At 44.5% G+C, this 144,179-nt stretch overlaps 1 protein-coding gene across 1 annotated transcript; it reads left to right on the forward strand.

Annotated features, from left to right (window-relative positions):
- Positions 1-16,328: 16,328 nt before the first annotated feature.
- On the forward strand, positions 16,329-86,976 carry LOC147684527 (extracellular calcium-sensing receptor-like). Its single transcript, XM_086939688.1, has 6 exons — positions 16,329-16,555; positions 33,577-33,868; positions 67,723-68,556; positions 68,827-69,054; positions 82,511-82,634; positions 85,800-86,976. The coding sequence occupies exons 1-6, from the start codon at positions 16,329-16,331 to the stop codon at positions 86,717-86,719; spliced, it is 2,625 nt and encodes an 874-aa protein (XP_086795814.1). The 3' UTR covers positions 86,720-86,976.
- The last annotated feature ends 57,203 nt before the right edge of the window (positions 86,977-144,179 follow it).

A 144,179-nucleotide genomic window follows, 5' to 3' on the forward strand; every position in this document is an offset into this window, starting at 1 on the left:
AAAGTGTTGATGACTCTTCTGAGGATGTATTTAAACAAGTATGCCTATGTTTATTGTCAAAGGAAAATAAATATGAAAATAATAATTTGTTTTAAAAAAAAGGAATATATTTAAAACTAGCATATGTTGATATACTAGTGGTGCCCCAGAGAGTTCCATTTGCTTTAGATAGTGGAGCAACATGTAACATCATGTGCATGACTGAATATGATAACATGCTGGAGAAACCACCCCTTGTTTTGTCAACTGTTAATGTTTTTCAGTGGGAGCAAAACGTCCTGTAACTTGTTCGGGGAAGTTTGAAGAAAATGTAACATATGAGAAAGTATCTCTCAAAGAAGAAGTACATTTGTTAAAAGGGGTAAACTTCTGGACCTTGCTTACTAAGCAACATTACATTTTAATTGATGGGTCTATTGGCTATGACGTTTCACGTAACAGTGTAACACCTCATATTAAAAGAGTTTCCTAGTTTGACTGAGGGACTAGAAAAACTAAAGGAAGGAACTATTATTCTACACATAAATGACACAGAGAAACCTGTAGTACAGATGCAAAGGAGAATCCCAATTCACAAATGCAAAGTAGAAGAAGAAATCAATTTGCTACTTAAGCAAGATATTATTGAGCCGGCAACTGGTCCAACACCTTGGGTGTCTCCAATATTAGTGGGGCCTAAGAAGAACACAAGTCAGATTCAAATTTGTGTTGACATGAGAGTACCTGTTTTTGGAAAAATGGAAAGTGAACATAACCAAGCATTGAGAGCAGTATGTCAAGAACTTCCGAAAGCTGGATTAACATTAAACCCAGATAAGTGTGAAATTGCTAAACCGTATTAAACATTTTATGGTCATATTTTTTCAATCAAAGGGAAGAGACGAAATCCAAAAAGGCGACCACCCTTATAGCAATGTCTAATTCAAAAGATATGGGAGCACACTTGCGATTATTTATGCTGATTGGTTGTCAAGGAAACCTGAAACACTACATGAGGAAGGGTGGTAAGAAATATTTATAGCAGAAATGATACGAGTCGGATTGGTGAGGAAACCTTGTTAATTTGGAGCGCGAACGGGTTATCTGAATTCGCTATGGGAGCACACTTACGATTCTTTATGCTGATTGTTTTTTGAGGAAACCAGAAACACTATATGAGGAAGGGCGGTAAGAAATAGTTATAGCGGAAATGATACGAGTCGGACCGGTTAGGAAACCTCGTTAAATTTCTAGCGCGAACGACTAAGGATGGTGATTGGTTGAGAAATGGTTTAAATAATGGCAGTTCGAGATTGGCAATTGCATGTAGGCCTGACGAGATGCCCGTTGCCGCCGACTAAGACTTCCCGCCATTGAAACTTAAAGACTTGGAATCAGGTAAGAGGTAGTGGAGGAGGAGAACGCAGCTTACTGGTTGTTTGGATAGTTTTTCATTGAATTGGTAGTGACAAGGGTATATTTTTTATTTTTGTTTTTGACAGAACAGTATTGGATGCGCTGAATTTGTTGGAATCAGGTGAGGTTAGCATGTCAAAGTTGGTAAGAATATGTTGGAAACTGTGGAATCACGAGCACATCTTTTGGACTTATAATATCAAGAAATTTTTGTATGTATGCTCTTTTACAGATACGTTAGAGCGAAATTCTCGAATTACCTATAGTGACGTTAATCCTTGTTTGGAATTACGGATAGTAGAGTGGTAAGCAGCTCGATATGGTTGTTACGCGCTTGGATATATATAATGTGTTAGAACGCTGAGTATCGAATATTTGCTGATGCTTGGACCTTTTCCTATATTTTTCTAGAGAATATAACAGAGGCCACTGAATGTGGGAAGGGAAGTTGAGGTCTAACCACTGATTGAATTATACATATAGGTGAGATCGTCTTGATTAACTTTAAAATTGTTGGGTACTTACATTTCCATTTGATTGAGCTGAAGGAATAGAAATGTGTTTATAACAGCAACTATACTGAAATGTGCATATTAGGGGTGAACATTTCGTCACAAAATCAACGGTCTTTGGTACATTGATTTTCATTTGACAGTTTTTGAAGTCTTTTACAAAATGTTTTGGGTTAGAGGAAGTTTGAATCTTACCACTTTACGAATGGAGGTATTTGAAGATTCAATCTAATTAAAATATTTGTATGTATCATGCATATTAATGTGACGTTTTCATTACAGATTGTCAAGTGCTGTCACAAATTTGTTTGATTCATACTGTGAAGGAGAAAAATTGTTTCTGTGAATAGTTTTTCCTGAGAGGTAGGCGTGTTACTTTTGCAATATTTTGTGAGTTCTGTAATTGTAAATGCATTATCTTGCTCATTTAACTGCAGATTGTTTAAAATTAGATTGTGAATTAGGCAGGTGTAATTGAATAATCATTTAATTTATTAGGTTATCAGTTTCATAGGAGTATTGTAAATAATGTAAATACAGAGCATGTGAATATAGTGATGTATCTTTCTTTTTTGATTTATTTTCAACAGCCCTGATGATGTCCGCCACCGGACGAAACGCGTCGGCTGTTTAATGTTTTGATTAACGGATGCTTTTTTGACTTACTAAAACATTGGAATTAAATTAAGAAGCTGTCGTCATTTTGTGTCTGATATCTGAATAAAGCAAAACTTTGGGAATCAACAACTTTGACCCTGTGATACTTATACAAAGTGGAAGTCGCTCCCTCAAGTCATTGGAGGTCTAATTCAAAAGATATAATAGAGTTAAGCTCTTTTCTGGGAATGGCTAGTTACTGGTGTCATTATGTCAAAAATCATGCCACTCTTAGAGAGCTAACAAAGAAAGCAAAGACATTCATCTGGAATACAAAATGTGAAAATGTTTTAAAAAGAATCAGGGATGATATACCATCAGCTGCAAGTTTGAAGTATTTTGATACAAATGTATGCACTGAATTAGTGATATATTCAAGTCCAGTGGGAATAGGTGCCATTTTATTGTAGCATAAGTTTGGCAAAGATAGCCCATTTGTAATGTTGCATGCCAGCAACATTTTACAGATGTTGAAAAGAAGTACTTACAACCAGAAAAGGAAATCTTGACAATGATCTGGGCATGTGAACATTATCATGACTTCTTATTTGGAAAACAATTTCTGATAATCACAGACCACTTAGCAATTGCAACCATTTTTGGAAATCCAAAATCAAAAAGACCTCTTCAGATTAAAAAATGGGGTATAAGACTAATGGCCTACAATTTCAAAATTATTCACAAGCCTGGAAAAGAGTATAGTCCAGCAGAATATTTGTCACAACACCCTGTTGATGTAGATAAGAAGCAAACGGATGAAACAGAGGAATATATACATTTTATAATTAAAACAATTTCAGAACAAGAATTAATTCATGAATCTAATAAGCATAACACTCTGGCAGAGGTAATATTAATAATCCAATTAAACAAGTTGAAACATGTCAATGCCACAACAAAATTTCACCCTGGAGTATGTAAAGAGATATGCTTGTGTTAAAAAAACTGTACAAACAGAGCTGACGAGAACATTTTCTTGCATTCTTATTAGAGGGTACAGAATAGTTACTTTACAAAGACATGTCATTAATCTTGCTCATGAAAGTGACAGAGGGATATCAGCAACAAAAATGTTGAAAGAGAAAATTTATGGTTTCCAAGACTTGACAGGCAAGTAGAAGAAATTGTACAGTCTTGTCACTGCTGCCTGTGTACAACAGGAGTAAAAACTGTTGAGTTACACATGTCTAAGCTATCACATACATTATAGTTAGAGTTAGCATGTGATTTTTATTTGCCGTTGGACACTGGAAAGTTGAGCCCATTTGTTTTGAGAAGTGAATGCCAGTCAATGTCCACGATTTCCAGAATATGTTTTATCCTTGGATTTTTATCTTTGCGTTATTCCATAACAACATAATTTTCGAATGGGTGAGAGGGGTCTCTAGGAGTTTATCAATTTTGTCAGGGCTCTTTTTGTACTAGAAAAGATGGTACAGAGTAATGTATTACTAGATAAAAGAGCGAAAGGCTGAAGGACACCAAGTAATTCTTTTTTAACTAATAGCCAGGTGGGAGTATACTCAGGGGTGGGGCGAGCCAGAGATAGCCTTGTCTGGCTAGGAAGGCCGTTTGGTATTTTTTCAAATCAACCAAGTTAACACCACCTAGGTGGACTGGTAAGCGTAGTTTCTTAAGAGATATTCTGGTACTTTTGTTTTGCCATATGAATTTTGTCAAGGTAATTGACCATCGGGGTGATCATCATTTTGATGATCTTGATGCGACCCCAACTAAGTGAGAAATTTGGGATTCCAACCCTCAATAACTTTTCAATTTTTTTTGTGTTAGTTTTTCATTGTGGCGGAGTGATTCTAATAAGTTTGCATTACATTCTAGGCCAAGGTATTTAATGTATAGGGTTGCCAGGCTAGACCAATGGATTTGAACAGCTCACTCATGCAGGGGATGTCCAGACCCATGATTCAGACTTGTCTTTGTTCTATTGACGTTAGCAAGGAGGGGACTGAATGGGATGCGTCTTTGGTCAAAATCAGTACATCGTCCGCATATGCGGCCACCTTTAAATTCTTAGCTCTGCCACCCAAACTGAAAAATTCAAACATACAATTCTCGTTCATCGCTCCGGCTAAATTGAAAATCCTGGTGGAAGAAAGACACCATATCTAAAATGGTCCACCTTTTAATGGGAAAAACTTGAGCCAGTTTCTAGAGTACATGGGAGTGAAGCATAGAAAAATCACTCCACTTTGGCCACTGGCAAATGTAGTAGTATAAAGATTGATTGCTACTTTAAAAAAGAGTGTGCAAAGGGGCAAGCATACCAACATTTCTATAAATCAAGCTGAATGTCAAGTTTTACATGACTGTTGAAACCCACCTCATGGATCAACAGGAAAAAGTCCTTCAGAGTTGCTGTTTGGACAGCCCAGACAAACACATTTACCACAAATTCCTTGGAAATCCCCTAAGGAACATGCACACATTTCTAAGAGGGATGCAATGATATAAAGAAAAATTAAACATTAGGCAGAGCAAAGGAAATGTATTCAGATAAAAAATTAAAAAGTTGGAGATCCGGTATTAGTAAGACATAACCAGGTACGAACGTCTTAGAACAGATTTCATCCATCTCCTTTGGAAATAAGAAAAGTAAAGGGGTCAGCTATCACTGCACAGAGTGAAGATAGCACAATAATAAGAACCAAAGCGCATTTCAAAAAGTTTGTGAACCCAGCTCCAATTCCAGTACATGAAGAGAGAGACAATACGAATGATTGTGTTCCTTTCAGAAGAACAGGCTAAATACTCAAAAGGCCTCAAAGATTAATTGAACAATGTTAATATTTAATTATTGTGCTTATCATTACTTCTTTATTGTTTATTTTTTTAATGTAGCTAAGTTAGGAATGCTCCTTATTATTGTTATGAAAGGGGAAGATTTAGTGATGTTATATAGATATTAGAACTGTGGCATTTAGTCATGGCTACTTGTTCTAGGACTAGATGTAGTTGGATAAAAATACCATTGCTTGCATTTGTGGTGCAGACCAAAGAAACTGCGTCATTGATTTGAAGAATAAACATCTTTAATTCAAGTGAGGCTCCGCTTTGTTACACTGTTAGTGTCACTCAGCGATCTGTGGAGGAAATACACATGAGGTTGTACAACCTCAGGTCAAGGACCAAGAAGAAGGATGCCAGATGCCTTGCAGAGAGCCATAAGATAGGAGCAGGACCCTAAACAGTTACCCCCGCCTACAGCCAAAGAAACAATGGTGGAAGGAATCATTAAGCCTAAGGTAGTTGCTAGATTCAGAGACTTGGACACCTCAACTCCTGAACCCAATCCAAGGAAGTGCTGCATGTACATTGTACTGTCAATGTAAATAGGTCATACACAGAGGCATGTTAAGGTAACACTTACTGCAGCCATACCAATGCATCATGGGTCATGTAGTGCAAGACACACAGTGAAAGTAATCAAAGATATCAGTAGTTGCCACGCAAACAGATAAAACAGAAGTTAACTAGAATGTTTTCTGCAACACAGGTGTATCCAAACAGCACACAGAAGTGGCATAGCCAGAGGCAGGTGAAGCAACCCACATGGATTAAGAGGAAAACAACAATCAATCACAAGGTGGGTCCTCCCTATCACATACCATCCCCACCTGTGCTGTCTTTTCACCCCAGCCTGCAACACCAGACAAGAATGAGGGCCATCCACAAACAAGTCAGAACTTGACTCCCATAGTGAGACCATTCCAGCCGCAAGCCAGCCGCATATATTGGGACATAGGTACGATCTGTGACTCAAACATCTCAGCTGATCCCACAGGCATCAAGAGACACACTGGTGTGTGGAGGGCTGGAACTATCCATTTTGCAAATTTAACGCCTGCAACATATACATATGAAGATGATGATCAGGAAGTTGCAGAGAATTATTGACAGTATGGCAGTGGGTTTTGAAAATGTTACCAAATGGCAGTGAACCAATGCCAATTGGTGCACAAATTGGACATATGACAACTACAATCGAGAAGCTGTGTATACAACTCTGCAACACTGACTCTGGTGAGATATGCAGAGATAGACACAGTACAACAAGGTTGGACATGCAACAGCAATCCTGTGCAGGAGGACTGTCAGTGTAGAAGAGGGCCACTTTAGATAACATCTGCTGTTGAGGCAATGCAGACTGACTGCATTGCAGGGGTCACAGGTAGAGAAGGGCTGATAGCGAGGACAGATCTAGCATAAGCAGTGTCTGAGCCTTAGATGCCAGGTCTCTGAGATGCAGTAGCAGCCAAACACATGCTGCAACACGATAAGGAGGGAGCCCTTCTTGCCATAGGGGCAAGAATCATTGAGCTGTCTATGCAGTTTTGTATGTGCTACCTGAGTTCACTCCTATCTAGTGAATTAACCAGCACAGTTGTCTTTTCATTTTCTAATGTGTGTTTAGTTTGACTTCAGACTACGTACCTGACATCAAAAGTATTCTGCTTTACATGCACCAAAATCATCTTGTGTTCCTTTCACATACACAATGCAATGTTATCAGGGACATACTTCCCAAAGTAATGTTAGTCAATGTGATCCCTGCGCCTTCTCCCATCCACTGCTCTACTTCCATCTCTTGGCATCTGTACTGGTGGCTCAGGATCTCCATCCTCTGAATACGACTATGAGACCTTGATGTGAATGCCACTCCTGGAGGCAATATTGTGGAGTATGGCACAAATTACTACTATCTTGAAAGCTGTTTTGGGTGCATAATGTCACACAGCCCAACTCTTGTGCAATCACCTGAAATGGGAATTTCAGTAGAGCAAATGTCCACTCAATGACACTCCTGGTGCTACAATATGCATTGTTATATTGGCACTCATTTTGGGAGGTGGGAGAAAGGTATGGTGTGTGGATTCATAGACATATGGTATACAAAATGTCACCTGAAACACAGACATAGTCTTGAGGCTACATGACAAGATGAATAGTTGATCACACACACATATGTCTCTTAGTAACTTTCCATTTCATACCGAATAGATAACCTTCGTCAAATTACTCTCTTTCCAGCCATCTGTTTATCCTGCTGTGTCTAAACATGTAGGAGTCATGGGTGCTTCCTGAATATTGTGACACACCATCAGTTATGTGGAGAAGTGTGGCTCACTGGTTAGAGAAGGCAGACCTGGAAGCAGAGGTCAGCCAGGGACCAGGGTTCAATTCCCGGCTCGGCGGGGTCTTGAGTCCTAAAATGTCCATGGACTCGACAATTCTCGCTCCGGTGCCTACTCAATTCACGGGTTCACACTCTGTGACTCTGGGCAATAGCTTGCTTAATCTCCACAACGGCCCCTCACGGTGGGATGCCTGGCTTTCACCTTGTGGATACCCTGCCAGGGTTATCTCACAGGGGAATACCAGGACGGGTTCCCTAAGCAAGCGCTTGGAAACCGCTCGGTGATTTGCGCTATATAAATTCCTGTACATTTACATTTACTGTTGGCATTGCATACCAACTGAAAGCTGAGGGAATTTGTATTTTTCTTGTTTCAGAAAATGTGTTCAAAGATAGGATGGGGAACCTATGGGCACATGTGTCACATCTATACACCCTATGACATGGGGAACATTTGCAATCCTGTAAAACTCCAGTATGGTACAATGCATTTCCTGGGAATTCTTGGGTAGGTATATGTGTTGGTGACTGTAGATCAGCATGCATCTAGGAATGCACTGAAGAACAGTGAAAGTGCACCTTGTGAAACCCTTCCTGCCACTGCAATCCCACCCTGGTAACTGCCAGAGGCTAAATGGTGTAATGAGCACAACACATGCACAAGAATAGGGATTGCATTACTGTGCAGGCTCCTGTTTTCAGAATGTGGGTGTAAGATTGAAATATTCTTGAATATGACACTGCTACTTAGCCTGTATTTCCCATATATTTCTTCCTCATTTTGTTGAAAGAGGGCCTGCCTGACTCTAAAATATCCACTCTTGTCTCCACCCCCTCCTTCTCCATCCTTGCTCCTCAACTTTGGAACACTCTTCCCTTGGAGATCAAACTACAGCCCTCGTTTGATCTTTTCAAGAAAGCTCTGAAAACTTGGTGTTTTACCAAAGCCTATCAGTGAGCTCGTGTCTCTGTTTGCCCGCAGCTAATTTTTGAGTTAGGCGCCTTGACGCCCACTGGGCATAGTAGCGCGTAGACAAATCTCATTTCATTCATTCATTCATTCAACAGCCAGCATTGAAATCCTCTGTGCAATAAGGGAAAGAGCAGCCGTTGTGGTAATCCCGCATGCACCCTGGGTCAGTTTATACACTCTCTACCCATTTACCACCTGTTCCAAATTTGTGCTAAACTGCATGTGCAAAAGCTCCATTTTGCGACCATTTGCTATTTGCGAATTCAATTAACATCCCCTTTGCGAGTCGCAAATAGTGATTTTCTATTTGTATATCAGTATTTGCATTCGCATTTTTTACAGACTCACAAAACAGTTGCATCTCAATTTGGGGGTTTAGGAATGGAGTACATCGCGGACAGTCATTTTTGCGGTCACAAACCATTTTGCAATCGTTTCACGAGTCGCAATATTTTCATACACGTGGCCGGTAATTCGCATATTGTCAATGGGAAGCTCCTTGACAAAAAGCAAGGCAGGAATTACTGGTGGTAGTGTAGGATGAGAAAATGGTAAGACATTCACAAACATTATAAAACAAATCAGATTATAGCAACTAAAATCACACAGTAAATGTGCTTCTCCAAATTGCAGAAGGGGAAAATTCAACAAAGCACAACATCTATCAAGATGATCTTGCTGTTGGTATCATCCTCTGCCCAGGTGCTCAAACATGGCTCCCACTGCCTCATACTTTGGTACTGCAGGAGTTGTGTAATATTTTGCAATGGATTAGTGATGAGGGTGTCAAACCTGACAGCCTTAGGCTGGTCTTTCCCCCAACGTTTTGCCTGCCTTTTGTGTGAGTTCACTTGGCCTCAATCTAGTTTTCAGAGAGGCCTCAGAAGTGCACCAGATGTTCATCATGGTGAAGATGTCACTGCAGCTGTGCCTGACAACTTCCTGGCGTGCAGACAGGCTATAATTTTATTTATGGAATGTGGCTATTTTCTGCTGGTGTTAACCTGTCATTACCTGGAGGAGGACTGGCTGTGGGGTGGTGGGTGGACCATCAAGGGATAAGCACTGGTGATTAATATGAAGCCATTTCTCTGGTGACACCATGCCTAGGAAAGAAAAATCTTATAAAACTACTGATCCTACTACATGTCCTGCAATTGTTCGAGCCGTTGCAGACATGCGGGTTCTCCACACTTCTAAAACGGTTATACACATCTCTGATAATTCAGTAAGTGCTTTTTTAATTTCTAACTTGTAGTTTCTTGTTTTCTAAGCAACATAAAGTAGTATCCATTAAAATCGTCAAGGATCTTTGGGCAACAAAGTAGTTCCGCACAGTATAAACTTTTTGCCAGGTCACATTAAAAATGTTTTTTGTTGTTGTTGCTTTTTTTAGCACCATGCAGGAAATAGCAGCCTGAGATTTGAAAAATCATTGATGTTCTGGTGTTGTTAGGTCAGGAAGAGATTGACATCCGGCTACCAATGTTTCGCTGGACACAAGGAGAGGGGCTCACAATAGATGCCCCTGTGGAAGTGCAGAAACTGGTCATGCGAGGATTGTATTTTGATTGGCCAGTCACTGGCAACTGAGAGAACACAAACAGCCCATAGGGGTCGATGGAATAGGGGAGCCATCACACTTACTGATAATGGTTTCCAAGGAGATGCAACAATCTACCTGCAGACACACTATGGGGCAGATTTACAAGCCCCTTGCGCCTCATTTACGCCGCCGTTGCGTCACTTTTGTGACACAGCGGCAGCCCAAATCATGCGCCATGGTGTGGGGTACTTACAACGCAACGCATATGGGAGATGCGTCACGTTGTAAAGCCCTGCACCACATGCAGGTGTTCCTGCGCAGGGGGGGGGGGTGGTGCAGGAACGCCTCCTAAATGTGGCTGAGTGAAATCTACATTTCACTCAGTCACTTTTAGGCCCATGCTGCGTCAAAACCCTGCGCCTGCCTTAAGCAGGTGTAAGGATTGACTCAGCATTAACTAGATAGGGCCCCCAGAGCATTGCTGGAGCTGCGTCGCGCTTGCGACGCAACTCCAGCAATGCGCCACTTTTACGGCACAGATGCGTCACGCATCTGGGCCGTTTTTGCCCCATGGTGCGACGCATTGTAAATGCTGTGCACAATAATTGGCCCAGCCCTGCTGATTTGAAGGGACGCGCCAGTTATTGTAAATATGCCCCTACCTGTCTCTACCAGCGCCATTTTTAAAGTTCAATTTGGGCTTCATGCCATTGTCATCATATTAATACATTTTATTTCTTTTTTTTAAATTATTCTTTTTATTGAGAGTTCATAAAAACAAGATCAGCATTACAGAATACATTTGTAAAAAGCTTTAGTGCAATACATGGCATATGGTTATACATAGATAATCAATAATCGAGTGTCCATGACATGATTATAAAGTGCAAAAAGTAATTATAAAGTGCAGAAGTGCTTAAAAGTGCATATAGGCAGACTGGTGATTATGAAGGTACCTTTTACAGTTCAAAAACACTCCAGAACTTTTCATATTTTTTGAGCGCCCCTGATGTAAGCGCATATTTTCTTTCCCTACCCTGTGTTCGTATTAATTTAGCCTTCCATACCTGAAAGGTCGGTACTTGATGGGTTTTCCAGCACTGCAGTATGAGCGATTTAGCTATTAGAGAAGCTATGAAAAGAAATTCGTCATGTTTGGTGTTGGTCGCTGAGCAGCCAAGAACCGGGACTAGATCATCGAATATTATAGGAGTTTTAAGCTCAGAGGAGAGATATTTTTCAATTTCCCTCCATAGCGGTTGTATTTTAGAACATTCCCAGACAATATGTTTCCAGGTCCCTTTTTCCTCACATCGGAAACATTTATCGGCAACTAGGGGAAAGATATTGTGGAGATAAGAAGGAGTTCTGTAGATCAACCATTTATTATAAAATTGCATGCGCTTAAAATTAGCGCCGCGGAAAATTGTTTTATTAAATTTGTTTATTTTATCCCAAATTTGTTGGTTGATTTCAGTATCCTCCCTTTTTTTCCACCTCTCAACAATCTTATTCGAGGATTCCTGTTTCTTGTCCTCTTTTAATATTTTGATCCAGATACTCATCTTTTTTTGAGATTTATTATTCAGTGCTGTAGAGATATTTTCCTTAAAATAGCGATTTCCTATATCCAGCTCTCTGAGTATTGGAATCAACATAAAAAAGGACCATTTCAGAACGGAATGAGAATGGCTCACCTAGCTGGCAATTTGATCCCATGTCTGTTACCGGCCAGGAAGTCATCTATTTTTTCATCTATTTTTTCAAAAACATTTTCTTTCCATAGGTTTATTGTTTTTTTGTCCATGCATCCTCTTCACCTAGGTTGAGGTTGTTCAAATCAGTTGTGTTACTTATCCTAGGAATAGAATGGGATTTCAGGAACTGGGTTTTCTGTCTACGAATTCTTTGGAGGGACTTGTAGCGGATTTTTTTGGGATCTTTAGTAACTCTAATTGGATCGATTATCTTTACCTCTGGTAACATCTTCTTCATAAAAAAATTGTCTGCCTCATTTGTGTCTAAAAAGAAAAAACCTAAAACTATGGTGTGCAAAAGACGCAAAATAGTATTCTTTTATGTTTGGGAGGGATAATCCTCCTTGTGCAAATGGAAGATATAAAGTGCTAAGTGCAAGTCTAGGAGACTTTTTTGCCCAAAGGAATGAAGATATTAGGGAGTCTATTTTTAAAAAAGGAAACATGAATAACACAGGGTACTGCATTAAATAAGAAATTAAAAAGAGGTAGGATCGACATGCGTATCAGTGATGCTCGGCCCATTATGGACAAGGGTAATAGATTCCAGCGTTTAATAGGGACTCAACCTTTTTTAGCAACGGTGAATAGTTAAGTGAGAACAACTCGTCTAAATTGTCCGAAATAAATATACCCAGATATCTCTTCGGCGTGGGGTTATAAATTTGCCTAAATTCTGGTATTAAAGTATCTACGGTGCAGTTTAATAAAATAATTTCCGTCTTGTTAACGTTAATTTTATAGCCCCCTAGTTTTTGAAAGTCGGAAAATATTTTTCAAATATTCGCTTGACTTAGGGGGTTAGAATCTAAAAACAGGGCAATATCATCGGCGTATAATTTTATATTAGTCATGCCAGCTACTGGGACTGTATTAGTTTGTATATTTCTTATCGCAATCGCTAGAGGTTCGATAAATAATGCGAATAATATTGGCGATAATGGACAGCCTTGTCGGGTGCCTCTAGTGACCTTACATGTACCGACGTCAGAATTCTTGATAATATTCTGTGCCCTGGAGTTCAAATATAGTTGTTTTAAAAGAGAGATAAAAACATTCAGGAAATTAAAACTGTGCAAAATAGCAAATAGGCAGTCCCAGGACACTAGATCGAAGGCTTTCTCAGCATCTAGGAACCAAATTTGGGCCTTCACTTTATTAGTTTTAAAAAAATCTAGTGCCTCCAATACAAACTTTGTATTTGTATGGAGCTGCCTACCTGCAATAAAACCGCACTGATCAGTGTTTACATTTTATTTCTTGCATCACGCTTCAGTGTGTAGGATGGTAAACAATCTCAAAAAGGTGACAAAGAAGAGAAGAAAATACACTGAGCCATTCATGGATTAATAAATCTCATCCAGTTGCATTCCCTCAAGCACACTAACAACACCGGCCACATATACAAAGGAGAGTTGTTCTTGTTCAGATTTTTACGTGTATATGTGCGTGTGGTGTAGATAATATTTGCAATACAAATGTACACCAGCTAATGAATATTTATTTCAGGGCATAAACCCACAAAATGCATAGTTAAAATGTGCACTATGCATACAATAAAACATTGTACTAAGTCTAAACCTCAAAAACAGACATAAAGGGCGAATCCAGTATCTCCTCACATTCTGATAGACCAGCCAACATAATGATACATGATCTATGTTTTCTATACCACTGTGATTACTCATATCACACTTGTTAGTGTCGTCATCAGAGCGAGTCTTCCACTTACTGGGTATATGCATCCTATCAAACATAAATTTCCTAAAAAGTGTTTTTGTTCGGAAATATTTCATCTAGGTACAACATCAAAACGTGGGTGGAAATAGTATAAACTTTATACATTTGTCAGCTAAACTGCCCTTTTCTGGACACTGATGACTCCTGCACACAACGCAATTCTATAAAGGAACTTTCAAAGAGCCCTTAGATGTCTTGCCCATACCATAGAACAAGGCTCATACCACATGGTTTCTAACCCCAGGGTGCTAAAACAATGCCTCCATGGCCTAACCAGGGCAGTGTAATTGCCTTACCTAGAAATAAGATTCTACTAGACAAGCCATATGAAATTCAAGCTCAGCTGCTGTGCACAATCTGATCCAAAATATTAATGGTCTTAAGGCAGAGAGTTGATCAATTCTCTTGAGATCTGTGTCAAAGAAGAAATGCACAAAGGGGGTGCTTTGGGGCAAATTAAAAATTGATCTAGCTAAATAGATGTCCCCTGAAAACAGCACCTGAGGATTCCAATTCCCCATAATTCAGTTCTGTACAGGGTGACAGATTGTACCCTGGCTCTGGATACCTCATGGGTGTTGTCCTCCTGTTGCATTAGTGTAAAGTAGGAAATGGTATATGTGGACAGACTCACTCTCCTCGTTCATCTTAGATTCATAAATAAATATTATTAATAATAATAAATAAAATAAAAAATTTTTTTTAGAAAAAAATAATAATAAATACATAAATAAAAGAGATGCTATAACCAAGCATGTCTCTCAGGTGAAGTGTGAGGCCACAAGTCGACTTCATAAATGCAGTCCTTGACCAATGGGCTCTAGCCCAGCTTAAGGAGCTGTACTGGACCAGATGAACAGGCATGGATGGCCTTGCAGACTGCATCAAAGGAGTATAGTACAATTCCCCTTGCGTGCTCTAGACATCTGTAGCACTACATGAGGATGCCAAAAATGTTCTTCATGGTACCTAAGTTCAGAAACTGTGTTTTGTTCTACCTCTGTTGAGACATAGAGGCTGGATGTTTGAAGAGAGTAGGGGAATGGGCATTGAGACCATGTGCATACTCAGCTGTTAAGGGTAATTAATAATGAATCAGTTAATGTGTTTGCAGTGCACACATGAATGCGTGAGGAGTTACATAGGGAGGATGATTCTGAATTGTGACAGTGAACACAATGGTATGATCCAAGTGAACATACACATTAACATTGTGTTTGTGCTATGCTCACCAAACTGTCACATGTTTTCCTAATCTCCTGCATTCAATCACCCTGATCTAACACAATATGGCAGGAAGTTGGGAGACAGTTGGGGACTTCCCAATCCATTAAACCTCTATGCTCAGTTCCACCAACAATGTCCTTATCAGGCTTAACTTCTACACTGCTACAGGAAACCTTACCATGGTTTCAAGACTGTACCACTACTGAAAGACAAGATCAGGAATGTACAACATGCATTTTGTTTTAAAAATGTAAGAGAAACTAATAATGGTCTGGTCATCTCAAGAGAACTTAATAGGAACTTGTATTTCTGCAAATTAATTATTTTTAAGCTACTAGTATTTTTTTAGCTCTCATGAACTAGATTAAATTGTTGAACCCATAGTGTCCAATGTTTGCTAAAAATGCACCTTTTGTTTTATTTATGTATTTGTCATGAATTATCTGCTCTGATCACCAGATCACCAGGCCTATGAGGACATTGAATGTTGGAGCGTCATTGCGTTGATGTGTCAGTGGTTACAGAGGGGGGGGGGGGGTTTACCAGAGTGGAAGTTGGACCGGGGGGGGGGGGTCACTCGACTGTGTAGTCTGTAAACTAACCTTCTACAGCAAATATATTTAAATACATCCAACGGCTACTATACGACTGCTTTCTAAAAAGGTATCTTCATTTGTGACACCAGCCCTCTTTCAAAACCTGAAGTTTAATTCTAGTAATTAGCATCTTTTGTGGCTATAGTTACTTTTTTGCAGCTCTCATACACCAAAATAAATCTTTACACCCATGCTGTCCAATGTTTGCTACAAATACACCGTCTGTTATAATTATGTCTTTGTTATGAATTATCTGCACTACTCACCAGGCCTATGATGGTATTGAATGTTGAGGAGCCATTGTGTTGCTTTGTCAGTAGTTACAGGGGGGGTTACCAGACTGGAGGCTGCACTGGGAAGGGATTCTACTGAGTGATCTGTAAACAGTTTGTACAGCGTATATAATTAACTACTTCTACTGGCTACTCTACTACTGCCTACTGAGAAGATATCTTCATGTGTGACACCTGCCCTCTTTCAACAAGTGGTAATGGGTTTTCAAGAGTCAATGGTTTATGTTCATTTGTATCACATTCATAATGGATTGCCCCTGCTAGGCTGTTGAGTGTGCTTTACTGAGTGCTGTGATTGACTTTTATGTCAGGTTTGAGAACAGTAATCAATAGGTCATGATAGGCGTGAACATGTTCTTAGACCTAGGCAACTATCTTGTCCTCACACACTGACCGCCATTTTGTTTTTGTAGTTTGAGGAGCACCTCTAGGTAGAAGAATTCCCAGCGTTGTTCACATGAAGATCCGAACTCGGAAATGGATATTACATACCTGGTCATTGTAATGGTCTTGTGGGCAACTGCATCCACTGCTGCATCAGATGGCCGACCACTCCCTTGTGAACTCTCACTACCAAACGTGGAAACGTATTCCAGGGAAGGGGATATGGTATTTGGCATTGTGTCTTCTGTCCATGAAGAAACCATTTATCCTTCCATCAATTCTTTGTTCACAGAGCCCCCTTCTCCCAGGCACTGTGAAAGGTAATTAGATTTCCTTTGTTATCATACTTCTTTCTGCATTAATAAAATGAATCCATTTACAACGTTTATGTGGCATTGTGCTTATCTGGCACAGCTTGGGTGAAATATAGTCCTATGGATTGAGATATTATTGGGTAACGTCAGTTTACAATGTTTTACATTTTGCTCTGAATTCAGAGTGCACTGTGCTGCTTTGCCCATGGACAATGCTATTTTTGAATGCTGATTGCTGTCCCCACTCTGAAACTGACATTATTGTTCTTAATCAAGTAGGCAGCTTAAATTTGCAGCACATGTTCCCATGCGAGGCAATGCTTAATTTGAGGTGGTGGTGGCTGGTAGGGCTATTTTTTATTGACTGACACTTATATTTCCACAACGGATATTTCTCGAGAGCAGGAGAGGGAAAATTCACGAAGTGGAAAGAAGGAGAAAGACAAAGACAAAAAAAAGTCACAAAGGTAGAAATTAGCAACCTGTAAGGGGACAGCATTTGTCTTTAGGGGCAAAAGTCCACTATACCAGAGAAACAGGATCAGACAGTACCAGCAGGTGAGAGACTTCAGATCAAATCACTTGAGACGTCTGCGTATCCCAAGGTTTTCGAAGGCTGGACGTGGTGGGCAGTCCTTCTCAGTATTGACTGCTAAGCTTTGGAACACCCTGCCTATCCATCTGCGAAGGACCGAGACTGAATTCGGTTTCAGAGGGGACTTAAAATCCTGGGGGCATATTATCAAGGGGGTTTATCTCCGGGGGTGAGGTGACAATTTTGTAGGATTCACTATCCAAGTACGAAGGGGTGATTTCTGAACTTCCCTAACTAATTGCCCCAAGGTTCCAATGGATAGCCTCCTCCTGTTTTGCAAGACATCCTGTTTGCTTTACTGCAGACTATCTCACTATTTTAAGTGAAATCCAGGACAGCACACCCCTTCTGTCCTTAGAGCAGTCTGGTGTTGCTGCCAGGGCTGTGCCTAGGGAACTTAATTGTTCTCTCCTCTATAGCCACACCAAACTGGTTCTGGGATCAGCTCCTTCTTCCCAATGAGCCGGTTTATGCTGGCTACATTTGGATCTGGCAATAAAAGGTATCTTTTTCCCAGATCTCACCTTACACTTAACTATGAATGGGCATGTCTCCCCCTCGTCCCTTTTAAGTTAATGAGGTTCCAGGACCCTCCTCCATTGCTCTTCGCAAATTTAGTGGGATCACATACCATCAACCTAGGTCCTCTGGCCAATATTTGTAAATCATTTGTCTCTATTCTCAAAGTAGCTTGCAGATTGTTGAACTCATAGCCCTGAAAGAGCACGGCAAAACACGTGATGTGGGATTTAGCAAAATAACATTTTTAGCCATAGTCCGCAAATTCCAGAATTATGTGGTCAACACGGCACAGATGGGGCCATAATTCGTCATCTGTGAGATAAATATCATCCACATACGAGTATGCATCTGGGTCCAGACGGTCCAACAGAGAGACAACAGGTGTGGTGAAAACCCAGGGGTTATTCTTATACCCCATAGGTAAACGCTGTTTTTTTTGTTTTACACCGGCCTTGAATGCGGTCCATTGACTGCATTCAGGGGACAGGTTGTGGCTGTAAAAACCAGTGGAAATATCAAGTGTTGTTTAATATTTGTATGAACTATACTGTCTACAAAAGCAGAGCTATGGGTATTCTGTACCACAAAGGTATGACAATGTGAGTTCAAATGCTGGTAATCAAAAACTATGCGTTAAGACCCATCGGGCTTAGATACAGTAAAAAGCGGATTATTCATTGGTGACACACATGTTTCAATCACTCCTTGATACCCCAACTGGGTGAGAATATCAGCAACAGGACCTTTGGCTTCCCACTGAATGGAATATTATGTGGCAGTGAATCTTTATCCCAGCCAACCTGATTACGGTACAGTGCCAGTGCCAGAGCCCATTCAGCTGCATAAACCTCTGCATGCTCTTTGGGAATGTAACGTGAAAAACTCGAGAGGTATTAGGAAAAACAGCTTTAAGCTGTCCAAATTTCTCGGCAAGCCAATAAGGCAATTCATCCTTATTTGTTGGACGCTTGCCCATCACCGAATTAACCATAACGGGACTGATAGCCACCCCACCAGCCCCCGCAGGTTATGCAACAACTCCAGGTGGAGCCACCTGGAAAGTACGCAACATGAACTGAATAACAGCTCTATGTACTCGAATTAGAGAAGTATGCAACATGCGTAGCTCAGGCAGCATTGCTGCTGTCAAACCATGTGGGTGAGGTGCATACCCAGCCAACACTGGTCATTTGGCCCCTTCTATTGATAAATGACCTACGCGGACTGGCGTGAATGTGTGAGGAAGGGCGCCATTAAACCAAATTCGATGTTGCCAAGCTGTTAGCGAACCTCAAGGGTCCGATAGGATTGATACGCAATCACAACAGCCACGGCGGTGTATTCATGAAACAGACTATCTACCCCGTCCACCGCGGGAAAAGCACTGGGCCAGGGACAGACTAATTTGCATATAGCCAGGTTCTGAGCTGGGATGGTGCAGTGAGCTAAATAACGGTGATGGATCAAGCCCTGATCTTTGGACTGGGTAAGAGTGGTCTGCTTAATTCAGACACTCTGTTCATCACCACCCCCTTTTCTGAATCATGACTGTAAATGGCTCTGCTGTTGGAGTGTGTGTATTCCTGCAAGATAGTGAGACAAATGGGATTGGGTCTAGGACAAATGGGCCATCCTGCCAGGCGAGCGGGGCAGAACTGCTCCCTGCTGCACTTCCATTTCGCAGGACTTAAGACCAGCGCACATAAAGTCACCTGACCCTAGTAGTTTGTCACCCCAGACTTCAAAGGCTGATATAAATATTGGACATTCAGGACACCTCTTCAGTACACTCCTAGAATTTATGGATATTCCTGAAGAAAGACTGTCTTGTTCCCCAGAGTACTGGCCTGGTTCTACCAAAGGACTGAGCTTCTGCTCGAGGCCTACCTTGTTCCCCACAGGACTGCCCTGCTGCTTGAGGCCTGTCCTGCTCTCAGAGAAAAAAGACTGGACCTGCTCCCTTCAGCACAGGCTAACCTGACTCAGGGTCAGTTGGCTGACTTCCTGTTCTCAACTACGGGCAGGCGTGTTTTCATAGAGACTCTGCAGCCTGTGGCAACTAAAAATGTGCAGCTCCATTGAACTTGACTCCTCATGCTACAGCGACCACCAACGACGTCTGTCACTGTGAGACCTGCACTTCGTGCTACAGCAATGAAAGCCCAGGGTGACTGCCAAAGCAAAGCTCCAAACAACAATCAACTGAATCATCATGACAACTGGCCTGCTCTTCACTCTACTGGAAACGCTCTCACTACTCTTTATAGCATCCTCCACCGCAAACTGGATGAAGCAACCTGGACCCAGCAGGAATTTGAGAAGGTAACTTTTTTTAGCAGGTTTAATCTGGGCCCCATATACAGTCTGCGCTACATGATAGTTGTCCTGAACTTGCGACTTTCCCCCGGTTTAGCACAACAAGATGACCACGAGATTGGCACTTTGTGCTTTTAGATGCTATACATATCTCTGGCACTAATTATTGGATTTCTCTCATTTTGGACACATTTTATTTGTTAAAATGTACTCTGTTTTTCTATTTGGGGGGGATATTCTGGAAATCCCAATTCTCTCCTAGATTGGAAAGTTTGTGCCTCCTGCTTATCCTGCCTTGTTTGTTGCAACTCATTTGGAGAATACTTGCTGGGCAGCCGTGCACTTTATATGAACTTTGAAAACAGGGAAATTGCCCCCATTAGGGTGAGCTTGCTGCGTCAGGGTAGCTGCGACCAGATGCTGCCCTGGAAATACAAAGAGACTACTTTAAAGCTGCTTCTTGTTATGCAGTGCAGGCGGCAACCCTTATGCAATTTCACGAGGGGAGAGAGATCACCTTGCAGGCGGGTGCAGTGAGTGACTACACCCGTCTTCAGGGGAAGGTCCGTTTCTGCCCTATAGAGTCCTGCCTTTGGAAGACTCATTGAAGTGTGCCACCTTTTCGTGGTGCACTTTCAGTTTGTCTTCTAAACGTATGTTTGCCTCTGCTCCAGGATCCATAATACAGCACAGGAACAGAGGCAAAGTGATTCCCTCATTTGCATGTCACTACATCCTCATGCAAATGAGGGAATACCATCTAATCATAGAAATGGTGTCACATGTGCACCAGTGATATTTGTTTTACAGAAGTGGCCGGCCAAGCCTATGGCCCCTTCAGCAAACCAAAATGCCCAGGGGCACACAAAGTAGCAGTGAATACCCTTGCAACCCCGGGGCACTCTTTGTAAATTGCCCCCTGGTGTTGCTGCCTTTCAAGATGATTTGGATAATAGCACCTGCGTAACCTGCGCTCAATGAATCAAGCAAAATTGATTGTGCCCAAGATAAAAAAGGGCTCGACTAGGAGGCCGCTCTTTCTCCTTTTTGGCGCCAACATTATGGAATGCACTACCCCTCCACCTAAGGCTAGAACCATGCTATTTACACTTTCGCAAGGGAGTGAAATCATGGCTGTTCAATCAATAACTGTCTCCTGTCTCCTTTCAGTAACATTGATCCAGGGCGCCGGGAAACCCTCAGGGTAGCTGTCGCGCCATATAATAAATGTAATAAATAAATAGCACATTGGGGGGATTGCTTGGTGATTCACATTATTCGGTAAAGTCACCTATCTAGTAGTACAATATTTTCCCAAGTATTTCTGTGCCTGCTTTCTTTCCTTGCCTGAATGTGAGATGGGTGCTGGTGGCCTGTGCTCTCCATGAATCAATCAATCAACCAGGATTTGTATAGTGCTGGGAAGCACCTGTGAGGTTATCCAGAAGCTGGGAGTTCTGATGCTCAGGTGTAATAAGTTGAACAACCAGGTCCTTCCTGAATTCCTGCGAGGAGGGTGACATAGAGGGTGAGACTGTTCCTAACCTTTGTGGGCAGGTAGGGGAATGACCGTCCACCACTCTTACTCTATCGTATGTGGGGGTATTGGTGAGGAAGAGGGAGGTGGAGGGGTGCTGAAAGCTCAGGCGGCAGTTGATGAATGGTGGCCCTTTGTGCAGGGCTTTATAGGTGTTGGCTAGCACATTGAATTGGCACCTCTTGTGGATGTGGAGCCAGTGGAGTTTCCTGAGGTGTGGGGTGATGTAGTTCTGCCTGGGGAGGTCAAGCATGAGTATGGCTGAGGTGTTTTCTATGGTCTGTAGTCTCCTCAGTAAGTGTGGTGATTCCTGCATAAAGAGTGTTGCCGGAACTTAGGCAGCTAGTGATGAGGACTTGGGTAATGGTGCCTCTGGTGCTGACTGGAAGCCACTTAATGATCTTTTGGAGTATGCAGAGGGTGAGGATGCAGGCTGTGGATAGTGCATTGATCTAGTATTTCATGTTGAGTTTGCTGTCCTGAATGATGCTGGGCTTCTGGCCGTGATCAGTTAGTGTGGTCCCAGTTCTGCAGGCCATCAGGAGTCGTTTCACTGGTAGGTATTGGTACTGCAGATTAGTACCTCTGTTTTGTTAGTGTTGAGCTTAAGGCAGTTGTTTTGCATCCAGTGGCATGATTCTGGTCATGTGCAAGCGGAAGTTGGCTCTCGTGGTAGATGGGTCTGCCACTAGAGAGAGGATAAGCTGGGTGTTGTCTGTGTATGATAGGATGTTGAGTCAATGGGTCCTGACGATGTTGGCCAGGGGTCATGTACATGTTGAATAGGGTAGGGCTGAGGGATGACCCTTGAGGGACACCGCAGATGATGTTCTTGGGATCTGAGGTGTAAGGTGGAGAGAAACTCTCTGGGTTCTACCAGTGAGCAAGGATGCATCCCATTTGAGGGCATCCTCTTGGATTAAGATCTGATGGAGCATCTTTACCAGGGTGTGTAGGGACACGGTATCAAAAGCTGCTGAGAGGTTGAGGAGGAGCACAGTGGCCATTTCTCCTTGGTCTAGGAGAGTCCTAACATCGTCAGTGGCTGCAATTAGGGCAGTTTCAGTGCTGTGCTCCTTCTCCTACTCAAGCCTTCATTTTTCTGTACACCGCACTGCATTCTACAGCCATCAGCGCTAATCCATGAGGTTCATATTGTCAGGGTGTCAGTTCTGTGAGCTGGTTGAATGCTTTCATATGTTCCTGCATCAAGCACAAGATTAGTGTCTGACAGGCCTGAGGCAAATCCGGTCTGGATAACCTCACGGCAAGTACACCTTATTGTTGAGTCAGGATTTAAATGTGCTTATCAAATCTGGTACTCACAAAAATAAATATGAATTCCATAACAATTTGGACTTTGCATACTATACACCAAATGGAGTGTCGAGTCTACGACACTAAGTAATGAAGACTGTTCACCATGTTGCCTTTGAAATACAAACAAATATTCTTTTTTTTCATTAGAAAACACTTGACCTTAGAAGTTTCAAATGTTATGCTACAAACTCTACAGTCAATTTGTGGGAAATTAATATGGAGTCCAGGTAAGCCCAGACGGGCAATGCATTTTATGACTCTACCCCAGGAGAGAGGGGGCCTAGCAGTCCCGGACTTTGTTTTGTATTTTTACGCCTGCTTTTTGTTGAAAATACAGTGGATACTAACGGGTGAAGGGGTCAGTAGCATGGCTAATACACCTATGATTTTTGAAATGTTAATGGGTCCTGTTGCTAGGCAATGTTTATTTACTGAAGTGGAAGGTAGCTACTATAAGCGCACAAGATTTAAGGTTTTAATTAGTGCTCAGAAAGTTTGGAAACGAATTCGAACTTTGATAAAAGTTGGGAAAATCTCTTATTATACACCCTTGCATGCTGGGAAGTTGCTATCTGGTATTTGTCAGGATAATATTGCCTTAGCATGGGGGAGACAGGGTATTAGAATCTTAGGCAACTTCTACTCTAAGGAAGGGGTTTGTAAATCTTTTGAAGATATGGTTGTACAGTATGTATCCCCAGGACACAATTCTTTACGTATTTGCAGATAATGGACTTTTTACAGCGGGCTAATTTTATCAGGGAACCCTATCCCTTAATAGAAAAAATTAGGCGGCAACGCAGAATTGGAGAAGTATATCAATTATTATTAGCTAATCACTCGGATGATTTGGATAAGTATAGGGTAAAATAGTCAAGGGATTTGGGGGAGCCAGATATCAATATCGAGAAACTTATTGCACTATCCACGGAACTACTCATGTCTGCAAATTTGAGGGCGCAGTTTTTTAAATCTATGTTTGATCTATACTACACTCCTGCGCGTATGGTTAAGTGGAGGACTAAATTTGACGGCAGATGTTTTTGCTGCCAAGAGGAAAATGCAGATAGTGTACATTTATTTTTTTAAATGCGATAAATGCGATAAGTTGTCGAGATTCATAGCAGATTTAGAAAAATTTTGAAAGTAAGGTTGACTATTACACCGGCAATTATGGTAATTGGGAACAATGGGGATAACTCACTGTATGTACATAGTGCAATGACTGTAGCACGCTTATGTATAGCTAAAGAATGGCTCCAGAAAGAACCACCAGTGTTTGAACTGTGGCGTGCGAAAATGTACAACTATTGTAAAATAGAATGGGGCCTGTTTTCTTTGAGAGGGGCCAAGAAGCGTAAGATTGGCTTGAGTATATGGGGAACATTCAGGGAATATTTGCAGGATTGAGATATTATTGTTCTTAATCAGATTTATTTTGTTCAATCTAAATTGATTTACTTATTATGAACATATTGTGTGGAGTAGAAGTGTATCTCATGTGCCCTGTGTTTTTTGTTTTTTTTGTGTACTTGTGTACTAATTCTGCTGCTTTGAATAAAAAAAAAACACAATTGACCATTGTACAGTAAATGTAGTCATCATCTTACACATCACCCACGCTCATCAATACATCCCTTGTAGGTGATGCAGGATAACCCTGAAGCCATCACTGATTGCAAGAAACGGAGACAGTGTAAACAGCTGGGCACACTTCTACACATATAACAACATCAAACATGCCTTCTGTCTTTTAAAATGGAGTTTCAACTGTCAGCACCCCAGTGTTTATTCTCTATTTTATATGCCTGAAAATGTAGACCTGTTACAGTCTTCTGCAATATACTCCACATAATCTGTAAGAAAATGCATGAGGATGACGAGGATGGGGTTGAAAGTAGAAGTGATGATGAAGATACAAAGAAAAAATCATCTGAGACAACAAAAGCATGGCAATGCCACTAGGTCAATAATCTTTAAATACTTTTAATATTAGAGACATTAAAATCATATGACATATGTAATATAATCAGAGCACATAGTGCAGTCCTTTCAGTATTAAACTGTATTTATTGTGATCCATTCTCAAGACCCATGACTTAATGCAGAAAATGGGTTCAGGGGTGATGCATGCTCTTGACGTCATCCTCTAACATAGGTAACACAATAACCAGTGCAAAAAAAGAGAAATAGAGCATTCAACTAAAATATCTGAAACCACGGCAACACAATAGTTTGGAAACAGGCCATCATATATCCCTTCTTCTTGGAGAACAGGCTCACATGGGGGGCCTTGAAGATGTGCCATACATGATAAACTCCACTAATGGTGAGGTGAATGTGGTGGATTGTGCGGAAAAGGGAGCCTCACCACCTCTTGCGTAAGTTGTGTGATTTGTGATAGACTTATCTTGTGCCTCTCTAGTAACTTTCCCTAGGTGTCTAACGCTGAGCCAGTGCATGCTTGCCTATGCACAATCTGCTGATTCATGATCAGTATAGAAGCAGAGAGACTGTTTAGTACATACGTATTTTAACATGATTGCACTGTTGTCCCCTGTGTCACTGTGCCGACTTGTTAGTCTAACGCATGTTTTTCAGATGCTCTCTCAAGACGCACCTGGGGTGGGAGCCCAGCTTTTAGACTGCTGAGCACAGGCAGTAAAGTAAGCAACAAGCATCTTTGCCATGTTTGTGTATGTCTTTTCCAAGAAATCGCTATACTCCATTGATCCAGCTTGTAGATAGGCCTCCTCGTGGAAGAACTAAAGTACATAAAAAAGTGATGGATGAAATGCTTGAATTAATCTCAACTACTGGTAATTACTTGGGCTGCATCCCAATCCATCATTATTTTGCACGCCATGACCCTTCATTTTGGACCCAGCTATATGTAGATCAGTCTTCACCATGCTCCAGTCAGAACAGTCCATCCCAAACTGCCAAGCCAATATCTCCCGGAACCAGAAAAACAATCAACCCAGGATTGGTTTCACCCTAGTTATGGGCTCATCAGCCAGGTACAGGTGATTTACAGTGACACAGTACCCTCGGGACGCTAATCTGGCCATACCCATCCCACTTAGGGTGACACACCAAAGTATACAAAAAAGTGATGGATGGAATACATACCAATCCATTGTTATTTTGTATAACATGGCCCCTAAATTTGGACCCATCTATTTGCAATCAGTCATGAGCCTGCTCCAATCAGAACAGTACAGCCCAATCTGCCAAGCCAGCTCCTCCCTGAATTAAACACAAGCAAGCCAGGACTGGTTTTACCTTTGTCATGTGCTGCGAGGCCTGGCAGTTCGGTCTGGAATGTTCCCATGAGACATAGGTCAAGACTGATTTGTATATGGCTGGGTCCAAACTGGGGTGGCGTAGTGGGCAAAACTTTGGTGGGTAACACTTTTCACCCTGTGGGATGGGTATGCCCAGACGTGGGTCCCTTACTCACTGTGCCACTGGATTCAAGCTAGCTTGGCTGAAGATGGGTGACATACCCTGAAACCAGTCCCAGTATGCTTCTTTCAGGTGTAGGGAGGACCTGGCCTGGCAGTTCGGTCTGGAATGTTCCCATGAGGCACAGGGTCAAGACTAATTTGCATATGGCTGGGTCCAAACTGGGGTGGCGTAGTGGGCCAAATACCGATGGATTTAACGCAGAACCTTTGACTGTGGAGAAAGTTTGCATTGTCAGCATTCCGTCCATTATTTGTTTGCTGTTACACTTGTTATGGGCTCACCAGTTAGGAATAGCTTGAGACTTTAGTACATCATGGAAGGAGGCACTTATATTCTGTTCTGTTGATAGTCGTTGTGAGTTCAATTAACCTTGGCTATCTGATAGGCCTTTTGGCTTCCTACTCTCTCCCAACATGGCAACTTCCTTCGTGCTCTCTGGTCAGAATGAGGGTATATCATCAGGCAGGATGTGACACTTTTTCAGGTAGATGAATGGCACAAAATTGTTGTTGTACAAGACTCATTAACAGCACCTGTCATGGCAGAGCACATCATCATGGCTGGGGCAGTGATGTCAGTAGTAGTGACTGATGCAACCAGCGCCATTGTTTTGATAGAGCTGGATATGCTGCTTGTAATACAGATGGGTGTGTTGGTCACTGTGGAGATATTACTCTGATTGTTACAGCTGCAGCAATGACATTTGCTGTAGTAATTACAGAGCTATGAAATCAGATCAGTTATTTTAGTCATCATCATAACTGTTGTACCTTGAACCAAGAGAGAACTTGTAGAGCCAGGTGTGGTACCACCAATGCAACTGTCTTATCAGTTGAGACTCATGTGTCTGTGGTTGCACCTGCTTTGGAGGGTTACGTGTTTGCTCACTTTCTGGGATCAACCTTTGATGGAGCTGTTGGAATGGTAAATACGAAGGGCCCAATTCACAGAACTAACTTAAGACAAAATCTTAAACTTACTACTTTTGGTATTCACAGAAGCCATTTAGTAGTAGTAAAGTTAGGATTTTGTCTTAAGTTTGACTTAAGACAAACTTAAGACAGACTTAAGACAGACTTAAGACATGCTTAAGACAGACTTAAGACAAACTTAAGACAGACTTAAGACAGACTTAAGTTAGGATTTTGTCTTAAGTCAGTATTAAGTCTGTCTTAAGTCTGTCTTAAGTTTGTCTTAAGTCAAACGTAAGACAAAATCCTAACTTTACTACTACTAAATGCCTTCTGTGAATACCAAAAGTTGTAAGTTTAGGATTTTGTCTTAAGTCAGTTCTGTGAATTGGCCCGGAAGTCAATGAAAACCCTGATATGTGCAGGCCCAACTACAGCAGTATCAATAAATACAATGTCAACATTTGCCATTACCTGGGCGCACACAAGTCAATATAAGTAAAACCAGTATGCTATGGCAACTCTATGCACAATGTTGAGAATGTTGATATAAATGACACCAGCGACTGCCATATTATTTTCAGGCGTTCCTATAATCTTGTATCATTGCTGTCAGATTTACCCAAGGTCACCTCCCCATTAATCCAGAGTCAGAGATACGTGGTCTGGCAGGTTCTGCGACCCACACCTATCGAATGACTGGTCACAGGTGGGGTCTTGCTTAATCCAAAGACAAACGCATGCCCATGTTAAACCCTGATTGATCACACAGATAGATAGTTGCTCCACAAACGGGTCAGAGGAAATTGGCTCCACTGAAACATGATTGGGCAAAGGCTCATGTTCTCCCAAAAATACCACAAAGGTAGATAATACTTGTAGATAGGAACACTCAGCCAATCAGAACACGACATACACAAAACACATAGTGATCATGCGTGCCTGGTGCCCGACATCTGGACACATAAACACTGGCCCACATTAGCGCTCCCCGAGGTCGAGAGCCATCTGTGTCCTTGTCAATTTATCACTGAGATGCTTTTTCAGGAATGCAAAAATTACTTTATTGTACCACTTGAGATATATATAATATCAGCCAAAACCTTGAACACAGAGACTTTCTTCACATGCATTCTGCCAAGAACCTTCTGGCCGCAGCGTTTAATTAAACCAACTTGTTCCTGTTTTGTCAAACACCTCTTGACTTTTCATGTCTTGAAGGTAAATTTATATCCGAGTAACAGATCACTGGTTGCTAACTTGCTTCCAGTGCTGGGCCTAGTCATGGCCACAATGTAATCTACTGTGGATATTCATGAGCTTCTGGTGGAGTATAATGAACCTTTGCCTCCTGACTTATCGTTGTGTATGAGTCACCTGTAAATGGAGATGTCACAACACTAGTGGGCAAACAGGAGTCAACCACATAGATCGAACTAGGGATGAAAGACTGTATGTGACAGCAGTCACCATAGAGCAGAAGAAAGAATCATTTGGTTGTTTCTATTAATCCGCGTCAAATGGGAGTCTGAAGATCTGCAGATCATGAGCATCCACATCAGACCGCATTGTGGCCATGACGAGGCATGAAAAATGGCAGCTGTCCCTTCTACCAAAATCACAGTTTTACTGTTCAGTTAGGAGTCAATGAGAGCAGCAGATTTACACAGACTGTGTCTACTTGGGATCTACCAGTCTAATCACTTGGCCCAACTACCCTTCAACTAAATGGCCACTTTCTCATAGTGACCCACAGTACGAACCATTGAAGATTGGGTGACCGCTGCTTATTTTCCCTGTCTGTGTTCACCATACAAAGAATGTCAACACATGCAGGGAAAATGTAGAATGGCCATGCGTGTGGCGAAACCTCCCTTCTCATCCTGGGTTATTTGTTTTTTGCATTGGAAAATAAAACTTTCTTTGGAGTTCATTTTCTCAACACAAAATGGTTTGCGAAGTGTCCACTCTGTAAGTCAAGAGAGTCTCACACACATCAAAGCAAAGAAATCCATATTAGAGAGCCATGGACCAATCAAAAGGGAGGATGTTCCTCTGCCAGGGTGGCAGCGACAATAGCCTCCACCACCCTGACAGGCCATTGAATCAGATGGGAGGCTGGCAGAAAAATATTCTTGCATTTTTTTTGCAGACCATTACTTCTCCTAATTTTTGACACGTGCTCTTTTTATCTGTAAAATGATGCAGTGCTTTGCTGTTTAAAGAGGGGTGCCATGTGTTGCAGTGTTAAGAGAGGCCAGCCTTTGCAAATAATAATGTGTCCCAGATGATATTTCCATGTCAGTAGAGTCAAGATACAGAGATACAGTGTGCACCCACAGCAGCAACTAATGGCTATATTGTGCAGTGTAAATGTCCACTATAAATTCAGGATTGAAAGTAGATGGCAGAGTAGGCTGTGAAGAATTGTGCAGAGATATCCTCAAGATGTAGCAGCATGATCTTGACTCTGCAGTCTTCTGAACATTCCAAAAGTCTCCTGTACTGGGTTGTTTAGTTGCCATGTGGATGACTAAGTGGGATGAAGTGTTGACAGGTTTTCCTGCCTATTAAACTTTAAATTACACTGTGTGTAATCATTAATCAAGGTCTCTTGAAGCCAGTGCATTTCTTGGTGTCGCTCTTTGAAACCCAGTTTCAACCAGACCATGGGTACTCACAAACATTTTCCCAGGGGCCAAAATATATGGTCTGCGGTGTGCCAGAGGTCCGCATTGATGCCAGCGGGATGGGAGTGGAGATTTGCAGGCTGGGATTAAGGTTGACGTTGGGGAAGCAAAGCATGTACAGAGTGTGGGATGTGAGTCGTGGAGCTATTTTAAGAGTTTCAGTCCATACAGTCTTCTAAATTAATCCTCTAGCCTTTGGAAGAGTTATAGCTTTGACAGCACTGTGCTAAGCTGTATCTGAATCGCTATCCCTTTACCAGCCTTCTTTACTTGCTATCACTGGCTGGGGAAAGTCCTGAGTAAAAAGAAGTAGCTTCATTATTGAATTGGATTGAAATAGTATTGCACAATGAGAAATCAAAAAACCTATGATCAATCTTAGCTTCCTCACTTGACCAAATTATGTGATCCTAGGCAAATATTTTATTTCACTTTGCGTCATTTTTCTTGATTTTGATATTGTAATGAGTTTGACTTAAAAAACGGTAATTTTATCCATGTATAGTAGCCAGAGGGTTTAACAGGACAACTGACTTGCCTCTTAGTTCACTGTTGACATTGTTGTCGGAGTTGGAGGAGGTGTGACTGTTTCTATATTCATTTTGTTTTTAAACTATCACTTTTAAAAAAATACTTCAAAATGCACTGAGGAAATCTTATGTACTAAGATGAAATGCTTCTGAAAGTTAATTAAAAAACCTTTTTGAATTCTAAAGAGACTTTGCCATTTTTAAACTTGTTTGTTGTCAGATGTCTTAAAAACTTAATGTGCTCCAAAAGTTAACTGTTGCTGGTTACCAATGGGCCGCATGTGAAGGGCAGGAGAGCGCAGGCCATACTCTGAGTATCACTGAACTGGACCATTTGAGGATTCTGATTCAAGTGATTAGGTTCCTCTCCCACCAATAGAATGTTCAGTTGAACTGCTTATTGATGGGTGTTCATCCCAGATACCAAGAAAAAGGGCAGAGAGGTTATGGGTGACTTCTACATGGTGACTCCCTTATTTGGGCCTGTTACAGTCTGATAGGATCTGAGGATGATTTCCTCCTGGATCCACCTGTCTGCCAATCTTTTTCAGTGTCCTAATTTAACAACGTTCTTCCCTGGAGTAGCCATCAGTTTATCTTGGCCTTAGGCCCTGGTGGTTGTACTAACCTGCACCTCTCCTCCTCGAAGCCTTTCTTTTTCAATCAGCAGTGCTTTCCTTCTAGTTGACACCCTTAAGACTGGGTACCCCAGATACTTATCAGAGAAGGCACTCCCATCATACTGGAAGATATCCTGAGATAATAAATTAATTGATTAAGAAAGCTATACCCTCCTAACCGATGGTCCTCTGTTCGATTTGGGTGGATGCTGGTTGCATAATGTCCATTCCTACGGTTTGTTCCCCGCCACACATGGTTAAAACTGTCAGATCCATGGAAGATTGTATCTTAAAAGGTTAGCATCCTTCACTTCTGGGCATTTTTTCTTTTGTTTTTATTACCTTTTGCTTAAAAAACATAATAAAGATGACTACAGTGGTATATATCGACATACATTACTCTGTCACACACCTTTCTCCTAAACTCATGCTTGTGTCCAGATAAGTGTTCACAGCAACATCATATGTGCCGTTTCTGACGGGAAACAACCTTTACAACGCAACTTTTACAACGCACTACCATTACAACAAAACTTTTACTACGCAACATCCATTACAATGCATGCCATTACAACGCAACCATTACAACGCATGACACTACAACGCACAACTTCAACGCATGTCATTACAACACAGTCATTGCAACGCATACCATTACAACGGATACCATCACAACACATAGTACCCTTACACTATCCAACAATTACCCTACTGTTGTACACCCTGGACTTAGAATAGTAAATTTTACCCCTACACTATCCAATACTTACCATACATGCAATGTAATGGTATGTGTTGTAATGGTATGCATTGTAAAGGTAGTATGCGTTGTAATGGAATGCGTTGTAAAGGTAGTTTTTAAAAACTCGTTGTAATGGCATGCGTTGTAATGGAATGCATTGCAATTGATGTTGCGGTGTAAAAAATGTGTTGTAATGGCATGCGTTGTAAAAGTATGCGTTGTAACATCATACATCCGTTTCTGACAAACATGCACAATACCAAAACACTTACAACATGGGAGGTCCTACACTCATGCACTGTTTAACCATCCATACACTAGCTTGTGTGTAAGAAACCTATGTTTCACTCCTTTTTTCTTTAATACTCACCAAGATGTATCAACACAAACAACTTACAACAACCTGGGTGGTGAACTCCGCTCCGCTTATGGAGTTTGCAGAGTTTTCCGCACTCCGCGTTACGTTGGGCTTGCGGAGTTCTGAAAAACTCTGCTTCGCACAGCGGAGCAGAGTTTTTCTCCTCTCTCGCATTCACCTCCCAGTGAGATTTTTCCTTGGTTACAATCGGCAACATCAAGTTGGTGATTACGACCATGAAAAATACACCTCCCAGGCGAGATTTCACAACGCAGGTGGTCAGATTTCTCATTGCGAGGAGTCACGTATGCTAGCGACCGCTCGTGTTGAGAAACTGCCCGTTCGCGTTGAAAAAGCTGCCGCTCGAGTAAATATCTACTCGAGCTGCAGAAAAGGTAAGCTTGCACTGTGCATTGTGCTGTTCAAAATGATTGCACAGTGCCGAGAAGCATCCGGCACTCTGCAATCACCGCAAACAGCATTTTTCTACCGAACTCCGCCGCTTGCGTAGCCCTGCGTTGTGCAACAGAGTTGTTTTTGCACTTCACGTAGCTTCGCACAGTGCAACTCTGCGAACTCCGCCCAGGGTTACATAAGAGTGTAATTCTGATCTTCACACATTGTAACACTCTCCATTCATTCATCCAAGCACTGTCACTAAGCAGCCTTCTATGAGTCAACAAATGCCCTTCAGCACCTTGTTAGTGGTATAAAGTCCAATATGAGTGCAAATAAAATGCAATACAATGCAAACTCATGTTATGCTTATTGTGCTCTTTGGCTTTCTAAACACAATTTTGGCATCCCAGAAGGTTTTCTTTCCCTCAGTCATGACCACCACTACATTGAGAATCCTAATGGATTCCCCTTCCAGTGTAGGATTCAGCATCATCTTCAAGGACATCACTACAAGCCTAATTTCCTTGTAGACAAACTCTACTTCGGTCCAGTTCTGCACTCCAAAGAGCAACTTCCAGTCAAAATTAGATGTCCAGAAAAGACAACAAGAAAAAGCAGGAAGACAAGACTTTTCAAAATGTGTTTAAGGACACAAACCTAAAATCGCTCTGAAAATAAGTCTGTCCCCTCATTTCATCAATTAAAAAATGCATTGACTCCTGAAATGTCTTGTGTGCACTGAGGCTTATAATTCTGTGTGCAATATAATACTCTAAATCAAACTTTATAAATACCTCTACTAAATAATTTAAAATTAATATAACCAAAATAAAGTGAAACAAAAATATAATAAGATAAAAAATAAGTAAACATTTTTTAAGTGAACCTATTTACATGTGTGACCAGATGCTTTGCTAACTTTATGGCTTTTTATTTATATAAATGCCATTTGACACTAATATGATGAAATGCGCCACTGAAAAAAATCTGGTTTCATGTTGTTTCATTATGTCCAGGATTCATTCAGAATTCTATCAAAGCGTCCTTGCCATGATCTTTGCCATCAGTGAGATTAATAGTATACCAGATCTTCTACCTAACACTACTTTGGGATTTCAAGTTTATGACTCTTGTTTCTCTGAGTTGGGGGCTGTTCAGGGGACCCTGCAGCTGCTCTCGGGGGGCAAAGAGACAGTGCCTAACTACAGCCGCCCTTCAAGCCCCAAGCTGGTTGGCTTCATCGGAGATGGGCCATCATCAGAAGCTCTTCCTATGGCAAGAATACTTGGGCTCAGCAGATTCCCTCAGGTAAGACATGAGCCTATCATGTACGAAAAAACAGGTTTACTATGACTGGTGTTGATAAACATATACATAAATAATTATTTATTTGAAAATTCATGTCTGCTATCCTGAAATATGTGATGTTTGAGAGGATCAATTGTTTATATTTAATTTCCGACTATTTTTCATCCAAGTATTTTCCATATTTGCTAAGGCAAAGATTTGACTCTGCATATTATCAATCGAAACACAACTTAATAAATTTGAAAAGCAACTCTAAATTAAAAGTAACACATTATATTTACTAAAGTCTATGGGGCATATTACCAAGCAATAGCGATAATTATCGCTATTGCTTGGTTTAACGACAAAAATTTATCGCCGACCTGCGGCGATTTCTATCGCAGATAAACCTTGGTATTACCATGGTTTATCGCAAATGCAATAAAAATCGGACGCAATGCATGAATATCGCTGAAAAGTCAGCGATATTCATGCATTACCGAGCTAATTCTCTTAGCCAAGTTATCCACCTCCCATTGTATAACATGGCTAAGAACTGCTCAGGGCAGGTGTTAGCTTTTGGAGATAATTGCACTTAGCGCGAATATCTCCAAAAGTTGGTAATAGGATATAGCGATGTTAGCAACTGTTTCCAGTCGCTAACATCTTGGCACGCCCACTTTGCATGTCATTAGTGATAAATTTCTCTGACATGCAAAGTGGGGACCAAGATGGTCGCTATCTCCTACTAGCTGTCGCTAACTGGTGTTAGCGACAGCTAGGTCATAGGGAGATAATTTTATCTCCGCTTTCTTGGCTTTTAAAGCGGAGATAAACCCCCTTGATAATATGCCCCTCTGTCTTTAAATCTCTCATGTTAGATGTGTCATCCTTAAGGGGACTTCCCTCAACTTTTTGCCTGCTTACCTCCTCTTTTTGCTGTATTTTTTTTTTTACTTAGGATTCTGAACACTTTACCACTGCTAACCAGCGCTAAAGTACATGTGCTTCTCCCCTAAAGATGGTGACAATAGTATATACCTGATTGGCATATTTAGTTAACTTATAATCCCCTTTGTAAAGTGGTGTACCATATACCCAGGCCCGTACTCTAAATGCTGTGAGTGGGCCTGCCCCACTGATTATGTCCCCCACACAAGTAGCCTTTCAAACCTGTCTCAGGGCTGCCATAGCATGCCATGTGTGACAGAAACCCCAGGTCTAACATATCAATTAAAATCTTTCGGTTTGGTTCCTAGGAACTCAGGAAATATATCATAAACAAGATATCTCTCTCCCCCAGTCAAAGTCACGGATGGTGTCTTTGGCTAAAAAAGGTAACTGATTTCAAAGGTCGGTATGTCGAAGCATTATTAATTATTGCTCATTTTTTTTTTATTAGGTGTTATTTTTTACCCAAAGTTATGTTTACTGCAAGACAATAAAGGGCTGTGAAGCTTGGTTAAGTATCATAGTGTCCTCCATGTAAGGCAAATGGGCCTATTCACAAAGGTAAATTGGCATGTGAGTAAATCAACATGTGTAAGTTTACTACTTTGAGTATTCACAATTTCCAAGTGTATATGTACTACAAAAGGGCCTATTCACAAGTGTAAATTTACACATGAATAAATCTACACATTTACATTTACTCTAACAATTTGCAGTAAACTATTGCTTTTGGCTATTCACCAATTCTAAGCATACATCTACTACAAAGTGCAGACTTACATGCCTCTACCACCTGAAGCAGGAAATGGAGCTATATTTAAGAGTGTACAGTTACTATAGCCAGACAATTGCCTGTAATAAATCACACACTGCACAAGGCCAACCACTGGTTTCTGCAAACACCCTCTTGTCAAAAGTAATTGAGGCAGGGACTTAAAATATAACCCTGTAACACAATAATGGCAAAATAAATTAATGTTAAAATAATTAAATATATCCATATTTATAATTATATATTATTGGGGGCCAACAACCCCTCCTGTTACCTCGAGTAAGTCCCAAAAAAGCAGGTTGGCTAAGAGGTCTTCAGAAGTCACGCCTCCTTTCTCCACCACTCTGCAGACGCATCTCCTGGCACACTACTGGTTGGGGGATGAAGTCTACTTTACTCCTTAGGGACCATGGGGGCTAAGAAGCCCCCCTGAAACCTCCTGTAAGTCCCACATAGCGGGATACCTGAGAGCTGGTCAGAGGTCCAGCCCCTTTCTCCACCACACTGCTAATGCAACTACTACTTAAAAAAACATAGAAATTCACAAAAAAAGGCAAAGGTTACAGGGATGGTATAGTTTGGAATTAACATTTAAAACATCTTAGAAATTCCCTGAAAAAACAAAGCTCACAGGGAGTTTATAGTTAAGCTCCAATTGTTTTTTTCAGTGAATTTCTAAGGTTTTTTAAATTCTAATTGCTTACTATAACGTCCCTGTAACCTTTGGTTTTTGCAGTGACTATATATATATCCGGAGTCAGGATTTACCCCCCACGAGTGCTGACTTTTATTTTTAGCAGCTTATATATATATATATATAATCGAAAGTGCCCTGAAGCATTAGGAGGTCACTCGACAGAGCCTCAGCATGCGGCTCCTTGATGCAGTCTGCCTTCCTGCTCCTAATTATTCCATATGCCAATGCGTTTCGAGGAAAAATCCCCTTCTTCTCGGGCTGCCAGCAATGAACACCTGAGCCTCGCACTCCTTTTACCTTGCAGCTTTAATGAATTACATCACCGCCCACAATGGGCGTATGCTCAGTGCAGGTTTTGATATATGCTGGGACATAAAGTCCTGAATGCACTGTTCAATATCTACATGGCTCCACTCGCCATCACAAGACCTGTGCGACTCCCTGGCCACCTTCTTTCACCGCAAGATCACCGACATCCACAACAGCTTCAACTCCGACACCCCCCACCCACGACCGAGTCCACCACCCCTGCGACCACCACCCGCACCAGTCGCCTGACCGCCTGGTCCAACGTCAGCAACGAAGACACCATCAAAACCATGAACTCCATCCACTCCGGATCCCCATCTGACCCCTGCCCTCACCACGTCTTCAACAAAGCCAGCACAACCATCGTGCCCCACCTCCGGAAAACAATCAACAGCTCCTTCGAGACAGGCACCTACCCGTAAATTCGGAAGCATGCCGAGATCAACGCCCTTCTGGAGAAACTCAAGGCAGACCCCAAGACCTCAAGAACTTTCCACCCATCTCCCTGCTCCCGTTTCCGGCAAAAGTAACAGAGAAGATCATCAACAAACAGCTAACCTGCTACCTTGAATACAACCGTATCCTGGACCCCTCCCAATCCGGCTTTCGCAGCAACCACAGCACCGAGACTGCCCTCATCGCCACAACTGACGACATCAGGACCCTGATGGACAAAGGAGAGACAGCCGCCCTCATCCTCCTGGACCTATCAGCAGCCTTTGACACAGTCTGCCATCGCACCCTATCAAAACGCCTCCAGGACGCCGGCATTCAAGAGAAGGCCCTGGCCTGGACCACATCCTTCCTCTCCGGAAGAACCCAGAGCATCCGCCTCCCACCCTTCCGCTCAAAAACCACTGAGATCATCTGCAGCGTTCCACAGGGATCCTCCCTCAGCCCAACACTGTTCAATATCTACATGGCTCCACTCACCCACGTCGCACGGCAACATAATCTCAACATCATCTACGCCGACGACACCCCAGCTGAACATTTCCCTCACCGAAGACCTCCACACCGCCAAAGCTAACCTCCACAGAGGAATGAGGGCCGTAGCCGACTGGATGAAGCACAGCAGACTAAAGCTGAACTCAGACAAGACGGAGGTCCTCATCCTCGGATCCGCCCCATCGGCCTGGGACGACTCCTGGTGGCCCACCTCACTAGGCACAGCCCGGAACCCACGGACCACGCACGCAACCTGGGGGTCATCCTCGACTCCACCCTCTCCATGACCAGGCAAGTCAACACCGTATCAGCATCCTGCTTCAGCACCCTCCGAATGCTCTGCAGAATCTTCAAATTGATCCCTATCAACACAAGAAAGACCGTCACCCAGTCCCTCGTCACCACCCGACTCGACTACCGGAACGCCCTCTACTCAGGAACTGCTAACAAGCTCCTGAAATGGCTACAACGAGTCCAGAACGCCTCAGCTCGACTGATTCTCAACGTCCCCCGTCGCAGCCACATCACACCCTACCTGAGAGGCCTGCACTGGCTCCCCGTCAACAAGAGGATCACCTTCAAACTCCTCCTCCACGCACACAAAGCACTCCACAACACCGGACCTACCTACCTCAACAGCCGACTCAGCTTCCACACCCCCCCCGAAGCCTCTGCTCAGCCAACCTCGCCCTCGCTACAGTCCCTCGCATCCGGAAAACCACAGCTGGGGGAAGATCCTTCTCCTACCTCACCGCCAGGACCTGGAACACCCTCCCAACCACCCTACGACAGATTCAGGACCCACTGCCCTTCAGAAGATTGCTCAAGACCTGGCTCTTCGATCAGTAGCAGCAGCCCCCCCCCCCCCCCAGCTCCTTGAGACCCTATCGGGTATGTAGCGCGCTCTAGAAATGTAATGATTGATTGAAAGACAAAGAGTGCTTTCAAAAGTACCAGTGAGCAGCATGTTGGAAATTCAAGCGAAATTCCACAAGGAACTGGCACGTTGGAGAGGTTTGGGGTTGATCTCCGAGGCAGAACTCCAACATTTGAGAGTGGAAAATCCTGTAATCCCCATACTTTATTAAATACCTAAAATTCATAAGGATAATGTAACACCGCCTTGGAGATCTATTATCTTGGCTATTCGCAGCATTTTTTAAACAACACCAAGGTTTTTTTAGATCATTTTTTACAGGATTTTGTCCAAAAGTTGCCCTCCCATATCCAAGACATTGGGGTCTTTTTGAAGAAACTGCATGAGATCATCTGGAAAGAAGGGGATCTACTAATTACCCTCGACATCTCCTCGCTCTATACGAGCATTGCCCACACTGATGGATTGAGGGCACTGAGGCATTTTGGGGGTAATAGGCCCCTGGAAATGTATCAACACTCAGAGATGCTAATGAGAATGGCAGAGCAATGCCTGGAGAACAACCTATTCCAATATGGCAATGACACGTTTAAACAACTTAGGGGAACAGCCATGGGTACCTGCTACGCACCCAGCTATGCAAACCTTCAAATGGGCTGGTGGGAGGAACAGGTACTCAGAACCACCTTCAGGACTAAGTGGGAGAATAACATCATGTCAGATTTATTGATGACCTGTTTATTATTTGGAGAGGGTCTCCTATTGATGCCAAAATGTTCATTGCGTACCTGAATGATAATTATCTTAACTTAAAATTCACTGACAATATCAACTCTTCCTCTGTACACATTTTAGATCTTGAGGTTTTTATTAATGATAGATGTCTGTACAGGCGTACTTTTAGAAAGCCCACTGCAGGAAACTCTGTTTCCACCTCCAAAAGCTAAAATTAAGCATTCCCTATGATAAGAGCAGCTCCGCATAAAAAGGAATTGTAGCGAGGCAAGTACACTAGCAGAAGCCCAGTCAGATCTAACTTTAAGATTCAAGGAACGGGGCATAGTCAGGCCGTCCTTGAACAAGCTTTGACCAAAGTGGACATTACGTCAAGATAGGACATACTATTTGGGGAAAGCTGGAAGCCAGAGAGAACACCAAGCAGCAAGGGCAAGACATTAGGATGATACCCGGATACAATGCCTACCATGCTAGGGTGAGAGCCTGCATGAGTAGGGATTGGTGCCTGGTTAGAGGGCACCCCATCCTAAACGATGCAGTTCCAAGGAAACCACTCATTGCCTATAGAAGGGCTAGATTGATGCGAAAACAGTTAGTCAACAACGGCCCAGAACTGATTGAAACAGGCAGTTGGCTTAAGGACAATCCAGGATTCAACAAATGTTTGAAGTGCAAAACTTGTAAGCATGGGGTCAACAGAAAGGAAGTACAGCTACCATTAATGACCAAACCCTGGAGGATTCCTAGGTTTTTGAATTGTAGGAGCGATAATGTGGTGTACGAGTTGCAATGCACGTGCCCCATGACATACGTGGGCAGTACCATCAATATGGCCCACGTTAGAATTCTGCAACATTTGAGAGCAGTCAGAAACATGGACCCAGCCTATCCAGTGGCTTGCTACAATAATGAAGTACACAAAGCTAGAATTGATGACTTATCACACTTCGTTATTGACTCAGTACCCAAAAGAAGAAGAGGAGGCAATAGGGAGGTTGAGCTGAGAAAACTAGAGCCTCGCTACATTTTAATGCTCGACTGCAAAAGCCTCAATGGCCTCAACTCCAAGGAAGGACTGCACATACACTTGGCTTAGCAGAGGGCACTGAGTTGTATGTTCTCTCAATGTTTCAGCCGGTAGGAAGATAGGTGGTACCAGCGGATAGAGGAATAATCATACAGTAATTCAGAACTGTGAATCTGTTTTATGCTTTTCATGATCTTTTGTATGATTTTTTAGATATGTAATGTTTTGACTAGACACAGAATGATTTAATTAAAGCCCAGGAGTGATTTTAAGACTTTCCCAAAGTTGAGGAGTTTTATGTTATTTATTGATATAACAGGGTGAGAGTGTTTACTAGATTGTGGTTCCCAACTGTAAAGAAAATATTCGATGGGAGGAGACAAGAATTAAGATTGCACTGAGGTAAATTTTGAAGTAGATGACAAAGCTTATGCTCTTGCACACACTTTATCTCCCATTGCAGCTACGATTTCAACTTGTGTGTTTGCACATAATTGCCTTATTTGCACATTGTAATGACAAACAATATACCTTAGAGTCAGACCAATGATAATTTGTACACAATCGTATGCAAATTTGCATGCTCGAGAACAGGCAGGTTCGGCAGCTACTACTTTAACTTGCACATTTGTACTTATTACGATATTTGCACAATATAATGAAAAATATTAGATCTTGGGGTGTAACAATTGCAAGTTTGCACATAACTATATGCAAAGGTAGACACCGGAGAACAGGCAGCTGTTGTCATCCCTATGCGTATTGTGCACACATAAAATATGTAAATGGGGATTGCGAGTGGCAGATCAGTAATATAGAGTCTGTAGGGTGCCTTACATGAATTTGTGACTCAACAGTTGCAATGTAGAATAAAGCACTTGCCATTCATATTGAGTCTCCCTATAAATTATACAACACATAGAACGTCAGTGAAAACTCAAAACCACAGAGACAAACATCTGTCACCAGCGCATAACCCATACAAACAGTGACTAGTTAAGTGATAGCGCACTCGCCTTATCACGTGCACATTGAGCTCGGAGAAACAAGGTGATACTAGTCACAACCAACAATGGGACAAACTCTAGACCGCGCTGATAGTTGGTGATTAGTGATTATCCAACCAACAACACCTAGATTGAATAAAGAAACTTTTGGAATAACATCATTGTATCTAACTATTGAAACACTCCGATTGGGCTTAGTTATGTGGTACAATGAAGTTCACTGAAGGAAAAAGGTAAAATAAGGAAAAACGACTGTAAGAAGTAAGAAATACATGATCCATAGTGGATGTGTAAATTATATTCACTTAATCACAGTGGTATTATGGCACAAGAGCATGTATTTTAAAGCTGCTATGTAATTAACGAATAAGTTAAACAAATTAATATGAATGAACTAGCAATGAACTTTCCTTGAGATGTATAGTCTTTTGTCTATGTCTTCCAGCATCACGGGGTGGTGGGTACACACTTAAATGCATTTTGGGCATTTGGCTCTTTGTGTGATCAAGGCAGGAGATTATATATATATATATATATATATATATATATATATATATATATATATATATATATATATATATATATATATATATATGATCTCCTGCCTTGATCACACAAAGAGCCATATATATATATATATATATATATTACCTACTGGCGGTCGCCAGTAGGTATATATAGTTAGGATTTTTTCTCTATGGGATTTTTGAAAATTCTATGTCTAATAACTTTGGCGTTTGTGGACGGAATTGGCTGAAATTTTCAGGAAAATGGAACATTTTGTTTCTGAGCAGCCCCTGACAATTTGGGGGGGTTTCATCAAGGGGGGGCCGAGAAAAAAGGGGGGTCCCAAAACGCATTTTTCCCATGTTAATTTCCATAGGGCGGTTGGCCTCACTTTTAGCTCGAACGGCTGAATGGATTTGCACGAAACTTGGCAAAATTGTAGGGACTGTTAGCCTGATGTGCCTTTGCTAGGTCTCAATATATGTGCTCCAGTGGATTTTGAGTAATTTAGGTTCAAAAAAATATATATATCTGGGCGGAGCCTAACCACACATCTGATCTGATTGGCTGTCAGCACTTCATCCAAGAAGTGTTGGCAGCCATCTTGGGACCAATATACATGATAGCACCTCATTAAAAAGCATTGTAGTTAATAGAGGGTTTTAGGACTTTAGTTACATTATAAATCATTTGTTGATGGTACCATACTCGTTTTAGGAATTGTGGTGGGTTCTAAGGTGATTTTACCATGTGAAAAAACCTTCTGCTGTGATATCATGAATATTGTTTGAAAGAAAACTAATATCTCATGATTTTCCCACAGTGGTTTGGAAGGGGATCTATAAGCTAAACTGAAAGCATATTTTCTGTAAATTCACATTATCTTTCTCAGTCATGTGAAAATGAAGTCTGACATTCTCAGTAAAACATGTACATCCAACAAGGACAGAGACTGTCAGTTGATTCCTTTGTGTTCTACTGCAGCCTCCTAGAGTGTTCTAAAGAACAACTAGAGCGCTAACAGTCCTACTTATTACAAAGGTATGGCACACCTGAAGCCATCTTGATTGGAATAAAGTGGTAACTCTTAAAACATTTAATTTAAAAAGAAACAACATGAGGGGGTATATTTTGCCATAGAAAGTATGATTAGTGCTGCAGAATGAAAAATTAGGGTACATTTTGAGTGACTTCTCAAATCCTTTTCTATTTCATTAAAACATACTGACATGCAGTCTCCCAAAATGGCCACCAGAGACAAAAGAGCCCAAATGTAGCCCAAATATCACCCAGATGTAGCCCAAGTATAGCCCAATGACAGAATGTCCCAGAGTGTTCTAAAGAACAACTAGAGCGCTAACAGTCCTACTTATTACAAAGGTATGGCACACCTGAAGCCATCTTGATTGGAATAAAGTGGTAACTCTTAAAACATTTAATTTAAAAAGAAACAACATGAGGGGGTATATTTTGCCATAGAAAGTATGATTAGTGCTGCAGAATGAAAAATTAGGGCACATTTTGAGTGACTTCTCAAATCCTTTTCTATTTCATTAAAACATTCTGACATGCAGTCTCCCAAAATGGCCACCAGAGACAAAAGAGCCCAAATGTAGCCCAAATATCACCCAGATGTAGCCCAAGTATAGCCCAATGACAGAATGTCCCAGAGTGTTCTAAAGAACAACTAGAGCGCTAACAGTCCTACTTATTACAAAGGTATAGCACACCTGGAGCCATCGTGATGGGAATAAAGTGGTAACTCTTAAGACATTTAATTTAAAAAGGAACAAAATGAGGGGGTATATTATGCAATAGAAGGTATTATTAGTGCTGCAGAAAGAAAAATTAGGGCACATTTTGAGTGACTTTTCAAATCCTCTTCTATTTCATTAAAAAATTCTGACATGCAGTCTCCCAAAATGGCCACCAGAGACAAAAGAGCCCAAATGTAGCCCAAATATCACCCAGATGTAGCCCAAGTATAGCCCAATGACAGAATGTCCCAGAGTGTTCTAAAGAACAACTAGAGCGCTAACAGTCCTACTTATTACAAAGGTATGGCACACCTGAAGCCATCTTGATTGGAATAAAGTGGTAACTCTTAAAACATTTAATTTAAAAAGGAACAAAATGAGGGGGTATATTTTGCCATATGAATTATGATTAGTGCTGCAGAAAGAAAAATTAGGGCACATTTTGAGTGACTTCTCAAACCCTCTTCAATTTCATTAAAAAATTCTGACATAGTCTCGCAAGATGGCCACCAGAGACAAAAGAGCCTAAATGTAGCCCAAATATCACCCAGATGTACCCCAAGTATAGCCCAATGACAGAATGTCCCAGAGTGTTCTAAAGAACAACTAGAGCGCTAACAGTCTTACTTATGACAAAAGTATGGCACACCAGAAGCCATCTTGATTGGAATGAAGTGGTAAGTCTGAAAACACTCAATTTAAAAAGGAACAACATGAGGGGGTTAATTTTGCCATAGAAAGTATGATTAGTGCTTCAGAAAGAAAAATTAGGGATCATTTTGAGTGACTTCTCAAATCCTCTTCTATTTCATTAAAAAAATTCTGACATGCAGACTGAAACATGCACTTTGAATACCAGCAGCAGACGTCCCTGGTGAGCAGTAGCTTTACTACAGTGATCTAATGTGCAACTAGAGTGCTAACATTCAGAATTTATGGCAAATGTGTGACACATCTGAATGCCTTCTTGATGGAACCAAAGTAAACAAGCATTGAAAATGCAATAGATCTCGCCCTCGTTTAAGTTAAAGCCATTCTGTTTGTAATGAGGTGGCTTTTTAGCTTTGCTTTTATTAGTGTTTTTTCAACTTTCATGTAAATAACGCACCATTTTCACCAAATCGACTTTGCCCAAGCACACCCTTCCCTTCGGCCAACAAATCCCAAAAATTCGGCACACCTGCCGATCCACTCTCCCTACAGCTCACCCAAGCCCCGTCCCTCTAGCGCAACTGGAACACCCCAAATTCACCTTCTCCATGCGCACCAAAAACTCCCATTGAATAACATGACAATTCGCTACTCCGCACAAAAATTGCTCTTTAAAGCACTACCACTGCTCCGATCCGCTTCACACTTGGCTGGACACTAGTTCCAGCGATTCCCTAACATCTCACCAAAAATCAGCCCAATCCATCCACTGGAAAGGGGAAGAATTTCAACCCGAATACGCGCCCCCGCAAACACAAAAAAAGCCATAAAACGGCCAAATCTCGACCAAAAACCGCCACAATCCCTCAAAACCTTGCCAACACCAATACGCACGAAACTGAACCGGCCCCTCAGCCCTAGGCTCCGGGAACCCTACTTAATTGACCCAAAAGCCCTAAAAAAGCAACATAATACACACGAAAACGCCCTAACAACCCTAAAATGCATATAAGTATATGTATGCATGCATTTATGTTTGTATTTATATAGATATACAGATGATATATGTTTATATATGTATGTATATATATATATTCACTGAAAAAACCATAGGCTATAGACCATATATAGTTAGGAATTAGCATTTACAAAACCTTGAAAATTCACTGAAAAAACCATAGGTTATAGACCATATATAGTTAGGAATTAGCATTTACAAAACCTTGAAAATTCACTGAAAAAACCATAGGTTATAGACCATATATAGTTAGGAATTCGCATTTACAAAACCTTATTTTACTCACACAAAACCATTGAAATTCCATATATAGTTAGTTGCACTAACTATATATCGCGCACCCGCAATCCACTGCTGATGATGTCACATATTACATCATTCATGACATGGTCAGTGACATCACTGATGACATCACTGATGACATCTCAAATGACATCACTGATGACATCACTGATGACAACATCCAGTGACTGTATGTTTCTGTAAAGTTAAAATATGTCTTACATATTGAAGAATGAGTGGATGTATAAGTGTCTGGATGAAGGATTTAGTAGGTGCATGACTGACTGTATGAGTGAGTGATTAAATGTGTCTCACTGAGTGCATGGGTTAGTGACTAAACTGTCTTAATTTGTGCATCATTATGTCTGTTGTTCTGTAAACTGTTGCATGTGTTGATAAGTAGCTATATGAGTAACTATATGGGTTATTGATTGGTTGCCCAAGTATTTGTATGGGAGACTGAGTGTGTGTGTGGGTGGCTGGGAGGTGTATGACTCTGTGCATAGATGTGTGAGCAGTTGATTCACTAGATGTATGGTTTCAAAAGTGCATGTGGAAACAGCTGTATGGGCGGTTGACTGTGTGCATGAGTGTATTGGTGAGTGAATGGATATCTCAGTGCTACATGTCAAAGTAAGTACATATGTAAAACACAGTACATGTGAGAGTTGACATATATAAATAACTGTGCATAAGAGCCAGTGAATGTGTGAGTGGCTGTATGGATCATTGTGAACTTGTATCAGGGATTGTATAAGAGAGTTAATATGTGTTAGTATATGTTTGAATAAGTAAAGTTTGTATAACTGTATAGTTGAGGAAATGGAGGTGTGATTGATTCTTTGATTGACTGACTAGGTGTGTGAGTAACTCCATGGATGAGTGACAGTCTGTGAGTGTCTGTTTACACTGATTGTATCTAAGGTTATATTAGAGTCTGAAGAGGTTCATCGTATTATCACATGAATGATATCATCAGTGATGTGATCAGTAATGTCAAATGAGATGTCATCAGTGATGTCATCAGTGATGTCATTTGAGATGTCATCAGTGATGTCATTTGAGATGTCATCAGTGATGTCATCAGTGATGTCACTGACCATGTCATGAATGATGTAATATGTGACATCATCAGCAGTGGATTGCGGGTGCGCGATATATAGTTAGTGCAACTAACTATATATGGAATTTCAATGGTTTTGTGTGAGTAAAATAAGGTTTTGTAAATGCGAATTCCTAACTATATATGGTCTATAACCTATGGTTTTTTCAGTGAATATATATATATATATGATCTCCTGCCTTGATCACACAAAGAGCCAAATGCCCAAAATGCATTTAAGTGTGTACCCACCACCCCGTGATGCTGGAAGACATAGACAAAAGACTATACATCTCAAGGAAAGTTCATTGCTAGTTCATTCATATTAATTTGTTTAACTTATTCGTTAATTACATAGCAGCTTTAAAATACATGCTCTATATATATATATAAACAAAAACCAGCGCGTTTCTTTCAGGCACCGGAATACAACGCAGCGACCATGGTATCTTGCTCTAAATAGATTTATTGGCATATTCGGAGGGCTGTGACGTGTTTTGGCATGATCTATACATGACATATATATATATATATATATACTAGCTGTACCCGGCCCACGCGTTGCTGTGGCTCAGTCTGATTGAATAGAAGAGAAAGAAAAGAGTAAGCGCATGTTTCTAATATGTTTAATTTCACAATGCTTTTGGGTATTCAATATGTTTTTGTCCATCCTAATATATGTAGACTATTGTCTATATGTGTCCCTTGTATTTGTTGCGCAGCAACCAAATCAAAAGGGTCTATTCGGGTTGCAAAATGAACCAACTCCTCCCCCCTCCCTCCATCCACTTCCAGGTCTGCCATCCAGACACCAACTGTCCATCCTAATATATGTAAACTATTGTTTATATGAGTCCCTTGTATTTGTTGCGCAGCAACCAAATTGATAGGGTCTGTTCAGCTTATTGATTAAAATCACACGCGTATTTGAATCCAACATTGTGTGTATATATAATCAGGCGCTAATGTTGCAAAGTGAACCAACTCCTTCCCCCTCCCTCCACCCACTTCCCGGTCTGCCATCCTGACACCAACTGTCCATCCTAATATATGTAGACTATTGTCTCTATGCGTCCTTTCTTAATGTTGCCAAGTGAACCAACTCCTTCCCCTCCCTCCACCCACTTCCCAGTCTGACACGCTAATGTTGCAAAGTGAACCAACTCCTCCTTCCTCCCTCCACCCACTTCCGGGTCTGCCATCCTCACACCAACTGTCCATCCTAATCTATTTAGACTACTGTCTCTATTCGTCCTTTCTTAATATTGCAAAGTGAACCAACTCCTCCCCTCTCCCTCCACCCACTTCCCGGTCTGCCATCCTGACACCAACTGTCCGTCCTAATAAATATAGACTATTGTCTCTATGCTTCCCTTGCATTTGTTGCGCAGCAACCAAATCAATAGGGTATGTGTGGGTTTCAAAGTGAAACAACTCCTCCCCCCTCCCTCTGTGGTGGTGGGTAAATGGCTGCCAGAAATACAAAATGGATTCCATCCAACAGACAAGATAGTCTCTAAATACAAAATGGCTTCTGCTAACGCTGACCCCGTCATTATTAAATTACAACACCTCCACCCACTTCCCGGTCTGCCATCCTGACACCAACTGTCCATCCTAATATATGTAGACTTTTGTCTATATGCATCCCTTGTATTTGTTGCACAGCAACCAAATTGATAGGGTCTCTTCGGCCTTTCGATTAAAAACACGCGCGTATTGGACACGCACGTATTCGAAACCAAGGTTGTGTAAATATAAACACGCGCTAATGTTGCAAAGTGAACCAATTCCTCCCCCCTCTCTCCACCCACTTCCCGGTCTGCCATCCTGACACCAACTGTCCATCCTAATGTATGTAGACTATTGTCTCTATGCGTCCTTTATTAATGTTGCCAAGTGAACCAACTCCTCCCCCCTCCCTCCACCCACTTCCCGGTCTGCAATCCTGACACCAACTGTCCATCCTAATATATGTAGACTATTGTCTTTATGCGTGTATTGTAGTTGTTGAGCAGCAACCCAATCAATGGGGTTTGTTTGCCCTTTAGATGAAAAAAAGCGCGTATTTTGCAGGCGCGTATTCAAATCCAACGTTGTGTATATAAAAACACGCGCGTATTCGAATGCAATGTTGTGTCAAAATTTCAAAGCAATCAGTGAAGAGCTTTTGGAGATTTGAGATTTTGAACAAACGAACAGTTACATTTTTATTTATACAGATAGATGTCCTGTGTTGTATGTTGCTGAATTCATAGAGATAATAATATACAATTGAGTACTTGGACAGCTACCTTCATGGGACACAGGCTGAGAGTGTTGCTGATCTTCATTTTGAATGAAGACATTGGGGTGAGACGACTGCAAGTAGGTAGTTATAGTTAGGGCCTTGTTTCTATTGAAAAAGCATTTTTTCGGGGGGTGTGGCTACGTGCCGACCGAGATGGCGGCGTAGTGCAAGAGCTCTGACACCGGAGCGGCTCTTATTGCATTAATCCGTCTGCTCATCCGGCTTTAGTGCACCTTCTGAAGCTGGGCTGGAGTGTAGAGGCTGAGGGGCATTGTCCGATTCTATCCCGGACTAAATCGAGTGAGGCCAGCCGAAGGAAGGCCGTGGAGACGAGGTGGGCCCTGCCGCGTACCTAGACACCGTCCTACCGCTGAGCTGCGGTCCGACCAGAAGTGCCCTGTGGACGGGGAACTTCACCGGAAGGTGCCGCTGATCGACAGTGGATCGCATCGGTGGTCGGCCTGCATAGGAGTGGAGGACAACTGAACACCCAGCAGCGCTGCCACCCGCGAGAAGGCGGAATACGGAGCCCCAGCGGCGGTACGCCTGCTAAGCTCGGCGCGCTCAGGGACCCGGGAGGGCTTGCAGTCCGCTGTACTGTCAGGGCTTGGAGGGGGCACCTGCTCCCACCTCTCCCTGGAAGACGAGCAAATTTACCCGACTGGGGCAGAGGTGCAGGTGCTGTGCCAAAAGAGACCTGGGCATCGTTTGCCGAGACCGACGCTGCCGCACTTGTTCCTGTGCTGAAGGCAGGGCCGGCCCAAGGCATGTGCAAACTGTGCACCTGCACAGGGCCGCCAAACCCCAGGGGCCGCCACGACGAGGATCAGATCGGAAAGATCACTGGCGGCCCCCTGGTAGGATTTGGCGGCCTCCGGGCAATGCGTGAGCGTTGTTGTTTTCACTGACTCAGTTTCATTTGCCGGCCCCAGCCAGCCAGCACTTTTCACACTCAACTGCTCGGGACACAGGCTGTGTTCTCTGCTTTCGTGGATAAACTGCAGCTGTTCTGGAAACAGCAGAGGAAGCCCCGCCAATACCTCTGCTCCAGCTGTCAGCCTGAGAGGACAAGGAACTGCCACCTGTTCCATTCTCTTCCGGCCTCCTCCACCCCCGTGGCTGCCGTCCCCAGCCGAACCATCTCGACGTAGAGAATCCCTCCTGCTGATGCCCCCTCCCCCACCCTTTCTCTCTCTATCCTGGTGTACCTCGACTTCTCCATACCTCATAGCGCCTCTGGTACATTTTACAAGCGTCACTGAAACCCATAGCTCATGCACAACATGACTCAAAAGCGCCAAACGCAGACTATTATTTTAAGTGCAGCCATCAGCACAGAGACAAACACTTCTCAGATGTACTTTCATAAAATATCGATCCCTCTCACAGCCTCATAGAAAGATCTATTTAAATCGAGGTATACAGTTTACAAGAAGCAGTCACAAAAGAACGAAAGAGAAGATTCATAAAAACGGCACTCAGACCTATCCTGCGTTATATTTCAGTGCGGAGAGTGAGACCAAGATACCGTACGTGCACCTCCCGCCCGTCGTGCAGTGTCAGCACTGAGATCCTCATCCACACACGCCCCGCCCCCCATGAACCTCAGTTCTATCCTCCAGTACCCAAATGTTCAAAATACTGAAAGCAATATATATCCCGGTACTCCGATCCGCACACTGCCCTCCCGTGCACCCCAGTCCTATCTTCAGCACCCACTTAGTTGTGCTCGCAATACAGGTGGGGGGGGTGCAGGAGGGGGGTTGCACGGGGTGGGGGAGTTTAAAAATAAAATACAAACCTACCTGACTGGTCCAGGGTCCCACGTTGACGCCTCTAAGTTCTGGAACAGTGACATGAATAACCCAGTCCTGCGCGGTGTCTGGAGACTCAGCCAATCCAGACACTGCATTAGCAGCGCCAGGATACTCTCTGCCCATAGAAGACCGGAGGTTGTTGCATGAAGCAACCCTCGGTCTCCTAAGGGAAGGCTAGTAGTGCGCATGTTCGGGCTGATCGTAACAATGATCAGCCCACAACGTAACATGTGCACTATTTGCTGCTGCACTTTGCTGCCCTGACCTGCAGGCTGTCACTCAGTCAAACACCAGCCCCACCCGAGTCCTACACCCTTAGCATCCGATTGCCTCGGGCGTGCAGTGTCAGTGAGCCGCAGCCGTGACTCCGGACGCGAGTTAATGTATTTTTCATTATTGATGAATGTTAGGTGACTGTATTTTCCGGAAGATGGGACAAGGTTAGTGGGGCAATGCCCCGGCGCCCCAATGGACGCACCGCCACTGGCCGACTCACGGAAGGAGTAGGCGAGGTTGCAGACATTCTTTAGTGAGATAGGTCTCAGGTTACCACCTTGTAATATACCTGCTTAATGAATTATGAACCATCTTTAAGGAATTGCATAGATGGTAACTGCAAGGTATAAGTTTAGAAACAGTGCTTTTTGCTCAGTATTTCATTATTCAAATGTTTCCCAAAAGTGTTCCTTAATAAAGATGCATTAGTAGTAATTGCTTTTATACACTGTTATTAGTTTAATTACTTGTGTAGATAATTCATCTAGCATTCAGACAGTGGATGTGAAGCTCTTACATTCAGGGAGTGGAAAATTCAAAACCTGGCTGCCTTCAGTCATCTTTTAAGGACTTGCGTAACCTGCACACATGTCACTTTTTCCTCCTGTAATGCACCGTGTGCAACTTCATGTATTTTGTTTGTTCACATTTGTCACTTTTGCCAATTGTAACTTAACGTTTGCTTTTGTAATTTGTTCACTTGTAATTTTCTCCTCATGTTTCACTACTGTTCCTAGCAGCGCGCGTGCCATCATTTTCGCTTTTTTTTTCCAAACAGGAAGGCTTTTTTTCAAGGGCCAACAACAATTAAAAGAATGATTTGAGCGGAAAGCTAGGGCTTATGGCAAGTGTAACAATGGGTGTGAATTATATGAGTGCACAAACCATAGATTGCTTAAAAACAACAAGAAAATGGCCCCTTGTTAGAACACTGCTGCTGGCATAGTTCCTTCGCCAAAACACATAACGTTTCAGAGCCAACTGGATTAGGTCTTTTTGGGGGGGGGGGAGGCAGAGCAGATTTTTTGTAAGGACGAAAGGCTTCCTATCTTGGATCTCACTGGACGTGCTCCTTGTTGTTTTTGAAGCCCGCTGGGGTATTGGTACGGTGCCCTCTCACCAGTCTAAGGGAGACAGGCAACTAGCTGGTGGCAGCTATGATTAGTGAGTGGAACAGGGGGGCTTACTTACAAGCCCCTTGCGTGACCAGTGCGTCACTTTTAATATGGGGAAAAAGTGGCGCACCAGCCGCGCAAGGGGCTTGTAAATAAAATATCCTTGGTCCATGCGGTAAGTCGTGAGGGGGTGACACCATGAGTTACCCGCACCGGGTGACACCAACCCTAGTGACGCCATTGTATATAGGCATAGAAATCATGAGTGACAACGGAGTCACTGCCCCTGCTATCGTTGTTGTGGAAGAGTTCGAGAGGAGTAAGCTAAAGAAATACAAGAAAGATGAGCTGAAACACTTTTGCAACCAGTTTGAAGTTCCTACCACCGGCCTCTCGAGAAAAGATGATTTTTATAAAGCATTGCAGGCCTGGTGGGAGTCCAGAAATCCCTCTGATGTGGTGGTGGTACCCACAGAGGAAGGGGATGAGGAGGTGCCAGTGAATGGACCTGTGCCCTCTCCCGGAAGCAGTGTTTCCTCCAAAGGTCTTTCCCCTGAAGAAAGAGAAGAAAGGGCGAAAGAGCGAGCTTACAACATGGAGATGGCAAGGCTAAAAATAAATGGGCAGTTGGAGTTAGAAAATGCAAGAGGTAGAAGGGAAGCTGATTTAGAGATCAAAAAGTTGGAGTTTGAACGAGAGAAGTTAGCTTTGGAGCGTGAAGCCAGGTTGAGGGAACTGGATATCCAAGCTAAAAAGTTAGAGTTGAATCCCTCTGGTGGCAGCATTCCATCCGAGCCTGCAGAAAGTAAGTTTTACTTCCCGAAAGATGTGATCAAAGATTACAATAAGAATGAAGATATTGGTCAATGGTTTAAAGCATATGAGTTAGCATTGTTGGCCCACCAGGTCCCTGAGAAGAATTGGGGAGCGGGGTTGTGGGGTCGCTTTGTGAATGAGGGAAGAGATACCCTGTTAGACATGCCTGTTGCGGATAGGATGTCGTATGCTCATATGAAAGATGCTTTAATGTTGCGATATGGTTTAACCCCCGAGCAGTACAGACAAGCTTTTAGAGAATGTAAGAAGTTGCCTGGTACGACGTGGGTTGAATATGTGTCTTATTTTTGCAGAGCCATGGATGGTTGTTGGACCCTGGGTTCGAAAATAGTACTTTTAGAAAGTGTCTATTTTCTTGTCTAATCATATCTGGTTTCTGCTGGTCTTGCGTGTGTGTGACAGGAGCTGGGTGGCTCCCCAGGTCTGGATGAGTCAGTGTGGGATGAGTGGGACATTTGCGTTGAGAGTAGGGGGAGAGTAGTTGTTGATAGCCTGCCTTGCCTGATACAATGCTGGCTCCACCTCCTGCCAAGCGACTGATGGCTCTGTGCCTGCCATGGACGATCCTAGCCCCACCTCCTGCCAGGAGGGCGATAGCTCTGCTCCTGCCAGTATCAATGCTGGCTCCACCTCCTGCTGGGCGTCTGAGGACCCAGCCCTGCTCAGTGAATACGCCAGGTGCTACTGCCTAGCTCCACCCACCACAGACCCAGGATGTTGGGACATCCCCGGCATAGACAAAGGGATCAAAGCCGAAAAGGGGTATAAGAGAAGGACCCCTGAACCAAGAATTTAGATCACTTCTGACAAGGAACCCTGTAACCAAGGACAAGAAGCCTGCTGATCTAAAGGACTGCCTACCCCTTCTGCCAGTGTGCTGTTGTTGGGGGAATCCTGCAGTGCTTCTTTATTTTTGCCAAGGAACCAGGAGAGAGGAACTGTGTGTGTACTCTCACGCTTGCTAAGAAAATCTCCAAGGACTGGAAGAGTGCCAGTCTCCTGCTGAAGTCACAGGGCTAAAGGACTTCATCTGCTAAAAGTGCTATTTGCTGGAAGTGTGAATCCAGCACCTCTGAAAGAACCAGCAATCACGACGATCGGACGCTGGGCCCGACCGACGCCAGCAGCAACGCCAGTGAGTGGGAGTACGGCTCTAACTCCAGAGGACCTCGTGTCTGCCCCGCTGCTGATCGCATCCACCGTGTGCCCTTCGACGCCGTGAGCGCTGCTCACTCTGTGCAACTGCATCATCAACAACGCCTGCTGAGGCCTGATCGACACCGACGACGCGACGCCGGATTGCTCGACGCCGCTGATCATCGTGTGCTTCATTTTCCTAAGGTACTGTGTTGTTGGGGGTCCGTGTGACTCCAGGCCCGACGTAGCGCTCCTCGCGGTCGACGCCGAACCTGTGGATTATCTTTGCCCCGGCGTTGTGTAGCTCCCGTGTGAGTTACCCTGTTGCTAAGAACTGTGTTTCCAAGAAGAAGATTTGCTTGATACTAAAAGACTGTTTCGTGCTACAGAAGAAACTACCTGTGAACCATCCTTTTCCTTCCCAAACGTATTTATTCCGATTGTGTACAGTTTTGCCGTTATTTTGGTCTTGTGCTAAGCCTTATATAAAAATACTTATTTTTATAATACTACTGTGTCGCGTCCATTTGTAGTGTATTCACTGTATTACTGTATGTGGTCATAATTGCTTAACACACAGCCTCTGAGATAAGCCTGTTCTGCTCTGCCAAGCTACCAAGGGGGTGAGCAGGGGTTATCGAAGGGTGTGATCCCCTTGCCCTGACTAGAAAAGGAGACTCGGTATTGTAGCACTGCGCTGCCTGCATTTGACTGTGCCTATATTCTGTATCGGATCATAATTGTTTTAACTTTGTAGTGCTTGCGTGATTGTTTTTACCTATGTAGTGCTTGCACCATTTCTGTTCAGATTTTGTATCAGTAGCGCGATATCCCTCGGCGCCTTGCTCTACTCCCCCCCCCTCCATTTTGTCCCTGTTGTTGTTGTGCCTCCGTGGGCGCTGACCTGAGCCCGCCCCGCCTCCCAGCTGAGACGCCCTCCCACTGATTAGGTACAGCGCTCCCAATCCCAGAAACGCTGTGATCTCTCTTCGCTCCTGCCCTGAGTGGTCGCTCCCTTGTCTCCCCACCGAGACTCGGTATTGTAGCACTGCGCTGCCTGCATTTGACTGTGCCTATATTCTGTATCGGATCATAATTGTTTTAACTTTGTAGTGCTTGCGTAATTGTTTTAACTTTGTAGTGCTTGCGTGATTGTTTTTACCTTTGTAGTGCTTGCACCATTTCTGTTCAGATTTTGTATCACTAGCGCGATATCCCTCGGCGCCTTGCTCTACTCCCCCCCCCTCCATTTTGTCCCTGTTGTTGTTGTGCCTCCGTGTGCGCTGACCTGAGCCCGCCCCGCCTCCCAGCTGAGACGCCCTCGCCCCTCCCCCTTCCCACCATCCATATATGACTGCAGCCCAAGCGCGCAGCGTTTACGCGCAGCGACCGCGCCCAACCTGCGCCGAAGGTGCGCCAAAGGTAAGCCCGTCTACGCCCGTCCGCGCCTGGACCGCGCCCAGCGCCAGACCCCCTGGCCCCCGTCCCTCCCAGCCCTCCTGCATTACCTACGATGCCGCAACCCTCCTAGCCCTTAACTCCGGTCGCTCCCCAAACTGCGTCCAAGCAGCTCCTGGACACACCCATGGACCTTTCTCCTGCTACTCCTGCAAATTCAGCGGCACCGACAACTACTCCGCTACGACCACCCCACAGACTCTCGACCCCAACCACCTACAATGCATCCTTCTCAACACCCGCTCGGTCCACAGACACGCCATTGACCTATGGAATCTACTAGACACCATCTCTCCAGACGTCGCCTTCCTAACAGAAACATGGATGAACGCTTCCTCCGCCCCAGACATCACCATTGCCATCCCTGAAGACTATAAGATCACACGCAAGGACCGCTTCGGCCACACAGGAGGAGGAATCGCTATCGTCCATAAGAAATCAATCCGCATCTCTACCAGCTCTGACGCCAACCTCGCCAACTCCGAACACCTTCACTTCCAAATCCACATCGACCCCAAGACCACACTCAGAGGCACCCTCCTCTACAGACCACCAGGTCCCCGCGCAAAATTCAGTGAAGACATCACGGACTTCATCACTCCACACGCGCTCCCCTCCGAGGAGTACATCCTTCTGGGAGACCTCAACTTCCACCTTGAAAAGAACAACGACCGCAACACCACCACCCTCCTGGACAACCTCGCCAACCTCAGACTTAAACAACTAGTCACTTCCCCCACCCACATCGCAGGTCACACACTCGACCCCATCTTCACCTCCAGCAATCATGTCTCCTTCAGCCACACTACGGATCTCCTCTGGACTGACCACAGCTGCGTTCACTTCACCTACAACAAGCCAAAACCTACCAACCACCTCCAACAAACTCTGCAAAGAAACTGGAACAAAATCACCACCGACCAGATCTCCGCATCGCTCCTTCTCAACACCCCAGCCCAGTCTTCTAACCCAAACCAAGCCGCCACCAACCTCACCCTATGGTTATCCAACACCGCCGACATCTTAGCACCACTGAAAAAACGTCAAAGCAAACCTGGCAACAAGAAGGCCTCATGGTTCAACGATGATCTTAAGAAGTCCAAGAAACTCTGCCGCTCCCTTGAAAAGGCCTGGAAAAAAGGCCCAACCACTAGCACCAAGGACGCCTTCAAAAACGCCACCCGCACTCACCACCAACTAATCCGAAAGGCCAAGAAAGCAGCATTCAAGGATCGACTTGACAACAACGCCCACAACAGCAAGGAACTTTTCAACATCGTCAAGGAATTTTCCAATCCCTCGGCCAACTCCAACGACATCACCCCCTCTCAAGCCCTCTGCGACTCCCTAGCCTCATTCTTCCACAACAAGATTGCAGACATCCACAACAGCTTCGACGACCAACCCGGAGACCAACCCACCCAACCATTTGCTGAACATTCTCCCCCCGTGAACACCCTCAACGACTGGAACCCAATCTCCACTGAGGACACAATCCGCCTGATGAATTCCATCCACTCAGGATCCCCCACAGACCCATGTCCTCACCACATCTTCAACAAAGCAGACTCCGTCATAGCACCGCACCTCCGAGACGTCATCAACTGCTCCTTCAACTCCGCCACCTTCCCGGATGACTGGAAACACGCCGAACTCACCGCCCTTCTGAAAAAACCCACAGCGGACCCCACCGAACTCAAAAATTACCGCCCCATTTCGCTCCTTCCATTCCCGGCCAAAGTCATCGAGAAAGCTGTCAACAACCAACTCGCCGCTTTCCTCGAAGCCAACAAATCCCTTGACTCCTCACAATCTGGCTTCCGAGCAAAACACAGCACTGAGACCGCCCTCATCGCAGCAACAGACGACATTCGAACTCTACTAGACAAAGGAGACACAGTTGCCCTCATCCTCCTCGACCTCTCTGCAGCATTCGACACAGTCTGCCACAGCACCCTTTTACAACGCCTCAATAACATCGGAATACAAGGAAAAGCACTTGAATGGATCACCTCGTTCCTCACCGGAAGAACCCAGAGAGTCCGCCTTCCACCATTCAAGTCAGAGGCCACTGAAGTCATCTGTGGAGTACCACAAGGATCCTCACTCAGCCCCACACTCTTCAACGTATACATGAGCCCCCTCGCAGCCATCGCCCGCCAACACAACCTCAACATCATCTCTTACGCGGATGACACTCAACTAATCCTTTCTCTCACCAATGACCCCAGCACCGCCAAAACTAACCTACACGAAGGAATGAAAGAAGTTGCCGAATGGATGAAACAAAGCCGTCTGAAACTGAACTCAGACAAAACAGAAGTCCTCATCTTAGGTACATCCCCCTCTGCATGGGACGACTCTTGGTGGCCGGAAGCCCTTGGAAAAGCACCCATCCCGACAGACCACGCTCGGAACCTAGGCGTCATCCTGGATTCTTCACTCTCAATGAACAGACAAGTCAGCGCCGTCTCCTCATCCTGCTTCAACGTTCTTCGCATGCTCAAAAAAACATTTCGCTGGATCCCCACTGAAACCAGAAAAACAGTCACCCACGCTCTGGTCACGAGCCGACTGGACTACGGAAACACCCTCTACGCAGGTACTACCGCTAAACTCCAGAAGAAACTCCAACGAATCCAAAACGCCTCAGCCAGGATCATATTAGACATCCCGCGCAACGAACATATCTCTGGCCACCTGAAAGACCTCCACTGGCTACCCGTCAATAAGAGAATCACTTTCCGACTGCTAACCCACGCACACAAATCACTCTACGACATCGGACCAGAATGCCTCAACTCACGTCTGTCCTTCTACACCCCCCCCCCGCCAACTACGCTCTTCCAACCAAGCCCTCGCCACTGTACCTCGCATCAATAAGACCACCATGGGAGGCAGATCCTTCTCATACCTGGCTGCCAAAACGTGGAACTCACTCCCCGCTGACCTTCGCCTTACTCAGAACCACCTAGCATTCAGAAAGCAACTTAAAAAACATGGATATTCGACAAATAATCCCCCTCCCCTTCCTAAGCGCCTTGAGACCCTCTGGGTATGTAGTGCGCTATATAAATTATCTGACTTGACTTGACTTGACTAACCATATTTAGACTTGGCTCTGCCCCGTCCGGACCCCCTCTTCTGGGGCCCCCACCTATGCTCCCTGCACAGGGCCGGACCCCCTCTTCTGGGGCCCCCACCTATGCTCCCTGCACAGGGCCACCTGCTGAAGAAGCCAGTGATACCCCACGCACGGGAGGCGCACAATGGCACTTGGTGGGACACTCATTACTCCGCTGCGCAGCTGAGACTAACTAGGGACACCTGGACTCTGAGAGTGTCCATAGCAGGTCCTAAGGTGAGCGGTGCGACTGAGAAGAGATACCGCCTAAAATAGACTGGGAGTACTTGCTGGCGATCGGAAGTGTGGGACCTGTCTACTGCTCCTTGCTTAAATATGCCATTATATTGATACACCTTGTGGCGGAGAAGGGGCCCTGGAAGGTGACGCCATTTTGATACGCTGCCCCGCAGCCCGGAACGGCGGTCACATAGACATACTACGGAATGGAAGCGCAGGTACAATAGCGAGACAACAGCCGGACACAATGGCGGGAAGGGAACCCAGGCATACCGCGACACAATCGAAATTGGAGAGGTACGCCTTCGTTAAAACCGCCACACAACATCCGGAAGGACGCCCGTCCATGGGCAAAAGTCCAGAGGGAGATGGCACCAAAAAAGTAACATTGGAGGATCTAATGGAAATGCTTTCCAGCGTCCAGGCGACAGTGGGATCTATCTCTACGGACGTTGGCCTACTGAGGGCGGATTTCCACAAGATGACGGAGCATGTGGCGCAGGTGGAAGTGGTCACCAAATCCTTAGTGGAGGACACTTCGGAACTACAGCTAGCTGCGGAGTGCATGGAAGCAGTCACCAGGAAGCTACAGGAACGACTGGACGATCAGGAAGGACGCTCACGGAGGAACAACGTCCGAATTCTAGGCATTCCAGAGTTGGAGGGCAAGCAAGCGATGGATCTGCATGTGGAAGACTTAATTAAGACAAAATTGCAACCGAAGGGCCTCTCTCATTTCTTCTCTGTCGAAAGAGCGCACAGAGTCCCCGGGGGAGCGCCGAAACCGGGGGCACCGCCGCGACCAGTGCTGGCTAGACTCTTTAACTTTCGTGATAGGGATGCCATACTTCAAACAGCCAGGAACTCTGCACCTATTAAAATACAGAATTCCACCATCGTCTTCTTCCCGGACTATACAGCTGAGGTGGCCTGGCGACGGAAGACTTTTACCGACATCAAAAAAGCCTTACGAGCCAAAGAATTGCCCTACTCCATGCGTTTCCCAGCGAGATTAAGAATAGTAGATAATCACAAAGCGTGGTTCTTCGACACCCCGGAAGCGGCAAGAGAATGGCTGGACGGTTGGAGGCGTGTTGAGGCTCCTCGGCGAAATGGCAGGGGTCAATGCGACCAAAAGACAGCTAATCAGACGACTCACCAGGCGTCGCAGGGACATAGCCAGGACCTATTTGTGGAATCAGGTCTGGAGGAAGGAGAACATCCGGAGGAGTGAACGCCAGAAGACACGGCCAATGGTCACGACCTCTTCAGAAAACTGACTATGAGACCCTTGGACTCCACTCTGTGTTAGGCGAAAGAGGACACATGAGGCTGCTACGAAGTCGCAGAGCTACTTACCCCCTGCAAGCAAGTACAATGGGTTGAGTCGGGACTACGCGCTCTGCTAAGTTGGGGAGGCGGGTGGTTTTAGGCCTGTGAATGTTTTAGTTACTGTATTACGCGGCAAAACACGACATGTCCGACATAACACGAAGGCAACAGGTTGTTTGGTGAAAAGTGCACTGCGGAATCCATCCCCTGTTGACTTGCACGAGGTCACACGCACTGGTAAATGGCAGCACACGTGACAGATACACCTGAGAATCGTATATCACATCCCTCCCATGCATCGACCTTAACAGTCCTAACATGGAATGTCAGGGGATTGGGTGATAGGGTGAAGCGGGGCCTAGTACTGCAATACCTGAAACGCTGTAACCCGGCGATAGTCCTATTGCAGGAAACTCATCTTGTAGGCTCAGCTTCAAAAGCGATGGATAGATGGGGATATAAATTCATTGCGCATGTAGACTTCTCCTCCGGCTCTAGAAGGACGGGGATACTTATACGAAAGAACTTTCAGATGGTGTGTCAACAGACAAGACTGGATAATCAGGGCCGCTTTGCGGCTATGACGGTACAGTGGGAGGGTCAGCTTTTCAACTTTGTGCCCGTGTATGTCCCCCTGGCCTGCATGCCACAGCGCACACTGCCCTTGCGACCTTTCTACTGTCCTTACCGACGGCAACGCTAGTAATAGGGGGCGACTTTAATGACGTTATAGATCACAAGATTGATAGACACCCACCTACCACGACGGTGCGGGGAGGCGGGCGACTCACCGGACTGTTGGACGCCCTGGGTCTAACGGACTTACGATAAACAATACACTTATTACTCAGCAACACATAACTGTCTCTCACGGATAGATTACATTTTAATGTCTGGAGATGGGCTACACGGCGTTGAGGAGATGGACATCCGTCCTAGAGGAATCTCAGATCACTCTCCGCTGCGACTCACATGCACAAATCACCGTTCCTGTAGAAGCCGTATTTTCCCTATCCATGCGGGCTATCTGCAAAGCGCCCCTTTGAGGAAAACCCTTTCTAATACTGCTAAACACTACTTTCAGGAGAACTCGGGCTCAGAACACTCCCGTGGTACCCTATGGGAGGCATACAAAACAGTCCTGCGTGGGCAGGCGATTGCCTCCATTGTCGCTCATAAACGAACACAGCGTCAAGAACTCAGCGCTCTCGAGGAGGCTCTTAAAATAGCAATTTCTGAACAAGAGACTCACTCATCCCCGGGAGCCGCTCAGGCAGTCCGACTGCTGCGCACTGAGTGGATGACATATCAAAAAGAAATGGTTCAAACCACAATTCAGGCCTCCCGTCACAGGATTTATGAGTTGGGTGACAAGGCTGGAAAGATGCTGGCTTAGCTCGACAAAAAAGAAAAAGCAGGCAGAGTCATTGCACACCTGACATTACCTGAGGGGCATTTGACCTCAGACCCCGGGGCCATAGTTGAACTGCTGGCTGACCATTTTGAGACAATATATGCTCCCAAGTATTCGACAGAAGAGGCTTATGACTATATTAAAGATCTGACGATCCCCCGCCTCCCGCCTAAGGCAGCACTTTTGCTTGAGGCAGACATCACCGTGGAAGAAATACGGGAAGCGACCAACGCACTAGCGTCTGGCAAGGCTCTGGGACCCAATGGACTCCCAGTAGAACTGTATAAGCAAACAGCTCAGATAACGGCCCCTCATCTCCTCAACATGTTTGTAGACAGACTAGAAGTATGAGAACTCCCTAAAGATCAACACCTTGCCACAATCGTCCCGATCCACAAACCTGGTAAAGCACTGGAGGCGTGCACTTCTTACCACCCCATGTCCTTACTAAATGCGGAACCAAAGATCCTTGCCAAATTACTGTCACAACAATTGGCCCCCCATCTTGCCACTCTGGTACACCCGGATCAGTCTGGCTTTACGCCAAATCATAATACCTCACATAATCTGCGCCGTCTACAGGCGGTGATGGCTCGCCGGGAGCACATACAAGAGCCGGCACTACTTCTCTCCCTTGATGCCACTATGGCGTTTGACACCGTGGAATGGCCTTATCTATTTGCGGTGCTTCGTCACATGGGCTTCGGCCCCAAGTTCTGCGCCTGGGTCCGCCTGCTTTATACCAGGCCCCTAGCCCAGATAGCAGCGAATGGCCACATCTCCAGAGATTTCCCGCTCGGTCGTGGGATGAGGCAGGGCTGCCCGTTATCCCCCTTACTGTTCACGCTAGTCCTTGAGCCGTTGGCGATTTGGGTTAGATGGGAACCATCTATCAAAGGTATCCAGTGGTCGCCCTCGTGGGAGGATCGGATATCTCTTTACGCGGACGATATCCTTCTCTATCTCACCTCCCCTAAAAAATCAATCCTAGAACTCCTTAATGTCTGCGAGAAATTCGGGAGAGTTTCGGGTTATAGAATTAACTGGACTAAATCAGTCCTATTCGTTCTTGCCGGCTGCCCACCCTCACTCCCTGTGGGCTGTCCGTTACGTTATACTGACACCCCTTTTAAGTATCTGGGAGTCTACGTCTCTTCCAACCCGGACGAATTCCACGCCCTAAATCTGAAACCCCCATTGGAACGGTTTAATCGGGATGTAAAGGTGTGGCGTTCCCTCCCTCTCACCCTCCTGGGCAAAGCTGCATTGTTCAAAATTATGACACTTCCCCGTTTCCTGTATCTCCTCGAGAACACACCGTTCCCGGTCCCCTCCTCCTACTTTAAGGCCATCGCAGCGGCCGTTTCTACTTTTCTGTGGGACGGGAAACCGGCACGAATTGCGCAATGCAAACTGGTGAAGGACTGGTATGATGGGGGTATAGAACTCCCTAATATTGAACTATACTACTGGGCTGCCCATGTCAAGCAAATCAATTACTGGCTACACGCCCCACATGTGGAGCCCGCCTATTTGGTGGACAGGCAGGGTATTGAGTCCAGGGGACTGTTAAGGAACCTCTATAGTCGTAGCGTCCCGTCTGATCTACTAGGTCCGACTCGTCACACGGTTCAACTCCGGTATAAAGCACATAGACACCTTCAGTGCGCAAACGTTATTACACAAATGACACCCCTGTGGGACTCACACAGATTAGGTTTTATGGGCAACAGCAAAGGGTTCCAGGCGTGGGACGCCGTAGGTATTTCCGTGGTGGGAGACCTCTGGAAAAAACGCAAAATAGTAGACTTTACTTACCTACAAACCAAACACGATCTGGCACAGTCCGAGCATTACAGGTACATGCAAATACGACATGCACGTCAGCAGTCGCCCCGACGGGGGCGAATCTACAGGAATCCACCCCTCTTGAGGACAGGCTGCTAACAGAACATATGACCCACAAAGCAACATCCTTCACATATCGAAAACTGGTTAACAACCTCCCTGACATGCTATCCAAATTGCGTTTGAGTTGGGTGGACGATATAGGTGACCTTGATGATTTGGAATGGCAAGAGGCTCTCTCCTCGCCACGAGAAACAGCGATTCCTTCCAGACTTAAACTGGTTCAGTTGAAAGTACTACACCGCACATATTACACCAGAACAGGATAGGGAGAGCCTCTCACGAGTATTGTCTCCCTGGATGCGGGAAGAGGAGAACATTCTATCACACCATCTGGGATTGTGGTCGGTTGGCCATGTACTGGGCAGCAGTAATGCGAACCATTTCCCAAACCACGACTGTTTCCCTAATACCCGACCCGCGTCGCTGTCTTTTAAACATTTGGGATGCAGTAGACTTAACCCATCGTCAACAGGACTGGGCCATGCTGGGAATGATGGTGGCAAAACGCAATATTGCTAGACTGTGGGGTTCTAATGTACTGCCCGCATTGAGAGACTGGTGCAGAGACATGGATGAAGCAATGGTGGCCGAGAAGGCAGTATTTGTTCATCGGGGATGCCCTGAAAAGTGGGGACAAATCTGGGGGGCATGGAACAAGTTCAGGGGGGACATATGTGAGCCGCCACGGGTAGACTCGGATGAATATCTTTCAAATTAAGTGTTGGGCCTGAAATCTAAATCTTCTCTTGCTTGTTTCTGTATCTCTCTTGCTTTTTTGCACCTCTGTTGGTTCTTTCTGCACTGCTCTTGCTTCTTTCTGTACCTCACTTACCTCTTTCCGCACTTCTCTTGCTTCTTTCTACACCCCTGTTGCTTCTTTCAGCAATTCTATTGCCTCTTTCTGCATTTCCCTTACTTCTTTGTGCAAAATCCCCTGTCTCTTTCTGTACCTCTTTTGCCTCTTTGTGCAGCTCTATTGCTCTTTCTGCACTTCACTTGCTTCTTTCTGTACCCCTCTCACCTCTTTTGGTACCTCTGTTACTTCTTTCTGCACTTCTCTTGCCACTTTTTGCACTGACTTTGAGGTCATTTTAATCTCCCTGCCCTATTATGTCCCGGGCCATACAAGTGAGGTCATGCCAATCACAGGGGAACACCAATCCATAGTGTCCCCTAGTGTATATAGGTGTTTTCACTGTATTCTAAGTGTCTTTGAGCATAGCACTGGCTCCGGGCCTGGTTAGTCAGAGTCAGTTACCACCAGTACCATCAGCAAAAATTTGGGCACAGGATTACTTTGCAAAAAGGCCTCTTTTTCACCTCTGTTGGTTCTCCCTGCATATCTCTTGCTTCTTTCTGTACTTTTCTTTATCTTTCTGGACTTCTGTTGCCTCTTTCTGCATTTCTCTTGATTCGTTCTGCGCCTTTCTTCCTCTTTCTGCACATGTCCTACCTCTGTAGGCATAGTTAGAAATTAGAATTTAAAATACCTTAGAAGTTCACTGAAAAAAAACATAGGTTTCAGGGATGTTATAGTTAGAAATAAGCATTCAAAAAACCTTGAAATTCATTGAAAAAAACACAGGTTTCAGGGACTTTATAATTAGTTGGACCTGTCACTCTTACAAATCCAGAGACATTCAGCCGTTATAGTTAGTTGAACTAACTCTAACTCTTGCCCCCACAATGCACTGCTGATGATATCACATATCACATATTACATCATTAATGACATGGTCAATGACATCACTGATGACATCACTGATGACATTTCAAATGAGATCACTGATGACATCATACATGTGATAATCTGATGCACCTGATCACACCCTAATATAACCTTTGATACACCCACTCTAAAATACAGACTACCATATTCAAAACCATAGACACTCCAATACCTGTTACTACATACTACTCACTGATTCCTAGGTCTACACACACATCCGCTCATTCACCCATACAGTCACTCATACATGCAGTCACTCATCAATACAGCACTATCATTTCCACTCATACACCTTTACAGACACTCACACAGACACTCACACACAGCCCCTCATCCATAGAGTTACTCAAACACCTAGTCAGTCATTCAAAGAATCAGTCACTCTCCTGTTTACTCACCTATACAGTTATACACACACCACCTCACTTATTCATACAGATACTAAAACACACTTACTTTCTTATACAATCACTGATACAAGCACACACTCATCCATACAGCCACTCACACAATCACTCACTCTCACATATTGTCATTATATACTCCAACACTCACATATACTGCCTATCACATATGTAGTTACTCACAGATGTACCACTGAGACATCCATTCACCCACCAACACACCCAACACACCCAACACACCCATACACACATTCACCCACCCATACAGGCCTTCACAGATACACTCATTCACCCACTCACACATCTATGCACAGTCACACACTCCCCACCTTCCCACACAGACACTGAGGCACCCATACAGATACTCAGACAACCAATCAATAGCCCATATAGACACTCATATAGCTACTCACCAACCCATACAGATTGATACAGACATTCACACAGTTTAGTCACTAACCCATGCATTGAGTAAGACATGTTTAATCACTCACTTATACAGTCAGTCACGCACCTAATAAATCATCTATTCAGACACTTATATACCATATTTAAACTTTACAGAAACACAGTCACAGGATGATGTCATCAGTGATCTCATTTGACCATGTCATGAAAGATGTAATTTGTGACGTCATCAGCAGTGCATTGTGAGGGCGGAAGTCATAGTTAGCTCAGCTAACTATAACGGACGATTTCTCTGATTTTGTTCCAGTGAAATGTCCAACTAACTATAACGTCCCTGAAACCTGTTTTTTTTCAGTGAATTTCTAATGTTTTTTCAATGCTAATTTTTAACTATTGGTCCCTGAAACCTATGGTTTTTTCAGTGAATATATATATAGAAGGCTTCGGCTGAAACGCAGGAGCTCAGTTTTGGATGTTATGCACCTCTGCACTTTGCTTGTTTATGGCTCCATGATGTATGGTTGCTTGTGAAGTCAAATAAAGCACCTCGTCGGCAAAAGGATTTTGTTGTGCCATTGTTCTGTCCACCCTTGGAATGCAGTGTGGATGACAGGGTGCTTTCACAGAGGCTTGGATATATATATATATATATATATATATATATATATATATATATATATATATATATATATATATATATATTCCATCAACTTGGCTCGTCCTCGTCGACCCCTGGCGCTTCTCGGACCGGTGCAGTATTCCTCGGCAGAGCCTCGCCGAAATTCATCAAAAACACCTCCTTCTCAGGAATGAATACGCACCCCCAGGATCAATTCTTTCCAACTTTTATTCATTCGTTAAAAGGGTCAATACTGTCGTAAGGGAGTCTGGGAAGGAAAGTAGAGCTTGGACTGAATTTACTTATTGCAGATTGATCCGTTACAATGTTCATAGTACCCAGCTGCCTGCCCTGATCTAATTCTGTTTCCCGTAGTAGTTCATGTAAAATAACAAGTGTGTCTTCTGCATCTTCCAGTTTTAAAAATGTGCTAGTCTCTGAATTGGTAGAAATGTCAGGATCAAAAGTATTTTCTTGATTCAGCACCTCCATATGTTTTAAACTAAACCATTTCCTGAGTTTCAGTTTTCAAATAAATTTATGTAGATCAATCCTAGTTTCTGGATTATCCATACAATTGGAAGGACAGAAAGAGAGACCAAGACACAATGTTCTTTTTTCTAGCATAGATAGAGGTTGATTGGACAGATTTACAATAGTTCTATTTACCATTGTGTCATCAATTATTTTCTTTGTTTGGAGCCAGTTGGTCTGTTTCCCATTGCGACCTTCCCCTTCTTCTTCCTCTTCTGTTTTCTCTTTTTGTCTCGTTTTCTTCTTTGCTGTGCTCTTCCTGTCTTCTTCCTCATCCCCTGCCTCGGCCCGTCTCCTTTCTCTTGTCTTGGATGGTGGGAGCACTCTTGTTGTCTGTCACCCCTTTCTGAGGAGGCGATATTCGTCTAAAAAAGTTGCAATGTATTTTTCTGCTACATCTCTTACTGATTAGTTCAAGGGTAGACTGGACAAGTCCCCCTCCGTGCAAACATGTTGGTTTATGTATGTGCAAAATTTACAAAAGAAAGTTGAAATTACTCTTGAATGCTCAAGGCAATATTTATTTTGAAAACACTAGATTTACATATTTTCAATTTGTGCTATAAAAAGTGTTTCTTTCTCCACAGATCAGCTATGTTGCAGCACTTCCAATACTAAGTGACAAAATCCAGTTCCCATCATTCCTACGGACAGTGACAAGTGCTAACTTCCAGGTGGATGGCTTGATGGAGATGTTGCTTCTCTTTGGATGGACATGGATTGGAATCCTGGTTTCAAATAATGACCATGGGCTCCAAGGTAGTCAGATGCTTAGAGAAGAGGCAGCAAAGAATGACATATGCATTGAATTCTTTGAAACTCTGCCCACACAATCCAGCCGGGCATCATTAGCCCATGCCATTGATATTGTGCAAAGATCCACTGCTAGAGTGGTTGTGTGCTACACCTATGTGATTGATATAGCACCATTTCTGAAGGAGATATCTCTGAGATGGATCCCTGAAAAAATCTGGATCGGTATTACAAGCTGGGTTCCATCAAAGGTTTTCTCATGGAGAGACATGTGGCACATTTTAAATGGCACTCTGGGACTGGCAGTGCACAGAGGAGACATTCCTGGGCTCAAAGAGTTTTTGTACAATATTCACCCACTGAGAGACACCAAGGACATATTCATGAAGACTTTTTGGGAGCAGGCCTTTAGTTGCAAATGGATGAATACATTTAATGGAACAAAATCTGGAGAAAAAGATGAGCAGGTTCTCTGCAGTGGGACAGAAAATCTTAAATCTCTTGATGCTTCGGTGTTGGAGGTGAATGATTTCCGGTTCTCTTTTTCAGCATACCAAGCTATATATGCCATGGCCCGGGCATTACATGATCTGCTTCATTGTAAAGATCAAGAAGGTCCCTTCACTATTGGTACATGTGCAGATCCTAAAGATTTTCAGCCATGGCAGGTGAGCGCACTAATATGTTGTGTACAGTTTTGCATTTTTCGTAGCTATACTATCTATAAAGTAATGTGTCTTAAAAACACCCTTTAACTCAGTCTCACAATCACTGCTATCTGCCTACCTACAGTAGAGTACTGTGTTCTGTAGCATTGCTCTCTCTATAAGATAATTGTGGCCTCAACATTTCATTACAGATTCCAAACAGCATATTAAATGTCCTTCCAACATTCTTCTACATCCCTTTTGAAGTCCCAAAATATTGTTTGCTTGCAGATTTTGCATTATGTGAAGAATGCAAGAACGCAGAGCTCTGCTGGCAGCGGGTTATATTTTGATGCATCTGGAGATTTCCTTTCATTCCTTGATTTGTTGTATTGGCACATTACAGCCAATGAAACCAGAAGCTTTGTGACATTGGGGACCTATGACGTCAGTGCTCCCAACCACCTACGACTGGTCATTGACAAAAGTTTCAGCATATGGGGTGGAAAGGGGTCTCAGGTGAGAACTTGGTTAATTAACTTTACAGAAAAACAACACTTCCAACACATTTGTAGAAGAACAGCTGCTCCAAAATTTAAAGACTCAGAATAATCATTTATAACCAAGTTACAAGTATTCCTCACCTGTCCCGAAGGGGAGTTGGTAAAGACTCAAAACTTTATAAAACATGAAACAAAACAAAACAAAGTTGGGCAAATTATCTGAGTTTTTACCTTTACCACTGCAAGGAGAGACAGAGATTTATTCATGCTGGGTGCAGGACTAACAACTTAAAACATTGCACACAGTAAAGTAAAGGAGCTGTGGTCCTGAGCAAGTTTCTGGAAATAGTGAATATACATTAACTAAAAACACACTAAATGGGGAACAATGAAAAATTGAAAGAAGTGTAGGAGTATTGTCACTGTAGGGACTGAGATCAATGGTAGCTATTGAAAGTAATTGTGAAATGTTTAAGTTATTTGATCATGGACCAAGGTATAAATGTAACATTTTACCCAAAGGGCAGCCAACCTAGCCTGCCATTGGGAGTTGGACTGTCTAGCACAGGTTACAGCACATTTATAGGTTAGCATAAAGATGAATTATATCCAGTGACATCTTCTCAATGTTGAATCCAGTGATGTTTCCAGAAAGTTGGTAGTTTTAGGATCTTCCCATGCATCTTGTGGTAGAACTTTACACTCATTGGATACTCTAGTGAACCCCCTGTGTGGAGTTTAAAAGAGCTGCCATCCTAAAGTTTGTGTCTTGAAGATTTTGGCCCTCTCAAAGACGGATTCTACGGAAATGACCTCCCACAAGCCAGCACAAAAAATGTGCTGAAAGTTCCACACATAGGAACTAATTATGAGATTAGAAGTCCGTGGACTGCCAAACTCACAGTGGCACTGTGGTCCAGCCATCGCTGCACCGGCAATCTGACTCCCTATTTTATCTTTGGCAGACGGACCCCCATTTGACTGTTGCAACCGCCAGGGATCTACGTTCCCTGATAGTGGTGCAGCGGTCAGGGCCTCACAGTATGCAGACAGTGCCCCTGCGGCACCACCATGCATATTATGAGTTTCCCGACCGCCAGCAGTTGCATGGAGGTTCTTCCTTCCCTCATGCATGTTGGTGCATGCAGGGGGCACATGTTGTGGCCCCCTGTGTGCATGTACCCCCAGTTCCCACATGGCATAGATTTCACAGTCCATGCCATGCAGGAACATGCTGAAGCGGTCCCACAGCACTTCCTTTCTAACGCTCCAAAAGGAACCTTTCCAAGGCACTGCCGCGGTACCACCACGCTGCTGCCCGCCAGACCACAATTTAACTTGGAATCTGGCAGATGGGTGGTTGGCCTGTTTGGCGGTCTTGGAGTGGGGCATTGGCATGGTGGCCCACTCCAGGACAACCAAACTCATAATCGGGTCCTTAGGCGTTTCATATTGATAAGTGCCTTATAATAAATCCTGAGAACAACAGTTGGTCAGCATGTGCCAATTTATTTATGTATTTATTTATTTATTTGTTTATTTATTAACAGTTTTCTATAGCGTGAACACTGAACATGATCCTTAGGTATCAGAGCGCTTAACATCATATGGCATGGGTTAATACCACAAAGCAATAAGATTAAAAACTTAATTAGTACTACTTCAGACCTAGTCTATAAGTAGATAATATAAAGAAAACAATAGAGGGCTAATATCGATTAAACATGAGTAAACAATGTTCTGAGGTAGTAATTGAAAAGTTTTTAACGACTTTACTTTAAGGTTTTATCATCTACATTCCCATGATTTGTATCTAATAATCACTTCAGTGATGAGTCAAGGTGGTGATTTGTCGTATCTATTGGAGTTTTGTGTTTTTAATTTTTCTGATGTTTGCGGGAATGGAGTTCCAAATTCTGGGAGCCGCGCCTAAGAACGTCCTCCCATAGGTGTTTTTCTTCCTGAAGATAGGTGGTCTCAGGAGCAGATAATTGGCACTCCGGGCAGGTCTGTTTCCTCCTGAAATTTCTATTTTTTAGGCGAGATTTCTAGATGTGTTGTGATGAATCGCTTTATGGGTGATACATGTCATTTTGAGCTGTACTCTAGCTTTGTAAGGTAACCAGTTTAAAGCTTTCAGGTGGGGGGAGATATGGTCAAATTTCTTCGAACCAGTAATAAGTCTTGCCGCTGCATTGAGGCATGCTTTTAGGGGTGCTGTGGAGATTTTTGGTAGTCCTGCTAGCGTTGTACACCCATATTCAATCCTAGAAATAACCAGTGATTGCACAGCTAGTTTTAAGTCGGTCTCCGTTAAAAAAGATTTCATTTTTTTCAAATAGTTCTAAAGAAAACGTGTGTTTTTTGTCATTATTTTAATGTGGGTTTTCATATCAAAGTTCTCATCCAGTGTGATTCCGAGTGATTTCGCTGAGTCAACCAGAGTAGGGGTGCAATTTAACGCTGTGATCATTTTGGACCATTCCTTCACTTCGGATTGATTCTTTTGTGGTGTCATAAGTAAGAATTCTGTTTTATTTGCGTTTGCAGTTAACCATTTTAGCGATATTTTGAGGGCCTCATTCATTGTGGTTGTGTCTTCCAGGCTCGCAATCTTGATGTAAAGTTGCGTATCGTCCGCATACATGTGGTAAGATATTTTTGATGTTTGCAGAATTTCTTTAAGAGGTTCGATGTATAAGTTAAACAGTGATGGAGATAAAGTGGATCCTTGAGGTACTCCGATTGTGTTTGGGCATGAAGGAGAAAGTGATTGGTTTACTAGGAATCTCTGAGTTCTGTTCTGTAAAAATGATTCGAACCATTTCAGTACAGTGCCAGACATTCCCATCCTGTCGTGAAGCCTGTTCAGTAATTTTTCGTGGTTAACTGTGTTAAATGCTGATGACAGGTCTAGGAGGATGAGTAGACAAGATTGATTGTAATCTAGTGCTTGGAGTGCATCATCGACAATGTGTAGGATTGCTGTTTCCGTGCTGTGATCTGCTCTGAATCCCGATTGACAGTCATCTAACAATGAGAAGTTGTCGATATGCCTTCTCAACTGATTCTGTACACATTTCTCTATCAATTTGGCAAGAAAAGGGATGTTGGTCACGGGCGATAGTTATTTGGATTCGCTGGGTCCACTGTGGGTTTTTTGATGATCGGGACTACTTGTCCTGTCTTCAGGCTTTCTGGGAGGACCCCCTGGGAAAGTGAGGCGTTTATAATTTCTGTCCATATTGGAATCATAGTATGGCTGATTTCTTTTAGGCATTTTGATGGTAGTGGGTCATTATAATGGTTGTTGGGTTTAGTGACCACTAGCGTTTTAGCAATCTCATTCTGGTCCAATAATTTCAAAGTGTGCTTTGTTTTTAGTCGTCTTATACGCATAATTCAGTGCATCTTGTGATGGTGGTGTGTTGTCGTCAATGTTATCTGCAGCGATCCTAAGTTCTTCTTCCAGCTTTTTGGCCTTGTTAGTGAAAAAGGTAGAGAATTCTTCGCAGCTTAGTTGCGTTTTAGTGACCTCTTGGACAGATTTTGCCACCTTGTTTGATTGTTGTTTTATGATTTCAAATCATTTCCGTGGTCTGTTTTTGGCGTTATCCAATTCTGTTCTGATAAATTACTTTTTTGAGTTGATGATCTTCTTGTTATATTCATTTCTGATTTTTCTGAGTGATTTCAGTTCAGGGGAAGTTGGGGGTTGTCTCCATTTTCTTTATGCGTGTCTCAAATTACGCCTTTCTTCATTCAATATTCCAATAAACCATGGGTTTTTAATCTTTTCCGTATCTCTTTTCAGTTTGAGAGGTATGGTGGCATTGACTATTTTCGTTACTGAGGTAGGGTAATGGTTTGTTAGATCATTCACATTTTTCATGTTGTCTGGTGGGTTTAAGTCTCTCTTGCAGCTTTCAATTAGAAGATCCATATTTGAGTCTCTGATATCTCAAATCCATCTTTTCATTTTGTTAGATTGAATGGCTTTTATCTTCTCCCGAGATGGTATTAGGAAGGTTATGGCGTGGTGATCTGACCAGTCGCAAGGTTCTATGGAGAGGATTGAGATGTCATAATTCTTCGAGATAATCCAGTCCAATGTTGCTCCTTTTGAGTATGTCGGTTGAAGACATGCTTGGGTTATTTTAAGTTCAATTAAAAAGTCTTTAAAGGCGTTGACCTGTTTGTCGTTGTTGTCGTTCCAGCGTAGATTGAAATCACCTAAAATATATTATTAATGTTGGTGTTGGCGTTAGCAGTGATGATCTCCATCAGTTGGTCAATGAAGTTCAAATTATTTCCTGGTGGGTGATATAGGGCATGTAAGTTGCAAATCTGTTTGTTTGCCGATCTTATATTGAGCCCTAGGTATTCTCATGATTCGAGGGGGTCGGATTGAAATTGGCCAACTTCTAAGTTCGATCTGTGGATACAGGCAATACCGCCCCCTGTCTTTTTCTGTCTGTCCATTCTCAATATGTTATAGTGCGGAGGCCCCAGAAGGTCCAAAACTGGGGACGAGGATTCAGATAACCAGGTTTCGGTAAGGATTGTTATGTCTATTTCCTGATTGATGATGATGTCGGCTATGTCAGAAGCATGTTTCGCTGCAGATCGACAGTTGAGCAGTAGACATTTTAAAGAATTTTCCGTTCTGGTTGTGATCATGTTTAACGGATCAGTGGTTAGTTGGATTTGTTGTAAATTGTTGAGATTTCGTTTCCTCTCTTCCGATAATGTAAAAAAAATCTATTCAACAGTGCATTCTACTCACTCTGTTCTTCTAGACTCCGGAATTACTATCAGTTGTTGGTATCATTTACAGCAATATGAATTTCCGCACCCCAGACTAAGAAGGTAGAACTACTTGGTGCCAGACAGAGTAACCTTAGCAGACTCTGCTGCCAGAATCTTATAGCCTGAAACCTATCCACCACGTAATTCGACAGTCAAATCTAGGCATTTAGGAGTGTCAGCTTGCTATCTTCATTTATTTGCCTTTTTGTGTGTCTTTCACGCTTTCCTTCTACACATCACAGCATACAGCATGTTGCAATTGGTCAGCCATTGGCTTCCTTCACTTCTGCCCTAACCATAACTACATTGAGTGGCCTGGGACTATTCTTATTTATTTACATGTTTATTTTCAATTTATTTTCTCTGCAAGGACTAGATAAGCCTCCAGTCTACTAGGCTGCCAATGCAGCTTGCGGTGCACCACATCTGCACTGCAAGTGTGGCACATTTTTTGCAAAAAAGTTTTAATCCCATTCTTTTCTCAAATAAAGAAATGCATTATATAAACTAAAAAAATATGCATTTAAAAAGGCTGCTGAACATAAATGATACTACTACTTGAGAATAACCGCCACTTTCAGAATTTATTCTCTGCTTTCGCCATCTTCCTCCTTTTCTTCACTCCTCGGATATAGAAAATAATATAATCTCAAGACCTTACCCAGATGTGCAGATAGTGTTCTGTCAATGTATTCTTCTGTGTTTGCTAGCTGCATGCTCACATATTCACCAATGTGCATCTTTCTGTGAAACTTTACCACAGAAGTATTTAAACACGTTTGTCTGTGTGTCGCATGCATGTGCACACAAGGGCACCTGCTTTTTATGTTTTTGTAATATGCATTTATATTTGCAACCTAGAGCTGCACTGTATTCAAGGAAGAGATTACATAGATGACTTAAAGCAGAACAACAACTAAGCATTATCTTAACTGCAGAAAGAACCCCACTAACTCTCCTCTCCGTCCCCACTTCCTCTTAAAACTGAAGAGAAAAATCCCCTCCAACTGCATGATCAGTAATGCCATTGATCCAACTAGATACTAGGATAGAAGGAGGGAAGCGAGGTTGGAAAAAATGAAGCAAGGAATGGAAGGATACAGGAAGGAAAAACATAAGCAAGTGCTTACTATTAAATATGTCATTTATAAAAAATTATATACTTAAGGCAATTAGGGGTGGCATTGAGAAAAACTAGTTGAAATAATCACTATAACTGGTACTTTTTCTCAGACACATTACAGTCAGCCATTTTTTAAAGCCCTCATCTCCTCCTAAACTGGACCCTTAGTATCTATGAGATGACCATGGGTTTGCTCAGTTGTCGGCTTGGTATCTAACTGTGTGATAGGATACAATCTACATTTCACTGATGAGACCGAGCAAAGCTGAAACTTGCCTGCAGTAACTTTTGTTTCATGGCATGGACAAGTAATGTATCTGTGCATGGTTTTCGGGCAGGTCCAGGACTAAGTTTTCATATGGCTGGTCCCTATCTGTAGAGTGAGAAAAAAAACTATGGTATTATATATATAAATATGAGCCAGAGTAATTACCAGTACCTCTTATTATTGCAAGCATTATGTTCATTTTGTTTTTGATGATCTTACATGCTATTGCATATTAGCACTTATAAAGCGTTTCCTTCAAAATACATGCTGATTACTGGGATGAGAGTGATGATGATGTTGACTGTCCTGAAGAAACAGAAATGCTGTCAAAGGGTTGAAGCAATGTCATTTGTAATGTTGTGACATCTGCTCCTTTCAGCCTTCTCAATCTGCCTGTTTACTAGGGATAGTAAGGTGCTTATAATATCGTTAGGTGACCAACTTTGTGGTAATGCTGCATTGATGATTTCTGGCCTGTTCTGCATTTGGTAACTGTTGATGTGAAGTAATAATGTAGTTACTTGCAAATAAAAGGTTTAAAAGTGTCTGCATTTGTCAATGCTGTATACAGTGGTGATGCTTGACATGAGGCAAGTTGTACTACTATGCGTGAGGATATAATAGTACAAGTGTGCCTTGTAATGTGTTAGACTCTTTGTCTGGGCTGTAGCAAAATAAACCATCAAGTATCTTTTGTTAGGGTGTTAGACATAACTTCTGGGATGTGTTATCAAATTAACTGAAATTTATATAACCATCTCAAGAAAACAGACTTTTATACTGTATTATGCCATGAGAAAATGAGTAAAAATATAATGACAATCTCACACAAAAGGGACATGATTGTGTTATTATTGTTGAATGGGGCAAGGCTTCATGAACTTGAGAGCAAAGTGTGTGGTCGCTGGCATAAATGGGTTTAGAACCAATAGAATCTTTCCATCAGAGATGCAGCGTGGCATCGAGGTGGGTAATTGTTCAAGAAAATAAAACGATATGTGATTAACCAGTTGCATTGATTTAGGGAGTAGGGAGTTTAAAAGGTTTGAATTTATGGCCTGTTTAATCTCAGTAGTTGGACTAGTAAGGTTCAAGCACAACTTACAGTTTTAAGTTGTTTCTTACAAGTTTCAATTTAAGAGCCCTCATAAACTTTCTTTTTCACAGTTCTTCATAGTTGATTGTGCTACTTATCTTAGATCAACCATACCAATCTTACTTTAGGTCAGACTAAAATCTGTTTTTTTGATCCTCTGTGCTTTCTCGTTTTTAAACTTTGTGGCTGTTGCTGTTTATGATTATGTTTTGACAAATATTTCTTCCTTTAGCTGCTTGTCCATCGCAATTTTATCCTTTGAGAAAAATAAAAGGCATTAAAAACAAATTAAAATGATGGTTCTTAAATGATCCTTTCCACACAAGATTTTACATTCAGAAATTAGAGAGAACATGGCACAATGTTTAGACTCCTAGATTCCCACCTGTGTCACAAATGTAAGAGAAAAACAACAAATACCGCTGTTTTGAAAGCAAAGGTGAATTTCCAACTCCCTAAAGTGGCCATAAGGTATAGTTAAATGGTTGAAACATAACATGTCAAAATTGGACAACCCAACTGTCTATCTAAATCAATGTAACACGTTTATAATTTTATTCCATCTTAATTAAAGTCAACCACCTCACTTCATATCTTCCAGTCACAAAATGTTGAGGTTTAGCCAGGATTTTCTCCACTCACAATGGCCAATTTAACAGACACAATTATAGGATTAAAACACACATTCTATGATGATGTAATTCAGTCTCAGATAATCAAAAAGGACTTCAATAATTTGCCTTTTTATGCTGTCTACTAAATAACTCTTACATAAGAGAAGAAGATTAACTTTTTCCATATCTTATAAAAAACAGCCAAATTACTTTCATAATAAAAGAACCTATGACTATTTTCTGACCTGTGGGAAAAAAGGGCATGTAAGGCTCTGGAGAAATGTGTGGACATAAAGTTAAATAATTACATTGTTCAAAATAAACATCTGGTTCTGTTAGAGAAATTGACACCCTTAAAATCCTTGCTGATATTAATTGCATGTTAGATATTGGTCCTGCCTGCCCTTTTATTCTTCTGGAATTATTGGCAAGAATGATCTTCATAAACTCCTGCAGCTCCTGGAGACGTAAATGAGCATAGGTGGTGAGGTCTTGAGTAGCTTTGACCCCTTCTTGACTAGTCATTAAGCATTAGTCCGATTACGGAATTACACATCCAAACCACATTTTCAGTCTATGGTGTTCCACAGGGTTTGATACTGGCACCAATGGTATGAAATTGCTGATGAATTCCAATGGAGGAGACACAGCATTCATCAATATGCAGATAGAAGTTATAAGTATTTAAAGATCATCCCAAATAGAAGCCATTTCTACACTGAAAGAGTTAGTGTTAGTGCTGAAGAATCAAGGATTGATGTCCTAACCCCCTTAAATGGAACGATGAGGAAACAAAATACCTCCTGATTATATTTGAACCTTATTCCAAATCTAATGAAAAAAGTTAAGTGAAACCTCTGGGTTTTAGGTTTGGTGTGTATTAGTTGGAAAGCTTTATATCTCCACAAGCATGAATATTTATGCCCCACGATCAAAAATTGGGAGGTAATTGGAATCTGAAGAGTGTATAGAATTTCACTTGGAACTGAATAATTTATCATGCAGAGAGCTTCAATATTGTCTTTTTAAGGAGCAGTGGCCACTCAATGGCACCCCTTCCCTTTAAATATTAGATATATTACTGATTTTCAGAAGGAAACAGAAAATCTAGTTGTTTGGATTTTACCTAATTTCCTTCTTCAAGAAACTTTCACAAAGTTAATCAATTTCCTATATTTGAAAATTGTCTGTCCATCCCCTTACCATTTCTTACCCTACCTGCTGATCTCTAGCTGATAACCTACCTGCATAACCCTGTCAGGATTACCTTGATTCCTCCTCAAATTACATATGCTGTGTCTTAGATTTATAATATTCATCCCCTCCTTTTCTCCTGCTCTATGCTTGCTTATTTGACTTTATATTCATGTGAAGTTGTCAATGGTGGTCAGCCCTTCCATTATTTTTACCTTCCCCGTAGGCATGCTTTTTCTCCTTTCATTTCCCACCTCAAGCTATGAACTGTGAAAACAACTCATTTGAGTTTGTGACTAATTGCCTAAAGCCTTTCTTCTGCCTTCATTTTTCCTATCATTTTTGTGCTTGCAATCCCTCAGTACATAAACCTTCTTTAGAGGTTACTGGCACATTATTTATTTCTCTCACTGGCTTCTTCCTTTCTTTTGAATTATCTTATTGCTTCATATGTTCTACGTGGTTGTTATTATGTTCATTATAATAGATGTCTGACTTCATTCTGGTTTAATGTACAGCAATCTAAAGTGTTTGAGTTGATTGGTCCATAAAAATTTAAAAATGAAAATAAATATATATTTTCTTCAGCTGAGACTTGGGCTCACATTTGGGTTATGGTTCACATGCACTCTTACGTTTTAGCCAATTTAATATTGGACTAGTCAGATTTTGATATTCTGTTTGTAGGTATGCAAAGGCTGTTGTCTGGGGCATATGAACTTTGTGGTGGAAGCAGGCCTTTAGTAGGCATCAACTTTTTTTCTTTGCTTTAGTCCTACTTATCCTCTGTATGACTTGGAATATCACTTTTTTGACGCAATGCAATGGCTATCAGCTCCCTTTACATATGTCATGCTTGGGAATTTGTGGAATTGCGTCTAATCTCCTCTTTTGATATTGATGTCTCAGGACGAGGGGCTTTTTATATGATAATTATTGTAGTTTTATAGTGTCTATAGTGTTACTCCATCACTTTCTCTGCCATTTGGCAATTACATGCTATGGATACTTTCGAGAGATGCAACGATTGATTGGTTGACTGGGTGAATATGCCTGTATGTTCCTAGTACTGAAATTATATTGGTTGTTTCTCCTCAAATGTTTTGGTCATAAAAGTACTGAAATATACAAAATGACATCGGCTACTTCCTCCTTTCATCTCATTCCCCCACTTCTTATTTTATATCCTCCCTTATTTGCTATGACATTAAGTTATCTGAATTTGTGATTCTCAGCCCATCACATACAATCCTTATTGTCTGTTTTACTCAACTATCTTGAACTACTACAGTGTTAAGGCAAAAATACACTTCTATTACTTCCAGTAGAGAAACTTGGGCAACTTTGAACTCTTTTAACTAAAAGGTACACTCTGTCATTTCTCTCTTCTTAATTAAATTGCCAAAATTACATGGTTGTTTCTTTGTCCCATGCTCCTTGAGGTTATGGCAGCAGGCTTTTGTGTTTTACATTTGTTGGTAGTCTTTTGGGACACTTTGCATTTTAAGTTCCTTAACTCATAGAATTTTTTATGCGCATGAAGAAATGTCTGTGTGGTATGGAACGTATTACCTATGAGATGTTAGCCTTGCACTTCTGACTGCTAAAGATACATTCAAGTTCACTTTATGGCTCTCTGTGGGCCTGTGCACCACTGATTGCATTTGTCAAGTCCTCCAGGTCTTCGACTTCCTGAAATCATATTCAATCAGCTAAGCCTATTCCCACTTGTGACTAATGGTCAAACCAAAGGATACTTGAAAGTGTCCATTCTATGTTTACTCAGCTACACTCATTTTTTCTTCTAATGCATATCCTGTGCTTTACCTTACTCACTGAAACCTCAAACTCCCCCTCAATCATTCTTCTTTTTTTTTTTTAACAGTTTTATATAGAGTAAACTAGACCTGAGACATCAGGTATCAGAGAGCTTTACATAGCACCAGTTTAATTACAGAAGGACACATTCATTTTTGTTAGGCACAGGAGATTAGCGGCCTGATTCATCAATCTCCCGTTTTGCGAGCCCCTAATAGCGATTCATAAGGAATCGCTATTAAGGACTTGCAAAACGGGATTCATGTAGGAATTGCTAAATAAATAGCCATTCCTACACAATCCTTATTTGCGAGTAGCAAATTGCTAATCGCAAATAAGGAATAACTCCCCATTCATTCCTATGGGCCAAAAGGCCCATAGGAATGAATGGGGAGTATTCCTTATTTGCGATTAGCAATTTGCTACTCGCAAATAAGATAGCGATTTAAAGGGTGCCAGGGGTGTCCAAAGGACACCCTGTAGCACCCCTTAAATGCAAATTGAAACAGGTGTTGCGCACACACATGTCCAAAGGACATGTGTGTGTGCAACATGCAACTTAGTAAAATGCTTTTAAAAGCATTTTTCTAAGTTTTTGCTATTTACCGAGAGGTCTGACCTCTCGGTAAATAGCGGCCCGAAATTGCGAATTAGCAATTTAAAAATGGTTGATGAATTGCATTTAAGGAATCTCAAATAGAGATTCCTTAAATGTAATTCCTCGCAATTTAGCGAATTAGCAATTACCGATTTTTGCATTTGGGATGATGAATCCCAAATGCAAAAATAGCGCTCGCAAAGGGCCAGATTCTCAGAATCTGACCCTTTGCGAGCCGATTTCGGCTTGATGAATCAGGCTGCATGTGATTTGCCCAGAACCACAGAATGTTGAGTGTCATTGCCAAGACTCGAACCTGGTTCCCCAGTTTCAAGGGCGACCGCTCTAGCCACAAGGCTACATCCTTACGATAAAAATACTTCAATAATGCTTTGCTGCTGTTAATAATCTTAGTCATTATCGTTACCCTATTTATGGTAATCCCTCAACTGACCTTAGAAGGATGGAAGGCTGAGTATTCATCCCCCAGAACACTGCATCCGGCAGCCGAGCATTCTATTCAGCCAGCCATTCTGTCAGCTAAAATACTCAGAGCTGTAGGTGGCCTTGTATGCAACATCTGTATATTTAAGAGTATATTTTTGAATTGTTTATTCAAAATACTTTTAATTATAGGACCCTTCTAACAAATGGTTTCCCTTCCATTGTGCTGTGGGGAAAGAGCCACCTCAGAAAGACTGGGGCGTATGACATAGAGGTCAAATGTTTGCACTTGGGGCAAGATATACAAACATTTTATTTTTCAGATCATAAATCTATACTACTATAATAAAGCAGAAACTTTCAGGCTTTGAGGCGGGTAAACTCGGGAACCACTGTGCCAATCTACACACCGGATACACCGTTGAAATCGGCAGGGTGTGTAGATGGTTATAGGCTACATAAATTAAAAAAATAAACGTTATTTCAAATTTTGCTGCTGTTAATAATCTTAGTCATTTGAATCACAAGGGGCACTGGAGAGGACAGCATGAAGACAGGACAGAAAGAGAAGGGAAAGGTACACGGTTGGTGCAGAGTCTAGAATGTAGACTACCACTGAGTCTGCCAGTGGCATGTTATTAAGCCATGCATAGGAGAGGCAAAATGCCTTCTTCAATACTCACATCCTAGTTTTGACATCAGAGGCAGTTGTAGAGTAGCTGAATGCAGCATCTCATGCACATCCAAGAGTCATATGCCCTGCAACTACACTCCCATTATGTAAAATGTTACATTTTCCATGTTCTTTTATTGTTATAAGAGATGGAGAACTCCAATAGAGCTCTTTAGCATCTGATGATATATGTGTGGCATGCTCCTCCATTTTCCACACTTTCTTTGATTTGGGGTATTGCTCTACATGTTCGTGTAGTTTAAAAAACAGAAAACTGCCGCTAAAGCAGCAATAATTGGCTTGATAATATGCTCTATGGAATTCCAATTGAAGCCCATGTTAAATGTGAAGGACATCTAACATGAGCATCAATTGGAATTCCATAGAGCATATTATCAAGCCCATTATCGCCCTTTTAGCGGCAGTTTTCTGCCAGTGGATCTATAGTGTTCAAGGCTTCCAGCATCTGATCCCATTCCAGAGAGATTGGTACTTTACGTAGGCCACAAAATTCTTCTTGTCTAATAATCACACTCTGCGGTGCCCTAACGGGTTATTTCAGCTGCCAGGAAAGTGGATAATTGTTAAAACTGAGATCTTCCTTTATTGACATCTTATTTGTGGTGATATCATGTTGGAACACCTGACTATGTTGCACGCAACTCCATTTTACATTTCACATTTTTAGACTGCTGAAATCAACTAGTGGTAGATCCACCGCTCTTTCCATGATAAGATCCTGAACAGTTTCAAGTAACACATATATTCCAATAAAATGCTTAAATATAGGGAGAGCTGTGATTTGGAAATGCTTAACCATCTGTCACTATTCCAGCCCCCTCAGTCAGTCTGCAGTGAAAGTTGTTATCCAGGATACCGGAAGTCTGCCATTACAGGGCGTCCCAAGTGCTGCTTCTCCTGTGTGTCCTGTCCTGATGGGAGCATCACCAACCAAACAGGTGGGTTCACTAACTTCCTATAATAAAGATATAATATACTAAATAGGTTAGTAATATACTTCTTTTAACATAAAACATATGTATGTTGTGCCTGTCTGCATATGTTCTTGCAGGATATGTGTAGTGTACATACTGACTCGCACCGCACCAACATGCACACACCATGCAATGTGTATACCCGCGTACACCACAGACACCTACCTTTGATTCTGTCAAAACGTTGGACCAGCCCGTCGCAGTAAAGGTGCAGCAGGACTGGGCGAAGGAGAAGAGGAGGAAACTGCATCCTGTACCACGTAATAAGACGAGTTTTTGCCCCTTTTCTTCCCATTTTGCTGACATGAAGTGGGAGGGATTCCCACTGGAATTCCTATGGAAACAGCCCACATCCAAATATGAACTGCGGAAATCATGGCTGGAGTCTCGCTGCCACTGCATCCAGCCCATCCCGCAATTGATGCGGGCAGCAAAGTCCTGGCAGTTTTGGCAGGACCATATTGGTCTTCTCTCCTATTGAAATCCAGCATTCTAATCGGGCTGGAGGACCACCAGGTAGGCGGGTGGGACCAGTCTCACCAAGATCTGAATCAGGCCTTTGGTATCTGTACTTGACGCCAATATTTCATTTCTGCTTCCACTCACAAACCATTGCTACGTCCTATGTTTCCTAGGAGAAGAAACACTTCCAGGCTGAAAAAGGATTATCCTCTTTGTGGTTATAAAGTCCCATTTACCGTTCTAAGTGTGGGTGGGTTCAGCTGAGACACTCTGGGTGTCAGACAGAGTTCACCATCAAAATCCAGGTTAAGTTCCAGTTGCCACTGGTTAGCTCGTATGTTCCAGGAAAAGTCCTCCTGTAGCTTGATGTTGCCACACAGGAGGTCAACCAACTGATCCTTGAAGTTCACATCTCTGTCCTGCTTACAATGGTGAGCAGATCCACTCCTTCAGGGCTCCTCTCAGGTGACTGACAGAAGGTCCAGTCCTCCTCTGTTCTCCCACAGGTCCAGAAAGAGTTCTTAGGAGATGCCTGGATTACACTATTTATGCCTGGCAACAGCTAGTGACTGGGAGTGACACCTGACACAGAATGCCATGTGCTATGGCAGAGGCAACACGTGCAGGACCTTAAAGCCACACTAAAATTAGACTGATGTGAAGGACTTCCAATCAATTAAACCAATGTCACTGGATATCAGTTAAAGAAAAATCTGTGCAAGAGTCTTAAAATCTTTAGCAACAAAAGAGTCACTCACAGATTCAGTCTGACAAAGGGTCACCCTAAAAATAAAGCAGACACAAATATATAGGGCCTGATTAGGATATCAGGTGGACTGAAGTCTGCCAGACACCATCTCGGGCCTGGGACTGACCGACCTCCGGTTGCCCATCCCGACAGGGTCAATACAATGCAACCGAACACTATTCGGTTGCTTGCTCCCTTTTATCAATGAGAGCTTGTGGTACTGCTGTAAAGCGGCCATAATTAATACTAGCTCCCATTGAGAAAAGGGAGGTGCAGTTCATCCCTGCACCCTGTAGCAGGCACCTCAAGGTGCTTGCCGCAAGGTGCAGGGATCAACAGGTACAACCATGCCAGAAACAATGCATAGTAATCTCAAGGGCAGAAAGGCCCGCCCTAGATATTACTGGATGGCTGGTGACTGGCCTGTTAAAAGCCAGTCAGAATGACCATCTGGTTTTCTTTCTGACCACCTAGATAGGTGGTTGGAAAGTAAACCGTGGTGCCATGTATCATGCAGCCTTGATGGCTCCGACCAACAGTCGGAGCTGTAACAGGCCGCATTGTAGTCACCCCTGAGTGCTTTACAAACAGGCTTTCAATGATGCTGCACCAGCAAAGGGAATGTTTTGGACACAGGGGTCATGAGAAATGGAGAGATGGTCTTCAAACATATCAAGAACATATCATTTTGCCTGAACAAGCTAATATCATGTTATCATATCAAAAGACAATATGTGACAGAGAAGTTGTAATTATCAAACATGAGCACATCTCAAGCGCAATTAGCATGAGCCAGAAAAACTTGGCCACGGTAGTTACAGAATGAATCAATAAAACAGCTTTATATTTACGTACTCAGTTCCATTCCACTTTGAGTGGTTCTTGTATTCAATGTAACCTTATTCTTACTGTTGTTATACTCGCACCATGTGTAATTTTATCAAAGTACTTGAATCTGAGCATTTTAATGTTGACCTTGATCGTTTAGTTTGCTCTGGATTACCTCCACACTAAAGTCACATAAAATGTCTCAAAGTCCAGTGTTATAGAAGAAGAAAGATATGAATGCCATCATGTTAGTGTTTGCATCTGAAGGTCCTCTGGAAATTGAACACTTTGTCAACAGGCAGTCAAGGGATAACTCCTCCAGAACCATCGGGGACAAATGTCAGTGCCCTAAGGGCCAATTCACTATCTAGCCCAGTGCATGGAATGGGAATACCATGTGAAGTGTTTAGGGCTGTTAGGATCTGAGCAATGTAAATACCTTAATGATAATTGCACTATGTTAATAACGATATCTGGAGTCTGGCAGGGCATGAACACTGGTTGCCCAAGAGTTGGAGCCTGTATTAGACACCTGCCTACGAGAGTGCCGTGAAGACCCTTCAGATAGACTCTACACATTAGCTTCACTGCTGGGGAAGTTGCTTTCAAAAGTAATAAAAGCACATCTGTTGGGCTTTGGGCTTGGTTTTTTTCTCATGTAGGACAACCCTACATCCCATTTTCAGGTGAAAGCAATGGTACATTTCTCCTGCTTCAGAATTCAATAAGGAAATTCACCTACCCCTACTTCTACTCAGAACCACTCAATCTGTCATTTAGGTGTCCCGCAGGTATTAGGCCCACCTGAAAATGTGACATAACAAGAAACATCTAGTGGAACCTGAATGACAAAGAAACAATTGCAGATATTTAGTGAGTGTTGTCTTTACAACTGATATTTAATCAAAAGCATCATAAAGTTTTCTGTCTATGTAAAATCATAAGATGTCCAGTTTGTATGAACAATAGACGTGTCTTTGCACATGGAAGCTGATTTCTTTGAAACAAAATGAATGCACAAATGTTCTTCTTCATCTGAAAATGTAATACATTATTTTAATTACAAAGGTTGCCATCTGTTTTTATTTCAGACTCCTTAGACTGCATAAAATGCCCAACTGACCACTGGTCAAGCACAGAAAAAGACAGATGCATTGCAAAGCAAATTGACTTCTTGTCCTATGAGGACTCTCTAGGATTCATCCTGGCTTTAATCTCCATTTTCCTGTTCTTTAATGCTGGTGGCATTTTGGGTACTTTCATATCTTATCGGCACACTCCAGTTGTACGGGCTAACAACCTCCACCTAAGTTATACTCTTCTCTTTGCCCTCATGATGTGCTTTCTCTGTTCCTTGATCTTCATTGGCCAGCCAAGGAGAGGGACTTGCATGGTTCGTCAGGTTATCTTCGGCATATCCTTCTCACTTGCTGTTTCCTGTGTGATGGCTAAAACAGTCATGGTCGTCATCGCCTTTAGGGCCACTAAACCCAACAGCAAGTTAAGAAGGTGGATTGGCTCCAGATTATCCTACATCAATGTCCTGGTCTGTACCTTCATAGAGGTTACCATTGGAGTCATCTGGTTGGGAACTTCACCAGGATTCCCAGAACTTACCAATAGTACGGACAACTGGAAGATTACTGCACAGTGCAACGAGGGCTCCATCCTGATGTTCTGCTGCATGTTGGTGTTCATGGGACTCTTGGCATGTGTAAGCTTTGGAATTGCTTTTTTAGCTCGAAATTTGCCAGACAGCTTCAATGAAGCCAAGTTCATCACCTTCAGCATGCTGGTATTTGTCAGTGTCTGGATTTCTTTCATCCCAGCTTATCTCAGCACAAAAGGAAAATACCTTGTTGCAGTTGAGATTTTTGCAATCTTATCCTCTGGTGCTGGCCTCATGTACTGTATTTTTGCACCAAAGATTTATATTATCTTTCTCAAACCAGAGATGAATACTAAGGAAGTTTTGGTAAAAAAAGCAACAACTTCCATGTGTACTGGATAATGCCATTAATGGAATGAACAGTAAAGTTTGCTTCTACATTAAATTGTACAGACCAAATCAAATCTTTCTGAGGCTATAAAAACCTGCTATTTTTCCTTACCTTGGTATGTCGTATGAACACAAATGTCTCAACTAGCGTGTATGTAAAAATTGATGTACAATATGAATCATGCTTCAAGCTGTTCTCATTCATCAATTAAAATGTTACTATTACTGGAAGAAAAGCATTGGATAATCAAATATAACTCTAGGTTTGGAAGGGGTACTCTTTTTACATACTGTGTGACTGAGAAAAAAATATGTGTGCATTTGCAGCTAAGCTGATTTTCTGGATTAACAAATGAGTACAAAATCCTGATGCTCCAGGCAGAGGGTAGTGTCTTGTTTGAATAGTCCTACCCAGTGCTTAGGATGGCTCCTTGGGCACCAATTTAGGGCTGGAAAGATTTGTCTTGAAACACACCATAGGAACTATAGATTGGTCACCTCTGTAACTGGTTCTTCCATCCTGCATACAAACAGGAAGGAAATAGATTGTCAGAATTTGCGAAAATGTGTCTTTCATTATCACATATTTCACCTTTCCTCTTTTCATTACATATTGAAGATCTTCATGTCAATGAGGCTAATTGATACATTTACCATGCTCTCCCCTGCCCTTTAGACTAAGAGATACTGGGCCAGATGTACGACCATAGCAATTTGCGATTTGCAAATTGTGACGAATTGCGAGTTGCAATTTGTCAGTCGCAAAACGCTATGTACAACAGTGTCTGAGACACTTTTTGCAATTTCCAATGGAGTTGTAAATTGCATGCCTCATGGATATAATGAGGCTGTCCCAATTTGCGACCCCATTGGGAATGGCTGGTACTCCCAGGGATGGTAGCCTGCTGGGGTCAGATGACCACCATGTCTGGGACAGCTTTGTCAATAAAGCAGTTTAAAAAAAATGCAGCCCGTTTGCCTTAAAGGAAAATGGGATGCATTAGACAAATTAAACTGAAGCTTTTCCGTCCCTGGGACCACTGCCTACCCTTAAAAAATATTTGCGTATGCATTCACAAGGGGGAAGTGGTCCCCTTGGAACCCCTTCCCGTTTGCAAGTGCTTTACCACTCTTCTGAGAAGGGGGTAAACATTCATAACAGTCGTTTTGGAGTCACTAATATAGGGGACGCCCTTGGAATGGCCCTTCCTATTAGCGAGTTGCTAACCCTAATTTGAGAGTCGAAAATTGTTTGCGACTCGTAAAATAGGGTTGGTACCTGGCCCGCACAAGTTTTGTGGTTGAAAACCAGCATAAAAGCCCTTCGCGACCGCAAAATACGGTTGTTTATCTGACCCACTCTGCTTTCCATTCTTCCTACCCCTATTTAGCATCTCACTCTAATTAATGGAAATGGAAGAGTCACACCACAGGTTGGTGAAAATGCCCTTGATAAAAGCTTCCTTCCTCCACAGCATAGAAGGCAACTGTGTCAACCTAGCAATTGTGAGTCCTTCACATATCAATCGCCGGAATCGGAAACTGAATGTCATGCCAAATAAAAAGAATCTCCATGTTAGCTGTCAAGTTTAGTGCTCGTACATAGATACATTTGAATTAACCAGTCAGATCTTATGTCAGGCTGCATATGAAAGCAACACAACCTTGATGTGCCTGGCTACCCAGGCAGTGTTTTCTAGGTGGTGCACAATCAATGAATCTCTTTGGAAATCCTTTCTTCTTTTCCTTTGCCAGCAATGTGTTGCAAGTGTATGGGAAGGGACATTCTCTTTATTGCATGAGAACACATCCCATTCAAATGCACGAATGCTCGCTGTCACTGCACAGGCATACAATGTTTGCCTGCACATTGCGTCTTTCAGAAGGGGCTGAACACGCATCTAGTGTCCCTTCTGTGAAGCAGAGCACACCCAGAGTGAGTAAATATGCACCCTGCTTTTCCAGGGCACGTCCATAATCCCACAATTGGAGTTTGATTTGGTTGTGCAAACCCTTCAGCAGGAGTTAACATCCCATCAGGCACTACTGTGTTTTAGCAATTCATTAGTAGCACGGGGTAGCACTACATCTGTAAACTAGATATAATTAGCAGCACCACATAGAGGCAGATATGTCTGTCGATCCCCAGGAACCTGTAAGGAGGAGGGCTCCTTTGGAATTGAGTGACCCTCCCCAATCTAATGAAATCCTCTGGGGATATTTCATCTTTGGGAATGACATCACAAACTCAAGCCCAAAGCAGGAACCATTCCCACTAGACACCGTGAATATGATATGAACAGCAGGATTGACAGACATGGATAAACCTTATAGACTCACACAACATCAGTTTCTGTTTATCTTTTGGGATTAAACAGGGTCATATATCAGCAATATCTCCTGTCACCTACAAATATAGGGAGGCAGAGTAGGATGGGTAGATTCAACAGCAAGTTTCCTTAATCCCTAATCAGGAATCTCCCTCAATAGGCACCAGAAGAGGCTTGACTTCTTTCTACATCAGACCTGAGTCCCTGCATTTCATCAGCCATCTATCACTCACTCTGAGGGCAGTGCAAATTCAGAGCATGTATCCCTGAATTTTCATGCCCCGTGAGCCAACTATACAATCCAAGGATTTCATTTGGGGGAAAAAAATTAATATGTCTTGTATAATCTCCCTGATGAAGAAATGCACAAATTACCAACTACTATATCCTCTGCAGGCTTCCCGTTCCCTTAACGATGGCTGTTGAACTATCATCTGAGCGCCATTGCTTCGGGTTTGAGACCATCTGACAAGAAGTCAGCGGTCTCGACAGCCCAATTATGATACTACTGGTGTGCAGCCGGTCATAAACATCACTTTTTCCATTGTGGCTTTGGCTTCAGCCCAGAAAAAGGCAGCAGCACAAGCTGCAATGGAAAAAGGAATGTTTTTAACATCCATTAATCCTGTTAGTGCCCCAAAGTCCCTTTCTGTATGCCTTCACAGTCTTCCGGACTGCCATGTAAGGGCAGAGGAAAATGGACATCACAATCCCTACGGTCGTGCCTGCGCAGGCACCAGCCCCATTATTGGGATTACAGTCAGTCTACTGCCCCGACTGGCTCCTTGAGCCTGCCAGAGGTGGCGGTATATCGGCCTGCACAAATCGCTCCAAACGCCGTCATTGTAATTCCGGCGGTCAGACTGATATTCTGGATGCCGGGTGGACTGCCACCAACGGCCCTTAGGGGGCAGTTTTCCCAACATTGCAATCGAGCTCTGTGTAGGCATGGATGCCCACTGTAAGAAACAGAGTTAATAGTTGTATGGCCTGCACAAGTAGTAGGTTCTCCCCCTTATAATGAATATTGTTAACGAACTGGAGAGAGCCATCTCAAACTGTGAGCAAGTGAGGTGCACGCCCTATTAAAGAGGAAAGAGAGGTGCCTGAAGCTGCATGAATCGTCTACTTGGTTTACTAAGGAGTTAAAAATTGTAAAACTTAAAACTCGCCAGGGGGAACAGAAATGGCGGACATGTTACTCCCCTACAGAAAGGAAAATGTATGAAAAAGCTCTAACTGATTACAAAGCTGCGATTATGGAGGCAAAAAAAGGCTTCTACTCAACCTGGTTACCTGGCTCTGGTAACAAATCCAAAGATATTTTTAAAATAATCAGAGAACCTTCCAGTGCTGACTGCATTACACTGGCCATTGCCCCCTCCTAGGCCTTATGTGACATGCTGAATACTTTCTTCATTGAAACAATAACACCATCCAGAACTCTATCTCCACTAGCACTCAGGAATGGAAATCACATAAGCAATATGTAAATCCCATAACGATGTCCAGCTTTCAAAACATTACCTTTGATCGGCTTGATGAACTCAGAAACAAGATACAATCTGGCTCCCCCAGTGAACAATGTCCTACTAGGATACAAAAAGAACTTCTTTCTCATTTCCCGGCTACTTTTCTCTCTCTTCTCAAAGCCTCCTTAGAGCAAGGGGTAGTCCCACATGCTTTCAAAGAGGGAGTATTAGTCCCATTGCAAAAGATACCTGGACTAGACCCCAGACTTCTGAGCAATTACAGACCTATCTCGCTCCTTCCTTACCCGGCAAAATTGCTGGAGGCACATGTAGCAAAACATCTTTGTGCTTTCATCGAAGAAACACATTTTCTGGATTCTCATCAGGCAGGTTTCAGACCATCACACTCTACTGAATCAGTTATCTCGAGTGTAATCGACGATCTGAAGGAAGGGGCAGATAGGGGGTGTACGCAGGCCTTGGTATTACTAGAGCTGTCCGCTGCATTCGATACTGTGGATCATTCAATCTTAGCGGATAGAATGGTAGCGCCAGGTCTGAGGGGCATGGCTCTGGATTTGATGCTCTCTTTTTTAGGGGATCGCACCCAGTCCGTTAGGCTGGCACCTTTCAACTCAGTCTGTGGCAATACTACATGTGGTGTACCTCAACGATCACCCCTTTCCCCCCATCTGATCAATATATATATTTGTCCTCTGATTCACGTTCTTCAAAACACGGGAGTGAAGGTATAAAATTACGCAGACTACATGCAGCAGATTTTTCCGATTGACGGGACAGAGAAATCCAAGGATTTCTTCCAACACACTATGCTGTTCATCAAAGATTGAATGAGTCATAATTATCTCAAATAAACTCGGATAAAACAGAGAATAGAACCGTGGACGCCAGCACACTGGCCAGCTGCACTGGGTACTCCATCTACCCCCAAAAATGTAATCAAAAGTCTGGGCATTAAGATACATGCTAATCTATCCATGCAGGAATAGATCAACCTGGTTACATCCTCTTGTGTTTATCACTTAAGAAAATTAGGTAATTCTTTTCCAGGGAGGCAAGCATAGCTATCATTCTGGCCTTGATAATGTCAAGACTGATTTGCGTATGGCCATGTCTGAACTGGGGTGGCGTGGTGATCAAAATACCAATGGATTAACCCCAGATCTGTGACTGGGGGTGAATGTTTTGCCAATGTGCAACATTCGGTCCATCATCTTGTGTGTTTTGCTGTTCGCCTTATGTGGGAAGGGTATGCCCAGACATGGGTCCTGTGCTCACTACGCCACTGGAGTCAAGCTATCCTGGCTGATGATGGCTGATAGCAAGAAACCGGTCTTAGGATGTTTGATTCCGGTCCAGGGAAGAGTTTGGCTTGGCAGTTCGGTCTGGACTGTTCCCATGAGGCACAGGGTCAAGGCTGATTTGCATATGGCCATGTCTGAACTGGGGTGGCGAGGTGACCTCTATTGGGTTGGTTAAAACATTTCACTATATAGAAATGCACATACCTGATTAAAAACATATAAAATATTAAAAACAACCTTACAGACAGAATGGCTCTCTGCACCTGCCTAATTTGTATCCCTGATTTCAATTGCCCATTGAGTTCATGAGTCACAACGCAGCCTTTAAAAAACTTGCAACATTAAAAATTGAGTCAGCTGCGAGCAATACGATATAAACTGTCCTAAGCACTTTAAAATATTTACAAAGATGACAAAGTGCTTTGTGTCCTGCAGAAAAGCCTGGTGGCAACCACAGAGAGCAAGATGGATGGTAAGCAACCAGCCGACCCCAGACAAATGCAAGCAGCTGAGGTAGCAAGTTAATCCACGTATCTAACCAACATAAAAGTGAGTGAAAGGCAATAGTACCTGTGAGGTACTTGGCTCCTAGCTCTTCATGAATTATATAAGATGGGGTACAGTGTGGAAGACTGAGAAGACGCCTCAGAAATGTCTTTTCTACAACCTGTAAAGCTTCATGCTCAAAGTTTCCCTCATGCCTCTCCCGTAGGAGTCTTTCAAAACACATGTTGCTATATAAAACGGCATTAAGGCACCAATCGACTTACTTCCCAGTGTAGCTGCAAACTTACAGACCGCTACATTGGCCCTTACTAGATGAGCCCTTTTTCCATTTAGCAGATTGGTTCAGTGCATCCCTGAATCAAACACAATACCCAAATATGAGAAGGCATTGATCCGGGATAAAGCCTTCATCCCCACTTAAAGGCTTAGTTTTTGTGGATCTGGTATCTCCCACCATCATGTGTGACTTACCAATGTCAATACTTAAATCTAGTGGTTCATAAATCCCTCAAAAATATTATTAAGGGCTTGGAGTCCCCTCACAGGTCTTGCCATTAAAACGCCATAGTCCGCGTACAGCAGAAAACGGGGAGCAACCGGCCTCCAACCTGCGGGCAATCCCTCAAAGCTGTTTCAGACTTCTAATATATAAAGGGCCAGAATACACCGACCCCCCCACCCCCCATTAATGTTAAATCTGCACAGCTCAAATCATTGGTGTACCTAACGGACACTGCTCTGTGGGCAAGAAGATCCTTCAAGAAATAGACTATGTTCTGGTCAAACCCCATGTTTAATATAATCTTTCTCATTTTAAATAAATGCAAACATCAATCTATACTAATATAATAAAGAGAGAGCCCAAACCTAAGAGGCGGGTAATCTCAGGAACCACAGCACCAATCACAACACCCAATACAGCGTTGGAAAGGGCAGTTGCAGCAGAAGGACATAGGCTATGCAGACGCCCACCATATACATTTAAAAGGTAATAGAACCGTGCCAGCAAATTAGTCCCTTGTGGGCGTGTCTGCGTTGTGCTGTGGGCGTATGCTGGGGGCGTGACAAACTCTGGGGGCGTGTGGTACGTTCCGCCCTTCATGCCATGTCTCATATCATGGATTCAGAAAAGGGGGTGGTGATGAACAGAGTGTCTGAATTAAGCAGACCACTCTTACCCAGTCCAAAGATCAGGGCTTGATCCATCACCGTTATTTATCTCACTGCCCCATCCCAGCTCAGAACCTGGCTATATGCAAATCAGTCTGTCCCTGGCCCAGTGCATCATGGGAACAGGGCAGACTAAACTACCAAGCCAATTCTTCACCAGAAAGGAGACAAGCTACCGGGGACCGGTTTCTGGCATTTCAGCCGTCTTCGGCCCGGCTTGCTTGAATCCTGATGGAGCAGTGAGAAAGGGACTCATGTCTGAGTATACCCTGCCACACCTATAGTGGCCAAAATCGATTCAGAAAAGGGGGTGGTGATGAACAGAGTGTCTGAATTAAGCAGACCACTCTTACCCAGTCCAAAGATCAGGGCTTGATCCATCACCGTTATTTATCTCACTGCCCCATCCCAGCTCAGAACCTGGCTATATGCAAATCAGTCTGTCCCTGGCCCAGTGCATCATGGGAACAGGGCAGACTAAACTACCAAGCCAATTCTTCACCAGAAAGGAGACAAGCTACCGGGGACCGGTTTCTGGCATTTCAGCCGTCTTCGGCCCGGCTCCTTCCTCATGGGGCAGCAATTAGGCAAATGACGACGTCATTACAGCTTTACATTTTTTCATCGTCCACTTTGCATGTTCTCTCCAGTGAGAGCATGCTGGTAGCTGTAGTGCAGTTCTTCCCCGCAGGAAAAAATGTAAAGCTGTAATGACGTCGTCATTTGCCTAATTGCTGCCCCATGAGGAAGGAGCTTGAGGCTCTGAAACGCGTCGGGGGAAATGGTAAAAAACGGCAGTGTAATGCAGCTTTCTGGCAAATAAAAGAGTTGAACTCATCTTCCAGTTGGAGTGGCGTCCTTGAATTAGAGGCATCCTGTGGTAATATTTGCGCGGCGGCCTCAGCCGCGGAGGATGCACCGCCTATCTGAAATGTGGTGATAGGACTGCACGATGGTGACTGTACCTGCGTGAAAGCGGCGCTGGAAGGCAAGAAATGGGGAAGCTAAATATCACAGCTGGGGCCCACTGGAGGGCTTTTTGAAATAATAATACAATGGCAAGGTAAAACATTGGCAAATGAAAACGAACCCTACCTGCGGGGAAGAACTGCACTACAGCTACCAGCATGCTCTCACTGGAGAGAACATGCAAAGTGGACGATGAAAAAATGTAAAGCTGTAATGGCGTCGTCATTTGCCTAATTGCTGCCCCATGAGGAAGGAGCTTGAGGCTCTGAAACGCGTCGGGGGAAATGGTAAAAAACGGCAGTGTAATGCAGCTTTCTGGCAAATAAAAGAGTTGAACTCATCTTCCAGTTGGAGTGGCGTCCTTGAATTAGAGGCATCCTGTGGTAATATATATATATATATATATATATACATTTTTTAAATATAATTAAAACATTTATTCTTTCAAATTGCATTATTTATATTATTTTTATTATTTTATTTTATTACCCTTTACACCCCAAAAACTAATACCACCCAGCTCCCTTTAAATACCCCTGCACCCCATAATCATAACCCACCCTTACTCCTTAAAATACCCCAACACCCTTAAACACTAACCCATCTTAACCCTATAAATATACCCTGTACCCCAAAACCCAAACCTGTCCCTAAACCCTAAAAATATCCATGTACCCCAAAACCCAAACCTAGCCCTGAACCCTATAAATACCCCTGTACCTCAAAACCCAAACCTACCCCTGAACCCTAAAAATAACCCTGTACCCCCAAACCTACCCCTGAACCCTAAAAATAACCCTGTACCCCCAAATCTACCCCTGAACCCTAAAATACCCCTGTACCCCAAAACTCAAACCTAGCCCTGAACCCTGAAAATACCCCTGTACCCCAAAACCCAAACCTAGCCCTGAACCCTTAAAATACCCCTGTACCCCAAAACCCAAACCTACCGCTGAACCCTAAAAATACCCCTATACCTAAAAACCCAAACCTATCCCTAAACCCTAAAACTACCCCTGTACCCCATAACCCAAAACTATATCTGAACCCTTAAAATACCCAAACACCCCAAAACATATACCTCAGTACCCCAAAACATATACCCCTATACCCATACTTACCTTATCCAAACATTTTTAAAAAAACATGCTTTTACCATTCATGCATTTACAACGAATTTCGTTGTAAATGTATGTGTGGTGAAAGCATATAAAATGCAATGCAATGCCTTATAATGGCATTGCGGAGTCATGGTACTTTCGTAATGAAAGTATGCGGAGTGATGGTATGCGGAAAGAAAGTTGCGGAAAAATGGGTGTTTACCCTCCCCCGGTAAGTACATTGGTGGCACGGCGGACCACATCTCCAGCAACATACTCCTATTTTGTCACCACCCATTTGAAAATGCACAGGTCTCTCTCATTGATGGCCAGCACCGACATACACTTTTAGACACACCTCCCGCCACAAGTTCTAGAATTGCGAACTTTAGAGCTGGGGAGCTACTTTCGCATCTCGGCATCAGCTCAACATCCTGTGATTCCAGGCAAATCGCTTTGTCTCCCCATGCCTACCACAAATGAATGTGTTCTTCTGCAATGTAAATTGTGCTCATGCCATGTTGTCGAGTTTGCGCTATATAACATTGCAAGGAAAAATAAAGTAGGGAAACTTGAGTTCACACACTACTGAACGTGCACTTTTAAGTGCATCAGCAGTGCACTGTGAATCGGAGCGTTTCACAGGCCTGTCACAGATAAGAAATGCTATCAAAACAAAATCCTACAAAACAATATACTACTGGCCGCAGCAATTCCTACCCGGACAACGTCAGGACGGGCTGCTAGTAAAATAATAATGTGCAAATGCACTTGTCACTGTCAATAAAGAATTTTTAATGGGATCAATAATCACTGTCAACATTATTCTCTCAATAAAACATTTGAAAAATGCAAAACGTTGTAGAATTTTTAACCATTTTAAACCAAGAAAATACAATCATTTCAACAGCGATACAAAAGGGGATGATGGACGGAGCATTTGAGCAAATCAAACACTCATCCCCAGTCAACTGATCTGTGATGGATTAAACCCAGATCTGTTGACTGGGTGTGAGTGTTTGTTGGTTCAGATGCTCCGTCCATCACCACCCCCTTTTGTACCGCTTTGTTCGCCATAAGTTTGGCAGGGTATGCTCAGACGTGAGTCCCTTGCTCACTTTGCCACTGGATTCAAGCAAGCCTGGCTGAAGACGGCTGTAATGCCAGAAAGCGGTCCTATGAAGCTTGTTTTCGGTCCAGGGAAGGCATGGCTTGGCAGTTCGGGCTGAACTGTTCCCATGAGGCACAGGGTCAGACTGATTTGCATATGGCCATGTCTGAACTGGAGTGGCAGAGTGGGATAAAGAACGGTGATGGATTAAACCCAGATCTGTTGACTGGGTGTGAGTGTTTGATTGGTTCAGATGCTCCGTCCATCACCACCCCCTTTTGTATTATTTAAACAGCATCATAGTTTGATGAATTAGTCGTGCCCCCAGTGAGCGCTGTACATCAAGTACTCTTTCCCAACCTCCTTAGACACCAGAAAATTCAACAACACAATTAGCTTCAAGATGACACTGCTCTCCCTGCTGTATAGCAAAAACTCCAGCCTTAGGAGTACTTTAAAACATGAGAAAATTCCGGAGGGGTCCTAGATTCTGTGACCCCGCAAACCTAGGCTCAGTCATTCTTACAATTTATTAAGGAGGGCGCTTCTGTGCTCCTGCAGCCCCCCCCCCCCCCCCACCCAGTTTTCTTGGGATGTTGTTCATGTTCCAGCCACTATGGGGCCACCACAAGGAGAGAAATACATATAAATTGAAGAGCCCCACAGGGCATTATGGGGAGCTCCTCTGGGAGCAGTGCATAATTAATGAGTAGCTCTGAGGAGAGCGGCCCAGCACAAACCAGCTTCTCCAAATGTAATTGTTTTGTTTTTGGGATCCCTGTCCCACACACAGCAGGTGGGGTAGTCAAGAGGCCCACCCCTCTCTGTCCCGAAATGTACTGTTCTGTCCACACCTCTGTGTGTGGTTGCTGTAGCTGGCAACGTGTTTCTTAGTGCATCCTTCTTCAGTGGCTTCCCCACTCCTCCAGAAATGTGCATGGGGAGCTAGGTTGAGGCTATCACTATTGATGGGGTGCCATGGCGCCCCCCCATCCTCCTTTGCTTTGGCAGGCCAGGGATGGAGTCCCGGACCCTTTTCCAGTACAAATTTCCAAAACAAATGGTCCCTGAGCCACTAGAGTCCATGCATGCCCCACTCCCTGAAAAATATGAATAAATATATCCTTTACTCAACCCATAGGCCCTGGCTCATCTCGGGGGAAATTGGTGAATCTGCGTCGGAGCCCCACGAGGTTTGCGCCATTCTTTAAAATGTCAGAATTTGGGCCCCGTTGGGCTGGTTCAGATAATCTTGGGCTCATTTTACTCTTGATGGCGAGTTCCAGCCAACAGGGACAGTTGCAGCACACCGCCTCATTTTCAGCCACACACAATAAATCCCCTGCGAACTAAAATGTACAAAAGTAAGTACAATTGGCTGGTTTCATATGAACGCCAAGAATTATAAACATCCGACGTGTTAAAGTTCTGTAAAAAAAGAGCCTCCAAAATGTGAAAAACCATAACCAAGACACTTAGGGGCAGATTACTTTAGGGTGCAGATCGCCACTCCCTTTTGTACCGCTTTTGGCTGTCATATAAATTGTTGTTACCTTGCCAGGCATAGCGCTCACTCCCCGGTCCACCGCAGCTACTTTATGCTGATTGAGTGGAGGGAGAAAGAGCGCTCCTACTTCCTGCTTGTCCCTCGGCGGGCGGCCATCTTTAGAGGGTGACGCTCTAGTCTTCCCTCACCTCCCAATCTACATATGCCCTGCCTCCTCGCACAGCGGGAGCGCCATCGATGCGCCTAAGAGGTGCCAAAGAGAAGCCAGTCTGCGCCAGTCCGCGTCCAGACGCGTCCTGCGTGTCCTGGCCCAGGACTTACATCATGGCAGTGACTTTCTCTTACAACTCCTCTTCGCTTCTCTCCCGACGACCCCCCACCAAGTTGCCTTGTAACCATTCATTCCTCCCAACCAACACTAAGTATCATTGCAAGGTCTGTGATTGGCGCCCCCTTCCTTCACTCAGCTGTCATTCGTCCTTCGGACACAAATGGAGAATGTTTCTCCTTAACTGTCGGTCTTTACCGAAACACTTCACTTAACTGTACATGCTTAACCCCGATGCTCTGTTTTTAACAGAAACTTGGCTCCAGTTAGATAAAGACCCTACTGCAGCATGGGTCACTCCCCAAGGATACACACTTAAAAGATCGGACCGCCAGACTGGGAGAGGTGGTGGATTGGCTATTATATATAGGGACAGCTACAAGTGCCGCGCCACTCCAACCACCACACCACTTTGCAAGAGTCTCCACTTCTCGTTAGAACTTTCTCCCACGACCACCTTCTCGGGCATCCTAGCATACCGCCCACCTGGCCCCCTCAATAACTTCATTACCAAGATTATAGATCTTGCTGCAAGCGTCGTTTTGACCTCACCCAATCTTACTCTGCTCGGTGACCTTAACCTATATCTAGACGACCCCCACAATTCATCGGCTAACAATCTCCGTTCCAACTTGCAAGCCATGGATTTATGCCAGAAGGGCTTCCATGCAACGCACAACAAAGGTCATCTTCTTGATCACATTTACAGTAACATAGATAACCTCATGGTGGAGACTCCGATTCCACTACCCTGGACCGACCATTTTTTAATTCCCTTCACTTGGTGTACTAATCCCCCCCCCCTCCTCTCATAACCTCACCAAGCATCGAGGTAGGAAATGGCCCTCTCTTCCCCTGCCCGATTGGGAGGCCGCCCTTGCCAGAGATCCACCTGAGAAGGCAACCAATCCCAGTATGGCCACTAATAACTTTAACAACTGGATTTCCAGCACCCTCGACCAGGTCCTTCCCAAACATGCCTGTAAATCTATAAGAAGACCTAAAGTTGCCCCATGGTATACACCTGCCCTCAGACTCAGGAAATTAGCCTGCCGTAAACTTGAGAGAGCCTGGAGGCAGGACTATTCTCAATTCAGAAAAGCTGAGTATAGGGCTGCCATAAAACTCTATAAAACGGAGATAAAGGCGGCACAAGTTCTTTTTTATGAAGGGAAAATCAATGCGGCGGCGAATGCCCCCAGGGAAATCTTCAAAATCGCTAAATCCCTTATTTCGCCCCCTGCTGAGCGTCCCTCAGTCGAAGGCGCCCAAAACCGCTGTAATGATCTGGCCGTCTTTTTCTCTCAAAAGATTCAGGCCATATACTCCTCATTTAATAACACCAAGGACGATTCGGAATCGCTCACCACCCCTGACCCCTTTGTCCCTTGTAAGCTGGACGAAATCCCACTCCTTGACACCCCTGGACTAGACAAACTGATCCCTAAGATCACCTCCGGCTCTCCCTACGACCCAGCACCTCCTCAGACCCTCTTCAAGGTCATGGACGTCGTTCGTCCAGTCATCTTAGACGTTCGTAACACTTCCATCTCTTCCAAATCTGTTCCACCATCTTGGAAGTGTGCGATGGTGAAGGCCTTGTTAAAAAAACCCAACCTCGACCAGAGCAACTGGGCAAACTATCGCCCTATCTCTCTTCTTCCGTGGCTGAGCAAATTGCTTGAGAGGCACGTGAACAACACCTTAATGGACTACTTAGAGTCCAATAGCCTGCTGCGTGCCTCCCAGACAGGGTTCCGTCCTCAGCACGGCACCGAAACCGCCCTCCTTGCGGTAACGGAAGAAGCGAGAACCGTTCTGGACCGGGGAGGAAAAGTCGCCATCATTCTATTAAACCTCAGCGCCGCGTTCGACATGGTTAACCATGCCACGCTATTACATCGACTGGCGGGCATGGGCGTGTCGGGCGCGGCCCTAGAACGGCTGACAACCTCCTGGATGAGCGATTCTTTCAGGTCTTCAAGGGTGAGGCGGTGTCTCCCAAACACCCACTTAGGTGCGGGGTCTCCCAGGGCTCCTCCCTAAGTCCTACCCTTTTCAATGCCTACATGGAACCTCTAGACAGGATAGTCCATCCCTTTGGTGTGCGTATTGTCACCTACGCGGACGATACCCAATTGGTGGTCTCTTTAGACCACTCTGAGGGATCGTCCCCCACCTTAGGCCCCTGTCTAGAGGCTGTTGCCAGATGGATGCAATCTTCCTGTCTGAAACTCAATGGGGAGAAGACAGACATCATCCTACTGGGCAACCCTTCCCCCTCTGCCCTTGCATCCATCTGGCCACCATGTTTAGGCCCGTCTCCCGTCCCTAAGTCCCAGATAAAGAGCCTTGGGATCTGGCTCGACAAAGCACTTGACTTCTCGGTCCAGGCTACCAAGACGGCCGCCACCTGTTTTGGGCTAATGAGGATGTTGCGGAAGGTGCTCCCTCTGCTCCCATTCCATGCGAGGAGGGTCATGGTCCAGGCCCTGATACTCTCCCGCCTGGACTATGGGAATGCTCTTTATATGGGAGTCCCGACCTCCGTCACTCAGAAGCTCCAAGTCACACAAAACAGTGCGGCTCGCCTACTCTATAACATCCTCCGCTGGCAGTCAGCTAAGAACGCCCTAAAGGAACTTCACTGGCTCCCTGTGGCGGCAAGAGTGCAATTTAAGGCTATGTGTATTTTACACAAATCGTTCCACCGAACGGGCCCCGCAATTCTACACCCTATGGTTACGCCATACGTCCCGTCCCATTCCCTTCGCTCCTGCACCCTTCAGCTGGCAACGTCCATCAAAGTCAAGAAAGCCCGCTGGGGAGGCCACTCCTTCTCCCATACGGCGGCTAGACTCTGGAACTCCCTCCCGCTTTCTCTTCGAGAACACAGCAACCATATGTCTTTTAGGAAAGCCCTGAAAACGCACTTGTTTGCCAATACCTACTGAACTACCCTGAGCCCGCACTAAGCAATCATTCACAAGCGCTGCGAGGCCTCCGGGTAGCTACGCGCTATACAAGTGCAATTTTTCATTTCATTTCATTTCATACGTGTGGCAGGGTATGCTCAGACGTGAGTCCCTTGCTCACTTTGCCACTGGATTCAAGCAAGCCAGGCTGAAGACGGCTGGAATGCCAGAAACCGGTCCTAGGGTGCAGATCGCCACCCCCTTTTGTACCGCTTTTGGCCGCCATAAGTGTGGCAGGGTATGCTCAGATGTGAGTCTCTTGCTCACTTTGCCACTGGATTCAAGCAAGCCGGGCTGAAGACGGCTGGAATGCCAGAAACCGGTTCTCGGAAGCTTGTTTCCGGTCCAGGGAAGACATGGCTTGGCAGTTCGGGCTGGACTGTTCCCATGAGGCACAGGGTCAGACTGATTTGCATATAGCCATGTCTGAACTGGGGTGGCAGATTGGGCTAAAGAAGGGTGATGGATTAAACCCAGATCTTTTGACTGGGTGTGAGTGTTTGATTGATTCAGATGCTCCGTCCATCACCAATCCCTTTTGGACTGCTTTTGGCCGCCATAAGTGTGGCAGGGTATGCTCAGACGTGAGTCCCTTGCTCACTTTGCCACTGGATTCAAGCAAGCCGGGCTGAAGACGGCTGGAATGCCAGAAACCGGTCCTCGGAAGTGTGTTTCCGGTCCCGGGAAGACATGGCTTGGCAGTTCGGGCTGGACTGTTCCCATGAGGCACAGGGTCAGACTGATTTGCATATAGCCATGTCTGAACTGGGGTGGCAGAGTGGGCTAAAGAACGGTGATGGATTAAACCCAGATCTTTTGACTGGGTGTGAGTGTTTGATTGATTCAGATGCTCCGTCCATCACCACCCCCTTTTGTACCGCTTTTGGCCGCCATAAGTGTGGCAGGGTATGCTCAGACGTGAGTCCCTTGCTCACTTTGCCACTGGATTCAAGCAAGCCGGGCTGAAGACGGCTGGAATGCCAGAAACTGGTCCTCGGAAGCTTGTTTCCGGTCCAGGGAAGACATGGCTTGGCAGTTCGGGCTGGACTGTTCCCATGAGGCACAGGGTCAGACTGATTTGCATATAGCCATGTCTGAACTGGGGTGGCAGAGTGGGCTAAAGAACGGTGATGGATTAAACCCAGATCTTTTGACTGGGTGTGAGTGTTTGATTGATTCAGATGCTCCGTCCATCACCACCCCCTTTTGTACCAGTGGAGATCCGCACGCCATAACCCACTGTCCGCCACTCAATTTCTCCCACCATATTACTGTGATGGGGGACCCTACCGGTTTTCCTCCCGGTCGGTGAGTCGACCAGGCGGAAAAGGTTTTAATATGGTGGCGGTGTCTGGTAGACACCGCCATCCATATTAGGATGCATGCAGGGATTTGCCTTACCTTGGCGGCGTTGCATGCAGTCCTTTACATTGGGGGCCCGTAGCGGACCCCCAGGTATTTTGGGGTGTGTGGGGTGCCATGTTGTACATGCATTATTAAAATTACGAGATGTGCCCACCAGTATGGCGGGCGCATCCTAATTGGGTGTGCGGGGCCGCCGCATGCATTGCAGGCGGTCCCATTTCCCTGGGCTATGGCGGGCAGACAAAGTCCGCCCGCCATGCAAATCCGCCCCTTAGTACGATAACATTCTCACAAGTTGGCCATTCATTCATTCAAATCTTTATTTTGGTTAACAAACCATAAAAGAATCATACAATAATACAAAACAATCTCTTAAAATATCCATCAAATTCAAGCAATATCAGTGTCTGAATAAGAAAAACAACACATGGACAAACCATGGCCTCAATACAAATTCATCTCTAAGGGGACACCCAATTTTATCAAACATTAATAATTACTAGCGCACTATTAGAGTCAATCCTTCAGCTTTGTGCAAGGCGAACATAAATGGGGAGAGGAAATACAATATTAAGAATATAAGAAAATAAATATGTGTTAAAAGGTACCAGGTGCTATTATTAATTAATGCTACTAGCATTATTAAGATAATACAGTATTAAAATCATATACAGTTTAAGGGGTGTTTCGTCCATTACATATTACAAGCTAAAATATATAGATAGTAAGGGTGGGCGTAAAATCCGTTTCGCGAGCGAATTTGCGGATTTTCCGCGATTTCGCGATCCGCGAATCTAGAGAAATTGCGGTAAAATCCGCGAATCAGCGGGGATGAATTTTCAGCCAAGCAAGGGTTACAGCAGCAGGTCCAAAAGTTGAACCTAATTTCTTTGTAACTTTTTACAAAAGGGTTACAAACAAATTAACTTCAAGTTGGACACCTGCTGCTAATTGCTTCCTGGCGCCTCGTTGCCTACTTGCAACTATTCTCTGACCCTGCTCTGACCCTTGAAGCAGGGTCAGAGAATAGTTACAAGTAGGCAACGAGGCACCTGTCCAAGGAATTAAACCTCATCAGGAAGCACTTACAGATATAAAAAACAGGAAGAAGGGAGATGATGGCAAATAAACCCATTTTGAGTTGTCAGGAGGGGTTAAACTAAAAGAGACCTTTACAGCACAATTTTCATATGCATTTTGCTAAAAATAAAAAGCTGTATGTTCTGTAGGGGCAACTCAGGAATCTTGCCCTTCAGAGATCCGGCCTCTCTTTCTTTCTCTCGTTCTCTCTCTCCCTCTCTCTTTCCCTCTCTTTCTCTCTCTTTCTATCTATCTATCTATCTATCTATCTATCTATCTATCTATCTATCTATCTATCTATCTATCTATCTCTCTCTCCCTCGCCCATAAACGACTGTATGGGTAACTTTGCTATGCAAGCGGCTCGCGAAGATGCAAAAATCCCCGCGAACATGCAAAAAACCCGCGAACACGCAAAAAACCCAGCGAACACGCAAAAAACAAAAATTCGCAAATTCGCACGAATTCGCGAATTTTGCGGATCGCGAATTTGCAAAACCGCAAATTTGCGGATCGCGAATTCGCAAAATTCACCCATGCTTAATAGATAGTACTTCAATAATAAACCTGCCACTCTACACTTAATCTCCTTAGATCAGTTTAATTTAAATAGTAAGTGTCTTATCCTTGCTGGATCAACTATTACAATTACAATTTTACGCCTCGTCTTTTTCGGGCTATTGCCACCACAAGTAAAAAGCGGCTTAAGCTGAATACGATGGTCTGTGATGTGTCACCTGTGAACACTCTTTCCGCTTTCTTAATATGTCTGAAGCCTAAAAGGCAACAGATAGGCTTTATCCACTTTTTTCTAATCTGTAGGTATGACGGGCATGAAAATAAAACATGAGCCTCGTCCTCCCTTGTCCCAATATCACACAGTTCACAAGTTTCAAACAGAACATTCCCTGTAGAACCCTTGTTACAAGCCCATTTTGATGTGTTAGATTTGATATGTAGAATGCCATAACAAAACTTTAAATACAATGATTTTGCCATAGTAGGCAAAATTTCGTTCATGAAACATTCAAATTTGCTTTCTACTTTCACATCAAAGAATTTGAGGGTGAGTGCTCCAATTTTTGAGTTTTGTAATGAGGAGTTTAGGACGAATTCCCAGTACCTTATTCGCAACAGTTCTTTGCAAGATAGAGTCCGGGAATCGAGGTCTGACCAGTAATGGTACAATCCCAACTTTAGGAACCAATTTTCAATATGGATCAACCATTCCAACCGAGTCATATTCTTTATTTCCATTAATTCTTTTAGTGCTTCTCTGTAGTCCACTAATTCGTCCGTTGACCACAGACAAATCCAATATAGCAATGGACGTAGAGTAGCATGGTCATCGGAGCGATGTATATTCAAGTCCCGAAAAAAAGGGATTAAGGGGGTGCAGCGCGGTACTGCGAGTAATTGTCTGAAGAAAATATTTTTGTGTACTGAAAAAGCATTTTTAGCTGCATGGCCCAACAATTCCGCCCCATATAGTGTGGCTGATTGAGCTTTGTATTTAAAGAGCTCGATTGCGGGCGATACAGCTCTGGTGTAGCTATTCCTATGCCTTCTGGCTATAGGTGCCAGGTTTTGTGTTAAAGTTAATTTAGATTTTTCAATTTACGGCTTCCAGTTCATTTTTGTATCAGGTGTAATGCCCAAGTATTTAAAACTATGCACATGCTCGATCTTTTCATTATTAACAATAAATACTTTATTAAAACTCTTATGGGGACTGATCGTCATAAACTTTGTTTTAGACGAATTAATTTCAAGCTTCTTATCCATGCAATAAAATCGGAATTTATTAAGCAGGTTCTGTAATCCTTTTGGGGTCTGGGAGATTAAAATAGTATTGTCTGCGAATAGCAAAGCTGGTACAGCTTGGCCACCCAACTTGGGAGAGTCATGCACGCAGCCCAAGAGGGTGTCCATGCCACCCTCTGGTTCACCACTGCCACCCTCTGGTTCACCCCTGCCACCATCTGGTTCATCACTGCCACCCTCTAGTTCACCCCTGCCACCCTCTGGTTCAGCACTTGCACCCTCTGGTTCAGCACTGTCACCCTCTGGTTCACCCCTGCCACCCTCTGGTTCATCACTGTCACCCTCTGGTTCATCACTGCCACCCTCTGGTTCACCACTCCCACCCTCTACCGAGACCTTTTGTGACGCAGCGGCAGCACAAAAGATGCGCCATGATGCTGGATATTAACAACGTGACGCATCTTAGAGATGCGTCACGTTGTAAAACCCTGCGCCATCAGGAGGCGTTCTGGCGCAGGGGAGGGCGTTCCTGCGCAGGAACGCCTCCTAAAAGTGGCTGAGTGAAATCTAAAAAAATTCACTCAGTCACTTTTAGGCCAATGCTGCGTCAAAACCCTGCGCCTGCTTGAAGCAGGCGCAAGGCTTGATGCAGCATTGGGGAGATCGGGCCCCCCAAAGCATTGCTGGAGCTGCGTCGCAAGCTCGGCGCAGCTCCAGGAATGCGCTGCTTTTACGGCACAGATGCGTGACGCATCTGTGCCGTTTTTGCCACATGGAGCGCCGCATTGTAAATGCGGCGCACCATGGGTGGCGGAGCTGTGGCGCACAATAACTGGCGCATCCCTGGGGATGCACCAGTTATTGTAAATCTGCCCCTATACATTTAGCCAACGAGGGAGTACTTACTGATTAGACAGTAGAAAGTACTCCAGTTGAGTAGAGGTATTGCACAAAAATGTGGCATCTTTGTGGCCAAACACGCAGGGCGGGATTCATCCTGCCCCCTGTTAGACTTGTTTTTTGTGCCCTTCTGCCCTCAGTTAGACTCGTTTTTGTGCCTTTCTGACCCGTTAGACTAGTTTTTTGTGCCCTTCTGCCCTCTGTTAGACTCGTTTGTCCCATGTTTTTCTGCCCTTCTGTCCTCTGTTAGACTGTTTTTTGGTGCCCTTCTGCAAGCATGGGCTGAAAATTCGTTCCGCTCGGCGAATTTGCGGATTTTCCGTGAATTCACGATCCGCGAATCTCACGAAATCGCGGTGAAATCCGCAAATTCCGCGAGCGGAACTAATTTTCAGCCCATGCTTACTAAATACTAAGCATGGGCTAAAAATTTCTTCCTCTCTCGGAATTTGCGGATTTTCCGCTATTTTGCGATCCGCGAATCTCGCAAAATCGCGGTAAAATCCGCGAATCAGCGGGGTTGAATTTTCAGCCAAGCACTTACAGGGTTACAGCAGCAGGTGCAAAAGTTTAAGCTAACTTTTTGTAACCTTTTAAAAAAGGGTTGCAAAGAAATTAACTTCAACAAGTGCTTCCTGGCGCCTCGTTGCCTACTCGCAACTATTCTCTGACCCTGCTCTGACCCTTGAAGCAGGGTCAGAGAATAGTTACAAGTAGGCAATGAGTAAGCATGGGCGGATTTTGCGGATTTTCGGTACATTCGCAATCTGCGAACCCTCGCGAATTTATCGAAAATCCGCAAATTCGCACGCAGGGGATTTTTTTTCTTGGTGATGCAATATTGCGGCGTGCGGCATTCACTTACCGTCATTCAGCGTTTGCCGAGTTGTTTTTCTCGTTATTTTGCGAGTGCTGCGCCATTTTGGATCTTGCTGCGGGATCCCGCGGGAGTTTGGCGACGCATCGCGTGAGTTCGCAATTGCGAACATGTAGGTGCGGCGGGCAGCAACAATCTCGCACTCTGAAAATGATGATTTTTATCAGAATAACTCCTCAGGTTGACATTTGCCTGCACTTTTTTGGATTTGAGGCCTTTTGACTTTCTTTGGATCACTTTTGGATTAGAAATCAACTTTCACAAGTAAGTTTGTTTGGGGCAGTACAGTTGCTGTTCTGCAGAAAAACGAGTTTTGCAAAACTGAAAGCACTCAGCAGGTGCAAAAGTTCACTTATCATTAGTAGCCATTCCCTGTAGTACTTCCTGAGGGGCCCCTCCAGAGTTCAGTTGCCTATGTTTGTTTGGGGCATTACAGTTGCTGTTCAGGCTCATAGAATAGCTACAAGTAGGCCACAAAGGTCCTGGAAAAAAAATTGCACTGCAACAGAAAGCAAATTACAGATAAGGAAGCAGGTGCCAGACTGGAATTTTAAAACAGTGACACATTAATAAATCAACCCCAAATTAATTCATGTCAGTTGAAGCAGGGCAGGTGTGCTTGCTTTCCCCCCCATAATCTACAGTGATGAACCAGAGGGTGGCATTGATGTACCAGAGGGTGGCATGGGTGAAACAGGGTGGCAGTGGTGAAACAGAGGGTGCTGTGAACCTGTGATGATGAACCAGACGTAGAAACAACATAGTCACGACCGTTGGGAGCCGACAAGTAAGTTCGCAATTGCGAACTGGTACAAAACCCTCGCGAACTGGCAGAAACCCTTGAGAACGCAAAAAAAAAATCCGCAAATTTGCGAGAATTCGCGGATTTTGCGGATTGCGAGTTCGCAAAAACGCAAATTCGCGAACGCCAGATTCGCAAAATTCGCCCATGCAGGCGCCTGTCACGAAAATTAAACCTCAACAGGAAGCACTGACAGATATAAAAACAAGCATTTGCAATGCAATAGGTCTCGCATTAGGAAAGTTTGAGCTATTGGTCTTGTAAATGATAATTTTTTTTATTTATGTGTTGGTTTTGAAAATAGCTAAATTAATAGCTTTGTCATTTACAATGCCAATAGTTATAACTTTCGCAAATGTGACACCTATAGCATTTGTAATGCAACATGTTTTGTATTTACGTGACTTAGCTGTATTGATATTACAAATTACAATGGCTTTTAATTTTTTTTAAATAATTAATACTTAAATAAAAGTGATTTTAATTTATAATGGCAATAGCTTAAACTTTTGTAAATAACTTTTGTGAAGATTATGTTCAGTGTATTTTATTGTGACGAAAATCCAAGAACAGAAGTGAAATATTAACATCTTTTTGTGACATTTGTAATAAAGTTTGAAACATTGAGAGAACATATTTGAACTAGTTGTTTTTGAATGGTTGCGCAGATTTATGCTGGGGTGGCGCTGAGTGGTGCTGTGGTGGTGCTGAGTGGTGCTGAGTGATGCTGAGTGGTGCTGTGGTGGTGCTGAGTGATACTGGGATGGTGCTAAGTGATGCTGGGGTGGTGCTGAGTGGTGCTGTGGTGGTGCTGAGTGATGCTGTGGTGGTGCTGAGGGATGAAGTGGTGGTGCTGAGTGGTGCTGTGGTGGTGCTGAGTGATAATGTAGTGGTGCTGAGTGATGCTGTAGTGGTGCTGAGTGATGCTGTGGTGGCGCTGAGTGGTGCTGTGGTGGTGCTGAGTGATGCTGTAGTGATGCTGAGTGATGCTGTGGTGGTGCTGAGTGGTGCTGTGGTGGTGCTGAGTGATAATGTGGTGGCACTGAGTGATGCTGTGGTGGCGCTGAGTGGTGCTGTGGTGGTGCTGAGTGATAATGTGGTGGTGCTGAGTGATAATGTGGTGGTGCTGAGTGATGCTGGGGTAGCGCTGAGGGATGATGTGGTGATGCAGAGGGCAGAAAGGCACAAAAAGCAGTCTAACAAAGGGCAGAAGGGCAGAAAAACAAGGGAAAAACGAGTCTAACAGAGGGCAGAAGGGCACAAAAAACCAGTCTAACAGAGGACAGAAGGGCAGAAAAACAAGGGAAAAACGAGTCTAACAGAGGGCAGAAGGGCACAAAAAAATAGTCTAACGGGGCAGAAAGGCACAAAAACGAGTCTAACAGAGGGCAGAAGGGCATAAAAAACGAGTCTTACAGGGGACAGAAGGGCAGAAAAACAAGGGAATAACAGAGGGCAGAAGGGCACAAAAAACGAGTCTAACAGAGGGCAGAAGGGCAGAAAAACAAGGGAAAAATGAGTCTGACAGAGGGCAGAAGGGCACAAAAAACGAGTCTAACAGGGGGCAGAAGGGCAGAAAAACAAGGGAAAAACGAGTCTTTCAGAGGGCAGAAGGGCAGAAAAACAAGGAAAAATCGAGTCTAACAGAGGGCAGAAGGGCACAAAAAACGAGTCTAACAGGGGGCAGAATGAATCCCGCCCTGCGTGTTTGTCCACGAAGATGCCACCTTTTTGTGCAATACCTCTACTCAACTGGAGTACTTTCTACTGTATAATCAGTAAGTACTCCCTCGTTGGCTAAATGTATAGGGGCAGATTTACAATAACTGGCGCATCCCCAGGGATGCGCCAGTTATTGTGCGCCGCAGCTCCGCCACCCATAGTGCGCCGCATTTACACCATGTCGCAAAAACGGCACAGATGCGTCACGCATCTGTGCCGTAAAAGCAGCGCATTGCTGGAGCTGCGTCGAGCTAGCGACGCAGCTCCAGCAATGCTCTGGGGGCCCTATCCCCCCAATGCTGCATCAAGCCTTGCGCCTGCTTCAAGCAGGCGCAGGATTTTGACGCAGCATTGGCCTAAAAGTGAATGAGTGAATTTTTGTAGATTTCACTCTGCCACTTTTAGGAGGCGTTCCTGCGCAGGAACGCCCTCCCCTGCGCCAGAACGCCTCCTGATGGCGCAGGGCTTTACAACGTGACGCATCTCTCAGATGTGTCACGTTGTTAATACCCAGCACCAAGGCGCATCTTTTGTGCTGCCGCTGCGTCGCAAAAGGTCTCGGTAGAGGGTGGGAGTGGTGAACCAGAGGGTGGCAGTGATGAACCAGAGGGTGGCAGTGATGAACAAGAGGGTGGCAGGGGTGAACCAGAGGGTAACAGTGCTGAACCAGAGGGTGGCAGTGCTGAACCAGAGGGTGGCAGGGGTGAACCAGAGGGTGGCACTGGTGAACCAGAGGGTGGTATGGGTGAACCAGAGGGTGGCAGTGGTGAACCAGAGAGTCGCAGTGGTGAACCAGAGGGTGGCAGTGCTGAACCAGAGGGTGATAGTGGTTAACCAGAGGGTGGCAGTGGTGAACCAGAGGTGCTGTGATGAACCAGAGGGTGGCAGTGGTGAACCAGAGGGTGGCAGTGGTGAACCAGAGGGTGACAGTGCTGTGCCAGAGGGTGGCAGGGGTGAAACAGAGGGTGCTGTGATGAGCCAGAGGGTGGCAGTGGTGAACCAGAGGGTGGCAGGGGTGAACCAGAGGGTGACAGTGCTGTACCAGAGGGTGGCATGGGTGAACCAGAGGCGCTGTGATGAGCCAGAGGGTGGCAGTGGTGAACCAGAGGGTGGCAGTGGTGAACCAGAGGGTGACAGTGCTGTACCAGAGGGTGGCAGGGTAAACCAGAGGGTGCTGCGATGAACCAGAGGGTGGCTGTGGTGAACCAAAGGGTGGCAGGGGTGAACCAGAGGGTGGCAGTGGTGAACCAGAGGGTGGCAGTGCTGAACCAGAGGGTGACAGAGGTTAACCAGAGGGTGGCAGTGGTAAACCACAGGTGCTGTGATGAACCAGAGGTTGACAGTCGTGAACCAGAGGGTGGCAGTGGTGAACCAGAGGATGACAGTGCTGAACCAGAAGATGACAGGGGTGAACCAGAGAGTGGCATTGCTGAACCAGAGGGAGGCAGTGGTGAACCAGAGGGTGGCAGGGGTGAACCAGAGGGTGGCAGGGGTGAACCAGAGGGTGGCAGGGGTGACCCAGAGGGTGGCAGTGGTGAACCAGAGGGTGGCAGTGTTGAACCAGAGGGTGCTGTTCCCATACACGACCGCATGGGTAACTTCGCCATGCAAGCGGCCTGCGAACACGCAAAAAGCCCCACGAACACGCAAAAAAGCCCGCGAACACGCAAAAAAACCCCGTGAACACGCAAAAAAACAAAAATCCGCAAATTCGCACAAATTCGCGGATTTTGCGGATTGCGAATTCGATTTCACGCGAATTAGCAGAACGCGAATTCGCAAATTTCGCCCATACTTATTTATATTGGCACGTGACATCCAATGGCAGCAGCAGCTTTGAGAAAGTTGGAACCTATGATGCCAAGGGTCTGCCAGGTTTTAAATTGGTCATTAGTGGGAGCACATCCAATGGGGAGGTATACACTCTCAGGTGAGGACTACTTTTTATATTGACTCAAGAACAGCAGGGTTGTATGATGTTACAATGCATACTTTTACAACGCATGCCTTTACAACGCATTTTTTACATCGCAACATCCTGTACATGGCATGATTTTACATCGCATGTCACTACAATGCATTTTTAGAAACTACCTTTACAGCACATTCCATTACATTGCATTCTACATTTACAACGCATACCATTACTTTGCATACAATTACTATTCTAACTCCAGTGAGTGCAACAGTAGGGTAAGTGTTGGATAGTGTAGCGGTAATAATTACTATTCTAACTCCAGTGAGTGCAACAGTAGGGTAAGTGTTGGATAGTGTAGGGGTAAACATTACTATTCTAACTCCAATGAGTGCAACAGTAGGGTAAGTGTTGGATAGTGTAAGGGTACTATGTGTTGTAATGGTGTGTGTTGTAATGTCTTGCAAGGTAATGCCTGCATTGTAGTGACATGCGTTGTAATGGTATGCATTGTAGTGACATGCGATGTAATGCCTGCGTTGTAATGGCATGCAATGTAAAGGATGTTGAGATGTAAAAACTGCGTTGTAATGGTAGTGCGATGTAAAAGTTACGTTGTAAAGGTTGTTTCCCGAACAGCAGCTCTAATGAGCAGACTTTCGGTAAAATTCCTTGAACAGGAGTGTTTGCAGAAATATATTGTTAAACAGCATTTGTTTCATGATTTGCTTTGCCTCTTTAATGGTATATTTATGAGAGGCTTGTGCCGCCGTTGCATCACTTTTAGTGATGAAACAATGGCGCAAACCTTTCAACTATATCGCAGCGTCTCCTTACTCTATGCTAGGGAGGCATTCCATGAGCACTGCTGTGGGGTTTCCATGCAACACCCATGGAATTTGAAGCTTACCAAGATTTACAACCCCATGTAAACCTGGGAATAGACAAAACCTTATGCCTCCCTAGGGGAGGCCCAATGAGGAGAAAGAACTTTATTTCTTCGTGTTGTTTTGCACCACACATAGAAAGAGGAAGAAGTCTCCCAAGGTTGTTTTTGCATAGGAAGGTGCCACTTCCTGCATTAAACAATCCTGCTGACAACACAGGCACCCTTTCCACATGGTGCAAGGGTGCCTGTGTTGGCATTAGATTTCCGAAACAGTGCCAGCACAGGGGAAAAGGACAAGAATGTACTGTTTTGGATAAATACGATGCATTCCTGGCCTTCAACTTTGACGTAGGGCAGCACAGCAAAGTGACTTGATTTGCTGCCCTTCGCCAAAACCCCATAAATTAGGTACTTTAGTTTTTAAGCAGGTTTAATTAAACAGGTTAGGAATAAAAAATACTTTAATAAAGTATAAGATTGGAATTCAATTTTCAGGTGCCAGATTTAAGCCAAACTAGGACTGTTCAATCCTCTAGCACTCAATGCAACAGTTCAGTAATGAAATCCCATTTGTTGATGGGTTCACTATAGAAAATCAATCATAATTACTATGATGATGATGATGATGATTAATATTATTGTTATTGTTATTTTTGTTATTGTTATTAGCTTTTCTTGAGACAGTCTGAAGGAAAGCAATCAAGAATACCTGTAAAACCTTTTTCAGAGTGAACTAAAATAAGGGCATTGAAATTATACAAATAGCTAGGGTGAACATTTCTATCCTTTGAAGCAGAATCAGGTACCCAAAAGCTGTGATCTTACATATATGAATTGGTATCAAATATAGAAATCAGAAGTTGCCTGGACTTCTTATATTGTAGTTGCCCTGAAGAAGCTTATGGACCTGATTTACAAAGGATCTCTGCATTCGTGGTCGAGGCTCCGCAGTCGGGGGGAGTCTCCACACTCAAGGCAGAATCTTCTCAATGAGAATTCTTACTGCAGAAATTCTGCCCCGAGTGCAGAGTCTCCCCCCACAAGTGTGGAGGCGAATAGTGAATCAGGTCCTCTATGTCTCACTGGGTGGGGGGGAGTATTAGCTGAGAATCCCTGCCACACATCTACAGCTAATAATAAAAATGATAATAATAGTACTAATAATAACAATAATAACAACTTGGAAAACAAACTACAGATCTACAATTGATTAATATTTGTTAATGATAAACTCGGAATGCCTGTGCTGGTGGTTCTAGAGACTCAATACATCCACTCAAGGACGCCACCATTATAGGATGGTAACCCCTGACTAGTAGTTGGCAGTTCCACCAGCCATATTACAATGCGTCTGCCCATAAGGCATTCGGAAACATGCCCTTTTCTATTGCAGCTTGTGGTATGGCCCAGAAAAGGTGCGCTGCACAAGCTACAATGGAAAATGACATGTTTGTAAACATCCATGCACCAAGTGATGCCTGAAAAATGGTGCATGTATGTTTAGGGGCACCACATGTGCCCCCATGGGCCCGTAGCAGAGGCCCACGGAGAATGGGGGCCCTACTAAGGGCCACCAAAGTACCTTTCTGTGAACAGGCAGTCGGAAAGAGATACCCTAATCCCTAAGGCATATTCTGACCACCATCCCGACTGGCTCCTTGAGCCTGTCAGAGGAGACGGTCTTTCCCCTGCCTTACTGCTCTGACTGCCTTAATCGTAATCCGGCGATTGGACCAATGGCATAGATGTCAGTGAGACCGCCCTGTAATGAGGGCCTCTGTGTTTAACTTCATGGTCGTGGGTAAACACCTGGTAGTACCACACTTCCCTACAAACAACCTTGTGAGGTCAATAAAGTGAGTGCTATTGAGCTGAAAAACAAACAAAATTCTATCATTCAGGTCTCAAAGGGTGAAACAGTGCTTTACAAATACACATTATGTTATGTACACTGATCTAAATCCAAAATGGTATTTCTTAGTTTCCTCATTCTTCTTAGATGTGGTTCAACAATCCCTTTCTTACCCCCTTCAGTTTTAACAAGACTGACATTGCCTTAATGGAACCACTGAGTTTTCTCTGAATTGTGGAAAATGTGGCCAGTCAGTCGATCTCTCCAGCCAATTAACTAGATTAAAAGAGTTGCAGACACCCATCTCCAAAATGCAGTTGATTCATATGAACACAATTATCTGACTAGGAAGAAATCATGAAAAAACCCTCAAAAACACCCTTTGTAATATGGGTGATACAGAACCCTCATATATTTAGTGATCATATGGCTAATGAAGCAGTTGAAAACCCACTCAAATACATAGCTCCTAGTTATAATATGCCATGAGACCAGGAACACTCTCCTAACCAAATCAATTCTATAATTTCATGATCTGAAAAACAACGGAGGAAAGGATCCAGCTGAGCCAACATATCCTTTATAATACACTAAAGCATAATACTCAATACGATATTTCACCTTTACAAATAAAATGTGTATTGACTTAACTGGGGCTATCACTCCTGACAAAAGTATATAACATGCTAGGATGACATCATTCTCCTCAGACATCTTAGTTTACAAATATGACAATCTGTGAAATGGGTATACTTGTTGGTCCATGATCAAGAAGGCGCACGTTGTTGAATTCTTGTTCCAGGAAAACATGTCATCATTTTGTATTTAACAGGAGTTAATGTGCCTTTGACAAGGTTTCTGCTAATCATATGAATTGTTTCGCTTATTTGGATTGGCAGCATCCATTTTAACCTTTGTAAAAGACCGACCCTAAGTGTGATGATGTTTATCCTCCTATTGGATTAACATACATTTTAACCTTTACAAGTAACCTACTGTACATGAGAAGTTACCCTCACAATTTTCACTCTTTAATCTGTAGTAGGCTTCACTGCACCCAATGCTTCACTGACCCCCTCCTTATATGTATCTGACACCTACAAATCAGTTTCCACCTCTTATCTTCCTCATGCAATCAGTCACCTATATCTGCCAAAGTCACCTCCCCATATCCATACCTCAAACTATTCCATAAAAAATGTATCAGAATATCTTTTTCAAATTCTTTAAATACCTCTTGAATCACATTTTATGGTTAGTGTACAAATGTTGCGCAGATGTTACACTATGTGAAAAATGTTCACGCAATGTATATTCCAGGTAAGAGTGATATGAATTCCCATCAGCACACCTAACACCCAATCTACAAAATGTGCCTGGTAGGTGCGGAGAGCCTTCATATAGTCTGTGTGCAATGTCCATTTGAGGTTTAATGAATGAAGCAAAGTAATACAGTTAACTCAGAGAAGGATCTATCCTTTGCACATGTTGTAGCATAATATAGATCCCAGGACACTCAGGGCAGATTTACAAGCCCCTTGCATCACTTTTGCGCCCTCGTTGCGTCAATTCTGTGATGCAGCGGTGGGGTAAAAGTTGCGGCCCATTTACAAAGTGATGCATCTAGGGAGATGCGTCACGTTGTAAAGCCTGTGTGACATTATACCTGCAGCAGGTATAATGTATGCAGGGTAGGCGTTCCCAAAATCTTACGCCTGTTTGAAGCAGGTGTAAACAGTGACGCAGTGTAATGGGAATAGGCCGCAACGCGCATTTTGCGTCCTGCTTGCGTAATGACTCCAGCAATGCGTGACCTTTTAGTCAACAGAAGCGTCAGAATTTCTATCGCATCTGTCAATCCTTGCGCCATGGTGGCGCAGGGAAAGTGTGTCACTTTCTTGTAAATCTGCCCCTCAGGTGTGAAAACACCTTTTTATATGGTAACAACTATGCTACTGGACCTGTTGTGCAGATTTTCAGGTTTTTTATACTTGGCTAAGATGACTCTCTGGACAAATCGAATTGAAAAAATGAAGTTTGTTGGCCGCCGCTTTCCTCCATTCCTATTCAAATCATCATAAAATGTCGTCACTGAGGTCGTCCACAAGTTTATATTGAAGAATAGTAACTTTGTTTGAGTGTCAGCTGGTGACATCCCCTGTAGAAGAGGTTCTGAACCATGCATGTTTCAGAAGCAGAATCTTCTGAGGGAAGTTAATCAGGAAAAAGGATGCCCTCTCACCCTGCTCCCACCGTCTCTGTTACATTCCATCTTCTCAGAGTGTCTGTTGTCCGAAACCCAATATTCACAACCACATATTCCACCCATCTCACTATGTGGACATTTTTAAACTAAAGCTTGAGACATCCTCAACTAGAGGTCCAAAATCTAAAAACAGTAATTGCCTGAGTAACTGTCGAAACTTGTCCAAAAACCTTTCCATCATACCTTGGGCACTAATAAATCACCCCTATTTGTTCCATTTCTATCAAAGGCCTATATCAACACCCAGAGAATACTTTTGCTTCAGTCCTATCAAAGAGACCCATGTCAACACTCATAGGACTCCGTCCCTTGACCACTGTCTCCCAGTTACTTTCTTTGGTACCATTAACTACTATAACAGCAGTATTCTCACTGAATTAAACTGAAATAGAAAGTAAGATCCTACTGAAGTGTGACCCAAGGGCGTTATGCCCACATGCATCAAAGTCAATTGCATTCACAAACGGTGCGAATCGCAATTTTCGGCCGTTTACGAATGCAATTGACTAATTTGGAATGCATCATGCATTTCGCAATTTTAGGAATCGCAACCATGTTGCGATTTCTAAAATTGCCATTGCGTTTAAGAAATCGCAATTTCAGATTTCTTAAATGCAATGCATGATTATTTTTAAATTGCGAATTCGCACTTTGGAAGGGGTAAATTAGCATGAAGTTGAACTTCATGCTAATTTACCGAAAACGTTCAAACATGCACTAGTTGCATATTTGAAAGTTTTAATTTATTTACACACACACATGTCCTTGGTTCATGTGTGTGTGTAAATTGCACTTAAAGTTAAATTTCAGGAGTGCAGGGAGGGGTTCTTTAGACCCCCCCGGCACCCTTGAAATTGCATTCACATTTAGCGAATCGCAATTTGAAATTCGCAAAATGTGAATGCCTTCCCATTCATTCCTATGGGCCTTTTGGCCCATAGGAATCAATGGGAAGGGTTTTCCTTAATTGCGATTTGCAAATTGTGAATCGCAATTAAGGAAAAATACCGAATCGCAAAAAATATTGTGATTTTTTAATGCATAGCATTTTGCGATTTCTTAATTGCGATTCCTTAATTTTCGCAATTAAGAAATCGCAAAATGTTACAATGATGCATGTGGGCCTTAGTGTTTCATGGCTCTTCCTCACCATGCATTGTGTGGACACCACCTCTGCATATCCATGCCTATCTGTAAGAACATACTACAAATGGGAGCATTATTAAATTACTTGACAATATTTCGGGTTAGCAGAGTCAGGCATGAATGGTAGCATTCTATTAACTAATAAGTGTAATGTTTGGCATGCCTTACTGTTATTGTTAACATTGAAGAACTGTATTTACCACTGAATTTGTTTAACTCTTCTTAGTGATTTGTCAGGCTTTTATTTTAGTGCTGTCTACTGTGGCAGATGCAACACACTTGTTGTTAGTGGTAAGGCTATTACTTTTCAGAATGAAACCCAACAACTCCTAGTGACATGATTTTTCTCAAGTTATGCCAAAGCCTAGCAGGACATGGCTAGTGCAGCAAGCCAAGGTACGTTGACCTCTGTCATCACTTCAGGTCCCATGGTCCGCTTGCAGTGAAAGCTGTGCTCCAGGATACAGAAAATCTGCTATCCCAGGACGTCCCAAGTGTTGTTTCTCCTGTGTGCATTGCCCTGATGGAAGCATCACCAATGAAACAGGTGGGTTCATTCGCTTTCATCCCATGAGGCATTTTAGTAAGCTTACAGAAGAATCTTAAATCAAGAATAAGCCATATTGTCTCACTATGAGCTATTTAAATAAATATACCCCTTAATCCCCTAAAAATGTTTTTATGATCTAATACCTGATTAATTTTAGCACTGATATTGCACCCAATCCAATTACTAATATATGCATAACAACATTGCTTTATGGTATGGCTATAATCTAAAATTATGGAATACCTATATCACAAGTTCTCCTAGGTGTTTTATTGTTGGAAAGCTATATAAAACAGGCATTAAAGTTATGGAAGAAAAACATGAATAAAATCCCTGCCACTGGCATTCGTTCAAGTGCATTTCGGTTCATCATTTTCCACCCACATAGAGCAGGACCAAGGCTGATTTCCATGCTGCTGTTTCCTGTCTATGGCGATATACTTAAATTATGGAATACCTATATCACAAGTTCTCCTACATGTTTTATTGTTGCAAAGCTATATAAAACAAGCATTAAAGTTATGGAAGGAAAGCATGAATAAAAGCTCTGCCACTGGCATTCATTCAAGTGCATTTCAGCCCATCATTTTCCACCCACATAGAGCAGGACCAAGGCTGATTTCCATGCTGCTGTTTTCTGTCTAAGGTGGCATGGTGGGCAAAAAATAAGTGGACTGGTTTGTGACCCAGAGTAATTATCACTGACTGAGAGTATTGTAATACTTCCATCATTTGTTTGTTTTGCCCGCTGTAATACTATATGAGGTGTGTCCATCTAGACAGCATATTATGGTAATCCACGTCTCATGTGCAAAATGAATGCTAAATTGGGAATTTTGGCAACCAAATTCCTACTGTCTATATTTGAACCAGAAGTGTTGCATCACAGTATCATCATTGCTTTTTGCTAGTGGTAAGGGGATGTCTTACCTTCACTCTTACAAGCATACTCTGTCCTATATGAAGGATATAGCCTCACTTAGATGATGGGGTAACTGGGGCAAGAAATGAGTGGATTTCCCATTTCACCCATCACACTATTCACATATCACTGATTGTTGGGGAACCCACTGGGTTTCAGACAGCAAAATCCTAGTCATTTTCACTAGGTGAAACAGTAGCTCTTCTGCCAAAAGGATGCTAGTGCTTTATGTTTGAAGGTTCACCCTCTATATGGCAGGTCTTCCATTGCTTATTTTTCCTGCTGATGAACTGCATGCAAGGAATGGTGGTATTGAACAGAAAAATCGAAGACATTTAACAAACTCAGAAAGAGCAAACACCTTGTATACCTTCTGCTTGGGGTTTGTTTCTGAAAACAATTCGAAGCATCTGAATAGGTTCCTATGACATCATAGCATGGCTGATATTACATATTTTGCAACACGAAGAGGAACATTAATTATGGATAGGCGGCTGAGTACTCCCTCACAGGGACATCTTCACAGACTTGCAGAGGTCTTTGTGAGCCCCATAGGCTTTTGATTTACAACCTTCTGACAAATTCTTGCTTTATTTATAGTATGAGAAATTGTCTTTATGTCATGAAGGTTCCATATTTGGATTTAATAAGAACAGGAGAAGATTTCAGTTTTCATTTTTCTTGAATGTCCACTGCACGCCTGTTTGACTTTTTGACCATTCCATTTCTCCCTATTCAAACACTCCTGTAAATAGCAGTAATTACATTCTAAAGCACTGATTATGAGTATCGGTGCTATTCAACGCACCTGATAAATAACAATACCACTGGATAAATTATTTATTCACTGACCAACTTGCGCTCTGTCTAAAAGCCCCAGCAGGTTATATGCATTGATGCCAACAACACATTCCCAAAGCACTATGGTGCTCACCTTCCAGTTTAAAACATTGCAATGCTTCAATTTACATGCATCTTCTGATAGTGGGAAATATGGAACCTCTCAAAATTACCAGATTATTTGGTCACAGATGATGAAACTTATGTAGTCCTTAACTCTTAACTACAGATAATTTGTTGTTTCTGAAAGTTGTTCTATTTTGAAATTATTTTTCTGCAGGACAAACTGGTTATAGATCATGTTTCTCAATCTGTGGTATCTACTCCTTCAGTTTTGTGTTGATTTTTATAAAATTCAATTTCTCTGTCACCAGATTCCATAGACTGTATACTGTGCCCAGAAGACCACAGATCCAACAGCAAGAAAGACAGATGTTTGCCAAAGGAAATTGACTTCCTTTTCTATGAGGAACCTCTGGGTTTTACTTTGGCTTTCATTTCAATCTTACTCTTCTGCAATTCAAGCAGCATCTTATGCATCTTTATGAGGTATAAGCACACCCCGGTAGTGCGGGCAAACAATCTCCAGCTCAGTTACATTCTTCTTGTTGCCCTCATGCTATGCTTCCTCTGTGCCTTGGTTTTCATAGGAAGGCCCAGTAGACTAACCTGCATGTTTCGCCAAGTGATCTTTGGCATCTCCTTCTCCCTTGCTGTCTCCTGTGTAATGGCTAAAACAGTTATGGTGGTCCTGGCCTTCAGGGCTACCAAGCCCAACAGCACATTACGAAGATGGGTTGGTTCACGAACATCTTACTCCATCATTCTAGCCTGTTCACTTTCTGAGTTAATCATTGGAGTTATATGGCTCGGGACAGCACCCTCATTCCCAGAACTACATAACAGTTCTGGCAATTGGAAAATTGAAGCAGAATGCAATGAAGGTTCCATCTTTATGTTCTACTGCATGTTGGGCTTTTTGGGACTTTTGGCATGTGGGAGCCTTGGGATTGCTTTCCTAGCGCGGTGTTTGCCGGACAGCTTTAATGAAGCCAAATTTATCACCTTCAGCATGCTGGTGTTCCTCAGTGTTTGGCTCTCTTTCATCCCAGCTTATCTCAGCACAAAGGGGAAGTACATGGTAGCTGTTGAGATTTTTGCAATCTTGTCCTCTGGTGCTGGTCTTCTTTACTGCATTTTCATTCCCAAGATTTACATCATATTTCTAAGACCAGAGATGAACACTAGAGAATCTTTAGTCCCAAGGTCAACAATGTGTACCATGCCTAGAAAAGCTGCTTGACTGAAAAGAGTGTGAACAGTAAATACATGTCTAATAATTAAACCAAAAAACAGGAAGGTATACACATGACTTTTTGCCACCTCTTTATGTGTACTAAATGTATTGGATCTGCTTCAATGCACTATGTTTCAGCTGACCATGTTTTTAAGCTATTAAATTGTCATTGAACAATGACAATTTTGACAGTTTGCTCCAGGGCAAACTGGGATTCTGTGCCTGCTCTCTGCAGCCGCAGCAATGCAGCTGGGGTTGGGGAGGAGTAAATGATCAGGTGGTTCTCGGCCTGCCTGAGACTGCTGGCCAAAAACCACCTGCGCAGTGTAGGTAGAGCCCACCACTCCCCCTTCCTGCTATCATTACCCTGGCCCGATCCAAACAAAAATAAAAAAATAATAAAACTGGCGTTGAACCCGTTTTTTTTTTAAATTTCATTAAAGTGCTTGCAAGGTGGGGTTGAAGCTGCTCCCCCATAGTGGAGGAGCCGCCACTACAAATATGGCATTCAGGTATACACCAATTTCCTCATATTTAGGGGAGAAGCACATACACTTTAGCAGCGGCTAGCAGTGGTACATTGCTTAGAGTCCTAAAGCCATCAAAAAGAATTACCAAAAATTAGAGCCAAAGATCACCCTAAGGATGACAGGTTTAAGAGTTCCTCAATTAGTCATTGAGTTGCTTGAACCTGTCTTTCAGACCTAGCCATGTGATGATGACAAGGAGGAACTGGACCTACCTCGGGCACTGGGAATGCAGAGTTAGGTGTAGGAGATGGACTGTCCAGATTCTCAGTTGGACAAATCTCATCTCTGACATCTGGAGCCAACTGACTTTAAGGCAGATGCTAGAAGTGTGATGAGTCTTTCATGATAGACTTTCCGGGGTCACCATCTGTCCTTTGCTTGTCATAACCTCCAGGGGTTCACATTCAAATGGAGCATCAGAATTACACTTCCATTTGTGTTTGACCAGGACTCTATCTCCTTCATTGAAAACTATGGGGCATATTATCAAGGGATTTATCTCCGCTTTTTTGGCTTTAAAAGCCAAGAAAGCGGGGATAAAATTCCAGAGCGTTCCAGAGAAAAATAATAGGAGAAATGTCGTTAAGCGACATTTCTCCTATTATCAAGGATTTCGCTAACCCTGTTATTGATAAAAAAAAGCAGCGCTAACCGCGGTTAGCACTGCTTTTTTTACACCTGGTATTTTCCTGACTTAGCCATGATATCCTATGGAAGGTGGATATCATGGCTAAGTTTGTGAGCCCCTATCATCAAGCTAACGCCAAACTTCGAGAGATTATCATTGGTTTTCCAGCGACAATCTCTCAATTGGGAGTTAGCGTGAGGATTTTTATCACTTCTGAGATAAACCTTGCTAATAGCAAGTTATCTCTGCGATAATTTCCGGGGATGCTTAGCGCTAAAAAATTAGTTGCTAAGCATCGTTAGCGGTCAATATCGCTAAACGTTGGTAATATGCCCCCTATGTTCTGGGCACATCTGCATTTATCAGCATAGGTCTTTATTCTGGACTTGCGCAAAGAATCTGTCATACTGATCTTGCCGGCATCTATCAATTTATGAGTGGTCCATTGCGGCAATTTGGTTCCCATGGCTCTCCCAAACATCAAGGTGGCAGGGCACTCATCTGTAGCAGAATGGGGAGTTGATCTGTAAACTCAAAGGGCTGAACATAGAACCCACTTGAGATCACTTCCTTCCAGCATGGCACACAGAATTACTCTTTTTAGGATGCCCATGAAGCGTTTGACTACAGAGTTGTGCAAAAACCACAGTTGATGGACAGAATGCAGAACAATGTCATACATTCACCCCAGTACAGAGATCTGGGCCTAAATCCATCGTTTTTTTGCACACCACACCACCCCAGTTCAGACATGGCCATATGCAAATCAGCCTTGACCCTGTGCCGTTTCTAGGTGTTTGGCCGCCCTAGGCGAGAATTGAAAAATGCAACCCCCTCCTTTTTACTACCATCACTCTCATGCCTGATCACTCTCTCCCCCTGTCATCCAGGCTAGATGAATGAATGCATTCAGCCCTGTCAAGAATCACGCATCAGGCGTTAGATTAACCCATTTCAGTGTGGTCTTCTGAATCACCGCACTGAAATGCAATGTCACGCCTTATAGTGCCTCAGCTGTCAAGCGCCGGGCAAAGCTGCCGAGGTTTCAGATTGCCATGTGTGACATTTTCATAATTTCAGGCTATGAGTGACATTTTAATGACAATGTGTGACACATTCTCGTGAGCAAAATCAAGAAATAAAGACAAGGGAAACATAAATATTAGAAATTAAACCCATATGAGCAATGAGAAACCCTAAGAGTCTCTTAAAACGGTTGCGAAGTACCAGAAATGTAAGTGCATTGAGAAGTGCCCTTGTAACTTTATCCTACTGTTAAGCTGGGCAGGACGGCCCCGGTGCTGGAGATATTGTTGTTTTGTCTAGCGTGTGGCGCCGCATACGACACTGTAACTAGGCAGATTGCAAACAGCACTAGTCAACCCGCACAGGCACCCTACCCAGACTCAGTTACAGTACACTAAAGTGTGCTAGCGCGTTACTGCTCAAACTGAGCAGAGAAAGACTACGTGACTGCACAAGTAGTAAATATAACTAGATACTGGGCTCTGAGGGCACACTTACTTCTTTCTGAGGCGGGAGGCCAGCAAGCGAACCTGAGCCACGGCAATTGGCGGGCCTCGTGGTGGCTGCATGGAGTCACAGCAGAGGTGCAACTAGAGGCAAATTGTTTTTTGTGGGGGTGGCTAATTCTTCCAGCAATGGGCAGAGTGGAGATGCAGGGGCACTAAGAATGGGTGAATAAAAAAACAAAGCCTCATTAGCAAGCAAATGGTCTTTTAAAGACCTGTGAAATACTCGGGTGCGGCTGTGTGTGTGCCCGGGCTGCCACACACGACGGGGGTGCTGAAGCCCTATAAGTCCAATGGGCGTTGCATGCCTGAGTCATAGCATGGCAATTCTGGCTAGGCACTCAGCTCTGGACTTGACAGCACACTAAACACACTGTTTCAGCTAGGTCCTTCGGTGGCAGGATATCGGATCAAATGTTGGCTTGTGGTGCTGCCAATACCATATGTATTGCCAGGCAACAGCCAGGCCAGTGTGCACTGACAGTAGGATTAAGCCAGGTGGTTTGAGGCGGGTCGAGTCCATCAGTCTCAGGAATCGCCAGTATTGGACCCTGATAAAGCGGAGGGGCAAGATGTGTTGCATTGCTCACTCTCTCGGCAGTGTGTGGCCTCCATGCTCCACCTTATCCCCATTGCTGTACGGACCAGTTGCTTTGCCCCTTTGCCCCCCTTGCAGAGTCGGGGCAGCAGCACCTGCTCCAGCCCAGGCGCCCTGAGGCAGGAGTCGATGAGCGGCTCAGCCAATCCTTGCAAGCTGTGCAAAATAATCAGCCTTGCAGCCCTAGTCACCACAACCCACAGCTTCTCCTGGCCGTCTCACCTCCTATGCAGCGCAGGGACGCATGCTGGGGGCCGCAGGCAGCGATATTATCAGCAGCTCCCCCTCCGGGCATCAGTTCTGGAGACTGACGGCCACGGCTGGGAGGGAGCCTCTACTGTCTTGCGGCCTTTGTTCTGATCGTAGTTAGGGACAGGCTCTGGCTGGCACTCTCCGTTTGAGAGGCCTGAGATCTGCCCCTAAGCTGCAATGCGCAGCAGAAGCCCCAAACATCTGAAGAACTGCCACGGCAACCTGCCTATTCTTTCTGAAACAACTCTGACGGTGATGCCTATTAATTACTTTATACCACTTTCCAGGCCGAGCTCCAGCAGCTGAGCTCGAGCCCCCAAGCCTGTCAAGAGGACCGCGCTGCCACTGCAGCTATAACTGGTGCATTATAGCAGCCCCTCTTTAGATATAAAAGAACTTGTATTTTGCCGCCCTCCCCCTTTTGCCACCCTAGGCAGCCGCCTAGTCCTGCCTAATGGTAGAAACGGCCCTGCTCATGGGAACAGTCCAGCCCGAATTTCCAAGCCATGTCTTTCCTGGACCGGAATCAAGCCTCCTAGGACACGTTTCTGGCTATCAGCCGTCTTCAGCCAGGATAGCTTGACTCCAGTGGTGTGGAGAACATGGGACTCACGTCTGAGCATACCCATCCCACTCGGGGTGACAAATGCAAAAACCACAGTTGATGGACAGAATGCAGAACAATGTCATACATTCACCCCAGTACAGAGATCTGGGCCTAAATCCATCGTTTTTTTTGCACTACACACCACCCCAGTTCAGACATGGCCATATGCAAATCAGCCTTGACCCTGTGCCTCATGGGAACAGTCCAGCCAGAACTGCCAAGCCATGTCTTTCCTGGACCGGAATCAAGCATCCTAGGACCGGTTTCTGGCTATCAGTTGTCTTCAGCCAGGAAAGCTTGACTCCAGTGGTGTGGAGAGCATGGGACTCACGTCTGAGCATACCCATCCCACTCGGGGTGACAAATGCAAAAACCACAGTTGATGGACAGAATGCAGAACAATTTCATACATTCACCCCAGTACAGAGATCTGGGCCTAAATCCATCGTTTATTTGCACTCCACACAACCCCTGTTCAGACATGGCCATATGCAAATCAGCCTTGACACTGTGCTTCATGGGAACAGTCCAGTCCTAACTGCCAAGCCATATCTTTCCTTGACCGGAATCAAGCATCCTAGGACGGGTTTCTGGCTATCAGCCGTCTTCAGCCAGGATAGCTTGACTCCAATGGTGTGGAGAGCATGGGACTCACATCTGAGCATACCCATCCCACTCGGGGTGACAAATGCAAAAACCACAGTTGATGGACAGAATGCAGAACAATGTCATACATTCACCCCAGTACAGAGATCTGGGCCTTAATCCATCGTTTTTTTGCACTCCACACCACCCCAGTTCAGACATGGCCATATGCAAATCAGCCTTCACCCTGAGCCTCATGGGAACAGTCCAGCCCGAACTGCTAAACCATGTCTTTCCTGGACCGGAATCAAGCATCCCAGGACCGGTTTCTGCCTATCAGCCATCTTCAGCCAGGATAGCTTGACTCCAGTGGTGTGGAGAGCATGGGACTCACGTCTGAGCATACTCATCCCACTCGGGGTGACAAATGCAAAAACCACAATTGATGGATAGAATGCAGAAAAATGTCATACATTCACCCCAGTACAGAGATCTGGGCCTAAATCCATCGTTTTTTTGCACTCCACACCACACCACCCCAGTTCAGACATGGCCATATGCAAGTCAGCCTTGACCCTGTGCCTCATGTGAACAGTCTAGCCTAAACTTCCAAGCCATGTCTTTCCTGGACCGGAATTAAGCATCCTAGGACCGGTTTCTGGCTATCAGCTGTCTTCAACCAGAGTTGATAGACAGAATGCACAACAATGTCATACATTCAGCCTTGACGCTGTGCCTCATGGGAACAGTCCAGCCCGGACTGCCAAGCAGAAAAAAAAGATGGATTTAGGCCCAGATCTCTGTACTGGGGTGAATGTATGACATTATTCTGCATTCTGTCCATCAATTGTTGTTTTTTACTACAGAGTTGGCCTGTGGCTAGAGAGGGGTACTTTACTTATGTTTAACATTCATCTTAGTGAGAAAGTCTTTAAACTTTCGGCTGTTGAACTGTGGGCCATTGTCAGACTTGAGAATGGAGGGGACACCCAATGTTGCAAAAATCTAATTTAATGTCCCAATGACTGTTGTGTATGGTTGTCTTAGCAACACAAAAAACCTAGGGGTCTAAAAAGAGGATATTTTAGAACCTCTACATCGAGACCTGGGTGTCTAAATTAGTACAACCAGAGCAAGCCTAAAATAACTAATTCTGACTAAGGGCCGAAACATTTACAAAAGTAAACCAACAGTGATTAATTATATGCAGTTTAACCAAATACCTGCATGGGGGCATTTAGCCCCCATGCAGGTATTTGGTTAAACTGCATATAATTTTGCACTGTTCTTGTTTTTAATAGGAAGAGACCTCTTCATTAATAAAAAGAATTTCCTATTAGTGGTTCTTTATCCTATTTTAGATTCACCACTTCCACATTTTCTTTTGCGCTGCACTTAATCTCATCAGATCTGTATCATTTGGTCCTAAACGTGATTGTGGGCTCGAATCCCATCTCTCTGATAAGGGTACGATCTTTGTCTCAATGATCTAGAGACATCTGACCCTTGAAGGATGACCAAATGATAATATTGATCATATAATCTTTTTGATGGGAATCCTGTATGTGTTTCCTCCACAATCACTGTTTACTTTTGTGAATTTTTCGGCCCTTAGTCAGAATTAGTTAGTTTAGGCTTGCTCTGGTTGTACTAATTTAGACACCCAGGTCTCGATGTAGAGGTTCTTAAATATCCTCTTTTTAGACCCCTAGGTTTTTTGTGTTGCTAATACAATGGTTGAGAGGAGTTTAACCTAGGCTGGTCTTAAAATACTCCTCAGACCTTCCACTACTAAGTTTGTTGTATATATATATATATATATATATGTATGGTTGTTTACCACAAGTGGAAATTGTGAGTACTCATCAACAACAATCCTGAGTTGATGTCCATTGTTTAAGGGTACTAAGAAATTACCTGAGATTCTCTCCCAAGTCTGCTTGGGAGGTCTGACATAACTAATGAATGTTGCATTGTTTTGAGAGATAAATAGTTGCATTAATTACAGGCTTTTAGTTCTCTTTCAACACTTTCATCAAGGCTGGAAAACCACACTCAGTATTTAAGAGCTATCTTGGTGGCGACACTGCCACGATGAACCTCTTAATATACTACCTTCTTTGAGCGACAGAGAGTTTCTCATGCACATTTTTGAATTTTTGGTATTCAAAGTCATCCATAAGATGTCAAGTGTGTATCTTTCAGGATTGTTAGGCAAGAATGTCCTGGAGAACAAGCAGAGTTCGATCTCTGTTTATAGCAGCAAGAATGTGTTCCACCAAAAGAGCAGCAGATATTCTTGACTTGACTATGTAGTTAATATAGGTCTCAGCCGCTTTAGACATTGTACTAGGACACTGCACTGACACTTGTGAAAAGTAGTCGGCATTATTTTCATTTTGCCTATGCACAATATTGTAATTATACTCTTCAGCCGCAACATCCACCTCTCAATGGGAGGAAACATTTTGCCTTTCAGATTCCCAAAAATGGTGATGTACGCCTGGTAGTCAGTGACAAGGGTGAAGTGCATTCCATATTGAAACACATGTAAGTGTTCACTTACCACACTACAGCTAGACTTTCTTTCTAAGGTTGGGCATAAACAAGTTCGGTCTGTGAGAGACTCCTGCTTGCATAAGCCACAATGTACCTTTAGGTATTGTCGTGTCCACTTTGCTGGGCAAAGATCGTACCCAACCCCACTGGGTTAGCATCTACTCCAACCTCAGTATGAAGTTTTGGATCAAAATACGTAATTTCGGTAACATTCTCAATTGCATGTTTCATTTTCTTAAAGCTTCAATCCGGTGACCACTCGAGCACAGCATTCTTTTTTTGTCAAGTCTCTCAAAAGGGCACTGACGATGGCAAAATCATGAATGTACCAGGAACAGTAATTGGCCATGCCAGGGAAGGACTGCAGCATGGTCACATCTTGCAGTGGATTAGTGGATGATAAGATTTGTACTTTAGCTGGATCTGTGTTATCCCATTTTCAGCGAAAATTTACCTAAGGAATGTGAGTTTTGTTTTGTGAATCTCACACTTTTCTGCTTCCAAAGTGAGACCAGCATCAGCAAGCAAATGGTATACTTGTGAAAAAGGCTTTGTCCCATTATTTTTAAGTAGCTTAAAATACCAGTATATCATCATTATAGTTAAAAGCATGTGCAACAGGTGGTATTGTTAGGCTAATGACATCTTGAAAGAGGTCTCCAGCTGACAACACCCCAAGTCTGAGGGCCAGATTTAGATCTCGGCAGGCGGGTTACTCTGTCATAACGGGGATGGATATCCTGTCCGCTAATATATATATCCCATCACAACTGTGACGGATATTCAGTTCACCAAAATATAAACCCTGTAAGATATAATTGGATTCATATTTTGGTGGCTGGGATATCCGTCACCGTTGTGAGGGAGTAGCTTTTCCGCTGAGATCTAAATCAGGCAATTAGTCTATTAAATCTGAACAAATCAACATGGGTTTAAAAAGGTGGTAATGTACCTCCAATTTCATCTAATTCGAGTTGATGATATCCTTGTTCAGATCCAGGTGAGAAAAGACGTTGGTGACATTCAGCTGTGTAATCATGCCTGCAATTTGCAGACTTGCACAGACTTGATTGTCGTTCTTTAGCAATCGCCTTGTTAGCTTGGGAAATGTCAACACATTTGTGCAAAGCACCTTCCCCGTCCTTTTTGAGCACTACCACTATGGATGAAACCCATCGTGTCGGATGAGAAGAACATTCAATAATGTCATGCTTTAACAGTATTTCCAGTCTTCTCTCAGCAGCTTCCTGTATGTGAAAATCAATCCAACTATGTCGTTGAGCAACATGACAAATGTCCTCATTGATATGAAGTTGCACATTCATGGTCTAAAGCCTCCCTGGTCCATGAAGCAATGAAGGGAACTGTGTTACTATGTCTGCATATGTATTTATGATATAGTTGATGGAGATCAGATCCATGTCAACAGTAGTTGAACTTGACGAAGTACCTTGAAAAACATGAATCAGCGCTTGAACCTTTGTTTTCATGTGTTGCATGGATGCTACAAATAATCCTTTTCATTTTGAGATGGTGTAGAAACAGTCCACATGTGTGCCTTTGTCTTTGAAGGTGTAAGACTGGGCACCAGAAACAGTTAATTGTACTTCTTTGTGGAATGATAATTATCAATGCACCACTGTCGATGATAAATGTTATTGGACAACCGTTCACCCATAGATTGATCTTGAGGCAATGTCCAATAAAACCTGGTTGTTTCACCTGGTGATCTCTGTTAGACTTGGACTCTTCTCAGCGTGAAGGTAAACCCATGTGCCCACGTTGTTTACCAGGCAACGTCATTGCAGAGCCATCTTATTTATTTTATTTATTTATTCTGACGTTTTATATTGCGCTGGCCAGGCCCGAGGGTATCGGAGTGCTTTACAACAGTCATACTGCTAACGATCACAAAATACAGTACTAGTATAGAACATGTATGGAGAGTTTCCGCAGGTTGTGTAACAAACAGGCATTGAAGACATTGGAAAGCCTTTGCTGAGTGTCATAGTCTTGGGCAAAGCTCCTCTTTCTGGGAGTAGAGTCCTCAGCATTTCAGCAGCTCCTGCCCCTTCGCTAGGGAACGATCTAGGAAAAGATTTTTGAGCTGTCCTTTGAATTTTACATAGTAGGGGATAGCCGGGATAGTTCTGATGTGAGAGGGAATAGAGTTCCAGATTTTAGGCACGTTGCACGCGAAGGGCCAGTCCGCGGTTTTTGAGTAGTAGTGTGTACGAGCTCCTGTGGGACCTGGTCTGACCGGCTTTTTTGAGTTTGGAAGCCAGATATTCCGGTTTGCCTGTTTGCAGGGCTTTGTGAGTGAGGCAGGCTGTTCTGAAATTAGCACACATTTCGATGGAGAGCCATTTTAGTTCTCTGAGTGCGGGGGAGATGTGGTCAAATTTCTCCACTCCTGTGACCATTCTGGCTGCTGCGTTGAGGGTTGTTCTGAGGGGAGCAAGGTGTGATTTTGATGTACCTGAGAGAGCTGCAATCCCATAGTCTAATATGGACAAAACAAATGCTGGGGTGACTTGTTTGAGGTCTTTGGGCGGGATGAAAGATTTTATTTTGGTGAATAGCTTCAAGTTAAGAAAGGCGCTTTTTGCGGAGTTCTTAATGTGTATGTTCATCTTCTTCGCTGTCACTCGACAATGAAGTTGAAGAACCTTTGAAAGATTAATTGAACGATGATCACCCTTGTTTAGTTTCCACTTGCCTCAATTGATGTCACCCTTTGATGTTGTTGGTGCGGCTAAAGGTCCCTGGAACTTTCTGGCATCCATTTTCCCTTCTCGCCATCATGTGGTCTGTTTCACTTTCGCTTTACAAACTGTTATAAAATTGTTTTTCTTCCCACAGTCTTTGCATGTTTAATAAATGGCAGGGCATTTACCTTTATGCAGAAAGAAGAATCTGCATTAGAAACATAATTTCCTTTTCTTCAAAGACATCACTTTATTGCCCTCAACCTGGTGTTGCTGCTTAATTTTCATGATCAAGGCTAATTCACTCTGGGCTACTCCAGCTTCCATATCATCAGCTTGTCGATCTGCAGGTTCTTCTGCTCTCGCAGCCATGAGCAATCTTTCCAGACTGAGGGCCTGATTAAGATCTTGGCAGACAGGTTAGTCTGTCACAACGGTGATGGATATACCATCCACCGAAATATTAATCCCATGATATGTAATGGGATTTATATTTCCATGAATGGTAGGTATGTCACTGCTGTGATAGAGTAAACCATCCGCCAAGATCTAAATCAGGCCCTGAATGTCATGCATAGAATACATCATCTGAACGAGTCAGAAAGGCCTCTGTCAATAAATCGTAGGTGAATGACATCTCCATTATTGAATTCATTGAACTTGCAATGCTTGATGAGGGCCTCAAGTCTTTCAGCAAACTCTCTCATCATTTCTACAGCATGCTGACTCACTTGGTTGGAGATGTACCTTACATAGTCGAAGTTCGGCATTCGATTGAACTTGATTTCTAATGCTGCCTTAATCTGACGGTAAGATATTTCATCAGCTTGTGGTATTTTTTGTATTGCATATTTCACTCCATCACCTGCAAGGTTCTTTAAATATTTGATGATCTTTTTGTCATCTGCATCTTACAGCACATTGATGAAATCATCAAATAATTTGATCCATTTAGTCCGGAAAACAACTGTTACAATGCATGCATTACAATGCATACTTTTACCCCGCATGCCATTACAATGAAAATTGCTTGCTGTGGGGGGTATAAGGTTTTGGATTTAACTCCACAACCTTCCGTACTATTGCACTGACTGGAGTTGGAATAATAAATTATACTATTCTAAACTACATCGCACCCTCAACAGCATGTCTGGGTAAAATATTGCGTTGAACCGGTGTGTTGGGTAAAAGCATGCGTTGTAACGTCATACAACCATTCAGTCCATCTGGTGCCAGTATTGTGCTTTTTGACGGTATCAAATGGATGCTGTGGTTTCAAAGAACATGTCAGCATTATAACCACCTGTAGAACTTCCTGTTATCGATAGCAGGGCCCTCTCAGACAATGTTGGCTGCCCTCTTGGACCAGCCCCATTCATACTATTTCCAAGTTCCAGCCGCATCTTTTGTGGTCTCTTGTGCACAGTCATCACCATTCCCAACCTTCTGCATCATACCCAGTTTTCACTGCCATAGGCGTTTCTTGGTGCCTGAATGTTTCTGCTTTTGGCATGCCTTTGTACCTGGTTATCTCTGCCTTCTACATTTTTCATTCCGTATGCTTGACAGCTCCTTGTTATGTGGTGGGGCAATACCTTTGCTTTCGGCCTCACCAGCAAATTCTTGGCTGGCTGCAAATAAACCTTACTTTAAGGCTTTCGCCTTCTTCGAAAGCTTTGCACTGGATGGAGTGGTGCTTAGACTCCACATACACCAACCATTGACTGCGTCACTGCGACTGAGGCACACATGCATGCACAAACAGTTTGCTGGACCTCAGAAAACTCTCAGGGAGAGCACTCTTGTTGCTTTGGGTTAATGATCTTCTATCTTGTTGCCAGTTGCAGCGTTCTACTTGGCCCAGTAGAATGCAAATGACCACACCACACACAGAGATCTGTAGTGCACGTCTTTATTGTTCAGAGTGCAACAGTTAACTGTACACACAGTATTATGAACTTTATTAACCACACCCAGGGACACCCCAGCCATTAAGTCATTATCCTATGGAGTCCATCAGGGACCGGAAGGGTCTTGCTATTCAAACTTACAAGACACTACAAGACACTACAGTGCACATACCACAGAGAGGTGTAACAATGAGAAATATGTGTATTTCTCCGTGTTGCTACTTCTTTCAATGCGTTATCCCTTTTTGCATAGAGAAGCAAGAGCCCAGGGGTTCTGTGAAGACCAGGTAAACTGATGGCCAACCAGGTAACCTGAGCTTCTTCTTATGGTACTCATGCTAATTTAGAATTAATTTTATTGTCTGGAGTCACATTTGAAAACACTCTAAAGAAATGGAAGGTGGATGTATCTTTACCATTGTATGCATCTTGGCCTTCTTACCAGAATATTTATAAGGAGTGAAGTTTAGTAGCTTCCAGCGGATGGTATGTCATGAGTGTGTGAACAGAGGTTGATGGCTGATGGTTTAAAGGACTGAAGAACATGCAGCAAATCCATTAAACCACTGGGACACCAGGCAATATTCTGGTGTGTTTTCTCAGCTCCCAAGATCTGTAAAATGAGTACCATTTGGTTGGGTAACCCTGACATCGGTACCCTTCAAGGTAGGACCTGAATACTAACTCACTCAAGGAGAGAAAACAAGTGCTATACATGTAGATCTGTCAAGTGCTGGTTGCTCCTTGTACACTTAGCCATGAATGACTTTTTAGAATCAAACAATTTTATTCAGCAGGCACGTAGCAGTGAACACAGCTGGGCTGCCTACATCCACAGGCCGGCAGAGCGGAGTCAAGTTGCACAGAACACAGTAACACAGCCATAGGATCTACAGCCCGGAGGGCGACCCGGCGAAGGTGGGCTAACAGCCAGGCGGTGAGTCCATGTAGGTAAGCGAGGCTGCTTTTTGTCAAAACCAGAAAGGAAAACAACCCGAAAGAAACCGACCCCTCCCGCCCCCCCAATACCCAACCAACTCTAGCTTCCCCCCCCCCACCCCTCCCACCCTCTCCGCATCAGCATAGTTCAGAAAACCCTCAGAATCCCAGGGTCAGAGACCCCGTTGTTGTCCTAAGACGACCTAGCAGCAATCATGCCATCATGCCACAGCCCCAGGCGGTTCCAAGGGAATAAGTTGTAAAATCTGGAGGAATTTGGGGCACGTGACCTCCCGCAAGTCCCGGGACAACAGGTGTATGAAGGGTGCCCAAAGCTTAGCATACGTGTCCCCTTTACCATCCACACACAGGGAAAGCCTCTCCATCCCCAGAAGCAGCCATAGGCGTTTCTTGGTGCCTGAATGTTTCTGCTTTTGGCATGCCTTTGTACCTGGTTATCTCTGCCTTCTACATTTTTCATTCCGTATGCTTGACAGCTCCTTGTTATGTGGTGGGGCAATACCTTTGCTTTCGGCCTCACCAGCAAATTCTTGGCTGGCTGCAAATAAACCTTACTTTAAGGCTTTCGCCTTCTTCGAAAGCTTTGCACTGGATGGAGTGGTGCTTAGACTCCACATACACCAACCATTGACTGCGTCACTGCGACTGAGGCACACATGCATGCACAAACAGTTTGCTGGACCTCAGAAAACTCTCAGGGAGAGCACTCTTGTTGCTTTGGGTTAATGATCTTCTATCTTGTTGCCAGTTGCAGCGTTCTACTTGGCCCAGTAGAATGCAAATGACCACACCACACACAGAGATCTGTAGTGCACGTCTTTATTGTTCAGAGTGCAACAGTTAACTGTACACACAGTATTATGAACTTTATTAACCACACCCAGGGACACCCCAGCCATTAAGTCATTATCCTATGGAGTCCATCAGGGACCGGAAGGGTCTTGCTATTCAAACTTACAAGACACTACAAGACACTACAGTGCACATACCACAGAGAGGTGTAACAATGAGAAATATGTGTATTTCTCCGTGTTGCTACTTCTTTCAATGCGTTATCCCTTTTTGCATAGAGAAGCAAGAGCCCAGGGGTTCTGTGAAGACCAGGTAAACTGATGGCCAACCAGGTAACCTGAGCTTCTTCTTATGGTACTCATGCTAATTTAGAATTAATTTTATTGTCTGGAGTCACATTTGAAAACACTCTAAAGAAATGGAAGGTGGATGTATCTTTACCATTGTATGCATCTTGGCCTTCTTACCAGAATATTTATAAGGAGTGAAGTTTAGTAGCTTCCAGCGGATGGTATGTCATGAGTGTGTGAACAGAGGTTGATGGCTGATGGTTTAAAGGACTGAAGAACATGCAGCAAATCCATTAAACCACTGGGACACCAGGCAATATTCTGGTGTGTTTTCTCAGCTCCCAAGATCTGTAAAATGAGTACCATTTGGTTGGGTAACCCTGACATCGGTACCCTTCAAGGTAGGACCTGAATACTAACTCACTCAAGGAGAGAAAACAAGTGCTATACATGTAGATCTGTCAAGTGCTGGTTGCTCCTTGTACACTTAGCCATGAATGACTTTTTAGAATCAAACAATTTTATTCAGCAGGCACGTAGCAGTGAACACAGCTGGGCTGCCTACATCCACAGGCCGGCAGAGCGGAGTCAAGTTGCACAGAACACAGTAACACAGCCATAGGATCTACAGCCCGGAGGGCGACCCGGCGAAGGTGGGCTAACAGCCAGGCGGTGAGTCCATGTAGGTAAGCGAGGCTGCTTTTTGTCAAAACCAGAAAGGAAAACAACCCGAAAGAAACCGACCCCTCCCGCCCCCCCAATACCCAACCAACTCTAGCTTCCCCCCCCCCACCCCTCCCACCCTCTCCGCATCAGCATAGTTCAGAAAACCCTCAGAATCCCAGGGTCAGAGACCCCGTTGTTGTCCTAAGACGACCTAGCAGCAATCATGCCATCATGCCACAGCCCCAGGCGGTTCCAAGGGAATAAGTTGTAAAATCTGGAGGAATTTGGGGCACGTGACCTCCCGCAAGTCCCGGGACAACAGGTGTATGAAGGGTGCCCAAAGCTTAGCATACGTGTCCCCTTTACCATCCACACACAGGGAAAGCCTCTCCATCCCCAGAAGCAGCCATAGGCGCCTAATCCAGTCCCTGGGGTCAGGGGCGTCCAGTGAGCGCCACTTCGAGAGGATCACCAGGCGAGCCGCCAGGAGCGCCAGCGCAATCTGTCTACCTCGAGGGGAGCGCAAGGGAAACGCCTTAGGGTGAGGGAGGCCCAGTAGTACATATTCCGGAGCCCTGGGAAAGATGATACCGAAAGCATTGTCTATGTCATCTAAAACTGCTTGCCAGTAGCGCACCAGCTTGGGACAGTGCCAGAGCAAATGGGAAAGAGTGCCTGTAGCGCCGCAGCCCCTCCAGCAAAGCTTCGAGCACTTGGGATCCCACCCATGGAGCCTCGCCGGTGTGTGGTACCAATAAGTCACGATTTTGAAGGCCGCTTCCGCTCCCGCCACATTCGCCGCTGTGTGGTGCGCGCGATAGAAAATTTTTCCCCATTCCTTACTCGTCAGGGGGCGGCCCAACTCCGTCTCCCAACGAACCTGTGCCTTGGAGCGCTGCGGGTGGTGGCGTTTCATAATGAAGGCGTACAGCTCGGAGATAAGCTTGCGATCGTCTTTCTTGAAGACCACCCAGCATTCCAGAGGTGTCATTGGACGAGACATGTCCGCGATGTTATCAGGAAGCGTCACCCAGTGCGCTACCTGCGAGTAGTGAAAGGCGTCAGCCACGGTCAGCTCAAAGTACTCCCGGCGCAAAGTGGTGAACGGTATCAGCCCCTCCGGCTGAAAGAGGTGACCCACTCTCTTACAGCCCAACTCCCTCCAACGCTGGAAGACCGGCGAGGCGCACCCGGGGGGGAAGTCCGGGTTGTCAACGATGGGCGTCAGTGGGGATGGGAAAGTGGTCCAGCCACGCCTGAGAGCTAGACGATCCCACACCGCCAGGGTCGGGGAGGTCACCGGGGAGGAGTAAAGGCCCCAGGACCTGTGCCTACGTGGGAGCCATAGCTCGCGCCAGATATTGCGCCCGGCCACAGTCTGGTCCATGAAGAGCCAGTGCTTGCTGGACAGCGGTCTATTCCATTCCAGAATGAAACGTAGGCACGCCGCCTGGTAGTACGCCTCTACGCACGGGAAGTTAAGGCCGCCGTCTTCGCGCGGCGCCATGAGGCGGTCAATAGCAATGCGAGGGCGCTTATGGTTCCACAAAAAAGTGGTCAGCAACCGCTGGAGCTTCCGTAGAGTTCCCGGGGGGGGGCGCAAAGGCAGCATCTGGAAGAGATAGAGGATGCGGGGAAGGATCGTCATTTTGATCGCCGCGAGGCGGCCCAACCAGGCCAGCTGCAGCCGGGACCAGTCTGAGACGGACTTAGCCGTTTGGTCAATGAGGAGCCTGTAGTTGAGAGCAACCGTTTGCGTGAGCGTGGGTGCCAGCTGGATCCCGAGGTACGGGATGGCCGACTGGACCCATTGGAACGCGAAATCGGCCCCGAGGTCCCGGACCTCCGAGAGGTTCAGAATTTGGGACTTCGAGAAATTGACCTTGAAGCCGGCCACCAGGCCGAAGTCTTTCAGCTCCTGGGAGAGATGTCTCAGTGAGGAGCGCGGGTGTGTGAGGGATAGGATGACATCATCCGCATAGAGGCTCACCTTGTGCTCCTCTGCCCCAAAGCGCACCCCCTGCACGTCCGCATTGTCCCGGAGGCGTTGCGCAAAAGGCTCCATATAGAGCGCGAACAAGAGGGGCGAGAGAGGGCACCCCTGCCTCGTCCCCCGGGTAATCGGAAAATAATCCGACTGACAGCCGTTCACTCGAACAGCGGCTCGGGGGGAGGCGTAGAGGCAGCGGACCCAGCTAACAAACGAGTCCCCAGCCCGAACTTACGCAGGACCGCAAACATGTACGACCAGTCAACACGGTCGAAAGCCTTCTCGGCGTCGATGGAGAGGAAGCATGCTTGCGTACGCGACCGGCGAATCAAGTCCATCAGATGCAGGAGGCGTTTGGTGTTCTCTCCGCCCTGACGCGTCGGAACAAAGCCCACCTGGTCGGGTTCAATGATACCGTCCATAAACGGGCTGAGGCGAGCGGCGAGGATGCCCGAAAATAACTTCATATCTATATTCAGGAGCGAAATGGGGCGGTAGGAGCCACACTCCTGGGCATCCTTGCCTGCCTTATGAATAACAGTGACCACGGCCTCGGCCATGGACGGCGTCACGTTCCCCGAGTCTCGGAAGGAGTTGAAGAGGCGCGTCAGGAAGGGGGCCAGCGCGGGACAAAACTTTTTGTAGAAGGCGGCCGTAAAGCCGTCAGGGCCAGGCGACTTCGCCACCTTCAGGCGCGCAATCGCTGAGATGACCTCCTCAATGCGTATCTCGGCGTCTAGTGACGCAGCCGAGGTCTGCGACAGGGGAGTGATGTCACAAGACTCCAAGTATGCTCGCACCTTGTCCGGATCCGGGGGGTCAGCAGAGTAGAGAGCTTGGTAGAAGCGCTGGAAGCTGTTCGCCACGTGTGCGTCAGCCACCTGTATTACCCCATGTTCGTCCCTGACGGCTGACACCATCGTCTGTTGCGTTTGGGCCCTCAGGCGGTGCGCCAGCATCTTACCCCCTTTGTCGCCACTAAGATAAAATTTATGCCGCAGTCGGAGGAGTGCGTACTCGGCCCTGTCAAGGTCAAGGTGTTTCAGCATGCGCCGCTTCGTCTCCAGTTCCCTCCAGACCCTTTGCGCCCCGGTCCGCTTATGTATCGCCTCCAGTCCGTGAACGTCCCTCTCGAGCTCCTCGCACTTCTCTTTGCGCGCCTTCCCCAACGAGGCCGAAACCGCGATGCATTCCCCTCGCACCACCAGTTTAAGAGCTTCCCAAACCGAACTAAGCGGCATCCCGCCGGTGTCGTTGGTGTCAAAGTAGTGTTTGATCGTGTCCTGCAAACGCTCCACTACCGAGGCGGCGTTAAGCAGAGAGTCGCGCAACCGCCAGCTCCCGCGCGCTCGTGTCCCGGACCCGCCCGACAACATAACCGAGATAAGCGCATGGTCAGAGAGGGAGCGCGGCGCTATCTCCGCAGAAGAGAGTTGGGAAAGCAGGGAAGAGGAGGCAAGGAAGTGATCAAGGCGCGCATAAGACTTGTGCGCAGCAGAGTAATAGGTGAAATCGCGCTCAGCCGGGTGCAAATGCCGCCACACATCATGGAGCCCCCCCTCTTGCAACCAAAGCAGACCCCCTTTGGAGAGCGCGCCAGACGCGTGGGAGCGCGCCTCAGACCTATCGAGCGCCGGGTCCATCACCACATTCAAGTCACCACCCACCAGGATCCCGGGATCAGGAGAAGCCAACACATCCGCGAGCGCTGAGGTCAAAAAGGTCTCCTGCTGCACATTGGGGGCGTAGATGGAGCCTACTGTGAGTTGGGAGTCCCCCCATTGGATCCTAACCGCCAGAAAGCGCCCTCTAATATCAACCACCTGGGACAGCACTTTACAATGGGCTTTCGCACTGATCAAGATCGCCACCCCCTGTCTCTTAGTGCCACAGGAGGACCATAACTGGGTGGGGAAGCGTCTGTCCTTCATCCGCCTCGTGTCTTTGGCGAGTAGGTGTGTCTCTTGCAGGAGACAGATGTCGCCACCTGACCCCTGCAACAGGGAGAGGATCGCCGCTCTCTTGACAGGGCTGTTGAGACCTCGCACGTTTAAGCTAACAACCTTCAAATCCCTCCCCATCTAGCAAGCCAGAGAAGCACTCTGCTGAGAGAAACTAGCGGCTGATGCGGAGAACCCACCCTCCCTCCCCCCCCCTCCCCGGACCCTCAACCACCCCGAAACCTTCCAAGTCAACCCCCCCAAAACATACCCACCCCAACAACAACAACCCCAGACATGGACCCCAGGAGAGAACTACCAATGGGGAACAAGAGTCTGTCAGTGAAGTCCCAAGGGCTGGGGGCATGGACTTACTCCCACCAGCCACCCAGATCCTGATACAGGACAATATACACGGGGAACGTGTCAGTACATTACCCATCAGTGTCCAGTAGTTCGGTCCCTCCACTGCCAGCCAGCGAAGATGCCCAGGGGAAGCAGCTCAGCCGAACCATTCAGGGCCCCTCGGGCGAAACAGTCACCTTCGACACCGAGGCCACTGCGGCGTCACGCTCCTGTAGGCTGACAGACAAGTCCGGACCCACTGGCTTGGACGACCTGCCCACGGTGTGCCATTCCTCGGAGCGGCGGCGAGACCTCGAAGAGGGCGATGGGTGCTCCGCGGCTGGGTCGGCCTGCTCCATTCCCAACAGGTCACGGGCCACCTCCACTGAGCGCACCTGTATCAGCTTCCCTTTCCATCGGAAGACTAGCCTGAAGGGGTGCCCCCAGGAGTAGGGGACACCCTGTTCCTTCAGAAAAGCCGTGACCTCCCGGAAGCCCCGTCGCTTGGCCAGGGTGGTGGCCGCCAAGTCCTGGTAGAGCACAGGGCGATGGTCACGGAACAGGAGGGGGTCATGGTCACGGGCTTTCTTCAGGATCCTCTCTTTGAGTTGGAAGTTGTGGACGCACACCAGGATGTCCGGGGGGGGTGCGTTGGAGCCTCGGGGTAAGCCGACTCTGTGGACTCTGTCCAGCTGGATCTCGCCGAGCTCCTCGTCTTGTAAGATGTGGCGGAACAAGCCGTCGATGTACTCGCGCAGGTCCGGCCCCTCGCCTTTCCAAGGGACCGCACGAATACGAATGTTATTGCGCCTGGATCTGTTCTCCAGATCCTCTGTATGTAATTGCAGGTCGAGGTGCTGAGTGTTAAGGCGAAGGATCTCCTGCTGGAGCCTATGGATGTCCCCCGCCGTGTCCACGTCGTGCTCCTCGAGGGTCGCCACCCTCTCCCCGATGGCGTCGACGTCTCGGCGTACTTCCCGGAGGTCCGAGGCTAGCTGCGTCCGGAGTTCCTGTATGTCCTCCTTGATGGCCGCAAAGAGGTCACGCATAAAAGCCTTGGTGGCCGGCGCCTCCCCCTCCTCTGGCGCCGCCGCTTTGTCAGGCGCCGTCGACGACCGCGGCGGAGAGCTTTTCAGCGAAGCCTCCTTCAGGGCTTTCTCCTTCTCCTTGTCCTTTTTGGTTCTGTTGGCCGCCATGGCGGCGGTGGGCTCCCAGGCGCCAAAAGCGCGCCTCCGTGCAGTCGCCGGGCGTGTAGTAGGTTCCGCAGGCGTAGTGCGCCCGGGCAACAGTGCAGTCCAGGGGCCAGCAAACGTCAATTCCGCCGTCCTCAGTAGGGGCTCACCACCCAGAGGCTCTGGCCAGGCTGATGGAGCCGGGGGTGAGGGGAGGGACTACCGCCCCCACAAGCAGAGTTTGCGCCTCTTCCACCGCCGGTCCAGACGGGAGGGGGGAGGGGGTGTCGAATGGCGCCACGCGGGTCTCCTCTCCCCGGTCAGGGCCCAGGTACACAAGCGTTTCCACAGCGCCGGTTCTGTGTCATCAGGCGCAGCACGGTGCACCACGCTGAATGTCTCCGCCAGTCGCTCACCACCGCCGGCCCAGGCGGGAGGGGGGAGGGGATGCTGGACGGTGTCACGCAGGCCTCTCCTCACCGGCCAGGACCCAGGCACGTCAATGCCCCTGTAGTGCCGCCTCTGTCTCGCGGGGCCCAGCTCTGTGCCCCCTGCTGGGTGCGTGTCTCTGTGGGGTGCCTTCCACCGCCGGCCCAGGCGGGAGGGGGGAGGGGACGCTGGATGGCGCCACGCGGGCCTCACTTCACCGGCCAGGACCGAGGCACGTCAATGCCCCCTTAGTGCCGCTATTGTCTCCCCGGGACCAGCGCTGTGCCCCCTGCTGGGCGTCTCCGTCGGTTGCCGTGCCCCGCCGACCCAGGCGGGAGGGGAGAGGGGATGAAGGACGGAGCCGCGTGGGCCTTCTCACTCTGGCCGGGCCTCAGGCACACTCCCGCCCTCTCCTCGTCGGGTCTGCCCCACCAGCTGCAGCGCTGAGTACCTCGGCGGGTGTCTCTGCAGCCTCCGGCGGCCCTCCGTTGCGGCGCGGCACCACAGCAATGGCGGCCCGCGCGATGCGGCACCAGTGCAGGCCGCTGAGCCGGGGCCCACAGTGGACAGCGCGCCGGCCGCGCGAACCACAATCTCCAGGTGCCGCGCTGGCTCCTCCGCCACCCAGCGTCGCGTCTGCCTCTCCGGGGCTGGAGCACCAGGAACCGCACCCGCGGCTACCAGATCGTCACCGAGGCCGCCGGTGTCGCTGAGGAGACAGCAGCCAGGTCCCCTGCGGTGCCAAATCAAAGCTTTGTAGGAGCGACAGCGGAGGGACCGAGAAAGACGTCCTACGCTGCCGCCATCTTGGCCACGCCCCTCATGAATGACTTTTTAACAGAATCTACAGCTAATTCTCTAAGATGCATGATAGATAAACAAAGACTCTAAAGAGTCTTACTCAAAGGTTCCAAGGAAAGAAACAATTCCTCTGCTGCTCACATAATGATTGTCCAGAGGTACCTAATAAACACCGCATGGGACAACAGCTGCATCTAGAGATACATTTTCTACATTGCATAACTCTGCTAATCTCACCTCTTCCCCATGGTGCATGACATAATTTGTGTCCACTGCTGATTTATGAATAAAACAATAACATACATGGAAAAGGAAGAAAATATGTTTTTGGACCAGACAATTTGGGACTTCACTCTCTCTACATTCGCTCAAGTACAAACCCACGCTCATACCCACGGTTTGCACTTATTAAGTTATCTCACCACTATAATGAACTATTAAACTTAGGCTGGAGGATCAAACTGTCATGACAAGCAACATCTTGGATTCCATCAATCTCCCAAAGACATTCAATGGGAGGACAAGTTTCAGCAGTGGTTAATGAAAATAGTTCACTGTACTATCCTACAGGACACTATTCAATCAATCACTCAGTAATCTTATAAAGTGTGACTACTCACCCATGAGGGTGTCAATGTGCTAAGGGTGAAGGGGTCTGCAGTTCAGTCAAAGAGCCAGGTCTTGAGGTCCACCCTGAACTGGAGCAGCAATGGTGATTACCTGAGGTGCAGTGGCAGGTAGCTCCAGGTCTTTGCAGCAAGGTAGGAGAAGGACCTTCCTCCAGCTGTGGTCTTGCAGGTCTCTGGGATGTGGGACAGGTGCTGTTGGGCAGAGTGGAGATGTCTGGTGGGAGTCTAGAAGGAGAGGTGGTGGCTGAGGTATGCAGTTCCTGCATTGTGTAGGCATGCGTGATGAGCTTGAATATCATTTTTTTGTTGACAGGTAGCCTGTGTAGGTGTCTCAGGTGGCTGGAGATATGGTTGTGGCATGAGATGTTCAGGATGAGTCAGGCGGAGGCGTTCTGGATGTTCTGCAGTTTCTTTTGGAGTTTCTGGGTGTTGCTGGCATATAGTGCACTGGCAGCCAGCTGCTGACGAGCAGATGAGGGACCGTTTTACTGGACTTGGTGGGGATCCACTTGAAGATCATACGAAGCAGGAGGATGAAATGTGTTGGTTTGGTGGTTCCTTGAGAGTG

Source organism: Lissotriton vulgaris, chromosome 10, assembly GCF_964263255.1.
Source record: "Lissotriton vulgaris chromosome 10, aLisVul1.2, whole genome shotgun sequence".
In the NCBI taxonomy this organism is placed as follows: domain Eukaryota; kingdom Metazoa; phylum Chordata; class Amphibia; order Caudata; family Salamandridae; genus Lissotriton; species Lissotriton vulgaris.

Bases quoted from the DNA above. Each gene is read 5' to 3' on its own strand.
- LOC147684527 (XM_086939688.1), top strand. From the start codon at position 16,329: ATGGATATTACATACCTGGTCATTGTAATGGTCTTGTGGGCAACTGCA. The intron at 69,055-82,510 runs GTGAGAACTTGG...TCACTATTCCAG, and splicing joins GGGGTGGAAAGGGGTCTCAG to CCCCCTCAGTCAGTCTGCAG. The intron at 82,635-85,799 runs GTGGGTTCACTA...TTTTTATTTCAG, and splicing joins GAGCATCACCAACCAAACAG to ACTCCTTAGACTGCATAAAA.